This window comes from Sus scrofa, chromosome 6 (assembly GCF_054392235.1).
Source record: "Sus scrofa isolate SSC_HxYL_T2T_F1_AM1 chromosome 6, Sscrofa_HxYL_maternal_Yorkshire_Landrace_v2.0, whole genome shotgun sequence".
Classification (NCBI taxonomy): Eukaryota; Metazoa; Chordata; class Mammalia; order Artiodactyla; family Suidae; genus Sus; species Sus scrofa.
The window spans coordinates 89,067,537-89,174,880 of NC_139388.1; the positions used below are offsets into that span (position 1 = coordinate 89,067,537).

At 45.6% G+C, this 107,344-nt stretch overlaps 1 protein-coding gene and 1 long non-coding RNA gene across 3 annotated transcripts; one reads left to right on the top strand and one right to left on the bottom strand.

Moving 5' to 3' along the window:
- Nucleotides 1–7,970: 7,970 nt before the first annotated feature.
- On the bottom strand, nt 7,971–83,677 carry WASF2 (WASP family member 2). Of its 2 annotated transcripts, none has more exon segments than NM_001258444.1 (9): nt 7,971–11,701; nt 12,985–13,499; nt 15,259–15,414; nt 17,506–17,636; nt 18,655–18,772; nt 21,179–21,332; nt 21,856–21,990; nt 31,138–31,310; nt 83,494–83,677. In NM_001258444.1, coding segments are annotated over 8 exon segments (1,497 nt in total). In that variant the 5' UTR covers nt 31,268–31,310; nt 83,494–83,677; the 3' UTR covers nt 7,971–11,543.
- Nucleotides 83,678–84,124: 447 nt separating this feature from the next.
- Nucleotides 84,125–94,049, top strand: LOC102165025 (uncharacterized). The gene is made up of 2 exons (XR_298616.4): nt 84,125–84,212; nt 92,451–94,049. It is a non-coding gene; the product is annotated as an uncharacterized LOC102165025 (long non-coding RNA).
- The last annotated feature ends 13,295 nt before the right edge of the window (nt 94,050–107,344 follow it).

Consider the following 107,344-nt stretch of genomic DNA (forward strand, 5'->3'; position numbering starts at 1 on the left):
CAGCCATAGCAACACTGGATCCAAGCCGCATCTGCGACCTATGCCACAGCTTGCAGCAATGCTGGTTCCTTAACCCACTGAGTGGGGTGAGGGATTGGACCTGTATCCTCATTGACACCATGCTGGGTTCTTCACCTGCTGAGCCCCAGTGGGAACTCCAGGCACAGGTTTTATCTTCTCCACTTTACAGATGAGGAAGAGGCCAAAGGAGGTTCAGTGTCCAGCTCAAGGTCATATAGCTAGGAAATGGTAGAGCCAGGATTCAAACCGGGAACCTCTGTTTCCAGAACCAATACACTGTTTACTGGCCAATGGCCACTCATCTCCTTCCTTCCTAAGCCTTGGCATTAGGACATTCTAGACCCTTATTTATGTTGGGGTTAATTCTCAGAGCCAGCAGCCACATCTTGGGAGGTGGTTGGATGGGGTCTGCTTATTCATGAGCTGGAAGAGCTTTTTTCCTTTTTCTTTCTTTCTTTCTTTTTTTTTTTTTTTTGTCTCTTCTTTGGTCTTTTCAGGGCCGCACCTGCAGCATACGGAGGTTCCCAGGCTAGGGGCCCAATTGGAGCTGCAGCTGCCGGCCTACACCACAGCCACAGCAACGCCAGATCCAAGCTGCATCTGCAGCTCACGGCAATACCAGATCCTTAACCTATTGAGCGAGGCCAGAAATCGAACCCACAACCACATGGTTCCTAGTCAGATTGGTTTCCACTGCACCACGACGGGAACTCCTGGAAGAGCTTTTTTTCTACCCAAAGGTGAGTAATGGTAAGTATGCGTCTGTGCCTTTGTGTGCATTTGAGAAGGTAAGCGTGCAGGACTTTGAATTTGGGGATATATACACCCAGAAAGTATGTGTTCACCAGGCAAGGGCAGGAGCGGATTTGGGGTGTGGCTAGAAAGGAAGCTTTGACTATTCAAGCCCCCCATCTTCCCAGGTGGGCAAAGCCTGGAGGTAGGGCCCTCAGGGCACCTCCATTGTGCAGATAGGGAGACTGAGGCCCAGAGAACAGCCATTTTCTCCAAGTCACACAGCTATGCCAGACTAGGATTCAGGTCTTTCTCCATTTCCCTGGTCAGAGATCTTTTTTTTTTTCTTTCTTTCCTTTTTTTGGGGGGCGGGGTGTCCCCCGGAGCCATATGAGTTCCTGGTTCAGGGATCAGATCCAAGCCACAATTGTGACTTATGGCATAGCTGCGGCAACACCGGATCCTTAACCCACTGCACCAGGCTGGGGATCAAACCTGTGTCCCAGCACTCCCATGACGCTGCCGATCCCATTGCACCACAGCGGGAGCTCCACGGCAGAGACCTTTTGCCTGGTGTTCAAGACTCCTCCCCACCAAGGGGAGTGGTCATGCCAACAAGGGCTGGGGCAGAGACGGTGTGGGCAGGCCTGGGCTGAGCTACACACAGTTCCAATGCAGGCACAAAGTTGGGAGCCCCTTCCCCCATGTCGGGTCGAGCCTTATCTTCTCTCCCTACCTTCCGAGAAGGTCCCTGGGAAAAGACCCCCCCCACTCAGCCAGCACCTCCCTCATAGCAGACATTCCACATACCATTACCATGGCCCCCTGGGTGGGATCATTGCTCTCCCCATTTTACAGAAGGGAAAGTTGAAGCTCTGGGAATAATAGACATTCGCTGCTGTCCTGGTGGACCGCTTAAATTCTACCCAGGGGGAGACAGTAATAGAGAGAGAAGTTAAAACAAGGTTATGTCAGCGAGTGAGAAGTCCTCAGACAAATCGAGAGGTGGCATGCGGAGGGCGTGTGATCTTTAAATGAGCCCAAAAAGGCCTTACTGCAGGTGACATTTGATTTGCCTCAGGCCACAAGTAAGGAGTTGAGCTGAGATTTGAACCCAGGTTCATCTGACTGTTTCTTTCCTGGGTGAGGAATGGGGTTCAGGAGCAGCTCAGAAACAGCAAACAAGGGCGCCAGGCAAGCAGCCCTGCCCCTGGAGGCGGGCAGAATTTAGGGGTCTCTAGGCTACCCCTAGACCTTTGAGAGGGGCAGTGTAATGTCCTTGCTGCCTCTGCCACCCTCCCAGGGGACCCTGGCCCAGGTCGAAGGAGAGGGGCCGGGGGTCTCTCCCAGCCTGGTGGCCTTGGCCCTTTGCTTCTCTGTCCTAGCTCCTGGGTCCCAGGTCCAGCAGGGCCTAACGCTTGCCAGCCTCGTGTCTGCGAGGGCCTGTGAGGTCTCTCATGCTGCAGGTCCTCCTCCTCTGTCTGTGTGACTGTGGTTGTGGGGCTCTGAGGCATTTCTGGGAGCCTGCCTCTCTGGTCTCTGCCTTGGATCCTGGGCCCCCTCCCCCGAGAATATCTGAATCTGCCCGGGTTTGAGCCTGTGCTCGTGGTGGGGCTGGCTGGCTTCTCCCTCCTCCTGGGATTCTGCAGATGGAGCTCAAGTTCTCCCTGCACCCCCGCCCCGTATTTCCTCCAGGAAGTCTCCACGGCTAAGCCCTCCTGTGGCTGTGAAATGTGCTTTGTACAACATACCTTGCTACTGCTCCTTAGTAAATATTTAGAGAGACGTCTTGCCTTCCTCATCAGAATGGGGGTCCCTGAAGGCTGCGTCCCTCCTTGGGCTGAGAGAAGGGACACGTCCGCTCCCTCAAGCAGAAACCTTCTATGTCTCATTCAGCCTCAGACTCATCTGGTGCTCAGCCTGGGGCTGCTCAGAACCACATGCCTGTGTGCACACGTGCGTGCGTGCATGTGTGCGTGTGTCTGTGTGTGTTTGGAGGGTGGGGAGCCAAGCTTTCCAGCCTTTCTGCCTTTGCCAGTTGTCCAACCCCACGCCTGACCCCACCCAGTTACAGAGGCCCGGGAGGGTGAGCTGGGCAGTGGGGGCTCCATGACTTGGGGGAGCCAAGGGCTGGGGCCAGAGCCCTGCCTTTCTGCTGGGGTTGGCCTTGGAGTGGGGGTGGGGCCCATTGCTCGTCCCCTTAGTTCCAGGTCCTCTGTGGGGGAGGGGGCCAGCCCCCGCCTGGGCCATGACCGCCTCTCCTTGCAATAAGTGAGGAGACAGCAGCTATTAATATAAGATGAGTTCACGGGCTCACAGCTTCTGCAGGCTGGAAAACAGGCTCCCGGGGCCGGGGGCTGCGGCAAGTCTCGTCTGTCAGATTCTCTCCTGGAGCCTGGAGCCTGCCAGCCCCCCATCCCCCAGCTCCCTACATGCTGAGACCTGTGTGCATAAGCAGGTGCACACAGGCACCCATGTGAGGGTTCAGAGAACACACACACAGGCACACACATCCAGACGTGCATGTATATCTGGGTGTATCTGCACTTCGGTCCACCTGTGCACAGCTCCCTATCATAGCACAGGTACGTAGACCAACTTCACATGCAAAGCTTTGCATGCAGAAGCACGCACTTAAATGTATGCACATGCCCTTGCACACACATTTATACACACAGACACACATTTACCCTTGTATATACATGTGTGCACGTAGGTCCAGACATGCATGCGTACCCAGATGCATCTGCACACCACTGCACACCCACATATATACAGACACAAAACTGCACATGTGCATACAGAGAGGGTCCGCTGTCATTTGCATACAGGACCACATTCGAGGACTTGAGTGCAGGTACATGTCCTTCTGCACACAATGTACACACACACACAATGTACACAGGCTCCTCACTGTCAGTGCTCAGCAATCATGAATTCACAGGCAGACCCTTGGTTTCTAGCACCATCCGGCTGGCTCAGCCTCCCCTCCCCCAGCCTCGTGACAGGCAGCTCATGCTCCTGCCAGTCCCAATGCCTGCCTTTGGCTTCCCGCCCCCCGGGGGGTCCCCAGATCCCTGATTAACCCCCTCGCTAATTGGCCACCAGCCCCTTGACTTTGCTGCAGGCCTTCTCAGGAGCTGGGAGCGAGAGGCTGCAAATTGGCCAAGCAGGATGGGTCTGGGGAATAGTGTGAGAGGCGGGGTGGGGGTGCTGTGAGCTCAGTGCCTGGCTAGATCCAGGCAGGGCACCCCCTATACCAGGGCTGGGGGGACACTGGCATCGTATTCTCCTGGGAGGGGACTCCCAAGATTCATGTGCATCCAGTCACCTAAGCCTTCCCCACACACACTTCAACACACACTTACCAGTCATGTGTGTGGGTGGACATGCTCCACCCCACTTCCTCACACAAATGGATGTGAACATTTGCACATACCCAAGGATACTCGTGAACAAACCCGGTACGCATACAAGCAAAATCTTACATGTCCATAAATTCACCTGCCAGATATGCAGAGACGATTTACATAGGCACGTCCAAGCACACTTCACCTAAACACACAAATGCAACGGCCACATGTACACAAGCTTGCAAGCGCATAATTTACATGTCACACATGTCTACGAACGTACACCTAAGTGTACCTGTAGGGTATGCAAGAACAGTGTCCAAACACGCGTGCACACCCCTCATGTGTATGTGCCTACCCTGATGAACTAGCAAGTGGGCACTGAAGAGGGAGAAGGCCCAGAGCCAGCCACTGGCTTTGTAGGGGCATAGGGAGCTGGAGGTTCCCGCAGCCTACAGGTGGGGGTGGCACGCAGTGGAACTCACCCAGGTTCCAGGTTGCTTTTGCCCAGCCTCTATGCTAATGCCTTAGTCTGGGACCTCCCCTCGGTTCTCCTTCTGGGCTCCCAGACAGAAGGACAGAGGTTCTGGCTTTCGCTTCTGTAGTTCCAATCTCCTTAGTTTTGGGCCCGAGCCCACGGGGTGTTCTACTTTCTTATGGGCAGCTCGGGGCCCTGGAAAGATGTTTCTATTTCCATGCCTGCAGCCAACTAGCTGTGTGACCTTGGGAAAATTACTGCGCCTCTCTGTGCTTCTGTTTCTTCAACTATAAAATAGGAATAAAAAGCTTTGTGTGGGTAATCCTTGCAGGACTGGCTTAAGGAGTCCACTGGGTCACGTTTATGAATGTGCTTTACTCAAGCACAGTGAGACATCAGAGGGGAGGGGCAGCATCCATCATCCTGGCCAACCCCTTCTTGAACAGGGGAGGAAGCTGAGGCCTAGAGACGGAGCTGCAAGGTCAAAGCTCCAAGACCTGACCTCTGACTTCTCAGCCGGGAAATCTGCTCCTCTTTGTTTTTTTAGCCATGCCTGCAACACGCGGAAATCCCACCAGAGAAGTCCTGATCTACTCCTCTTTAAATATGTATGCAGAGTGTGAGCAGGTGTGTGTACAGCTTCTGAGGCAAGGGTGGGTGGCTGCTGGCTGTGGCGGGAGGGTGTCTATGCAGACTCCTGCCACCATGGCACTGACAATTCTACCATGACGAGAGTCTTTTGGGTGTAAAAGGCTTATTTTTTTGTCCTCTAGCTTCAGACTCCCCCACTAGTCACCCTCAACTCCTGGAGCTGAGGCAGGTTGTTGGTCTTGGGGAGCACCTGAAACTGCTCCTAGCCTCATGATCTAGGAGGAAACTAGTGGACAACCACCCCGGAGCAGAAGAGGAAATGGTGCCAGGTTGCCCTGGCCACCAGGCGGCCAGGAGGGGGCAGCGAGGAACTGGCAGAGACAGCACAAAGGGAGGGGTGGCTCCTGAGGACTTTGTGAGGTTGGCTTGCGTTTACATGTTCCTATAACTGTGTGCTGATCTGTGCCCTTGCTTCCACAAAGACATGGCTCTGTATGCACGTGTCCCTGGGCCTGGGTTCTCAAATGTGCCTACTCACGTGTGCAGGTGTCTCCATGTCAGTGTGCAGAAACGTGTGTACCTGAACAGGTGTGTGTGCACGTACTGAGGGTGTGTCTGTCAGAAGCCCCAGCCCATTTTGTTTCAGGACACTGAGGGGACAGGGTACTTCTAATTCTAAAGGTCTAGGATAGCTGGGCCCTCAGTCCAGATCAGATTTTTTAAAGCAAGAGCAAAAATAACCATCATCTATAAATCTGGGCACCAGGGGTCAGGTAGACCAAAACACAAGAGCTTTAGCACACCGCCTATGACATCCAAGGCCGTGATCCTAGATGGAGAGAGATTCTGAAAGCTGTTTAAGTTGCGTAGCAGAGCACCCACGAGCGACCTGTGGCTCTGCTCCTGGCCGGCTATGTGATTTTAGGCAACTCACTTCACCTCTCTGAGTCTGTTTTTCTCATGTGTAAATGGGAGACCCTTGGCACATAAGGTTGAAATAAAGCGCATGCAGTCTTGGGCAAGCACTCAGTAAATGCTCATGCTTCTCTGGATTAGTCCAAAGAACTGAAGCTCTTGGAGTTCCCGTCGTGGCGCAGTGGTTAACGAATCTGACTAGGAACCATGCGGTTGCGGGTTCGATCCCTGGCCTTGCTCAGTGGGTTAAGGATCCGGCGTTGCTGTGAGCTGTGGTATAGGTCGCAGACGTGGCTCGGATCCCACGTTGCTGTGGCTGTGGTGTAGGCCAGCGGCTGTAGCTCCGATTAGACCCCTAACCTGGGAACATCCATATGCTGCGGGAGCGGCCCTAGAAAAGACGGAAAGACCAGAAAAAAAAAAAAAAAAAAAAAGAGCTGAAGATCTTACGCAGAGGAGCAGGAAATGTAAGCTCAGGCCTTCTGCTTCCCAGAGCCACATTCCTTCCAATTCCCCAGCAAGGGCGGCTCCCGACACCACCATTTTGTCTTCTCCCAGGGAGGGTGTCTGGCTGCCTGTCAGTCATCGGCCTCGGGAAGCCAAGTGCTGACTAAACACGGGCCTGAGCAGGAGGGTGGAGCGAGGGGCTCCGCAGGGGTGAGCCGGCTCCCGCCCCCCCCCCACACACCCCCGCACCCCCACCTCCAGCGATGAGCTCAGAGTGGCTGGCGCAGCAGTTGCTGACAATTCAAAACTTCTGCCCCCTCTCCAGGGATGCCAGTGGGTGACTGAACAGCAGGCGTGACCAGCCAAGTCACCAACCCTGCTCCCACCCTTCTCCCGGGCCACCCGACTGCGTCTGCTGGGCCCGGAACTGGGTGTCTGCTCATAAATTACCCCCAGGGACAGTTACCCGCAGCAGCTGTGCTCGGAACAACCGTTGCTTCCTGGGTAGGTCATTTTTTTGGGTCAGAATATAAACCCAGCCCCCTTGCTTGGGAGGCAGGAGAGGGGGCGTGCAGCAGCCTGAACCTTTTATCGGATTCCATTGTAAATCGTTCTATTTAAGGTAAGTTGCTTGGGTCTGAGAAGCAGACAAGATGCCGGCCAGATGTTGGGAAGCAGCATCAGCATTCAGCCTGTGCTCCTCTCCTGCCTGGTGCAGGGAGCTGCCAGCAGCTTGTCTCCCCCAACCCTGGCACACCCCACGGGGCCAGCTGAGAAGGGCCTCTAGGTCCCCCAGCTGGGTCTCCTCCTAAACCCAAATGGTTTCTGGCCTTCATCCCCCACCTCCCACACAGCGCACGGTCCAGACCCTCCAGGCCCACCCACACTGACCTACCTCCCTCTGAAGCTCTGGCCACCACCTGTGGATGTTGCCCCCTTGGAATGCCTGCTTCACACACACACACACACACACACACACACACACACACACACATAGAGGTGGCTGATTGGCTACCCAGACTTTATCAAATTATTTTAAATGCTGGCATTTATGTATTCACATGTATACATAAAGCAATTACATGGAATATTCTGGTCACTGGGGTGCTAACATAGCACACACATGAGCCCTGGCAGGGACTTAAATGAGACCAGGCTTGGAGGCACAGAGCTTTGGAAAATTGGACATCCTTCTAAGGACCTGAGAGGAGTAGGGTGAGGAGGAAAGGTCTCTTTTGCGGCGGCGGCGGCGGCGGCGGCGGCAGGGGGGGGGGGGGGGGGAAGAGGTGTTAACCCCACTGCTCAGATCTCCACTTGAAGCTCCTTTCCCATCTTCCGGGCAAGGGGACCCACTGTCAGACTGTATCCCCACACATCCAGACACGTGCCCAGCCCTGAAAATCTTGATGTCGCAAACACACCCAAGAATCCACTGGACCAGATCCTTATAAATATATTTATATCAGAGAAAACAAGGCACTTTGGGAACATTACGGCTTACTTCCCTACACATACATCATTCTAGACAGAAAGTAAAAATTGGTTAATTTCTCAAGTGAGTTAACTGAGTAAAGTTAATACAATAACAAAATTGTTCCCTAGCCCTTCCTGAAGCACAGGATGAGGCACATCTCTGAGCCTACCCCCTCCCCGTGGCTGCTCCTTTGGAATGTACTCATCTCACAGCCACGGCAGAGCCACAGGTCACTTTTGACACTGCTGGTCCCAGGTCAGCTGGACCCCAAGTTGGTTGGACCTCAAAGCCTGATGTCCTCAGGAAGCCTGACAGCTCTCCGAGCAGAAGCCCCTGGCCTTGGGGCACTGCCCCCCCCTCCCTAGGCCTAAGGTCAGGTGAGGGGGGTGCAGCGGGAGGCAGGCTGAGAGCAGAGCTGGGACACGGTGGGAATGCTTAAGCAGGGTCACCAAAGCCACAGAGACCTCAATCTGTTCGAGCTGGCGCTGCAGAGCCGGAGGATCGGCGCCACGGGAAGAGATTTCACATTAGCCCTGACAACACCGCCATAGCTCTGCGGTGACATTGGCCAGGGTCGTTTCTGAGGACGCTTGAGCTTCTGTTGAAGGCGAGCTGGAGCCTGGGCCAGCTGCTCTGAGCCTCCAAGGGATGGCTGCGCCTACCCCCTCCCCGTGGCTGCTCCTTTGGAATGTACTCGTCTCACAGCCACGGCAGAGCCACAGGTCACTTTTGACACTGCTGACTGGAAGCTGGGCCCCTGGGCCACAGGAATGGGGCAGGTCCCCTGGGCTGGGCAGACCAGGGAAGGGGGGGGTGGCTCCTTGGCTTCAGCCCTTGGAGTCCTCAGGGGCCACTGCTCCATACTCTTACCAGCCTTAGCCCAGTTTAGAGAATCACTAAACTTCGCATTCTACAATTACAGGATTCCAAAGACACACAATTACCTGCACAGGGTCCTTTATCATCTTAAAGGGCTCTAGGTTTAAAGAAGCTTTTTTTTTTTTTTTTTTTTTTTCTTGGTGCACATATGCATAAGTAGCGCCCAGAGGGCCTCTCGGCTGACTGGGTCCCCAGCCCCCCGAGCTGAGGAGGCTTCGCAAGGCCGGCTGCTACAAAGCACCGAGCTTGGCTGCATAGATTTTAATGAGAGCGTCAGGCAGAGCTGTGCTGTTGCTCTCCGGGACTTGCAGATCATTACCAAACCAGCTGTAGGATGAGAACACAGCACATCGAAACCCTAGGAGGTCACTGAGCTAATGATCTAATCCTACCTTCCGCAGGCAGTGCCCCCCCTCCCCCTCCTGCCCCCAGCCCTTTCCATGGCGGGCTCTGTCCATTCCAGAAGCCAGGCCAACACCGCCCCCTTCAAGGTCAGAGCAGAATGATAGTGAGTGGCGCTGGCTCCCCCTTTTCCGGAAAGGAGGGGGATGGGATAATTTAGTCAAAGCCATTAGGCCCAAACCCTGGCCTGGCCTGGCCAGGCCCCAGGGCTCCTATTTAGGAGAACCACTGCCCTCTGCCTGCGCTTCAGCCACTGCTGGGCTGCAGCCGGGGGCACCTTCAACAGCCATTTTAGAGCTCTAAAGAAAGCACCCTCGGCTTCCAGGGCGCAGGGCGGGAAGCAAGGTGGGAGCGCACACAGCCTGGTACGCTCAGCAGCTCAGCACGGGAGCCTGGGGCCAGAGACACCTGATCTGGGGAGAAGAAGGAGGGCACACTCCGGAGCAGCCCCTGCAGGAGAGCGTGCTGGCCTCGAAAGGCTCAGTCCCCACGCCCCAAGTTCAAGGAGGGCAAGCAGAGGGGGAGCATTCAGCCAGGGCATGGCGGCAGTGCCCGTGATTACACGCTCTCCTCAAGCCGGAGGGGTTTATGAGGGCTTTGGCAATTACTATAACCATTTGCTGTGCTGGGTAGAGACAGATCCTGTTTCTCTTTGTTTCAGGGCTCTGAAAGCCAGCAAAGCCAGTTTCAGCACAACAGGCTACACAATAGTTAGGGCAGAAGAGAAGAAACCTCACTGTTGGCCAAAGCTGACCAGTTTTTTTCTGAATAATAGCACCTGTGTATTAGCTCTGAGAAAAGGGGGGAGCGAGGGAGGGAACATCACTGTATGCAGTGAGAAGGGAGCTGAAGACAAGACCCAGAGTCCTTCTGCCTTTAGCTTGCCCCTCGGCTGCCAGGCCCCCCAGGCAGCTACCTGCGGCGGCTGCCAGCCTGAGGGACTGAAGTTTCTACAGCTGGCAGAATCAATGCCTAAACTGGGGAAATAAAAGGGGGAGGAGCTGCAGGGGAATTGAAAGCAGCACCTGTCCTGCTGCCTAGCCCCTTCCTTCTCTCACTACCTCTGGTTCCCCCAAAAAGGCAGCTCTCCAGGCCAGGTGCTTGGCTGGTGATAGGAAAGGGAGAGCAAAGAATTACAAGAGGCTACAAGGCTCTAAGCAGCACTGAGAGGCCTGGCACGGGCCCTGAGCCCTTCTACTGGGCCTCTGCTATGGTGAGGTCCACAGTAGTACAGCGCCAATGCTGCTCTGCCAGGGCTCCAGCAGGTGCCCTCTATTTGGTCCCAGAAAGCACAAGTGACTTGAAACCAGGAACTCTGGGCTCTAGCTCTGATACTATCCAACTGTGCGACCTTGAGCAAGTCACGTCCCATCTCTAGGCTTTAGCATCGTTAAGAAGGCAGGACCCAAGGAGTTCCACCGTTCTTCTAGTCCTGCAGTTCCAGGTCTCTAGAAGCTTGGCTCCTGACAGCCAGCGAACGCCCAGATCCCTGTGTGTCAGGGCTAGTTTGGTCACGAGTGTTAGAGGTTAGAACAGGGCTATGGTGCTTGAAGGCACCTAGTGGTGAGGGAGGGGCATTTAAGGGACACAAGGATATCACATTCAGGAGAGGAAGCCTGGGCCGGAGGCAACCTCCCCTGTCTTAAGAAAGGCATCATTTCTAAGCAGAGGGGGGTGAGATGTTTAGGGGCTTGATGGCTCCAGGATTAAAGGCTACCCAGACATAAAGATGGCCTAACAAAAAGTCACCCCACCCTGCTAATAAGAGCGGAAAGGTGAGGCACTGGGGAGTGCGGCCTGCTCTGCCCCCTTAGTGCAAGAGAAAGGGGCCAGCTGTGGCCACGCAGGCTTTAGGATCAGAAGATGGCTGGCATTATTCCACGTGGCTGAGGGCAAGGATTCTGGAAGAAGACCACAGAAAATGGCTCCTAGGGGAAGGCACCAACTTCGGTTTATACCCAATCAAAGGGACCTGCTTTGGGGTTTTTCCTTCTCCTCAGTAAGTAACAAGCACTGGAAGGGAGGAGGGAACATCTCCTAGGCTACTGACTCTCAGGAGCCCCATGGGGAGACGGGAAATACATGGTGATTTGGAGAAGTGCTTGGATATATCTTTGGTTGCTTCAGGGAAGGCTTTGGCCCCTTGAAATTCTTTTTTTCCTCCCTTTTCTCCCTTTGGGACTGCTGGGGTAGGCATCAAGGAAGGCAGGTAGGAAGGAAAGAAAAAGGAGGCGGGCAGCAGGCAGAAGAGTTAATCCGACCATTCATCCTCATCAAACTCAGAGGAGTCGTCTTCTGAGTCGCTGTACTCCACGGCAATGCGACGCGACAAGATGGTGGCCACATCGTTGCCCACGACATCCCGCTTCTCTTGTTCCCGCTGCTCCTCAACCCTGCGCAGCTGAAAGCCTGGTGGGAGAGAGAAGGGTTAAGGAGCTGAGTCAGTCTTAGAATCCATCCAGGATGGAGGAACAGGGCGTGGACCTGGTGGTGGTGGGGAGCGGAAAGGACAAAGAGAAAGAAGGATCCTCTGGGACAGCAGGACAAGAGCTGTTACGAAACTGTGGCTCCAGTGGCACAGGTGCACCTGAAGGGAATCCTGCCATTCTTCCCGGTATCCACGCTGAGGCTGGGAGGATGGTACTCCTCATGAGGCTCCGAGCGGGAGTGGCCACCGCACCCCACGTGTGGGCACACAGTCTGGCCAATTCATTGATTTTCACGGAGCTCAGCTGCCCTCCGTTTTCTCTTCTAGATAACCCTTCAACTCCCTGAGGATCCAACAGAAGAAACCCTTTGGGGCCAGAACTAGCCTCTGACAGAAGGAGAATAAACGCTCTACGATGGTGAGATGAGGTTGAGATGGTGAGAAGGGGAGGAAGGTAGGATGAGAGGAAGGCGAGGGATGGGATACCAGGGAAGAAGGAACAGGGTTGGAAGAGGGGAGAGCAGGGAGGAAGAATATGAAAGGCAAAAAAGGAGAGGACAGGAAGTGTCTGAGTTCGGCTGAGGAACTAGCTTCTAGGACAGTGATTTTTGTTTTTCTCTGGGACACAAAGTGGACGAAAACACACGCAAAGCATAAGCTTCCAAGGAATTCAAAGATTTCAGGATCCCCAGGATCCTTTACTTATTTGGCCCTGCCCACGACATGCAGAAATTCCTGGCCGAGGAGTCAAACCCAGGCCACAGCAGTGACCCCAGCCACAGCAGTGATAACACCGGACCCCCAACCTGCTAGGGGCCACCAGGCAACTCCAAAAATCCTTTACTTTAAGCCAAGGTAGAAAGAAATATAAACCTTGTATTTGTAGAATGAAGCCTTTCTTCAGGCAGATTCGAGGTCCAAGTTCCCAATGCGTCCCCACCCAACAAAAGCTATTCCCTTGGGAGTTCCTGCTGTGATGCAGTGGGTTAAGGATCCTGCATTGTCTCTGTGGCAGTGTGGGTTTGATCCCTGGCCTGGTGCAGTGGGTTAAGGCTCTGGTGGTGTCCCAGCTGTGGCAGAGGTCATAGCTGCAGCTCAGGTTTGATCCCGGGAATTTCCATACGCCATGGGTATGGCCAAAAAAGAAAAGGAAAAATGCTATTCCCTTGGAAGGGCACAGAACCCCTTGCCCACCCTCCAATTCGTCATCCCAGCTGCAGAAAGACAAGGTTCCATGATCCTGGCTCCACCACTAGGATTTTACCTTGACGGATGGCTGAAAGCAAGTCGCTGCGGGCATCGCTCACAGGAGGCAAGGAGGACTTGGGCTTGGTGGTATCAGAAAGTGGCGGAGGTGCGGCAGGCTGGCCATCTGTACCACTGAAAGGGGGAGGAGGGGGCCCCGGGGGAGGGGGAGGAGGGGGAGGGGGAGGCGCTCCTCCTGCTGGCTGGGACAAGGGAGGTGGTGGCAGAGTTGAGTAGTCAGCTGCCGGAGGTGGGGGAGGAGGTGGAGGGGCAGCAAAATCGGGGTGAGGTGGGAAAGATGGGGGTGAAGGTGGTGGTGGGGTCCCTGAAGACCCAAATCCTCCAGGTGGTGGTGGGGGTGGAGTGCTCATCATCGGAGGTGGAGGCGGAGGGGCAGGTGGTGGAGCAAAGCCGGGTTTGGGGCCTGGCGGAGAGCCCAGAGGAGGAGCTGGTGGTGGATGGCTTGGGCTGACCACACTGGATCTTTTGGGTCCAGCCAGGCCAGACCCTCTTTGGTTACTGTCTGCTGGGTAGCTAGAAGGACAAAGAAAAAAGACCCACCATCACTCTCAGGATGCAAACATCCACCTCTAGCCAGGCTTATCCATAAGCCTAGGTTCATTTTGGTTGATGTCATTTCATTTTGGCTCCAACAGAAAGAAAATCCTGGGAATGGTGAGAACAGACTAACAATGAAATGATCAGCCTTGTAAGATAATGAGCTTCCCATCAGCAGAGGAGTAAAACAAATTGAGAAAAACTACCTAAAAGAAGTGGACTTAGGATTCCTCCAACGGGTAAGGGCTGGCCAAGATCATCTCTCAGGTCCCCCTCAAACCTTTCAGCTCTCCGAGGGAAGGCACCCTCTTGAACCCCCCTCTAAAAGGAAGGGTCAGTTCAATCCTGGAACCGGGATCAAGAAGGCATGCAAGAACGAACTGGAATAAAAATTCAACCACCACCACCCACCAGGCTCTGTTCCACAGGCTATTAACATGCACCAGATCTTGTGAGGGCAGGAAATCCAAGCCAAGCTGACCAGACCTGAGCAGGGTACAGATTTAGGTGAATGCACCTTCAGTGCGCATGTGGAAAAACTTGAGAGAAAACGAGGGCCCGAGGGTCAGCGGAGACGGGAAATGAACGTGCCGCCAGACCTGACCCAGGTTGAAAGAGGATTAAGGTGCAGACTCCTGGGTTAGACTGTGGCTGCATGGTTTCAGGCCATGTGTGGGCTGAAGGGCTCCTTTTTTCCAGCTTTGTATCTGCCCTGCACTAATAGCTACTCCTTAGAAAAGCATCCATCTTGGAATTTTCCACAGACCTTCGAGCTTTAGCTGCTGAATCCAACAGGGCAACCAGCAAGAAGTGATTGGGGAGGCAGAAGGAGATTTGGGATTAGTGGTTTCAAGAGCCAAGAATGGGGCGGGGGGTGACAACACTGCTTTAGGGCTCCATCTGAGGGAACTTCAAAATATTCAATCTCTGATTAAACCCTGTCCAAGGAGAAAAGCATACCTTACAAAGCTCTCATGTGTCAGGCATCAGGATGAACAGTGATTATGAGGAAACACAGAAATCTGAACACTCCTCAGATTCCTTCCCTTTTCAGCCACTACCTGCTCACTCTTCCTCTATTCACCTCTGCCAGGGACACTGACATATATCAAAATGGTCAGATTCTAAGTTTCATCTCCTTTCCTTTGACATTCTTTCTGGAGATTCTATCCAACAGTGAAATGAACTAGAGGCAAGAGGAAAAAAAGGTGACTATCCGCTAGGTTCCTAGACAACTGGGCAAGGTGTCTGTTCCATAGCATATGCCCCCTTTCTTCCCTGTTTAATATTATGTGGACAGCAACAGAGGAGACCACTTTATTTCATGCCGAGTCAATGCTAAGTTAAAAAACAAGAGTTAAGTTGGTGACTTCTTTCTGTTCAGGAATACCTAGTAGTTAAGATCAAAGATTCTGGAGTTAGACTGACCTGTTTTCTAATCATGACTGCCTCTTACCAGCTGTGTGATCTCAGGTAAGTTCACTGACCTCTCTGTGCTTCACTCTTCACTCATCTGTAAAATGGGTACTTACCTCAAGAGGATTCTTGTGAAGATTAAGTAACATACACAGTGTTTGGCATAATGCCTGGTACCTCACAAACACTTAATAAATATTAATTATTTCTACTATCTAGACAGACTGGCCTGAAGTCATTCTGGCCTGGATTTAGAATTCTTCCTTTGTTCGTTGGTATTTAACCACCCAGAGTAGATGGAAGAGGTACCACCATTTACCTGAATTCTGCTGGTGGGGGAGGCAAGCTGTCCTCAGAGAAGGAAGGAGAAGGTGGAGAAGTAGAGTCTGACTGTGGTGGTGGTGGGTAGCTGCTTGCATCCACATTCTCAACAGAGCCAACGCTGCCGTTCTGATACACCAAGGTGGGTGGATACCTGACAAGGAACACAATGCCAGAACTGTCATTTAAAGTCTGAGTGGTACTCTTGTTTTCTTAAAAGACCCCACAAGAATGCATGTGATATACAAGCTATTAGGGAGAAATAAAATTAGTATATTTCCCATAGAGTTTCCGTTGCACTGACTATTTTAGGCCTAAATATTCTATTACTAAATATCTCCCAGATATTTCTGCTGGATTGTCTGTGGAAATGGGACTCAACTCAGATTATCAAAACCATGCTGTTCCTTTCCCAGTGTTGGCCTTGTCAAACAGCAGTTCCTTTAAATTCACTTCCAAATGTTAGGGGAAGCCCAGAACCCAAATCCCAGTTTGTCTTGTGGCAAAGGGCAAAGCCAAGTCCCAAGGCTACTGAGCTGCAAACACATGACTGGCACACAGACTGGTTTTGAGGTCGGCAAGCCTCTGGAGTGCTCAAAGGCCAAGAGGGCATCTGATTGCAAAGCCAAGCTGAGGACAAATACAAGTTGTCATGTGGTAGTCAGATGTGGTCTCTGCTAGGTCTCTCATTTAACAAAATGAGCTGTGGATTAAAGTGGGGTGCTAGGGCTTGCCTCATGAAAACCTGTCCCCCAGAGCACTGGGCCTTGGGTAAATCTGCGCTGAGTGAACAGCAACAAACTTCCAAACAAGCACGAATACACCAAGAAGCAGCTAGCACCTCCTGCTTCTTCCCACCATTGTTGGGTTCTACGGAACTTATCTAAAGCAGATCACAGGGAGAACAGATTTGGAGGGAGCTAACAGAATCGAATGATGCTCTGATGTGGAAAATCCCCAAGGACTTGGCACATCTCTTTATAGGTTCACCAACAAGGATGTCCATGTGGACCAGCTGTGCAGCCTGCCCAAACCTCTTGGACAACAGTAAAATGGGAGGCAAAGTGTTCATTTTCACCACTCCAATTACACAGAGACAGACAGACAGACAGACAAGTTTGCTCGGCATCCTGGACATGCACGCTTCTGGCCTTAGAGAACCTTCTTATGACAAGGGCCTGTCTGAACAGGATGGGGCCACAGAACAAAATGGCCCCTTTTTATTGGGAGGTGAAGCTAATGGAGGTACCCTCGGGGCTGATCCCCCTGTAGAAAGAAAGGTTCACTTTTCCTCTCACCATCTTCATCACTCTTTAAAACAAATCTCTTAATCCAGGAAGAACAAGTGTCAGAAGTGTCAAGATTTCTGAAAGTCAAGATTTTCATGGTAGAGTTATTCCTAAAAGCAAGGACAACTCCACTCTTTCCTTTTATCGTCCCTAGACACCCGGCATGGGCTGGCATGGTTCTCTGACAGCCAGGATGCAAGGTATTTAGGGGAAAAACCAGCGCGACATTCATGCCAAGCAGTCGTGGTGACTTGGCTTTGAATGTCACACAGGTCAGACACCAGGATAAGAATCAAACCAAGCTTTCAAACCATTTTTTTTTTTTTTTCCTTTTAAACCTCTAGTGTGATTTGGAATTGGGAAACGGGGTCAGACTGACATCTACTATTTCTCCACAGAGATATACAGCCTCAATGCTAGCCGTGCGACTGTTCCCACACTGCCTCTGAGGTCGGCTTCAGCCCCTTGGCCAGCCTCTCTCCCAAGACTGACAAAGGCTGACTGAGAAGTGGCTTTGGCGATGTGCACAAATTCTCTGCCTGGCCCTCCCCACACCAGTGAAATGCCCAGCTCTTAGCCATGACCTTCAAATCAACACTCTGGAGGCAAAGGCCTTCCAAGACCACTTTTCTTCCCTTTCTAGTCTTTCCTTTGAGGCCCTCAGACATAGCCATGTCTGGAAGAGCAAGGGCACTAAAAGCCATGGGCATTCTTTTTCCAGGCCATTCTGGTCATCTCATTTAAACTGCTTGAGTCTCTTGATTTTTTTTTTTTAGCAAATTTTAATCACCAGACAGAGGCACTTTAAAGTAGCTGATTAACAGTGGTATTGATTTAAGCCACAGAGCCAGACTTAAGGGTGTATGAAAGGTGTCACACATAAGCTGTCAGACGGCTGCCCTCGGGTACCCAGCCCCTTCCAAGAATGCTACCAAGAGAACAAAAGCATCACCTACCCAGACGGCCCCAGCTTTTCTTTGGATTCCACAAATTCTTGACCCATCTTCATTTTCTCCCACTCTTCCTTACGTGTCTTGATTTTACGTGGGTTTACATTCCCTCGATTTGGATTATCTTTCTTTTCTTTCTATAATGAAAAGAAACAGAAAAGCCTTAATAAAACACTTCCCAAAGTTATTCAGTAAAATTCCATCACTTTCACGGATATACACCCATGCATATGCTGTCTATGCCTAGAGAGCATACGGTAACTACAGAATTCATAGAACTGCTGGGTTTAGAGTGACCTAGAGGTCATCTAATCCAAACCACCTCCTGGGATCAAACACAGTTCCTCAATCCCACACTCAAACATTTCTAGCAATGAAACCCCATTACCTCTTTGGGTAACTCATTCATGGTTTTGAGCAGCTCTAATTGTTAGGAAGTTAGTAAACTGTTATTTGCTATGCCACAAAGGTCAGTCAAGAGAGAAGAGAAATAATGACGGCGACAGATATCTGGGACAGATATAAGGAAATAGTTAAAAACAAACCAAAACAAGCAAAGAAGAATTCTTCAGCCTGTGCAGCTGCACTAGCCCCTGGCACTCTCTTGGGCCTCCTGGCAGCCACACTAATGGGATTGTGAGGTTGTACCTGGTAGGTCATATGCTTACACACATCACTGGGAGTCTGGGGGGAGCATCTACCAGTGTAGGCCTAGGCCCCCACCTCTGCCCCGCCCAACCAGTAGTCAAGGTGTTAAACCGCTCCTGTTACAAATCAAACACTGTAGAGCCTTGTGCTGATCTGAGAAACGAGCTGCAAAACTGGCGGGGAAGGGACTAGCCTAGTTTGAGTGTCCAGCAGAGTCAGGTGCAAATTGCAAGAGAAATAAATGGTGAATAGAAAAGTCAATTTCTAAAACTCAGCCTGAATATACTCGCCTGTTAATAGCGCTGAGGGGAACAAACACATTTTTGGTGTGATTTATACTTTCATCTTGGTTGTGCTTGGAGTGGACACATTTTTTTAAGAGTCTCACCTGGCATCCAAGCAACCAGCCACTCGGAATGATCACTTCACATAAGACTGGCTTCCTTTTTATCCCCCCTCCACAATCGTGCCTACTGATGTGTAGAACAGAGGCCCCCTTCCCCTCACCCTGTGCTTTCTCTTCTCTTTCATGATATCCTTGGTGTCCTGCAGCATCTTCTCCTTCCAAAGATCAAAGAAGTACGAAGGGTCTGTGTAGAATTTGAGTGCCTCTTTCCCATCGTCCCTGGGATAGAAATGAAGACAAGTAGCTGTCAGTAGACAAGACGAGCTCCCAACCAAATCAAATATTCCAAGCACCTACCAGTTAGCAAGGTTTTTTCGGGGGGGGAGGGGTGAGGGGGGGCTTTTTAGGGCTGCACCCGAGGCATATGGAGGTTCCCAGGCTAGGAGTCAAACTGAAGCTGCAGCTGCCGGCCTACGCCACAGCCACAGCAACACCAGATCCAAGCCATCTCTGCGACCTACAGCACAGCTCACAGCAACTCCAGATCCTTAACCCACTGAGTGAGGCTGGGGATCAAACCTGTGTCCTCATGGATACTCGTCAGGTTCTTTACTGCTGAACCACAGTGGAAACTCCCGGTTAGCAGTTTTTACACTGAGGACTCAGGAAGTTGTTCAAATCAACTGCATATTTCTTCTCCCATGCCAGCATTCCAGTGCCCCTGAATGGCATGGCACCTCTTTACTTATCTGGTTTTTTAAGAACTTTAGCCTTACTTTCAATTCCTGGTAGAGGAATTTGCATGGTCAGGGCAAGAATGGGCTAAAGCAGCAGGGATCCTGATTATTTCTAATGATCTCCATGGCCACAGACCTCTCCCTGAGGACATTTTGATCCCTTAGCACATCAGACGGGATTTCTGCCACTGGTTCCCCTCCTCCCATTAACTGCCCAGAACTCTCTAGGAAGCATTAGTGGTTCCCACCCACCCAAACCCGTGCACGCATGTGCAAGTTCACATGTGTACATAATGTGTGTATATACACATATGAATGTGCATATCTGTGCAGCTGCTATTCTTCTACAAATACTGGTAACCAAAGCACTCCACCTACTTGCTCCCTTCCAGAATAGCTCAGCATTCACCCCTACCTCCACCCCAACCACCAGGGGGCCCCAGTGAGAAAAGATGGCCAGCTGTTTTATGACCCTAAGATTTAATTACCACCTCTTAGTGGCTGTGACAGAAGCACAGAGTGAGCTACTGAGTGTCACTATAAGGGCTGTCTGCCAGACTCAATGACCCCTCAATGACTCCGCACTTTGGGATGGCTAGGTCTCTCTCACTTTCCAGAGAACATGTGCTTGGGGTGGACATTTATTTTAACACTACCCTGAACTAAAAAGAATTGTAAAGGTCATTCTTCCCTGACCTCCAATCCTATCACAACACTCAGAAAACATTTCCTAACCAAGCACTAGCGACTTTTATATTACCTCTTGTTTGGAGTTGGCCACACCACTCCTCATGTCTGTTAGGGCAAATCAAGGAAATTAAGAGGAGGATGCTAATAAGGAAAATACCTGAAATTAACTGAAAATAAACTTGTCTTATCACCCTCCCTTCAATACTGTCAGGTGTATAGTCCCTTCCTGTCCTCCAACCCCTCTGCCCTGATCTAACCAGAGCAAACGATGGAGGCTACAGAGTCAAATCCCTGCCCTGCTATGTCAGCTGCCCCTTCGAGAGCCAAGGGGCAAACATAATTTCACACGGCAACAATCTTATAGGAGAGATGCCATGTACTTTTTCTGTATCTGTGTGAGAAGCAACCATGCTCCTATGCCCGATCTCTGGATCAGGCAGGTGTCCTTGAATTTCACACACACACACACACACACGTTCTACTCTGCAGTACACCCGTGTCTTACAGAAGACATCTGCCTCCAGCTATCTGTAATTACTTTTACCTGTTCCAAAGATATTTATGGATGTGAGCAAGATAAATATTCGCTTTCTGCCCCTGCGTGGTGGTTTTTCGCAGGATGATAACACGACCAGACCACAGAGGGGAGGGGCAGCGAGCTGTCTATAAGGCTACCCTTTTCAAGTCCAGCCACAGCACTGTAGGTCTTTTCTGAGGGGAATGTTGAAAGGATGTTCAAAACAAAGTGAGCGACACTCATTTGGAAGAATGCCAATTACTCCTTAAGCTCTGGAAGGACCCTCAGGGCCCAGAGCAGCCAGTCCACAAGGCTGGCCCCACTAACACGCCCAAACATCTGGTAATCTAGTGGTTTCAGAGTAAGTGGGAGCCCTGCTAGAATGTTGCCCCTGGGATGAATGCTATAGGACTGCCTTGTAACAAAGTCCTTTTGGTTCTATAATAACTAAATTCCTTGGATGGAATCCAAGACGGACCAGGCTTATACCAAATTAAACTCTGCAGCATGCGATGCTATAACAAACTTTCAATATATATTATATTTGCTATGAATTTCAGAAACCAAACAATAACAATAACTGTTTATATGGTAAATTTCAGCTTCTGCCGCCTCAAGCAACTCTGGGGTAGGTAGTAAGCTTTTCGATACAACAATCTGCTGGAAACAACATCTTTGAATAAAAAGACAAGCTAGTGTTGTTAACCACAGTCCGAAAAAAGGAGGAGCTCGCCAGGTTACCTGTAAGGGGTAAGATTGTTGAGAGGTGGAGGAGTATCACAGGTGTTGTATGTTTCCAAGACAGGTATGGGGAGAGAATTTCTGTCAAAAAGCTTCTGGTCCTGAACAGTAGAGCTTCGGAAGGCCTTTCGGGTGTTGATTCCTTGTAGTGACACTGAAAGAAGATGGGAGGCATTAGAAAATGGACGACAGGCTATTTGAGCAAACACTGAGTCACACCAGGCAGAGAGGCCTCAGCTGCTGCATTTCTTGGCTGCGGCTGTCTGCAGCCTGGTTTTTTTTCCCCTCTTCTGGGGAAGCCCCACAAGGCTGTCGGCAGCCCAGCCATTTCACGACTGAACAAAATGAGGCAACACAAAGGTTTACTATGTGGCCAGCTCTAGCAGACCTCTCCTTAGGAGGAATGAATCTTCCAAGTACTTTTATGGTAGCAAAATACGACGGGGGGGAAGGGGAATCTGAGACAGAGGGAATTGGGGGAATGGGAGAAAGGGAGTGTGTGGAGGTATGGTAGAGACACAAAGGTTTCTTTACACCACCTAGGCTTGTATCTTTTCAAAGAAGAACTCCATAGGTTTCTATGATTTCTCCCCTCACTTTTTTATAAATCAGGGGGAAAAAAAAATCGTAAGCAACTGCTCAGCAGAGCCTGCAAATGCTGAGCTCAGCTTCCTTACCTTCTTCTTCCTTGGGATCCAGCTGAGTGACTTTAACTTGTAGGCGGTCGACCCTCTCAGCAAGGGAGCTTACCCGAGAGGCAAAAGTATTTGCCTGAGTAAAGAGCTCTCCAAAAATGTCCTCGGCATATTTACCTGAGAGAGCAAAGAAACCAAGTCACTGGTGCATAAAAGTGACATAAATGGTCAGAAAAACTGGTTACTGAAGAATGTACTCCCCACCTCCCAAACACCATCCCCCACTCCCCTAAGATGGTTCAGGCTACATGCAGAGCTTGCCCTTGGAGACAGAAACATACCCTCCAGAGCCTGGGCAGTTTGCATGTGTTCTATAGCTAATAGAGTCTTCCTGGCAAACTCTGGCTGTTACAAAACTCAAGGCAGGCGGAATAAAATCAAAAGTTTAAAACAAAAAAACTAATCCTAGAAGCGTGGATAGTACACCTACACATTTGCCTATAGCCTTAGCCCTTTGCTGCTCTGTAAAAGCACCTTGTAAAAATGGTTCTGGAAAACAGATTGGGAGTTAAAAGGACCTTCTAGATGTTCACAATTAACATGAAAAATAAGAAATTACATCCTCAAGGGAGCCCCAAAAGTATGCTGAACAACCATGATGAGATACTGTATTTTGGGGAGGTCTTTAACTTAGTAACAACTCATAATAGAGACGTATAATTTCTTCTCAGGGGTTAAAAGGTTATTTCATGTTTTTATAACCTGTAACTTTGAAAGTCTTTGCTTTAGGTTATAATCCTTCAAATCTACATCTCAGGGAACAAGTGGAAAGCTGAAACATTCAAGCTCTCCCTGAAAAACAACATACCAGTGGTCTCTTTCCACAATGTCTTGTTTTTTTGAAAAAGAAAAGAGTTCTGTACTTTCAACCCTGGAATGCAAGGAGAATCTGCAGCCAAAGAAACATAACAGCAATCTGACACTACCTCCATATTGTCATTCCAAGCCACAGAGCACATTCTTGCTAGGAATGAGAAGTGGTGCATACGAATAAATACACCATCTGAGTATCTTACTTGCAAGGTGAACGCAGGCATATGTGACTATGTCCAACCAAAAGATCATTTCTCTGACAACTATTCAAAGGAGGCTTTGATTTTTCAGCTTCAAAACTACATTTATGCTTAGTCTACACTTGAAAGGAAAAAAATTAGTCCAAAAGGCCAAAACTGCATTTTCTGGGTGAACTGTAGCTCACTTACCTTTCTAGTGTAACCTAGAGAGGAAGGATAAGACAATCAACAGCATATTTTGAATTGCTAGTAAACTTAATCAATAAGAAGTTTCTAATCAAAGAAGCAAGTCTTTGCATACCGAATGGTTTTGTGATCTCAGCAACCACGGGAAGCTCAACCCAAAGGACTCAAATTGGCTAACAGGCTGCATTTCTTTTCTTTTCTTATTCAGCCGCACCCATGGCATATGGAAGTTCTTGGGCCAGGGATCAAATCTGAGCTGGAGATGTGACCTATACCACAGCTGCAGCAACGCCAGATTCTTAACCCACTGCACCGGGCCAGGGATCAAACCAGCGCCTCCACAGAGACAACCTGAATCATTAACCCGCTGCACTACAGCGGGAACTCCCATGAGCTGCATTTCTACTCTGCAGGTTGAGGATGATATGCCTAAGTTCCTATAAAAATCATACTGTATTGATTCACAGATATAGAGAACAAACTAGGGGTTACCGGCAGGGAGAGAGAATGGGGAAGGGGCAGGATGAGGCAGGGGGGAGGGAATTAAGAGGTACCAACTACTATGTATAAAATAAATAAGTGGAGTTCCTTTGTGGCACAGTAGGGTAAGGATCTGGCATTGTCACTGCAGCGACTTGGCATTGTAAGGGTTCGATCCCTGGCCCAGGAACTTCCACATGCCCTGGGCACAGCCAAAAAATAATAAAATAAAAATAAATAAGCTACAAGGATATGTAGTACAGTACAGGGAATATAGCCAATATTTTATAATAATAACTATAAATGGACTATAACCTTTAAAAACTGTGAACCATTACGTCGTACACCTGACACTTATATAATATTATAAATCAACTATACCTCAATAAACAAAAAGCAAAAAACATACTGTATCATGCTTGCCTAGGTAATGAAAAATTGTGATTGGAAGACTGTAGCAGAGAAGCACACAACATTAAGTGTGGAAAATAAACCAGGCTCAAAAATATCTGTTAATCATTCAGCTGTTCTAGAGGAAAAGAAAACCCAAAATCAGCTTACTTTAGGTCACTGAGAGTATCCAGGACCTAAAGTTCCTCAGTGAAGGGAGCAGTGATGGTGGGAGTAGAGCTCAGTGTGGCAGAGTGGTTTTCAGGATAAAGTCAAAGAACCCCATCATATAAAAATGGTACACTGCAGTTCCCGTTGTGGCTCAGCAGTAACAAACCTGAGTAGAATCCATGAGGACACAGGTTCAATCCCTGGCCCCGCTCTGGGTTAAGCATCCGGTGTTGCCAAGAGCTGTGGTGTAGGTCGCAGACATGGCTTGGATCTGGCGTTGCTGTGGCTGTGGCGTAGACTGGCAGCTGCAGCTCCGATTAGATCCCTAGCCTGGGAACTTCCATATGTTGTAGGTGTGGCCCTAAAAAGCCAAAAAAGAAAAAGAAGTAACACTGAGAACACTATTTGGAGAGGGAGTGAGGTGGTGTGAGGGCTTCCCCACTGTCACATCATGTCAGGCCCTGGGCTTACTTAGAACTACAAGATGATAACATGGAAGAAGCAGTAGACTTCAAATCAGAAAGTCTGGATTTAAGTCTCAATTCTTTTATTTATACCTGTGTACTCTTCAGCAAGTCAAACGCTCTCAAGCCTCAATTTCCTCATCTGTAAAATGGAGACAACTACATCTATTTCACCAACCACATCAGATAGATGACTTTTTTTTCCTTTTTAGGGTTGTACCCAAGGCATGTCGAAGTTCCCAGGCTAGGGGTCGAATTGGAGCTACAGATGCTGACCTACGCCACAGTCACACCAATGGCGGGATCTGAGCCGCATCTGCGAAAGGGAATTCCCTCAGATGACTTTTAAGGGTATGAATATCCTGGAGTTCCCTAAGTGGCTCAGCAGTTAACGAACAGCACTAGGATCCATGAGGATGCAGGTTCGATCCCTGGCCTTGCTCAGTGGGTTAAGGATCCGGCATTGCTGTGGCTATGGCGTAGGCTGGTGGCCATAGCTCCAATTCAGCCCCTAGCCTGGGAACCTCTATATGCCATGGGTGCGGCCCTAAAATAGCAAAAAAAAAAAAAAAGAGAGAGAGAGTATGAATATCCTAAGTTTTATGTTTAGAGGTAACAAAACATAATTCCATTCAGTAATGTGATAGCCCTGTTCTTCAAGTACTAAAAATTACTCTAACTTCTGAAAGCACAGGTGTAATACTTACATAGGAGAAAACCAAAGTGCCTTGTTCAGAGTTAAACTGCACTCATTTAGAGTACCAAGAGTGATCCACTATCACAATAGGACATTCATAATTCTACTCTACCCATTTTGCAAATGATGCCAGAGAAAACTTTTGTTTTCTTAGAAGTAGAATTTTTTTCAAATGAAGTCTTATGTGGAAATGGAACAAGTAAAAGTGATTTTCTTTTTCTTTTTTTTTTTTTGCGGCGCCTATGGCATGTGGAAGTTCCCAGGCCAGGGACTGAACCTGAGCCACAGCAGTGACCAGAACTGCAGCAGTGACAACACCAGATCCTTAACCTGCTGCACTACTAGGGAACTCCTGTGGCCGATTTTTAAAAATATGAAGCTTCATCTCACTGTTGGGCATATATCCGGACAAAACTTTCCTTGAAAAAGACACATGCATGCACGTGTTCTTTGCAGCACTATTCACCATGGCCAAGACATGGAAACAACCCAAATGTCCATCAACAGATGATTGGATTAGGAAGATGTGGTATATATACACAATGAAATACTACTACTCAGTCATATAAAAGAACAAAATAATGCCATTTGCAGGAACATGGATGGAACGAGAGGCTCTCATAGTGAGTGAAGTCAGAAAGAGAAAGACAAATACCACATAACATCACTTATATCTGGAATCTAATATACGGCACAAATGAACCTTTCCACAGAAAAGATAATCGTGGGCTTGGAAAATAGACTTGCGGTTGCCAAGGGGGAAGGGGAGGGAGTGGGATGGATGGGGTGCTTGGGGTTAACAGATGCAGACTATTGCCTTTGGAATGGATTAGCAATGAGATCCTGCTGTGTAGCACTGGGAACTATGTCTGGTCACTTGTAATAGAACATGATAATGTGAGAAAAAAGAATATATACATGTATGTGTAATTGGGTCAGCATGCTGTTACGTGAAAAATTGACAGAACACTGTAAACCAGGTATAATGGAAAGAATAAAAATCATTACTTAAAAGAAAAAAAAAAAGAAGAAGAAAAAAAAATGAAGCTTCTCTTGTTTGAGTCTGAGTGGGAGTCTTGGTGCCCCTCAATGGCATGGCCCCAATGCACTCAGTTAGAAAATCCAGTATCATACCATATCTTCTTAATGACCTAAGAGTGGAGGTTCCATTCTCCTAGGAGGTCAGGACACTGCTTCAGAAGTGCTGGCTGGGAGTTCCTGTTGTGGCTCAGTAGAAATGAATCCCACTAGGAACCACGAGGTTTCGGGTTTGATCCCTGGCCTTGCTTGGTTGGTTAAGAATCTGGCGTTGCCGTAAGCTATGGTGTAGGTTGCAGACGTGGCTCAGATCCCGAGTTGCTGTGGCTCTGGCGTAGGCCAGCAGCTACAGCTTCGATTAGACCCCTGGCCTGGGAACCTCCATATGCTGCAGGAGCGGCCCTAGAAAAAGGCAAAAAGACAAAAAAAAAAAAGAGAGAGAAAAAAGAAAAGAAGTGCTGGCTGGCTGGCTGTGCCCATATTTCCTAAGACATGGCAATCTAATATGTGAAATGCCAATCTCACTACACTGAGGGAAAATAAGAATTCTGGATATGCTACCAGGGAGCAATCCATGGCTGTGGAATTTTTAGTTTTGTGCTTTATCCATTCCATAATCAGACTTTCCCTTCTAGACCAGCACTTCCGGCTACAGTACAATACATGAAGCCAAGGTCATGAGCTTGAAGCACATATAAGTCTATTTCTGCACGCCTCTCTGCTAGATGAAATCCTAGTCATCGTTCAAGGCTCAGTTCAAATGTGACCTCGTCTATGAAGCTTTCCTTGACCTCCTCTATTCCTCCTGTGCTCCCACGCCCCATAAGAAGTATTCCTTCCTTCCCCGTATCCTCGGTGCACCTACAGCATGGAAGGGTGGAGAGAGTACACGCATGAATCATTTATGGACCTTCTACTAGTGGCTCGTACTATACAAGACAGACACTAGGGTTCAAGGATAAATAACACATGACTTCTGCCTTCGAAGAACTTTTAATTTAGCATAGGAGTACAGATTATTTTCAATATAATGTAGTAGGTAATAATACAGGCATATAATTGGAGCTCAGAGGGGTACTTATCCCAACATGGAGGAGATCCCTGAACTGGGCATTGAAGATCAGCTACAAGGATGCTAAGGGCTCTCCGGACAGTAGGAACAAGAACGGCACTGCATGGAAGAGAATCTGGTCTGTCTCAGAAGCTATGAATAGCTGGTTATTCATTTTTTCTTCCTTCTTTTCTCCTATCTTTTTTGCCTTTTTCATTTTAAAAGAATCTTTTAAAAAGGCTGTAAAATGGAAGGGGATGGATTGCAGAAAATGAGGCTGAAAAGAAAGGCAGGTGTTAATGTCTTGAACACCAGGTCAAGGAACTTACATAAAGCCACAGTGAGGAAGAGGGGAGATAAATATACAGTTAACATTCATACTCTTACTTTATTGTTTTTTTGGTCTTTTTGCCATTTCTTGGGCCACACCCACGGCATATGGAGGTTCTCAGGCTAGGGATTGAATCAGAGCAGCAGCCACTGGCCTATACCACAGCCACAGCAAGGCCGGATCCGAGCCATGTCTGCAACCTACACCACAGCTCACGGCAATGCTGGATCCTTAACCCACTGAGCGAGGCCAGGGATCGAACCCGCAACCTCATGGTTCCTAGTCAGATTAGTTAACCACTGTGCCATGACGGGAACTCCCATACTCTTATTTTAAAAACACTTTTAAAATTGCAAAATTAACACAGAATTAACTTTTTTCTTTAGAATTAACTTCAAAAAATTCAAATAATTCAGAATTATAAAAGTAAAAAGTGTAAGTTACCATTGTGGTTATGAACCCAACTAGTATCCATGAGGATGTGGGTTTGATTCCCGGCCACGCTCAAGTGGGTTAAGGATCTAGCACTGCTGCAAGCTTTGGTGTAGGCCGCAGATGCAGCTCGGATCTGGTGTTCCTGTGGCTGTGGTGCAGGCTGGCAGCTGTAGCTCTGATTCAACCCCTAGCCTGGGAACTTTCATATGCTGCAGGTGTGGCCCTAAAAAGCAATAAATAAATAAATAAATAAATAAATAAATAAATTCTTTATATAAATAAATAAATAAAAGTAAAAAGTTTAGATTTTAGTTTGGGCAGACCACTCTGGCAAGAGTAAAGGTTTAGGACTTATAAAATTTTACATGAATTTTAGGTTTATAGATTTAAGGGAGTTGATCAGAGAAAGGGAGGCCAGAGGGAGGCTAGGACAATAGTTCAGGTGAGAGTTAAAGATGGTCTAAACGAGGGTAGTGCTGGCAGAGACAGAGAGACAGGAGAGAGTTTAGAAATTCTTAGAAGTCTGACTTGGCCTCTTACTGGCTGTCGCAGGCAAATTACTTAACTGTTCTGAGTCTTTGTTTCTGAAAAATGGGAATGCCAGCACTTAACCTCACAGGATTATTAAGAAGAGTAAACCTGGCACAAAGTAGGCAATCAACAAATGTGAGTTTCCTTCTCATCCTCTACCCATTTTCCCCTTAAGAATTATTTATTTCTGGAGTTCCCGTCGTGGCGCAGTGGTTAACGAATCCGACTAGAAACCATTAGGTTGCGGGTTCGATCCCTGCCCTTGCTCAGTGGGTTAACGATCCGGCGTTGCCGTGCGCTGTGGTGTAGGTTGCAGACGCGGCTCGGATCCTGCGTTGCTGTGCCTCTGGCGTAGGCCGGTGGCTACAGCTCCGATTCAACCCCTAGCCTGGGAACCTCCATATGCCACAGGAGCAGCCCAAGAAATAGCAAAAAGACAAAAAAAAAGACAAAAAAAAAAAAAAAGAATTATTTATTTCTTTCCCCTCTGTTAGGTTATGAGTTCCTGGAAGGCAGAGGCCATTTCTTACCATTGCTGTATCCTCTCAGCATCTGGCACATAAAATACGTTCAATACATGTTTATTGCATGAATATAGGGTCAGCTAGCTCTGTAGCATGAGGAAATCTTGTTTCCAAAGGCACAAGCCAACCCTCACCTCAGATCAGCTTCCCTTTTTTCTTTTTTGTCTTTTTGCCTTTTCTAGGGCCGCTCCCACGGCATATGGAGGTTCCCAGGTGAGGGGTCCAATCGGAGCTGTAGCCACCGGCCTACACCACAGCAACGCAGGATCCAAGCCACATCTGCGACCTATACCACAGCTCACGGCAACGCCGGATCGTTAAATCCACTGAGCAAGGCCAAGGATCGAACCCGCAACCTCATGGTTCCTAATGGGATTCCTTAACCACTGAGCCATGACGGGAACTCCCAGATCAGCTTCCTTAAGATAGGAGTGGTATGATGACAAGCGGGAGAGTTAGCAGCAGCATCCATCAACACTACCCTGGAAAAACACCTGAGAGAGAGCATAACTCCTGCTGAGTGAGAATAAGAAGCATCATTAGCTAGATGTCCTTTGTCCTATAGAGAAGGAACTAGTGTGTGACTGACTTCTACCCATTTGGCCTTCTCAGGGTGACAGAAGCAGAAATGATGCTTTTAAGAAGCAGTGAAGCTCTCTTCAGCCTTCATGTGCTTCCTTGTCAGCCGTACTGCTGCTGCACTGCTGTCAATGTTCCTTTGTGTAAGACAGACACTGGCAGGGTTTCATTTCTTTTGTGACACCCCATCCAGGTTTCCCTAAGCCCTGGATCAACTCAGATGGCCTCTGAGCTAGGGATGGCTTAGGAATCTCAGACCCCATACATCATTTGGTCACAGAGCTCTGTCTCCTCAGGCCCCTATTATAAAGGCAGGGCCTATTACGATCTGGGGGGATGTAGGCTTTCTTGATATTCCACTGCTTTCACCAAGGGCAGTGATGCGATAGGAGGGGTGAGTGTCTGAAATAATTCACACCAAGATGCTTTTGCTAAGGAAGATCACTAAAATGGCATTTTGATGGAGGTTCTTATGGGAGCTAGAATGGCACTAGACAAATGCGGAGCCTATCCAAGCATCTGCCCTTCCCATACCTTGGCTCCAAGCAAACAAAGTCAGCTTAATTCAAAATGAAATCCAAACCCATGCAAGTACCCCACCCAAGGCAGTCTCATCCGTTCCTGCCAATTAAAAAAAAAAAAAAAAATTACAGTTGAGCTAGCTTTCCGTCAGCTCCAAACAGACTGAGTTAACCCCCATCTTCCTCCTAGAGAAGAATGGCTCCAGCTACAATTTGTGTCACCATGTTCACACAGCTTGCAAAACTCCCAATACCCCAGAGACTACAGAAGTAATTTGTACCCTGAACTTGGACCTGGGGGCTTGCAGCACAATTAAATGTGTACCAGGGTAGACAAGTCAGCCAGAATCTTTCTGAGTGCATGTTTGCTTTACTCCTCTTTGGGAAAAAAAAAAGGGTGGGGGACCTGCTGGGTAGCTAAGACTACTGGCACATTTGAGGCTTCAACAAAGTCAGGCTACATCGAACAGCTCGTGCAATTACAGGCACATTCCCTAACCTAAGATACTGCTCTGTGAACCTCCCACTTTACACACACAGAATTCTGCTCTGTCATTCCATCTGCAGTTGCTGCTGCAGCCCTTCCTGCCACCCTTCCCACAGATTTCTTTTGAAGCAGGTGGAGGGGGAAGGGGAGGGAACGTAGAGGGTGGTGGTAGATGAAGAAAGGGTTTGAGGGGAAGAATCTGTACCAAAAAGAAGCCTCTCTTTGGGGAGGGGGTGGGGGGATAAATTTTCGCATTACCTAGGGAAGGCAGATGGGGGAGAAATAGGAACATGGGAGGAGAAGGAAACTAAATAAAGAACACCAACGACCCCTGAGGGCAAAGCACAGGCTCTCTGCGGCACTCACTCAGGCTGCCCAGCTGTCGGATGACATTTGCCAGGGTGATGTTGGTCATGCATTCCAGCTCGCTTCTAACGCTAGGCAACGTCTGACGGCACAGGTGCCTTGGCTCGATGTTCCTCGTTACTAACGGCATGGTGGACCTGCTTCAGGCAATGTTCTGAATGATGAAAAACAACCTAAAAAAGAAATAACAGGAAAGTATTACTCAACCACAAATTCCAGGCACACTAGGGCTGCGTGAGTCTTTTTTTTTTTTTTTTTCTTTTTTCTCTTGTCTTGCTCTGATCTAAACAGCTTAAAAAAAAAAAAAAAAACTCTCAATCTTTTTTTCTTTTTTAAGCCCTCCCCACTCCTCACCCCGCCCCCCCCTTTTAAGGTTTGCTATTAGAAAGGCCTGCTGGATAAGTTTAGAAATTCTGAGCTGGTGACTTCTGGTTGAGGGTACCTAGGCAGCACAAAAACTAAAAACCGTAAAATAACAACTATGCTCCAACCAACAAGAGTCTCCAGAAGCAAGGATGCATGGTCAGAAAACAGCCCATTCAGCAGGTTCTGGATGGTATAGGTTCTATCCTTCTCTTGGGGGTATCTGTAACCAGGACAGATCAGAGTCCAGATGATCAAATATTAAGAATCAAAAAAGAGCTTCTGACATCTGATTATCTCCACAATGAAATTAAGCTGCCAATAGTGATTCCATGATCTACATTAGGACACAACCTCTCCAGTTCTTCCCTGATGGAGGACTGTTAATGTACAACTAAGTACTGCCAGGAGCTATTAACACTACTCGAGTTTAGTCTATAAATTGACAGACTGAAAGAATATCAAGGAAAATTCTACAAGTTCAATATATTAAACATGACGCCAAGCAAACTGCGCTGTGAGATTGCCTAGTCCTTTCTCTTTTACCCACAGCTCCCTTTCTCTCTCCTATCCGGTTCAACACACCTGGACTAAAGGCTCTTGAGACAGCAGGAAGTGTCTGGAGCAGATCCGGAAACCTTCCAGTTACTGTTTCTTATCCTGTCGGCTGAGCCCCTTTCCCTAGGAAATCCCCCAGCACTTTAGGTTCACGCTGAGCTATTGTTTTAGAGTTAGATTACCGAGTTCCTAGTTTTACAAGGATAGGAGGAGGTTTTTTATCCAACAAAATGGATACAACTGCAGCCAAGGCACACTGGGCTGAAACTGTTTTTCCATCTTGTGAAAGTAAAGAAATCTAAAACAGCCTAATGGTTTTCATGCTAGGGAAAATGGCAAATTAAATGAAAAGGTAAAGCATAAAGGTAACATAAGGTAACACAGCCAAGTCCCCCAAGACTGCAAACTCTTGAAATCGAAACAGAATAAAACAAATCAAAACAGAGGTTTACTTACATCAAATCTTAAAACACCAGCTCATCACCAAAAAAGCTGATTGTGAAAACAAAATGCTTAAACCAAGCTAAACCTCATAGATCTTAAAAGTGAACCAACATATTGTCTGACCGAAAGGGAGAAGAAAAAAGCTCTTCAGACTCAAAGAGGGAGTAGAACCCTTAGGAACAGACTGCTCCTTGTTATGGACATTCTGATCTGCTAAGAGTAAAAATAAAACAGGAAGCCAGCAGCTTGGGGAACAAGATTTCCTGTCACCAAGAGCAACAGCCCAAGAACCAAGAGAATCAGCTGTTTGCTCATAACTTTGAACCTCCCTTTAATAGTCACTGTGTGGCAGCTGCGCCTATCTTTGGGTGCAGAGGTGTTTCCTGAATATTTGTCTACTGTCTAAGGAAATAATTTTCATTCCGTTCCTCTGCTAAGTTCCCCTTTGACTCAATGGGTTTTCTAATCCAAACTCTGGACTTTCCCTTCCAGTCTAACTCTTCTTCTCTTTTACATAATGTAAAAGGTACTGGGTACTAAGATGCAAGCTTTAGTTAACCCATGCTGAAAAAGAGAGCTTAGAACAGAAAAGAAGGAAAGGGGTTACAAATCAAAGACTCTCACAGGGCTCTGTCCCTCTGGATGCCCTTAGATTTCAAACTTTCAAGCTTTCTGGAAGAACCAGAAATTCAGGGGTGTAGCCAGAGATAACTGAAAAATTGGTTCCCTCCATTAACGATCTTTTCAGAACTTGTTCTCAGAGGAGCTAAAGGAGCCAGCTCCCACTGAAATTCTGTGTCAAACGTGGCTACTGACAGGGCATTCCAGACATTCTCTTTGGATACCTAATGGAAACTGGATTCCAGATGGCTAGGTAAATGTCAGGCTGGGGGCGGACCTCAGGAAGCCACTTTAACGCTTTAGCATTTATGCCTTCCCAAGTACCTCGGGTAAGCAGACACAAATGGAGTCAACCCTGTGTCATCTGGGGAATGTTAACCTGGAAGGGAGTTCTCAACAGCAAGATAGCTACAAAGAGCCAGCTCCCATAACCAGCCAGAGTACTCAAGAAATTACAATGTCAATATCCATCAAGACAAAACAATTAGAAAAGTGAATCTCTTAAAAAAAAAAAAAAAAAAAAGTCAATCTGTTTCAGAGCCACCAAAGACAAGAGTCCCTATTATATGGAAATATCTGCATCACTGCTCATTTTTCTTCTGGATAATCAAGGTTAGTTGTATTCTGCCAGAGAAATATGGAATTGTGCATGATATGAATCACAATACTAACTTGACCAAGAAAAAAATCCTACATTCCAGTGAAGATAAACTTACAAATGGGCAAAGTCTTCCAAGGCTACTGACTCAACTCAGGTTCAAGTTGTAGAGTTGAGACATACTTGAATTAGTGCCCTAACTCTTGATGCTTTAGTAGCTGTGTGATCTTAGACAATTTTCCTGGAGACATTAAATAATATAACGCATATAAAATGTCCACTACAGAGCTAAGAAAAAAAGGTAGTTAATTTGTAGTTCCACAGACCTTAGGCAAATGTTGTAAAATCAACTTTATTCATTGATAAATATCTTAAAACATTTTAAACCATGGACATATTATGTAATAGAATGCAATATTCACATAAGTTTAAAGATGAGGAGTTCCCACTGTGGCACAACGTGATCAGGAGCATCTCTTTAGCACCAGAACGCAGGTTCAATCCCTGGCCCAGCACAGTGGGGTAAAGGATCTGGCATCGCCTCAGCTATGGTATAAGTCGCAACTGTGGCTCAGATCTGATCCTGATGGGGGGGGGGGGGGGGGCGGACTCCATATGCCATGGGGCAGCCAAAAAAGAAAAGAAAAAAAAAAAAAGATGAAACGCTAGACTTCAACGAAATTTGTGGGTTTTTTCCCCTGGAGGCTGCTCCCAGTTATGCTTCTGGACCCCTTGAAGAATATACATTCTCCCTCTCTTCCTCTCTTTTATTATATTATTATTATTATTATTATATATTTTTTGTCTTTTTAGGGCCACACCTGCGGCATATGGAAGTTCCCAGGCTAGGGGTCCAATCAGAGCTGTAGCTGCAGGCCTACGACACAGCCACAGCAATACCAGATCTGAGCCACATCTGCAACCTACACACAGCTCAAGGCAATACCAGATCCTTAACCCACTGAGCAAGGCCAGGGATCAAACCTGTGTCCTCAGGGATGCTAGTCAGATACGTTTCCTCTGAACCACGATGGGAACTCCTCCTCTCTTTTATACTGAGTTCCTCATCTGAACCACAGAACAAAGAAAATGATTAGAGTGACTATTTTCTCAATTCTCCTCAAGAGTATACATAACAAGCACCATTCCAGATGTACTGGAGAAAAGTTAATATGTTACATACAATGGACGCCTAACGGCATTAGGGTTTAATTCTCTCATGGAAATCCAGTTGAGAAAAGTTCCTCTTCATCAGTTGTCATTGAGTAGAAAATCTGTGGAGCACTGAGTGTTGAGGAACCACTGAATTAAGGAAATGACATGGTCAAATCTACATTTTAGACAAATCATTCTAACAGAATTAGAGAAGTTTTACTTAGGCAGGAGAAGTGTGGAGGTAAGAAGACCAGTTGGAAAACTCTTCCCAGGCCAAGAAGGAGATGATAGAAATGGAGGCCCACCAGAGCCAGCAAATATGAACTGAGAAACCAGACAGGTTGCAGGGGTGGGTTCAACCCTTTAACCCTATCCTCAGTTCTCTCTTGATAGTTCTGTACAGTTATACTCACAAAGTAATAAAATGTATGTTTCTTTACTACAAGTATTATGAAAAGAGCACAGCAGAAAATAATACAATGCTGTTAATCAACTATATTTGAATTTAAAAAACAAAAGCAAAAAATAAACAAAGCAATATGAAAAGAGCTAAACGCTAGTTCTAATAATGAAGAGCAAGTAAAGAAAACCGAGAAAGCAGTTGTTCTTAGCAGGAAAAAAAAAGTTCTGGGATACATGAAAGTGGAATGCCCTGTCTTTATAGAATCAATAAAGCTCATGATTCAGTTATACTTTACTTTGATTAGAGAAATTACATGATATAGCGATATCTGCTAATTTGGGGCCCTGAGAAGGTCTTACCTTGGGGGATGTTACACAGGAGAGGAATTAAATTAAAACCACTGAGATGACAAAAATTACAGGTAAGGAGACTTTGATAAAGTCAGTTCCTTTTCATTAGCGCTGTCCTATATGAGAGTAGTTTCTCTTCAGAGGTTAGGAGTTCCCTAGTACCATCTTCTGGATGACCAGCTATGAGAAGAGATTCCTAGCCTATAAGATGTTGAGAGGTCACAATGGATGACTTCTACAACACTTTCTAAATCATAATGATTTAAATCTCACTCTGGGCTTCAGTTTCCTCATGTGCAAAATAAAGGAACTAAACTAGATGATCTTTAAGTAAGGTTCTAAAATTCCTGGATTTGCTTCTACCTAAGTTGCCATAACCTCCTCACTTGGCCAACAGCCACTTGTATTCTGAACACAAGGCCAGATACACGTCTAGAGCCGGTAGAGAGGGGATGGATCATGGCCATAAATCAAACCTTGCTCCAAATCGAGATTCATCTAGTTACCAAGACCGGCAGGATCCAGAATGGTAAAAGGGACATTCCAGACAGAGCCCTTTGCACTCTGGGGCCTCCCAAAGCAATCTGGGAGTTGGCTACCCAAAGAAATCCAAAGGCAAGACTGGCTTTGGACCAGCTCCAGATATCCAGCCAGACTCAGCAGCAACCTCCATCTTTACCCCTGGATACTTTCAGCCTAAGGGACTTGAGAATGAATCCGAGAATAAATAAAAGATTTCAGGCATCCCTTCCTAGTCATGGCCTGGAAGTATACTGACCAGTCTAGACCGCCAGTAGCAAGATGGGATTCATGCTTTGAACTGGAAACAGGATAAGGTGTTCTTTGAGGTCCCTTCAAACAGTTAAGATTCTACAAATCTGTATATCTGAAGTTACCATGGAATATTTATATATCACACTTGGTCAGTGTAAAGCCAAAAGGAGACTTCTTCATGTAGCCTACACTCTGAACTCAACTCTGTTCCAAACAGCCTGCAGCAGGAGTGAGGTGAGGTGAGATGTAGGGGTTGGGAGGGTGGAAGAAGGTGATAAAGGAAGGCTGCATGTGAGAGAGCAGATGCACTCATCTGTACACTACCCTCTGAATTCCTGTTATTTCCAGGACAGAAGGCAGATGACTGCTCATTCTGGCAGTGGTATTCATTACTAGCTGTTTATTATAAACAAATAAACAAACTTTCATTAAGAGCCAAGGTCACTGATAACACCTGCAGATTTCTACGGTCACATCCAAAAGCAAGTATATCTGAGCTACAGCAATAACCATAACAACAGAAATGCTTCTCAAGGCAGTTCCTCTTTGAAACATACCCCCAAAACGCTGATCAGCAGTAGCAGGGGATGAGAACATGTGGGGATAGTGTGTGTGTGTGTGGCAATTAGGACTTCTGCTTTCACTTCAGCATTTCCCAGTTGTACAATATATAAGAGGAGCTCTGCTCTTATCAAGAGAGAAATCTATGTTAAAGAGTATGCATTCCATAGGGGTTCAAAAATCTCAAATGCAAAGTCAAATAATTATTTGACTTCAAAACAACAGACAACACAATCTAAGTGTCTATTAAAGGGTTTAAAGAGTATGAATTTACTGCTACCTATAGCAGTCCTCACTATCATGCAACAATCACAAGGAGGAATGCCTCATTATAGACCTAAGCACCCACCCACTTCCTACTGAAATATAGGGAAGGGCTGAACCTACAACTATAACCAGACTCCTTCCAGACACAAGAAATTAGTGACAAATCAGTTTAGGTCACTAGAGTAATGTCCAAGAGAGCTAGCAAGACAAATGGAACTCCTAGGGTGGACAGAGAAAAGTATCTGGCTGGGAGAACCAAGAAAAAAAAAAAGCTTACTTGTGACCTAAAACCAGGGGAAATTTCCAGTTTCATAAAGGAACGACACCAGCTATGGACCTACATTCAATAAATGTAAAGGTCCTTCTTGTCCTAATTCGGTTTTGGGAAAGTAGCCCAGAGAAAGAGGACTTCTAAACTATAGTGTCTTACTCCCTGAACACACTGTACATCTATCAAGGACTACTCACATCCGGTAATTTCCTAACTTTCCATTATCTTTTGGGGGCAATACCACCTTTTGTTCTTACTTTTATTACTCTTCAGGCTCTTCACAGCTCTTCTCCTAAAGCTAAAACTGGGGGATAACTTTTACCTTCAAAACTGGTTTCTTCTATTATCAACCATTCCATAGAAAATTGCCTTTAATTTTTTTTTTTTTTTTTTTGCTTTTTAGGGCCACATCCACTGAGAGAGGCCAGGGATCGAACCAGCAACCTCATGGTTGCTAGTCAGATTCGTTTCCGCTGTACCACGACGGGAACGCCCCAAAATTGCCTTTTAAATGGCCAAAATTAAGCTCACTTTTTTTTTAGTAGGATCCATCTGGTTATCCAAAAGAAAATACACTTAACCTGTGAGTCAGAAACCTGGATTCTAGTTCTTAACCTAATGATAACTAGCATTTGAGAAAAAACTTTCCTTTTTTTATATGATTTTTATTTTTTTCATTATAGTTGATTTACAGTGTTCTGTCAATTTCTACTGTACAGCAAAGTGGCCCAGTCATATATATATATATATATATATATATATATATATATTCTTTTTCTCACATTATCCTCCATCATGTTCCATCACAAGTGACTAGATAATAGTTCCCTGTGCTAAATAGCAGAATCACATTCCTTATCCATTCCAAATGCAACAGTTTTGCATTAACCCCAAACTCCCAGTCTATCCCACTCCCTCCCCTTCCCCCTTGGCAACCACAAGTCTGTTCTCTAAGTCCATGAGTTTCTTTTCTGTGGAAACTCATCTTTCTAGTTCAGCTTTGAGGTGACTTAAAAAAAAAAAAATGCTTGAGAGATGCTAGGAAACTAAGATTTTGTTTGCAAAGTATTCTGAGCTCAACAACAAAGGATTTATTCATGCAAAATATTTCCTGTGTCTTCCATCTTTGCCTAAGTTCCTTGGTATGTATCCACTTAAATTATAATGTTATCACTGATGACTTTCAGTCACAGACATATTTTACTTTCCCAATCTAATGCCAATTTCTAGCAATACCTACTTTATCAAAGTGGAATGGTTTGAAACACTCCAAACTGGAGCTCTCGTTGCTGCTCAGAGGTTAAGAACTCGACATAGTGTCTGTGAGGATGAGGGCTAGATCCCTGGCCTCACTCAGTGAGTTACGAATCCATCATTGTCTCAAGCTCCAGTGTAGGTCACAGATGCGGCCCAGATCCACTCTTGCCATGGCTGTGCTAGGCCTCAGCTGCAGCTCTGATTTGGCCCCTAGCCTGGGAACTTCCATATGCCACAGGTGTGGCTGTAAAAAAAAAGAAAAAAGAATGAAATACTACAAACTATCAATCTGAAAGGCTTTTTTTTTTAAGAGCCGCATGTGCATAAGATATGGAAGCAACAGCCAAGATATGGAAGCAATTCAACTGCTCTTCAACAGATGAATGGATAAAGATGTGGTATGATCACGCACACGTACACACACACACACACACACACACACACACACTGGACTACTACTCAGCCGTAAAATAAAACAATGAAATCTTGCCATCTGCAACAACATGGATGGATCTAGAGGGTATTATGTTCAGCGCAATAAGTCAGACAGAGAGACAAATACTACATGATTTCACTTATTGTGGAATCTAAAAAACAAATGAACAAACATAACTAACAAAATTATGGATACAGAAAACAAATAGGTGGTGGCAAGAGAGGAAAGGGAAAGAAATGGGTGAAGATTAAGAGGTACCAACTTTGGAGTTCCTGTCATGGCTCAATGGTAACAAACCTGACTAGGATCTATGACGATGTGGGTTTGATCCCTGGCCTCAATCAGTGGGTTATGAATCCAGCATTGCTATGAGCTGTGGTGCAGGTCACAGATCCAGCTTGGATTTGGCGTTGCTGTGGCTGTAGTGAAGGCTGGCGGCTGCAGCTCCTTTTCAACCCCTGGTCTGAGAACTTCTATATTCCTCAAGTGTGGCCCTAAAAAGCAACAAAGAAAAGAAAAGAATCCAACTGCGGCAGGTTGCTGCTGAGGCACAGATTTGATCCTCAGCCCAGAGCAGTGAGTTATAGGATCTGAAATTGCTGCAGCTATGGTGCAGATTGCAACTGTGGCTTGGATTCAGTCCCTGCCCTGGGAACTTCCATTTGCCATGGGTACAGCCATTATAAAAAAAAGAGGTACCAACTTCCAGTCAGGGGGTTCTCATCAAACACAAAGATTTTTTTCTATTTCTTTAATTTTATATTTATATGAAATGATGGATGTCAAATCATTATGCTGGGGAGTTCCCACTGTGGCTCAGTGGTAACGAACTCAACTAGTATCCATGAGGATGCACGTTCAATACTTGGCTCTGCTCAGTGCGTTAAGGATCTGCCATTGCCACAAGCTGTGGTATCGGTTGCAGATGCAGCTTGGATCTGGTGTTGCTATAGCTGTGGTGCAGGCAGGCAGCTGTAGCTCTTACTCGACCCCTAGCCTGGAAACTTCCACATGCCAAGGGTACAGCCCTAAAAGACACACAGACACAAAAAAATTATGCTGCATACCTTAAATGTATACAGTGATACACGTCAACTATATTTCAATAAAACTGGAAAAGGAAGTTCCCATTGTGGCTCAGCAGCATCCAACCCAACTAGTATCCATGAGGACGCAGGTTCTATCCCTGGCCTCGCTCAGTGGATTAAGGATCTGGGTTGCTGTGAATCATGGTGTAGGTTGCAGATGCGGCTCAGATCTGGCATTGCTGTGGCTGTGGTATAGGCTGGCAGTTGCAGCTGTGACTGGACCCCTAGGCTGGAAACTTCCATATGCCCGAGAATGTGGCCCTAAAAAGAGCACCCTCCCAAAAAGGCTAACTTTTACTAATTAGATAAATATAAATTATCAATGATTTTACTGAGAAGTGAAGAAATCTTATTCCTAACATTTGTGGGTACTTACTACCAGATTCCTTTCAGCTATAGTCATCGACTAAGCGTTAAATTTACATAGGAGTTTAACATGAAAATCACCTTTAACAAAGCAAAAATATTAAACCTCAACCAATCACAACATTATTAGAAATGTGTCAATAACTCACATAAGCCCTAATAACACATTCTTTAAGAGCTTCCTTTATTTATAGCCAATGATAGAAGTGTAATCTCTGGTTGGTCAAGGCCAAAAATCTGAGATAAGAGGACAGAACGCACAAAATGTATTCCTCTCCAAGTACCTGGGCTTGAGTAGCTGGGAAGCCAAACCTGGGTGTGTGCTACCATACGGGAACCCACAGTGGTATTTATGGAAAAGTGTCTAATCCCAGTTTTCTACCTTACCCTGGGATGGAGAAAATGGAGCTAGGCTGGTACTTTTCTTTCCTGGTTCTTGCAAGCAGCAGTGACTAGGTTAAGCTCCCTACGGACAAGGCACTGGAGCACCCACTGGTGGATTAGATACAGAAGAAAGTCTGAAAACGAGGAAGGAAGGACATGTTCAAGGCTGAATCATACATCAGGCACCGAGTAAGCCTCATTTCATCCTGTTGGCTCTCTAACCATGCATTTTTATCTTATGATGCTTCTCTTCATATTTCAAGCTTCCTTCTGCAATAGCTACTCCCTCTCTGGGGTGGGAAGGCCAAAAAAGAAACCAGTTTTACACAAATGAGAAAAGTCAGAGAAAAAAAGGTTACAGAGGAACAAAACAAAAAAGGAAATTCAGCAAAATGTTTTGCTGACAGCTAAGGGCAATACACAAACACACTGTGTGGTCATGGAGCAGACAGGAGCAGTAGTCCTGGATGTGACTGTTAATAAGCTAGCTTAACTGAGGAGAGAGATGTAGCAATCACAACTACTTCTGAACACCAGGGACTGGAATTATGGAGCAAACCGCCATGAAATTCCATATCAACTATTCTATTCTGCCAGCTATAATAAGAATTTATTCCTGAAAAAGTGTCATACCCTCATCTGTCACTAACGGCCAAGCCACCAGCAACTAAGAGCAGCAAAGGGTAGCAGTACATCTACTTCCTCTCACAAGGTCTACTCACCATTCAAACGATGGGATTTATAAGGAAAAGTCCTTGAACAGAGGGAAAAGAAGTGCCCATTTCTTTTCTTTCTACCCTCAGTTTACTAGGCAGTTAGCAGAGCCCTCAAAACCTAATGAGCAGTGGCAGAGAACAGCTAGAGCATGGATATTAAGAGACAGAGGTGTGGATTTCAACCCACTACTGACAAATTTCAGCTTTAAGACCTTGGCAAGCAGTCAATCTCTCAGTCTGCTTCCTAATCTACTGTTAAAATTAGTATAATGAATCTTAGTTTGTAAAGTTGTTTTGAAGAAAAATGAAATAACGCATGTATAAAATGCTTAACATAGTTACCTGGCACAGAATAATTACAACAGTAGTAGTGACGGCAGTAGTGGTGGTGGTACTAGTACTAGTACCACCACCACTACTACTACTACTAGTAGTAGCAGCAGCAGTGAAAGAAGTACTAATTCTACATCTATCTAGCACTTAATATGCAGTTCTCTTAACCATTAAACAACACTACTAATAAGCTTCAGGTTGTATTAGTGGCTACCTACTAATTACAGCACCCTTAAAAATCAATGAATATTTATCAAGTAGACACTAGAAGACAAAGAGAAATATTAAATCCCTCCTTTGACTCCAAGAGCTTATAATTTAATTGAGGGGATAGATAAAATGCAGTTAAGTAACAATATAGCAAACAAACAGAAGTTCAGTTTTCAAACAAATGATGTAGTCACTGATGACAACAGAATGGTTGAAAATATCACTTTTTTTTTTTTGTCTTTCCTAGGGCCGTATCCTTGGCGTATGGAGGTTACCAGGCTAGGGGTCTAATCGGAGCTATAGCCGCTGGCCTACGCCACAGCCACAGCAACGCGGGATCCGAGCCATGTCTTCGACCTACACCACATCTCTTGGCAACACCAGATCCTTAACCCACTGAGCAAGGCCAGGGATTGAACCCGCAACCTCATGGTTCCTAGTCGGATTCATTAACCACCGAGCCATGACGGGAACTCCGAAAATATCACTTTGAACTGAAGAAACTGAAAAGACTTCCTGGAATAAAGATGTGAATTGGGCAGGATCTGGATATAAAGAAGAGGAAGTTTTTCATGTAGGGGTAATCAAAGCAAAAGTCTTGAATTCTACTACTAAGAATTTACGGAAAAATCACAATTCTATTCGGCTGTTATGGTATTTCATCAAATCTAAGATGCACCGTGATTCAAGAGATGTTAAAATGTGGGGAAATGTACGTCTCAGAATCAATAAAATTTTTTTTCTATAATGTGAGAGGGTGAACAAGATGATCTTTAAAAGTTCTGCCCATTACTAAAATGATGAATCTGTAACTCAGACTTAGAATATTCAAGTTTTACCAAATCATCAACACCATGGGAAGAACAAAAATAATAAAAAGTAAGAGACACTGGAACCACATTCATTACTTGCAAGGCTAAACTGTTTACTTCCTAACTAGGATGTTCTAATATCCTTGTCTGGTGATTCCTTTATCTCTGTCATTTCTGAATGTTTCTACCAACTAATTTTTCTCCTAAGTATGGGCTACTTTTTCCTGCCAAGTCTGGTAACTTTTTTAATACTTTTTTTTTTCTTTTTATGGCTGCACTTGCGGCATATGGAAGTTCCCAGGCTAGGGGTCAAATCAGAGCTGCAGGTGCCAGCCTACACCACAATCATGGCAACACAAGATCCAAGCAGCAGCTGCAACCTACACCCCAGCTTGTAGCAAAGCCAGATCCTTAATCCACTGAGCAGGGCCAAGGATCGAATCCACATCCTTATGGATACTATGTCGGGTTCTTAACCCACTGAGCCCAACATGAACTCCTGGTAACTTTTGCTTGGATGTTGGACATTGTGATTTTACAACACTGAGTATCAACACTGCTGTCTTGGTTTCAAGAGTGTTGGGCTTCGTTCTGGTAGGCAGTTATTTTTGGTTCAGTTTGGTATGTCTGAGGCTTGTGTTTAAGCTTTGTTAGGGTGGGTCTTGAGTAGTCTTTACTCTAGGGGTATATTAGCCCTAATACAAAGACAAGGCCCTTCTGTGATCTCTACTGGATGTTCTCTACTGGACCTCTGCTGGAGACTGAGCAACATGAGCTAGACTACTCTGGCTGGTACCAACTCAAACACCTCCCTGCACTGGGAACAAGTTAGCTCATCACTTCCTGGTCAATCTTTCCCCAGCCTCCTGCAGTTTGGTGTCAGGTGTGTGTGTGATCAGCCAAGCCTCAAGGGGACCCTGAGGAGATTCTAGAACAGTTTTTCTGCATAGCCCCTTCTTTTCCAGAACCTCACACCACAGCCTCCAGTTGCCTCAACCTCCCTTAAACTACAATTTCTGTCTCTTCTGTTCAGTAAGACTAATGTGTTCTGCTTGGGATCCCCCCTTGCTCCATGGTTAGCATATACATCTAGACAGAAAGTCAGGGTAATCACAGGGCTCACCCCCTTTATTTCTCCTTCTCCAGCAATCAAAGCCACAAGCTCCCTGTTTAAGTCAGTACTGATCTTCACTCTAGTTCTGCAAGGTCCCCAATCATAAAGAGAATTATTCTTAAAGTCATATTAATTTCAATTTATCTATATACAATCAGCATATGCCATGGAGTATTTTTTTTTTTTTTTTTTTGGTCTTTTTGCTATTTCTTGGGCCGCTCCCGCGGTATATGGAGGTTCCCAGGCTAGGAGTCTAATCGGAGCTGTAGTCACCGGCCTACGCCAGAGCCATAGCAACGCGGGATCTGAGCCGTGTCTGCAACCTACACCACAGCTCACGGCAACACCGGATCGTTAACCCACTGAGCAAGGGCAGGGACCAAACCCGCAACCTCATGGTTCCTAGTCGGATTCGTTAACCACTGCGCCACAACGGGAACTCCATGGAGTATTTCTAAAAGGAATAAATACATAGGATACCATCATCATAACCCATAACATATCTGATAACATATTTAATTTTTTGAACAACCATAATTAAGAATGACAGAAAAGTTTTCTTTTTTAAAGTTAATACTCTTAGATGCTTCCCACATTCAAAAATCAATAACAGCTTGGAGAACTCAGAGGCCTGTTCGGTCAAGAAATTCAAGAGTTCCCTGGTGGCTCAGTGGGTTAAGTATCCAGTATTATCACTGCTATAGCACAGGTGTGATCCTTGATCCCGGAACTCTCATGTGCTGAGAGCCAAAAGAGAGAGAGAGAGAAAGAGACTCAAGGATTCCCTGAGTCTACTGAGCCAATAGTTATGACTTTGGGCTGGTTAATCTCTCTAAGCCTCATCTGTAAAATGGGGGAAATAAAACCTACTTCATAGGATGGTTCTAAGGATAAAATGTGATAGCCTTCTCGAGGGGTATCTAGGACCTACTAGATACCTAATAACTGAGAGTTCTCATTATTGCTGATTCAAAGAAATGCTGAGTTTGTTTGGACTCACCTCCTAGTGGTAATAAAATACTTTAAGAAGAACAGGTCACATTAAATAACATTGAGTATTACACAAAGGGCTCTCCTAATTGGTTCTCTTTTCTTTGGTCTCAGTAGAAACCAAGAGGTTGATGGGCCTCTTAACTTCTGAAACAGACTCTCTGAGAGTGTGAAGACAAGTGCAGAGAAAGAAATGGATGGCCTCTACTTACATTATACCAAGTCTAAGGATTAAGACAAAGGGTATCAGTCTTCCAAATCATGGTCAAGAGTCAATTCAATATTTTCACTTTATGTACTTTGAAAGCAAAAGGGTCTCAAAGGCACTATTATCTGGATTGTGGCATTTCTTTAAAAAAAAAAAAAAAAAGAGAGAGAGAAAAAAATCCTTTCATCTTAAAGGCCGAAGGCAAATGTCACCAATTCTAAGAAGCCTTCCTTGACTCTTCTAGCCTGAAGTCACTTCTACCCCTCCAAAAGTGCCAAAGAAATATGCTAAACCTTATATGGCACTCACTACATCCTATATTGTAGCACAGATTTTTGGGAGTGTACAACTCTTTGAACACGGAACAGAAAAACAAAATATCAGAGTTCCCGTTGTGGCTCAGTGGTTAACAAATCTGACTAGAAACCATAAGGTTGCGGGTTTGATCCCTGGGCTCGCTCAGTGGGTTAAGGATCTGGTGTTGTCTTGAGCTGTGGTGTAGGTCGCAGATGCGGTTCAGATCCTGCATTGCTGTGGCTCTGGCACAGGCCGGTGGCTACAGCTCTGATTACGAAAAAAAAAAGAAAAGCAAAATATCTTTAAACTGAACAGAAGCAGTAGTAACAATAGTAGCTATCTGGAACCAAGAGTGGGATTCTTTTTTTTTTGCTGTTATTCTTTTTAGGGCTGCACCCACGGCATATGGAGGTTCCCAGGATAGGGGTCAAATGGGAGCTGTAGCCACTGGTCTATACCACAGCCACAGCAACACCAGATCTGAGCTGCATCTGCGACCTATACCACAGCCCAAAGCAACACCAATCACTGAGCAAGGCCAGGGATCAAACCTCCATCCTCATGGATACTAGTCAGGTTCATTTCTGCTGAGCCACAATGGGAACTTCAAGAGTGGGATTCTTAAAATTTCTTTGTATCCTGTAGTGTCTGCCCGATAAATATCTGTTGAATACCTAAAATGTGTCGGGTATTCATTCACATTTTCTCGAATATCTCTAATCTTCAAAACACTTCTGAAAGGTAAGTGGTAGCATTCTAATTTTACAGATGAAAAAACCAAAAAACTAAGAGCAGTTCTGCAACTTTATCAGAGTCACACAGTCAGCTTTTAAACCCAGGTCCATCTGTGTCCATGACACCATAATGACCCCTCAAAAAACACTCAAATCAAGGAGTTAGACAAATATGCCCTTATTTCTCATTTTTATACACAAATGCCACCAAACCCTAGGCTAGTTCCTTCCTCCTCGAAAAAAAAGTACATGCTAACATAGGAAAGCCTTCCTGGAGCTCTCTTGTGGGTACAGGGTAAGGATCCAGTGTTGCTGCAGCGGCTTGGGTTGCTGCTGTGGTACAGAGTCAATCCCTGGCCTGGGAACTTTTATATACTGTGGTAGAGGCCAAAAAAAGAAAGAAAGAGAGAGAGAGAGAGAGGAAGGAAGGAAGGAAGGAAGGAAGGAAAAAGAAAGTCTTCCTGACATATTTACCCTAGAAGTGAAAAGGTGTTCATGGGAACATACTGCTTTCTCCCTTTCTACACCCAGTTTTAGCCAGCTGCTCAGGGGCTTCACATCTTTCACTTTAAACAACACAAACACTGGCTCATTTAAAGTGCCAACCTCAGATAACATGTTCAGATGCTATTACTTTTCAAACAAACTCATGTTTTCAAACAGCTAGGCATCTGGGGTTCCATCACTTCTGACAGGTTACTTTTATCTACAGGGTCCCTGAAAATCATTTTAAGTTTCATTTTCTGTGCACTGTTCAGCTCATCAAATCTTATCATCAGGGAATACCCCACCCCAACAAAGTGCCTAATTTTTCATCTTCTTTTACAACGAACCAAAACATGTTTCAATGGGTAATTCTTAAACTGTATACAGTCGTCCTCCTCAGTGGATGCTTGAAAGTACTAAACCCTATACATATGATATTTTTTTTTCTTTCCTTGTTGAGAACTTTCACCTTTTCACTTAAAGGAGGCACTTTACAGCCTCTCTTTGGCATATCTGAATTGCCAGTATTACTACTCCTGTGCCTTGGGACCATTACTAGGGTTATAAGGACTGCTTGAACCCTAGCACTGTGACAACTCGATAACTGATCTGATAACAGAGACAGATGCTAGGTGACCAATGTGCAGGCAGCACAAACAGCATGGATATGGTGAACAAAGCGATGATTCATGTCTGGGGCAAGACAGAATGGGGCAGTGTGAGATGTCATTATACTACCAGAATGGCGCAAAATTTAGAATGTATGAATTGTTTATTTCTGGAATTTTCCATTTAATAATTTTGGACTGCTGCTGACTGAGGGTAAATGAAACCGCAGAAAGTGAAACTGCGGATAAGGGACAATGGCTACATGTATATTTTAAAATAATATTCTTCTGACCCCTTTTCTAAAAAGCACAGTTGTTTTTCCTTTTTAGCCCAAGTAAAGATAATTATATCAGAAGTCAGTTTTCCTCCATCTCCTTCTGCATAAGGGGAATACTGAAAAGATAAGTCTTTTTAAATTATTAAATGTAAATAGCTCATTAAATATAATCCAATTACTTTAATTGTAAAAAGGAAGTAATTACAATATGTACATGTATTCCTGCCTGGTAGATTTAATATCTTAAATTAATCTTTTCAGCATTAACATTTTAAATTAACCTTTGACATTAGAAAACTTCAAGAAACTGATGTCTATTTTAAATACATACACATATGTACATATGTGTGTGTAAAAAGCTGTACTTGGTGGAATTTTTTTTTTTTTTGGTTTTTAGGGCTGCACCCAAGGCGTACCAAAATTCCCAGGCTAGGGACTGAATCAGAGCTACAGCTGCCGGCCACAGCCACATGGGATCTGAGCCATGTCTGTGACCTACACCACAGCTCATGGCAACGCTGGCTCCTTTAACCCACTGAGCGGGGCCAGGGATCAAACCTGTGACCTCATGGATACTAGTTAGGTTCATTTCTGCTGAGCCACAACAGGAACTGTGATCTTTGTTGTGATTTTACCCACAGACAATTTTAGTGGGAACAGGCCCATTCCCACAGACAGGGTAATTAAATTACACCTGCCTTAACTGTACTGCTATTTCTTGTCAGCCATAAATCATGTTAAAGGGTCTGTTTTAAATTCTAATGCCTTCACAGGACAAAAAGCCAAAAGATGAATTCTGTGGCATTCTAATAGGCACAAAAACTTTACTTAGAAAGCCAATTCCAAGTAAAAACTTCTTAGGAGCAGGTTTCTGGTATATAGTAGCCTAAACTTTCCACTACCTAATATCTATTGTGTTACTGTAAATTATATGTTCCTGAGACCACCTCCCAGCCTTCTTCTTGCTCTCTGGTCTAGGCCCTCAAGTTTGCTCTTAAGTAGCCATCCGGTTCTTTGATTTTTACTCCTTCTTGGCGACCAAGAGTAAGTAAATTGCACAGCTAACTCTCTATGAACTGCTTTGAAAATGGGCTCTGACATGGTCTATGCACTGAAGAACTTCTACTAAAACAGAGGGAAGGAGGGAGCTCCTCACTGTGGCTCAACAGAAACAAACCCGTCTAGTATCCATGAGGATACAGGTTTGATCCCTGGCCCTGCTCAGTGGGTTAAGGATCCAGCATTGCAGTGAGCTGTGGTGTAGGTTGAAGCCAAGGCTCTGATCTGGTATTGCTGTGGCTGTGGCATAGGCTGGCAGCTGCAGCTCCAATTTGACCCCTAGCCTGGGAACATCCATATGCTGAACATGAGGCCCTAAAACAAAACAAAACAAAAAATCGGAGGGAAGGAGTTCCCTTGGGACACAGTGGGTTAAAGGGCCCAGCACTGTCACTGCAGTGGCCGGAGTCCCTGCTGTGGCATGGGTTCAACCCCTGGCTGGCTGGGGAACTTCTTTATGTCACAGGCACAGCCAACGCCCCCACCCCACCCCCCGCCAAAACAGAGGGAAAAGGTTTACACAGATGAGGAAAAAAGACAGCGCTTTGTTTTCCTACTTCCTACCAAAATCCTTCACTAAGTATTAAGATCTGAATATATATTTAGAAAAAAATTAAAATTTTATTTAGATTAACACAGAACTTTTCCCAAACTTTAGAAATGGCAGGGGCTGTATGATTACATTTTTGTACCGGTAACAACTGGGGCCATGTTTGTTCAGCACTTTCCCTCCAAAGTAGAAAAGTTCTATTTAAAGTAAAAAGAAGCATCCTGTGTTTTCAGCAACTCTCAAGGATTTTACTGAAATAGATTTTTCTGTTCAGACCCCTGTATTAATAAGCCAAAGGTACAGCTCTGCCTCAATGATATGACTTTTCAAAAATTAATGAAATGGATAGGCCTGACCATGACTAACTCCTTTGGCCATTTGGACTGTAGCCATGGTGGAGCCGTTCCTAACTACATAAGGCTGGTTTCTGTTGTCATCCAAGCTAACTACGGAAGGCTATTTTATGGTCCAAAAAGATAGTGACATGGGTCACTGTGGGTCTCCTCATTCCAAACACTGTAATGAATTCTGAACAGCTACGAAAGGTTAGCAAAAGGAATGTAGCCCGGTATCTGATGATGATCACAGTCCTCCAGAAGGACAGTGCCATTAAATGACAACAAGAAGTAATTTCACAGGTAAAAGGTATACTAGCAGCTAAAACTAAGCCCCTTTCAAGATTTAAATGATTCAAGTCTCATCTTGATAATACTGGTATTTTGTACAAAATATATCTTATTAGGCCAGGCCTTCAAAGTTAAAAAGGTGTTTTAAATGCCTGCTGACCTAAAATTGCCATGCTCCATGCTTTAAAGGGATTGATTTTCTGGAAAAGGACAATAAGATGCCAAATTCTGTTCAATGGAGATCAGAATACTATTTGGTGAACCTATTCTGCACCTGTGGAAGCAGAAGAATAAGACTGGCTCACACACTCACACCCCAGAGGGAGGATGGTATTTATGTGGGCTCTCCCTGTGACCTCTTTGGCAGCGAATATAAGAAAGTCCTTTTTTGAGGCTAAGGGGCGGGTCCAGGACTTTCAACTACCCATTCAAGCAGGGTTACGATTCCCCTCCTCCATAATTAAGTTCCCTTTCCCACTCTCCATGCATGCATGAATTGCACTGACATTGACATGGGGGCCTGACATTAGTCTTTGAAGGTCATTTAAATCCCCCTCCTTCCAAACTTCCTTAAAAGCAATGCATCATCCTCTCCACAATGCCTGAGTGTAGGGGTTTTTTTTTTGTTGTTTTGTCTTTTTGTTTTTGGCCACGCCTGCAGCATGTGGAAGTTCCTATGTCAGGGATGGAACCTGTGCACAGGAGCAATCCAAACCACTGAAGTGACACTGGACCTTAACTGACCATGCCACAAGGGAATTCCCTGAGTGTGGGTTTGCCTAGATGGTACTCATAGCAGAGTCACCTAAAGCATTAATGGAAAGAGGGCTCCAAATTCAGGTATCATGAAAAGAAGAATCAAAGAAATAATAAAACACTGGCTAAAACTCAGTTGTGTATAAGACACAACAGTAAAAGAAACACTAAACATTTAACAACAGGTGAATGAAAATACTTCTATTGATAATGATTTTATTTTATTTTATTTTATTTTTTATTTGTTGTTGTTTTGGCCGCTCTGTGGCATATGGAGTTCCCCAGGCCAGGGATTAGATCTGAGCCACCATTTCAACCTATGCTGCAGCCATGGCTACTCGAGATCCTTAACCCACTGTGCTGGGCTGGAGATCGAACCTGTGTCCCAGTGCTGTAGAGACACTGGCCATCCCCACGTGCCACAGTGGGAACTCCAGATAATCCTTTTTACTTAGGAAAGCAGAAAGGGTCATTCACAATATGGTCCCTTTATAGGGCTCTTGTCTCATCTCCTGTCACAGCTTCACACACACACACCCTTCCCTGAAGTGTCTTAGACCTTCTCATGGCTCCCTATCATATCGCATTCTCTCTTGCCTCCAATACTTTTGCTCAAGTCTACAACCTCCAACCTCTAGGGTCTTCCAAAACTGAGCTCAAGTGAAACATTGCTTGACGCACGTTGCCTCAAAGGAGCTTGGTGACCCTCCCCACCACACACACTCTTTAAACTTCCACAACACCCTGTGCATGCCTACCACATCACACTGCCTTAAAATCACTGACTTTTTACCTGCTCTCCCACTAGACTGTGAATTCTTTGAGGCTGGTGATCACTCATCACTAATCCTAGTGTCTACCACCACGCTAGGCACAGAGAGAAAGCCCAATAAATATTTATGAAATGAATGAGACTACAGTTAGTGGCTCTTGTGCTTTGGTCCCCTCATGAAGGTGAGGATGGGAAGTGTGTCTGGACCTCCAGTCTAACAGTACTGCTTCCTGAGGAAAGAGAAACAATCTAAACAAAGTTCAAAATCTGTTTTAGAATTAAGATTCCTAGGAGCTCACCAGATCGCAAAACAGGATCTACCTAAGCTCTCCAAGCCCTAGAAATATCAGGCTCTAAAATGGTACAGAGTGAGACATTAAAAATTAAAAACTAAAGCAATAAACAAAAATAAACTAAAAACCAAGGCCACCCTGACCAACATGAGCAATCTGCCACTTCCTAATGTAAAGACAGATAAATCATAGAGTTATCAGTCAAAGAAAATAAATTTCCAAAAACTGGGGAAGGTCAGAATAGGGTAAGTCATGAAAATCAGCATATGTCCACAGCTTGAAAGAAATCCAGGCTGTTATTAAAATCTCTAGGCACTTGGCCTAAAACATTAATAAGCCTCTGAACCTTTCCTTTCCATCCCAAATCAGCCTCTTGCTTCCCTCCCCTCAATACTTCTTCCCCACCCACCTACTCAACAGCTGCCTTTCTTTCTCTTTCTTTCTTTCCCTTCTTTCCTTTCTTCTTCCCTGCCTTTATATTTACAGATAGAGTTGGTGAGAATCTGGCAAACGAATAAGAACCTCAAGCTAAATGTGGGATTTGTATAAAGTGATATCTTTTTTTTTTTTTTTTTTTGGTCTTTTTGTATTTTTAGGGCCGCACCTGAGGGATATAGAGGTTCCCAGGCTAGGGGTCCAATAGGAGCTGTAGCTGCTGGCCTACACCACAGCCACGCCAGATCTGAGCTGCACCACAGCTCATGGCAATGCCAGATCCTTAACCCACTGTGCAAGGTCAGGGACTGAACCCACATCCTCATGGATGCTAGTCGAGTTCGCTAACCACTGAGCCATGAAGGGAACTCCGCTATGCAATTATGTGTTCGTTCATTCATTCATTCATTCCCTTATTCAATCATTTGTGAAACTCACATACCAGGCACTGTGCCACACACTGGGGATATAATTCAGCACTGCCCTCCCTTAAAAAGCTCAAAAACTACTAAGGAGACAAATTAAAAGGGGGGAAAGAGAGTTCCTGTTGTGGCTCAGTGGTAACAAACCCAATTAGTATCCATGAGAATGTGGGTTCCATCCCTGGCCCTGCTCAGTGGGTTAAAAATCCCGTGCTGCCCTAAGCTGTGGTGTAGGTCTCAGACACGGCTGGGATCTGGCATTGCTGTGGCTGTGGCGCAGGCCAGCAGCTACAGCTCTGATTTGACCCATATGCTGCAGGTGTGGCCCTAAAAAGACAAGAAAAAAAAAAAAAAAGGGAGAGAGAGAGAGGAACCATGACACTCAGAAATATGACTACAAATATTAAGTTCAAATATTAAATATTAAAGTCAAGTTCAAGGTGTTGTGGAGGCATCCAGCTCAGACGGGGTGGAAAGGGGTCATTAAGAGTATCTTGAAGGAGTTCCCGTTGTGGCTCAGCAGTAACGAAGCTGACTGGTATCCATAAGGACGCAGGTTCAATCCCTTGCCTCTCTCAGTGGGTTAAGGATCTGGCGTGAGCTATGACGTAGCTCATAGACACAGCTTGGATCCTGGGTGGCTGTGGCTGTGGCGTAGGCTGGCGGCTACAGCTGCAATTTGACCCCTAGCCTGGGAACTTCTATATGTGATGGGTGCAGCCCTAAAAAAAAAAAAAAAAAAAAAAAAAAAAAGGAGTCTTAAAAGGCAAAAAGGGCTATTACTTAAGAGAAGTTTCAGGTGGAGGGAGCAATGTGTGACGAGGGAGTGTTCCAGAAACAACAAATTGCATGGTGTGGCTGAAGGGCAGGAAGTTACAAGTGATGAGGTTAATAAGGCAGACAGAAGCCCAGGCACAGAGAGCCCAGCATAATGTACTATAGTGCTTGGAGTGTGCTGAAGGCTATTGGGAACTATTTAAGATCGAGGCCAGAGAGGGACGTGATCGGATTTGCATTTAGAAAGTTCTCTATGGTAGCAGTGTGGAGAAGAAATTACATGAAGGGGAGAAAGACTGAGGCAGTAGCCAAGTGGAAGCACTTCTAATTGATAGAATCTACATAACGGGGAAGTTGAAACATAAGATGACAGAAATCGCTCTATGCTGAGTCTGAGACCAGGTTGGCATTGATAAGCTTTCTCCTTTGAACAATTAAATTACTTAATCTCTTTGGGCCTCAGTTTTTACATTCTGAAAAATGTGTTTATGTGTGAAAGCAAAACTAGAGGGAACACTAGATCATTAGGTTCACCAACCTTTTCTTATGCTTTAAAATTTATACATAGGGAGTTCCCGTTGTGGCTCAGTGGTTAACGAACCCAACTAGCATCCATGAGGACGCAGGTTCAATCCCTGGCCTTACTCGGTGGGTTAAGGAGCCGGTGTTGTCATGAGCTGTGGTGTAGGTTGCAGATGTGGCTCGGATCTCGAGTTGCTGTGGCTCTGGCATAAGCCTTCGACTATAGCTCTGATTTGACCCTAGCCTGGGAACCTCCAGATGCTGTGGGTACAGCCCTAAAAAGACAAAAAAAAAAAACCCCAATAAATAAATAAATAAAAATTTATAGATATAAAAAAAATTTAAATATGTGTTACGGTATAAAGAAGAATGATGTAGAAAATATCAGCATATCTACCATCTAGTTTAAGAGGAATACTACTAGTAGCTTAAAGTCAACTGCATGTCTCTCCCCAAACCCATCTTTTCACCATGAGATCACACTATATCCCAAAATCTGTTCACCATTCCCTTGTTTTTCTTTATAACTTTATCACATCTGTATCTCTAAACATATTTTCAGTGTCTGAACTTTATATAAATCTAAACATGATGTATATTCTTCTGCTACTTTTCAATCTACAATTTGTTGAGATTCACTCATGTTGCTATAGTTGCAATTTAATTATTTCCAGTGTCCTACTATATGGCCATACTGTGATTTTTTATCCGATCTAAAGTAGATGGACTGGAATTTTTTTCCCAGTTTGGATTTTTTGTTCGTTTTTCCTAATGCCAACAGTATGACTATGGACATTTCTGTACACGTCTCCTACTGCATATGTGTAAGGGTTCTTTAGGGTAGGTACCTAGAAGTGGAATTGCTGGGTCACAGGGGATGTACATCTTCAATCATGAGATAATACCAAATTGTTTTGCAAAATAGTTGTACCCATTTACATTACTGTTTGCTAGGTTCTGGTTGCGTCATATCCTTGCTGACATTTTTGGTCAGACTTTAATTCTTGCCAGTCTGACAGACATAAAACAGTACATCACTGTAGTTTTAATGTGCATTTCCCTAACTGCTCATGAGGCCGAGCATCCCCAACTCTTTTTGTAGAAAGGAGCTACTTTTTATTTTTCAAAAACACTGAGATCAAATCTCTTCTCCGAAAGCCTAGCATGGCTGAAGGTCCTTCAGAATGCTGCCTCCCAACAAAACTGAAGACCCGCCTCTCAGTACCGAGGTAAAATGTATGACCAAATCTCAGCCATGTTGACATCTGACACATAGGCAAAGCTAAAATGTTTTCGCTTGAGAAGTGAAGGTGAGTTAGAGATTTTAGAAGGACAAGACTGAAACAAAAATCAGAGAAGGGCAGATGTTGTGGTATATAGGGTTTCTGACTATCTGACAACAACATAATTCTTTAGCCTCCTTTCTGTCACCTTTCCAACGCTCTATACTTCAGCCACTGTTGTACTCTCACGCCTGTGATTTCATTCAGGATACTTCCTGCTTCCTGAAGTACCTACCTTTTTTCAGTTATTTCCCCTGCTTCTTGAAATTTATTAATCCTTCTCTGCCTAGTTCAAATATAATTGCTTCCATGAAGCCATGCTGACCCTGTTCCCCAGAAAGAACTCATCAAGCTCTCCACTGTCTCAACAGCATTCTATTACTCCTCTATTCTAGTATCCATCCCATATAGTTGTAACAGGGATAGAATGCAAGCTGTTTGAGGGAAAGTACTACCTGTTAAATCCTGAAGTGCTGAACAGCACTCTGTCACCCATCAATTCTTCATAAAATACTGGTGGATAGAAAGATGAACAGAATCTGCTAAGTTGAAAATCTCTAAACAATGAAAAAGTCCTTTCTAACTCTTGGTGACTATGAAGGAAAAATCAGAGGAGTTCCTGCTGTGGTACAGTGGGTTAAGAATCCAACTGCAGTGGCTCGGGTGGCTGTGGAGGTGCAGGTTGGATCCCCTGCCCAGTACAGCGTAGGTTAAGGATCCGGCATTGCTACAGCTGTGGTGTAGGTTGTAGCTGCAGCTCAGATTCCATCCCCAACCTGGGAACTTCCATATGCCATAAGTATGGCTGTAAAAAAAAAAAAAAAGGAAAGGAGCTCCTGTTGTAGTTCAGTGGGTTACAAACTCAACTAGTATCCACAAGGATGCAAGACTGATCCTTGGCCTTGCTCAATGGGGTAAGGAACCAGCATTGCTATGAGCTCAGATCTGGTGCATTACCGTGGCTGTGGTGTAGGCCAGCAGCTACAGCTCCGATTTGACCCCTAGCCTGGGAATCCATATGCAGTACATGTGGCCCTAAAAAAAAAAAAACTCAAAAAATGGACTTTTTAATCAAATTAAAATTGGCTTCAGAGGCTACTCATTAATTAGTTAAAAAAAATTATTTAAATATAGAAATTCACTGAATTTAAAGAAAAACACATCAGCAGGTATAAGAAATTTAGCAGCTTTGAACTATAAAATACACATTACTTTTAAAAACAAAAATGTAATTAAGACTATTGTTACTATAAAAGCCCATTTCATAATTTAAGATTAAAAAGTCATTTTAGTGGTTTAAAAAAAACTATGGTAGTCTTTCCTCAAACACAGCAGTTGGGAGTACCCTTTATGGCTCAGTGGTTACAGAACCCGAACAGGATCCATGAGAATGTGGATTCGATCCCCGGCCTCGCTCAGTGGGTTAAGGATCCAGCATTGCCCATTGCTATGAGCTGTGGTGTGGGTCGTGGACGCAGCTGGGATCCCACATTGCTGTGGCTATGGCTCCAATTCCACCCCGTAGTCTGGGAACCTCCGTATGCCACAGGTGCGGCCATAAAAAGCAAAAAAAAAAATAAAAATAAAAATAAAAAACCAATAGTTAACTGGAAGGAAAACTATCCGATTTAAATTGAAATTTAAATTTCAGAGTCCCTGCCCTGTCCCACCTTCTCCTGCCCTAGTGGATGTGCATTTGGTTAAATACATTCTGTACAAAAAAGGAGAAACAAATAGTTTGAGCTTTAAAAATCCAGAGTCTATTGTCTTAGAATAATTTTTGAAAGCTTGTTTATTTAGAGATTGACCAGAAAATACTAGTCCTCTATTAATGAAGGTCAACATCTTTAATTGGACACAGTCCAGAAGAGTGTTGTGCAAGTAAGTACATTTATTTTATTTTTTTTTTTATTTTTTTTTGTCTTTTTGCCATTTCTTGGGCCGCTCCCATGGCGTATGGAGATTCCCAGGCTAGGGGTCTAATCGGGGCTTTAGCCCACTGGCCTATGCCAGAGCCACAGCAACGCCGGGATCCAAGCCGAGTCTACAACCTACACCACAGCTCACGGCAATGCCGGATCGTTAAATCCACTGAGCAAGGCCAGGGATCGAACCCACAACCTCTTGGCTCCTAGTCGGATTCGTTAACTGCTGAGCCACGACGGGAACTCCAAATAAGTACATTTAGAAGAATGGCAGTGGACACTACCTGGGCCACAGATCAGTGAGACAGCACATATGCCTTTGATTCTAGACTAGCATAATCCTTTCTAAAATAAGCATTATCACAGCCTCCAGTGCCATACAATAAGGACTTCCCAAATATCCATGGGAAGTTGACAACAGAAATACTCCTCTACCAATCTCATAATACCAATGCATTTATTATCTCTTCTCCTTATAGAAATCATGTTAATAAAGATGTTTGGGGACTTATGGTTTGAAATGCTAGTTTTAAAAAGTGGACAAGAGGAGTTCCCGTCGTGGCGCAGTGGTTAACGAATCCAACTAGGAACCATGAGGTTGCGGGTTCGATCCCTGCTCCTTGCTCAGTGGGTTAACGATCCGGCATTGCCGTGAGCTGTGGTGTAGGTTGCAGACACGGCTCGGATCCCACGTTGCTGTGGCTCTGGCGTAGGCCGGTGGCTACAGCTCCGATTTGACCCCTAGCCTGGGAACCTCCATATGCCGCGGGAGCGGCCCAAGAAATAGCAACAACAACAACAACAAAAGACAAAAGACAAAAAAAAAAAAAAAAAAAAAAAAATTTAAAAGTGGACAAGTATTACAGAAATTCTTGCTGGTATTTTTCAGACTTGGAAGAAATGTAGTTTGACAAAAAGTACTTCCCAAGTGGTCTGGAAGAAGCAAAAGAATTAGCAAAATTGAGAGGAAAAAATATGAAAATGCATGATGTGAAGGCCTGAGGTTTGTTGGCAGGAAAAAAAAAAAAAGGTATTGGTATTGTGTAAACAAGAATCCATGGTAAACAAAATTCAGTTATAATGAAGTAATTATCACATCTCTTCACATTTGTTAAAACGAAACTCTGCCAACAGGTATAATTTTAGGGTGTCCATCATCTTGATTTCCATCAATTGTCCTAGAGTAATTACTAACAGTGTCTCCTCTCACTCTTAAAAGTGAAGTGGTTTAGGAGTTCCCTGGTGGTTCAGCAGATTTTTTCACTGCTGTGGCTTGGGTTCAATCCCTAACCCAGGAATGCATGCTGTGGGCATGGCCAAAAGAAAACAACTGGTTTTTAAAAAACAGCAAATCGGAGTTCCCGTCGTGGTGCAGTGGTTAACGAATCCGACTAGGAACCATGAGGTTGCGGGTTCGGTCCCTGCCCTTGCTCAGTGGGTTAACGATCCGGCGTTGCCATGAGCTGTGGTGTAGGTTGCAGACGTGGCTCTGATCCCAAGTTGCTGTGGCTCTGGCGTAGGCCGGTGGCTACAGCTCCGATTCAACCCCTAGCCTGGGAACCTCCATATGCCGCAGGAGCGGCCCAAGAAATAGCAACAACAATAACAACAACAACAAAAGACAAAAAAAAAAAAAAAATTAAAAAACAGCAAATCACTATGCTGTACACCTGAAACTAATATAAAGTTGTAAATCAACTATACTTCACTTAAAATTTTTTCGTTTTTGTTTTTGGCTGCACCCATAACATACGAAGGTTCCTGGGCCAGAGATCAAATGTGAGCCACTGCAGAGACAACACTGGATCCTTAACCTGCTGCGCCACAGTGAGAACCCCAAAAAATTTATTTTTATTTTTATTTTTTTAATTTTAGGGCCACACCAGCAGCATATAGAAGTTCCCAGGCTAGGGGTTAAATTGTAGCTTCAGCTGCCAGCCTATGCCACAGCCACAGCCAACTAGGTAGCTGAGCCTTGCCTGTGACCTACACCACAGCTCATGGCAACTCCAGATCCTTAACCCACTGAGTGAGGCTAAGGATAGAACCTGCGTCCTCATGGATACTAATTGGGTTCATTACCCCTGAGCCACAACGGGAATGTCCCCCACCCCGAACTGGTTTACACAATAAATTATATGATCACCCTATCCTTGAAGAACCAGGAAGCAGAGCTGCTAAAATAGCTAAATGTTCAGGAGCCAATCATAATCTCAATTATTTAAAAATGTCAGTAGATTTACCTCATTTACCTAGTACCATTAATATAATAGCATACATAACAGGAATATAATGGTGTAATGGTGTCATTAAGAATATGGATTCTTTTTTTTTTTGTCTTTTGTCCTTTTTAGGGCCGAACCCACGGCACATGGAGGGTTCCAGGCTAGGGGTCCAACCAGATCTGTAGCCACCGGCCTACACCACAGCCACAGCCACACCAGATCCAAGCCGTATCTGCAACCTACACCACAGCTCACGGCAATGCCAGATCCTTAACCCACTGAGCTAGGCCAGGGAATGAACCCGAAACCTCATGGTTCCTAGTCAGATTCGTCTCCGCTGCGCCACAAGAACTCTAAGAATATCAATTCTGACAGCTCCTTTGTGGTGTAGCAGGTGAAGAATCTAGCATTGTCACTGTTATGGCTTGGGTGGCTGCTGTGGCAGCGGTTCAGTCCCTGGCCTGAGAACTTCCACATGCTGCATGTATAGCCCCCCAAAAAAAAAGAACAAAAAACAAACAAACCCACCCCCCCACGGATTCTAGAACCAATTGGCTAGAGTTCAAATCTCAACTCTGTTATGTAAACTCTCGATGTGTGATCTCAGGAAATGTTTTTATTGTTTTACTTTTTATTTTGAAATAATTTCAAACTTGGAAAAAGTTTTAAGAATAGTATAAAGGACACCTCTATGCCTTTTATCTAGGTTTAGCAATTATGAACATTTTGCCATATTTACTTTTATTCCCCCACACACAAAATTTTATTACTCATTTTTTAACCATTTAATAATAATTTGCAGATATGGTGGCCCTATGACTAAATACTTCAGAGTCAACCCCTTAGAACAAACTACAGTCCAATTATCACATTAGGAAATTTAACAATGATATAATATTGTTATCTAATATAAAGTCCATATCTAAATTCTACCATTTGTGCCAATAATGCTCTTTATAGGAATTTCTTTCCTCAACCTAGGATCCTCACCCAGAACCGCTGGCAGGTCTCTTAATCTCTTTCCCTCATGAGGTTATTGAGAGAAATAAAGGAGTAAATGTAAATGAAGAATTTAGAACAGTTGTTGGCATTTAGCGCAGGTGTTAGCTGTTTTTAGGGAATGGTAGACTGCACATAAGGTAGAACTGTCAAATAATGAAAATAACTCTTTAGGCACTATACTTCTTGATGTCATTTTTATGAACATCTCTGTAAAATATATTGTGCGTATCCATTATTTCTTAAACAGAATATACCAAATATAATTTAACTTTTTCTTAGTTAACTCAGGTTCTTCACATCAGCAGTGATACCATGCTATAAAACCCTGATGCTGTCAGGCTCCTGAGGTGTTGAGTGCTATATGCCTCTTAGTAAAATGACTATAAAGTTCTGGGGAGGAATCCTGAATCTCCTCCTTCCACTGTTGTACTTTTTGATCATTAGTATGTATTAGTGCATCTAATCTATATTATTCTACTAATACTTACGGTCATACAAGGCTTCTAGTTAAAAAAGCACTTTCATATCATCTCTCATTAATTCAACAAATATCTACCATATCATTTGATTAATTAGCTGATTTGAATTTCACTCAAAATCTATGAGGTAAAAAGAACATGGATTACTACTCCCAACTGTGATTACCTCATTATGGATGAATAAATTAAGGCTCAGAGAGGTCAAGTGACTTACTCTGGACCTCAGAGCCAACAGGCAACACTGTCAGCCCTCACACACCTGGATCTTCTGACTCTCAATATACACAATTACCTCCGAGTGAGGCCCTAGGACGATACTACTTTTCGGTAGGTGAATGAGCTTTCTGAAAGCTTCTGACTTCCACAAGTACCCTTACTTTTAAATTTTTTACTTTTTTTTTGGCCGCACCCATGGCATGTAGAAGTTCCTAAGCCAGGGATCAAATAAGTGCTGCAGGAGTTCCCATTGTGGCTCAGGGGTAACGAACCCAACTAGTATCTATGAGGGTGCAGGTTTGATCCCTGGCCTTGCTCAGTGGGTTAAGGATCTGGTGTTGCTGTGGCTGTGGTGTAGGCCGGCAGCCGCAGCTCAGATTTGACCCCAAGCCTGGGAACTTCTATATGCCACACCTGTAGCCCTAAAAAGCAAAAAAACAAAAGCACTCATGCTGCAGTTGTGGCCAGAGCCTCAGCTGCAGCAATAACAGATCCTTAACCTGCTGTGCAACAAAGGAACTTCTTCAAAAGTACATTTAAATGCAAGGCGTTGCATTCTGGTTGGCTGAAAATGCCAGATGTCCAACTTTCAGATGCTCTTCCTCTGCAATTCCTCAAATATTCTTTGTAATTCCCTGAACTTTACGGCAAAACTTTATTAATACAGACTCCACATTTGAAACTCGAGAGAAATTCAGACATGAGCTAAAGTTTACCTCTGCATTCTAACAAAGAAAAGTCTGGCTTAGAAAATAGTGTAAATAAGATTGCAGGGAGAAATGTTTAATGAGCTGTTTTTAAGCATTTTAGGAGTCTAATTTACATATAATTAAAGTTAAATTGCACATCCTTCTCAGCTATTCATTAAACCAGGTACAGGGACCTCTACCCAACAAAATAACCTGGTAACACTATTAGCCTAGTTTCAGTTATGACTCAAAATAACAGCTGCACGTAAAGAAAAACAACACACAACACTCTCCCTAGGATTTTACCCCAATTAGCCCAAATTAATGAGGTTTGATTGTACCTCCAATGATGACCCACAAAACCTATCTTCCCCTGATAGCCTAGAGTAGAGGCTCAAATGCAGTTAAAACACCTGTCATAGAAACTAGGTAGAGGAAACAAGACAAAATGGCAATGGCATAGAGCTAAGAGCCAGAAGCTTAGGGTTCTAGGTCAGAGCATGCTGCTAAATCTGTGTGACCTTGGTTAAATCACTCTAGCCCTCAGTTTCCTAGGCAATAAATGTGGTCTTCAAATACCATATCTCACTGAAAGCATCCAGAGCTCTTTGACTAAAGGGCAGGAATGTACATGGCGAGTCTGGAACATCTTATCCTAGAAAGAAAGGAACACTGTCAACGACTACTGCAGTTATGTCAAAAGGAATTGGGAGTCAGCTTGAAGAGGCTGGAACAAACTGAACATCAATACGAATCACTACAACAGATTAAAACATATCAAATACGTTAAAACCCCTAAATTCATAATGATGCTTTTTAAAAAAAAAAAAACCTAAACTCACTGATCCTCTTTGGAGTACATCAGAGCACCAACTCATCATTTTGAAAACTTCCAAATAGAAATAAAGGCAGGAGTTCCCTTCGAGGCTCAGCTGTTAACCAATCTAACTAGGAACCATGAGCTTGCGGGTTCGATCCCTGGCCTTGCTCAGTGGGTTAAGGATCCGGTGTTGCCGTGAGCTGTGGTGTAGGCTTGCTAGTGTAGCTCTGATTTAACCCCTAGCCTGGGAACCTCCACATGCTGTAGGTGGTGCCCTAAAAAGAAAGAAAGAAAGAGATAAAGGCAAAGAGTCAAGTGTTAGGGGTTCCCTTATGGTGCAGTGATTCATGTTGTCACTATAGCAGCTTGGGTTGCAGCTGTGGCACAGGTTCGATCCCTGGCCCAGGAATTTCTACATGCTGCAGACATGGCATCTCCCGCCCCCATAAAAGAATCAACTGTTTATCCTGCTTTTCCCATACAAGTTCAAAACCTCAGAGTAACCAAGAGTTGGTTAGGGAAAGTTCTGCTTTTTGAAGTATTCCAGCCCATAAACAAAGACAGAATGATAGAACTAGAATATCATCATTTTGCAAAAATCTAATGAAATAAAGGATCTAGGTAATCATTATCCATGACCACTTACAACACAAAAACAGACATCTGGATATTACAGGCCCCCTGACAGAAGAATACAACACTTATGAAGCATTATATTGCCAAAGCAAAAACCTAATTTAAGTCAGGGCTCTAGAGTTGTGCTGTCCAATAGGTAGCCACTACACACATGGGGCTATTAAGCACTGGAAATGTGGCTGACTCGTATGAATTGATATGTCTGTAAGTGTAAACACACCAAACCACAACAATATAGTATGTAAATATCTCAATTTTTATATACATTACATGGTAAAATGATAATAACTTGCAACTATCAGGTTAATTAAAATAATACTGGGGCAGAGTGAAAAAAATTATTAAAACAAATTTCACCTGTTTCTTCTTTTTTTGCTTTGTAGGGCTGCACCCCCAGGATATGGAGGTTCCCAGGCTAGGGGTCTAATCAGAGCTGTAGCCGTCGGCCTACACCACGGCCACAGCAATCCAGATCTGAGCTGCATCTGCACCCTACGCCACAGCTCATGGCAACACCAGATCCTTAACTCACTGAGCCAGGCCAGGGATAGAACCCATGTCCTCATGGATGCTGGTCAGATGTTAACTGCTGAGCCACAACAGGAACTCCACTCCTGTTTTGTTTTGTTTTTTAAAAAGAACATTTTCCTTTTAAAGCTACATAACGAAATTATTTACAATTTAAACGATAGGCTGCTTGAGATTTCTTTCAAAAGAATCTTGTGAGGATGAGAGAAGGTGGTAGTACAAATGAAACAAGAATGACCATGAGTTGATAATTCCTGAGGCTGAGTAACAGACATATAGAGGATCATTATACCATTCTACATCTGTATATGTTTGAAATTTTCTATACATACTTTTTTTTTTTTTTTTTTTTGCTATTTCTTTGGGCCGCTTCTGCAGCATATGGAGGTTCCCAGGCTAGGGGTCGAATCAGAGCTGTAGCCGCCGGCCTACACCAGAGCCACAGCAACGCACGATCCGAGCCGCGTCTGCAACCTACACCACAGCTCACGGCAACACCAGATCATTAACCCACTGAGCAAGGGCAGGGACCGAACCCGCAACCTCATGGTTCCTAGTCGGATTCGTTAACCACTGCGCCACGACGGGAACTCCATACTTTTTTTTTAATGAGAGAAAAATTTATCTATAAGAACAATTCTTGAGTTCCTGTCATGGCTCAGTGGAAACAAACCACTATGCGGACACAGGTTTAATCCCCGGCCTCACTCAGTGGGTTAAGAATCTGATATTGCTGTGAGCTGTGGTGTAGGTCACAGACATGGCTTGGATCCTGCATTGCTGTGGCTGTGGTGTAGGCCAGCAGCTACAGCTCTGATTGTACCCCTAGCCTGGGAACCTCCATATGCCACAGGTGCGGCCCTAAAAAGACAAAAAAAAAAAAGACACTTCTAGCCCTTGAATCTACAAAAAGCTATGAAAATAAATGATGGGGTGGCAAGCACCTCAAGAGGTCACTCAGTCTAGGTTTCTGCCTCCAAGGAACATGCAATATTATCTCACTCAACAAATATTTATCGATTAACTACTAAATGCAAAGGTCTTAGCACTGTGGAAGATGTACAGAGATACAAGAAATAGTTTCTATTTAAAGAGTTTTGTCATATAGGAGTGATGAGAAAAGTACCTAAATATAAAACAAAATAAAATGATGAAGTTGTGATTTACTTTTGGTTAAGAAAAATTCCATCATAGAGGAGAGTCATACAACTGAAAGTTAAAAATAGGCAGGATTTTTTTTTGGCCATGCCCAAATCATGTGGAAGTTCCAGGGCCAGGGACTGAAACTGCACCACATCAGCAACCCAAGCCTCTGCAGTAACAATGCCAGATCCTCAACCCACTGCACCACAAGGGAACTCCAAAAATAGGCAGGATTTTGACATGTAAAGACAAGGAGTATTATATCTGAGGTGGACAGTGTGAACAGAGGTACACAGGCATAAAACAATGAGACATTTCTGGGGAATGAAGATGAGTACATTATTGCAAAAGTGGAAGCAAGCAAGGCTGGAAAGACAGGTAGGTCTAGATCGCAGAATCTGAAACTTCACTATAGAGTTTGTACTTTAGTTGCTAAGTGATAGGAGTCACACAAATGGAGTTACAGATTCCAAAATATTTAGGGAGATGCTATGGATCTCACTTAATCAGAGAAGAATAGCATGGAGATGAGGGGAGAGAACGGAAGTAGAAGCAACAGTCAAAGCAAAAGGTAACAAGAGACCTGAACTGGAATAGTGGGAAAAAAGATAGGGAGGGACCTGAGACTGTCCTGGCATGAAAAGAGATCAGGAGTTAAGGGAAGCCAATAGTAACTAAGACCTCACATCTGAGTGAACTGGGAAAACAATGAAGCCAATGTTTGGTAGGCTGGCAGATCTATACCAGTCCTGAAATGTGTTGAATAAATGACAATGAAAAAACAGAAATATGTGAATCACGATAAAAGGTAGCAAGTCAGGGGATTTGGGGGAGTGGAATGGGCAGAAGAAAAGCTTAGCCTTCCAGTTTCAACTTATGAGGAAGTGAAGGTGCTGAAGGAAAATGCTGCCCAGGTGTGCTAAGCGTCTTTCTCAGAAAAGCAAAGGTTCCATCATAAAACCCCAAATAAACGTATAGAATCCGTCCTCGAAAACCTGTAAACACTTCTCTCAAGCAAGAAGGAAACGAGCTGTACCAATCTGACCACTGGTTCCCAAAAGCAACAGTCTATGAAAAGTGGAAGGTGCAGAATGGATTTCCAAGTGAAGGGATTCAATAGGAATTTTGGGGCTGGGGTTCAGAAGTAAAAATAGAGATTTGGGGGTTACTATATGGAGGCTATAGTTAAAGCCATGAGAGAGGAGATGACCTCCTAACATAAAAGCATAAATTGAGAGGCAAGGAGAGAGGACAATGTGGAGACTAACAAGAAGAAAGCATTAAGGAAGGCAGAAAGAGAACAGAAAAATGCCTCATCATAAAAGTTAAGAGTTTCCAGAAAGAAGGCATGCTCAATCCTTGCTCTCTTCCTTGACCCACATATCTAATTCATCAAGTCCTATCAGCTCTACCTCCAAAATATATACTGAATACATCTACTTCACTTCTTTTTCCACCAACCTAGCTGAAGTATCCATCATTATGTGAACTTCTACAATAGCACTCTGCTACTGACCTCAATCAATTCCTGCCCCCAAACAATCCTTTTTTTTTTTTTTTTTTTGGCTTTTTAGGGCCGCACTTGCAGCCTATGGAGGTTCCCAAGCTAGGGGTCGAATCAGAGCTACAGCTACAAGCCCACACCACAGCCACAGCAACACAGGATCCAAGCCATGTCTGTGACCTACACCACAGCTCACCGCCATGCCGGATCCTTAACCCCCTGAGGAGGGCCAGGGATTAAACCCGAACTCTCATGGATCCTAGTCAGGTGCATTAACCGCTGAGCCACGAAAGGAACTCCGATTTTTTTTTTTTTTTGTAGCAACTGGATTAAGCTTTTAAAAATGGAAATCATGGAGTTCCTGCTGTGGTGAAACAGGACTGGCGGTGCATTTACCTATGGATATTTAATGATACTGGGGTGTGACAATGCTAATATAACCATGTTCCAACAGGGGAAATACTTGTATTTTAGAGATATATGCTGAAATATTTATAGTTGAAATGAAGTCTGGGATCTGTTTCAAAAATAACACTAACAGGAGTTCCCTGATGGTCTAGTGGTTAAGGATCCAGTGTTGTCACTGCTGTGGTGAGGGTTACAGCTGTGGTGAGGGTTCAATCCCTGGCCCGGAAACATCCTCGTGCCAAGGGCACAGCCAGAAATTTAAAAATTAAAGAATAAAAAATAAAAAGCTCCAAGGGAAGAGTTCCCGTCATGGCTCAGCAGAAACAAATCTGACTAGTATCCATGAGGATGCAGGTTTGATCCCTGTCCTGAGTGGGTTAAGGATCCAGCATTGCCTTGAGCTGTGATGTAGGTTGCAGATGCAGCTCATACCTGGCGTTGCTGTGGCTATGGTGTAGGCCGGCAGCAACAGATCCGATTAGACCCTTAGCCTGGGAACTCCGTATGCCATGGATGTGGCCCTAAAATGAAAAAATAAAAAAAATAAATGAAATAAAGATTAAAAAGCTCTGCAGGGATGAAACATCAAAAAAAATTCAATGGAAAACAAATTATCTTTCCAACAAATGGTCCTGGAACAACTGGATACTCACATGCAAAAGAATAAAGTTGAACCCCGACCTAATACCACACCAAAAATTAATTCAAAACGGATTGAAGGGGAGTTCCCGTTGTGGCGTGGTGGTTAACGTATCTGACTAGGAACCATAAGGTTGCGGGTTCAATTCCTGGCCTCACTCAGTGGGTTAAGGATCCAGCGTTGCTGTGAGCTGTGGTGTAGGCTGCAGACACGGCTTGGATCCCGAGTTGCTGTGGCTCTGGCGTAGGTCAGTGGCTGCGGCTCCGATTCAACCCCTAGCCTGGGAACCTCCATATGCCATGAGAGCGGCCCAAGAAATAGCAAAAAGACAAAAAAAAAAAAAAAAAAAAAAAAAAAAAGATCGAAGGCTTAAATACAAGATCCAAAAGTATAAAACTCTTAGAAGAAAACATGGGGATAAATCTTTGCAATACTGGATTAGGCAACAGTTTCTTAGATATGACACCTAAATGTACAAACCACCAAAGATAAGGTAGATAAATTGTCCTTCATCAAAATTAAGACCTTTAGCACTTTGGAGTTCCTGTTGTGGTGCAGTGGAAACAAATCTGACTAGGAACCATGGGGTTGCAGTTCAATCCCTGGCCTCGCTCAGTGGGTTAAGGATCCAGCATTGCTGTGGGCTGTGGTGTAGGTTGCAGATGCAGCTCGGATCCTGAGTTGCCGTGGCTCTGGTGTAGGCTGGCGGCTATAGCTCCGATTCAACCCCTAGCCTGGGAATCTCCACATGCCGCGGGAGCAGCCCTAGAAATGGCAAAAAAGACAAAAAAAAATAAAAGAAATATAATACTTGCTTATCATATCTGACAAGAGACTTGTATCCAGAATATATTTAAAAACAAAACAAAACAAAACAATTACAACCCAAAAATAAAAGGATGAATGACTCAATTTAACAATGGGTAAAACTCAATAGCAAAAAAACCAACAACCAGGTAGTTCCTGTTGTGGTGCAGCAGAAATGAATCTGGCTAGGAACCAGGAGGTTGCAGGTTCAATCCCTGGTCTTGCTTAGTGGGTTAAGGATCTGGCGTTGCCGTGAGCTATGGTGTAGGTCGAAGCCAGTTCAGATCCTGCGTTGCTGTGGCTGTGGTGTAGGCCGGCAGCTGTAGCTCCAATTCGACCCTTAGCCCAGGAACCTCCATATGCTGCAGGTGCGGCCCCAAAAAGCAAAAAAAAAAAAAAAAAAAAAAGCCAACAACCCAATAGAAAAATAGTCAAAAGACCTTAATAGACATTTTTCCAAAGAAGATATACAGATAGCCAACAGGCACATGAAAAAATGCTCAACATCCCTAATTATTAGAGAAATGCAAATCAAAACTACTATGAGGTAGTCATATCAGTCAGAATGGCCATCATTAATAAGTCCATAAATTAACAAATGCTGGAGGGAGTGTAGAGAAAAGGGAAGCCTCCTGCACTGTTGGTGGGAATGTAAGCTGATACAACCACTATGGAAAACAGTATGGAGGTATCTCAGAAAACTAAATATAGAACTACCATATGACGCAGCAATCCCACTCTTGGGCTTACATCCAGACAAAACTTTCCTTTAAAAAGATACACGCACCTATATGTTCACTGCAGCACGTTTCACAATAGCCAAGACATGGAAACAACCTAAAATGCCCATTGACAGATGAATGGATTCAGAAGATGTGGTATATATACACAATGGAATACTACTCAGCTATTAAAAAGAACAAAATAATGCCATTTGCAGCAACATGGATGGAACTAGAGACTCTTGTACTAAGTCAGTCAAATACCACAAGAGATCATTTATATCTGGAATCTAATATATGGCACAAATCAACTTTTCCACAGAAAAGAAAATCATGGACATGGAGAATAGACTTGTGGTTGCCAAGGGGTAGGAAGAGGGAGTGGGATGAACTGGGAATTTGGGGTTAATAGATGCAAACTATTGCCTTTGGAGTGGATAAGCAACGAGATCCTACCGTATAGCACTGGGAACTATATCTAGTCACTTTTGATGGAGTATGATAATGTGAGAAAAAGGAATGTATATATGTATGTGTGACTGGGTCACCTTGCTGTACAGTAGAAAGTTGACACTGTAAACCAGCTATAAAGGAAAAAAATAAAAATCATTAAATTAAAAAAAAAATGGGTAAAACAGGGAGTTCCCGTCGTGGTGCAACAGAAACGAATCCAACTAGGCACTATGAGGTTACAGGGTCAATCCCTGGCCTTGCTCAGTGGGTTGAGGATCAGGCATTGCCGTGAGCTGTGGTATAGGTCACAGAAATGGCTCAGATCCTGCGTTGCTGTGGCTGTGGTATAGGCTGGGAGCTGTAGCTCAGATTAGACCCCTAGCCTGGGAACTTCCATATGTGGTGGGTATGGACCTAAAAATAGCCAAAAAAAAAAAAAAAAAAGAATGGGTAAAACAGGGAAACAGGGAGTTCTCTTGTTTATCTGTTTTGCTTTGTTTTCTGTTTTTTAGGGCTGCACCCACGGCACATGGAAGTTCCCTGCCTAGGGGTCAAATTGGAGCTATAGCCGCCAGCCTATGCCACAGCAGCACTGGATCTGAGCCATGTCTGTGACCTACACCACAGCTCAGGGCAACGCCGTATCCTTAACCTGATGAGTGAGGCCAGGGATTGAACCTGGGTCTTCATGGATACTAGTCAGATTTGTTTCCACTGAGCCACAATGGGAACTTCCCAGAGTTCTCTTGTGGTGCAGCAGGTTAAGGATCTGACCCTGTTACTGCAGCGGCTTGGGTCGCTGCTGTGGCATGGGTTCAATCCCTGGCCCAGGAACTTCCACATGCTTCATGTATGGCCAAAAAAAATAAAAAGAATGGGTAGAACATTTAAATACTGACGTTCTCCAAAGAAGATATAGCCAACAAACACATGAAACTGTGCTCAACATAATTAGTCATAAGGGAAGTGTAAATCAAAACAGGAGATGGAGGGGATAAATTGGGAGTTTGTAATCAGCAGATACAAACTACTGTATGTAAAAGATAAACAATGAGGTCCTACTGTATAGCACAGGGAACTATATTCAATATCATGTAATAAACTATTAAGGAAAAGAATCTGAAAAAGAATACATATATATCACTGCTGCACACCAAACACTAACAACATTGTAAATCGACAATACTTTGAAAAAAAAAAAAAAAAAACCCACAAGGTATCATTTCACACCCACTAGGATGGCTATAATCAAAAAAACAGATAAGAAATATTGGTGAGGGTATGGAAAAACTGGAGCCATTCCACTGCTGTGGAAAGGTAAAATGTACATCCACTCTGGCAGTCTGGCTGTTCCTCAAACATTGTTATCATATGACCCTGCAAATCCACTCATAGTTATATACACAGAAGAAACGAGAACATCTGTCCACATTAAAAAATCTGTACATGGGAGTTCCCGTTTTGGTGCAGTCATTAATGAATCCGACTAGGAACCATGAGGTTGCTGGTTCGATCCCTGGCCTTGCTCAGTGGGTTAAGGATCCAGCGTTGCCGTGAGCTGTGGTGTAGGTCAAAGACGCAGCTTGGATCCCACATTGCTGTGGCTGTGGCACAGGCCAGCAGCTGCAGCTCTGATTTGACCCCTAGCCTGGGAACTTCCATATGCTGTAGGTTTGGCCCTAGAAAAGCAAAAAAAAAAAAAAAAAAAGGGTTTTAGGAGCTCCCTGGTGGCTCAGTGGGTTAAGGTTAAGGATCAGGTGTTGTCACTGCTGTGGCTCCGGTCACTGCTGCGGCATGGGTTTGACCCCTGGCCTGAGAACTTCCCCTGGTCCACAGCCAAAACAAAATAAAACAAAAAACAAAATGAACCTCCTTATCAATCATACATAACTTTGAAACACCTTTGTCCTTATAGTTCTCTCTACCTTGGAAATAAATCTCTTTCTTCATCTCTTCATTTGGCTTGTTTATCTTCATTCTTCAGTTTATTATCTTCTCAGAAAAGCCTCTCATGACCAGCTCTAAGTTCCTTCATCATCTCTACTACAGCACCCTATTTTATTCTCTTCCTAATATATCGTAATCTTTCAATATTTCATTTGTTTGATTCTTATCTGTCCAAGCCTCCTTAAACCACATGAAAATGGGGGCCTTGCTTCTCATAGTCACTGAGTTGTATTCTTTGTACTTGGCACATAATAGGTACTCAAAAATTATGTGTTGAGGGAGTTCCTGTCGTGGCTCAGTGGTTAACGAATTCGACTAGGAACCATGAGGTTGTGGGTTCGATCCCTGGCCTTGCTCAGTGAGTTGAGGATCCAGCATTGCTGTGAGCTGTGGTGTAGGTCACAGACGTGGCTCGGATCCCGCATTGCTGTGGCTCTGATGTAGGCCAGTGGCTACAGCTCCGATTCAACCCCTAGCCTGGGAACCTCCATATGAGGGTGCGGCCTCAGAAAAAGCAAAAAGACCAAAAAAAAAAAAAAAAAATATGTGTTGAATGTTAAACTAGTAACTCAATACCGGGCATTATCTTATTGTTGAACATTTAATATACTAAAGCCTTACAGAGAACCTACCGCTTCCAAGGCTTCAGGTAACACACATGCATATCTGAAGTGAGAGGATACACAATATAATGTAAATTAAATAGAATTAAAATTAAAAAAAATTCTTCTAAAGGCTACTGAAAATAGCAAATACATACGAATGAAGAAGACTAATTTTTTCCCCCAGAGAATTCATTTAGAAACAGAAGTTAGAGTGTTCTGATATAGTACCTTCTCTAGATAAAGATATATAAACAAAGGGGTCCCCCAGGGAAACCTATAACAAGTAACATTTTTAGAAATTATATAGAAAAAACTATCTAGTGAAATCTTAGTTTGCAGACGACTCTAAAGTAGTAGCCAGAAGTATGACAGTAGAAAGTTGTGTGTTGAGAAATGCAGAAAATAGCTTCCATGTAGACAAAAATAAGGTAATTTAGTAATGGAAAAATAGTCCAAACTATAATTATGAGATGAGCTCTAAAGCTACCTTTACAATACACAAAAAGGGGGGGGGGGTCTCAGAGTCCCTGAACTCATTCTGAATACAGCTACAAAAAGGCAACAAAATGCTGCCTGTTATTACCAAAGCTTTGGAAATGCAGAACACATTATCCTGCCCTTGTACAAACCAAAGTGTATCTGTACCTAGAATAGAATGTGCAGTTGTGGTTATCCTAGCACAAAAAAAGTAAAATAGATAGAGAAGGCCTAGAAAGCTATCCCCAAAGACCAAAGGATAGAGAAGCTTATATATGCATACAGATTTGTTTTAAATATAGCTATAGATACATGAAGGACACATTAGTATGAAACAAAGAGGGTGTGAAATGGTAGCTACTGAATCAAATCTTAGAAGGTATAAAGCAGTTAGAAGTCTAAGGAAACAAAGTATATTTTTAAAAATTTAGCAGTTTCAGAATCAGAAAGACAAGTTTTAAGTCAAAAAAGAGAGGAAGGGAAGGGCAAGGCAAGGCAAGGCAAGGCAAGGAAGTGAAGGAATTGAATTCTTGTCCCAGCAGGCTTAGCTGTGTGACAGTGGGCATGTTACTAAATTTCTTCAAGCCTCACTTTTCTCACCTGTAAATAACTAATTTGAAGGATTGCTGTGAAATGGAGATATGCACACTGCCTAGCACATGGTGTATACTTACTATCCAGCAGCTATTGCTTTTATTAGGACTAATAAAAAGTAATAGTTTACTACTCAATACAGTAATATAAAGTAATAAAACTCATTACTCAGATGGGAAGTACAGAATGTAAGGAAAAATAATTCAAAGATAGTCTAAATAAACTCATAGGCAACATTTCTATAAGAACCACCTTCCGAAAAAAAATTATAAATTTTGGACACTATAGCCCTAATTTTTTTTTTTTTTTAGAGCCACACTTGCAGCATATGGAGATTCCCAGGCTAGGGGTCGAATCGGAGCTACAGCTGCTGGCCTACATACTCCACAGCCACAGCAATTCAGGATCCCAGTCACATCTGTGATCTATACCACAGCTCACAGCAACACCGGATCCTTAACCCACTGAATGAGGCCAGGGATTGAACCTGCGTCTTCGTGAATGCTAGTCAGATTGATTTCCGCTAAGCCAGGACAGGAACTCCAACACAGCCGTAAATTTTGAAGGTGACATTTTCATCCCTTTCCCACAAGCAGAAGAATTCTGGGCTAGAGAGGTGATGTATCCAACCAAACATGCCATTCATTGTCTTAATTTACAACAACAATAGTTAACATTATTTGAGCAATAGTCTAAGTAATGATGTCATTTAATCCTTCCAAAATCCTTTGAGATATGCTCCTTATTTTACAGTGACATTAGACAGGTCCTCATCTTTACAGATGAGAAAACTGAAGCTAAGAGAGTCATTGCCCAAGGCTACATACAGAGCTAGTAAGTGGAGGAGCCTACATTTGAAATCAGATGGACTCACCCCAAAATCTATACCCATAATCACAGAACTATACCGCCTCTTACTCCGTAAGAAATGTTGGGTGTTGGGTATGTAAGAATGACATGAGTGATGAAGCAGTGTACAGTAAGTATTCAAAAGGTTGCTTGATGAGTTCAGCCCAGTCAAGATCATTGCCAGCTGGATACTTAGATTTAGGGTGGTCACAAGCATCAACAGTGAATTAACAGGAACTGATTAATGAGGATGTGACAAACCTAATACAAGGAGGGAAGCCTAAAAATCCCTAAACTGTGGTCTCAGCTATGGTAAACAAAGTGCAGAGGAAGAGGAAAATATATGAAAATGCTAACTAGTATGGAACACCTGCTGTGGCTCAGTGGGTTAAGAACCCTAGCAGTATCCATGAAAATGCAGGTTTGATCCCTGGCCTCAATTAGTGGGTTAAGGATCTGGTGTTGCTGTGGCTATGGTGTAGGCCAGCAGCTATTTCAACCCCTAGCCTGGGAACTTCCATATATGGCCATAAAAAAAAAAATTATTAAAATAAAAAAATAAATTTAAAAAAATGCTAACGAGTGGGATTATGGGTGGTTCTTATTTTCTGCTTCATATCTTTTGAATTTGGCTTTTTTTTTTTCTTTAAACAAAGAGCACTCATTACTTTCATAATTGGAAAAAGGTAGAAATAAAACAAATCTGAGTAAACTTTTTTTTTTTTAATCTTTTTAGGGCAGCACCCACAGCATATGCAGGTTCCCAGGCTAGAGGTCGAATCAGAGTTGTAGCCGCTAGCCTACATCACAGCCACAGCAACTCGGGATCCGAGCTACATCTGTGACCTACACCACAGCTCACGGCAATGCTGGATCCTTAACCTACTGAAAGAGGCCAGGGATTGAACCTGCATCCTCATGGTGGCTATTCAGATTCGCTTCCACTGAGCCATGACTAGAACTCCGAAAACTCTCATTCTTTATTCACTTCTGATGTGTAATTTGTTGCAATGAACATGTATTACTTTTGCAATTTCAAAAAGATTTTAAAAACAAATAGTCTAGTATATTAGAAAAAGGGACATGTAAGTAACAAGGCAGGTGGGAAAGGATGTGATGTTAGAATAAAGAAATCAGGAACTGCAGTTTGTTGGAAAGAGCTCTAAATATGCCCCAAAGGACTTGGGTTTATACTGATATACACATCAATGTAGATAAATCTCAAAAACTTTATGTTGAACAGAAGAATTCACACACAAGAGTGCATACTGTAAGAGTCAAGAACAGAAGGAAAATTAATATATGAGGATAGAAATCACAATAGTGGTTGCCTATAAGATAGTAGGGACTGACCGGAAGGGAGGAGGAGGAAACTTGGGAGGGTTATGGAAATGTTCTCTCTCTTGATTGGGGGTATTGGTCACACAAATGTTTACACTTGACAAAACTCATCTAATTATATATTTGCATTTCTATGCATTTCACTGTATGTAAATTTTACCCTTAAAAAAATCTCATAAAAAAAAGACAGGGTTCAATCTCAAATCTGTTATTAGTTGAGTAACGAGAACTCCCACTGTGGCAAAACGAGATCAGGAGCATTTGGGGAACGCTGGGACAGGGGTTCCGATCCCCGGCTCGGCACAGTGGGTTAAGGATCTGGCATTGCTGCAGCTGCAGCTCCGATCTGATCCCTGGCCTGGAAGCTCCATGTGCCATGGAGCAGCAAAAAAAAGGAAAAAGGGGATAAAGTTGGCCTTATTCTTCTCATGATTCCACAGATGGCTTTGTTACCAGGGACACTAATCTTCAGAGACTATCAGTATTCTACAAAGGGAAATTTACTTATAGTCCTCAATTGTGAATGGAAGGGAACATCAGCGGCATGACCTAAGACCTTCTCCTACACAGTTGAAAACAATTTCTCAGTATATGATTTGAGAAAAGCTTTCTAGACTGAGTACTTGCTAGAACAATAGCATAATCAGGGGAGAAAAAGGTCTCAATTCTAAATACGTGACAGTAAAAGAACTGCTCATTACTTCACTATGTCAATTACAAAGTTTAGATGTCCCTGTAAGCTATGTCACAAATATGTGTGTATGTATGAATGTGTTCATACGTACACACATATTCACTCAAATTGGAACTGAGTTGAACCACTGCTTCTTCCCAAAAGGGCCTCTATAGTCTAAAAATAAGAAACAATTGTGTTCAACTGGAATTAATCTTACAACTAAGAGAGTATGTCTCAGACGTTTTTGTATTTTACCTGAAAAGAAAAACAGCCTGAAAAGTAATATCACAGGCAAAGTTCAATAGTCTCTCCCATCAATCTCAACCTGTTTTTATTAGTATATAGAAATCATGATGAAGACCAAGTTTTTCTGACATACTTCTATATCTGAACATTATTTCCTCTGCAAGCATTCAACAATCCTTGTTTCTATTCTTCTCTTTTCTAATTCAATTCTGTTTGGTTTCTAAGTTAAGAAGTGTGCTTCATTTGCATAAATGGTAACTATTCTGAGATACCATTCATAACTATACATTTGAATTCTCTAGAGTACTATTCATAACTTCAAATGGAACAGGAAAAAAAGCACTCATTCAACTTCACTTTAATGGTGACTAAGACATGAATGATTATATTGCAGCAGGTTGGCCAAAGGAGTGAAATTCCCCAGTGTTACTACTAACTTGTCACTATTTTATGAATGCCCAAAGGACAACTGCCTTGACCAATCTTCCTCTCAGGAAAAATACTGACCTTAGAAAAACATGCCCATTAGATAAGCATGTTTTTTAGAGTTATAAAGTATCTAAGGATATTAACAGATACAATATATCTTAGCTATGAAGCCCAAAATTTAGCAAAGAATCCTAACAAGTCCTGGCAAATTCTCTATAAAACCAATGCTGGTTATTCTTTGGATGTTAAACTTTTCAGTTATTAGCTTTTCTGAGAAACAGTCTTTTATTTAAGGTAGTAATATTCTAATAGTTCTTTACTCCATCTAATCAGTGGCAGAAACAATTTACATAAATCTACATAAATAATTTAGCTGTCTGTACTGCTCTAATACAGTTAAACCAAATAAAATTTGAACAGAATAGTATACATGTAGGTGTAACTTGGTCCCCATGTTGTACAGCAGGAAAAAAAAAATTAAAATAAATTTGAACAGAATAAAAATAATGGGGCTATTTTAAGGCTGTCATCTCCTGATTTCTCTCATTTTTCTTTCTTATCTAAAAGTCAGAAACAAGATCCTATATAACCAGACAGAAGCCATGAAAGGATAGCACACACTGAGGACATCTATACTCACTTCCATGACCCCACTATCCCTACTCTTGACATCGTTTTCAACAGGGGGCAATTTTGCTCCCTAAGGGACATCTGACAATATCTGGATACTTTTTTTTTTTCTTTTTAGGGCCACACCGACAGCATATGGAAGTTTCCAGGCTAGGGGTTGAATCAGAGCTACAGCTACAGGCATACAACAGCCACACCAACACCAGATCCAAGCTGTATCTGCGACCTACACTGCAGCTCACAGCAACGCCGGATCCTTAACCCACTGAGCAAGGCCAAGGATGGAACTCTCATCCTCATGGATACTACTCAACTTCTTAACCTGCTGAGCCACAACAGGAACTCCTTTGGAGACATTTCTGGTTGTCACAAAACGGGGGGGGGGGGGGGTGCAGATTTACAAGGCAGTGGGTAAAGACTAGGGATGCTGCTAAATATCCTTCAATGCACAGTACAGACTATCACAATACAGGGTTTTATCTGGCTCAAAATGTCAACAGTACCAAGGATGAGAAACCCCTCCACAGGGACCAAGAAAGCCCTACCTCTCAATAAATGTTTGCTGATCAGAACAGAAAAGGAAAGACCATGAATTGGAAGAAAGAAAAGCCTACAAGAATGAAAGACAGAGATCTGACTTAAACATTGCTAAAATCTATTAAGCCTTTATTGTATGTTGCACACCAGACATACAAAAATGAACAGTACATGAGTTCTTTGTGTGTGGCATAGCGGATTAAGAATCTGGCATTGTCATGCTGTTGTACGGGTTCAATCCCCAGCCCAGGAACTTCCACATGCCACACACATGGAAGGAAGGAAGGGAAAAGAATAATACAATCCAGCCCTTATAGAGCTCATCATCAGGTAGGAGAAAGCTTTATTTAGCATTTGTCTGATATCTGACAAATGCTTTAATGAAGGAGAAAGCATAAAAAGGAGTCACTCGACTTTTCCTAGGAATGATTCACAAATTAGATGGCATCTTAGCTCAGTTCTGAAGGATGAGTAAAAAGTACCTTATTTTACAGCTTATATGCCTCTTTCCAAAGAGCTATCTCATATCTTAAGTCAACAGAAACTATGGAACACCAATTATGTTCCATACATTGTGTTACGTGTTGAAGACACAGTCAAATTACAACTTTCCACTTCTTCCCTTGGCATCATTGGTGTCCACCAGCCTACCTCCCTGTCACAAATCCCCAACAATTCTTTCATTTAGCAATTCTCTTAGTTGTCAGTAAGGCTTAAACAAGACTTTCAGTTGCCTGTTGACAAGACTGTATCTAATCTTTCCTAGATCACAAAATCAGGGTGATGATGCTGGCAGAGTAACTAGCAATGAATTGACTATGGGTCCAGATCTGCCTTTTGTTGGATGTGTTTTGGTATCTTGGAAAGTTACTTTACGAAAAAATTTGGGTTCTCTTCCACACTACCCAATTCACTCCAGGACCAATAGCAAATTAATCAACATTTACTGAACACCTACACTGTGCTCACATCAATGGTTCTCAACCCTGGTTGTTTACGGACATCAGAGCTCCCAAGTATAATTTATTTTTTAATGGTAAATTCTGATTTAAGACAAGTTTGCTGCCCTGGCCTTTAGGCTTTACAGAATACAAAGAAGCATAAGACAAGTTTCTGGTTAGAAAAGCTTATCCACAGTCACAAAGAGTAACTTGTAACAGAATGTTTGTTCACTAATTTGTAATCCTTCTGCAATATTATCAGTGTTTATGAAATAGGAGAAACTGAGGTAACCTGGATAACAACTGTTCTTATTCCCTAGTCCAATCAAACACCAACTGCACCTGTAACTCCTGATACACTGTTCCACAGCCCTTCTATCTCCCAGTGAAAGTACCATTCTCAGGAACTATGGCGACACCCCATGTAGGAGGATGAATTGAGACCCTCAAACCAGGTGGCTGTCCTAACGGCCAGAATCTCTCAAATTCAAACTGTCATGGGCCTTCTTTTAAAGAGAAGAAATAATTATTTAACCTCCAACAATACCAGTCCACCTCAGTCTACAGTTGAAGTGTCCAAGAAAAGTAAAGAGTAGACTGAATGTTTATAAATTTGCTTCTAGAGGTCCTTGGCCATTTAAAGAAATCAAATTCATAAGGCTGGTAAAATCTAGTTTTTCATACGGCATACACTTGAAATAAAAAATACCTTAAATTAAATACTCTATATGTATGTATGTATCTTACCAAAAGGCATAATAAATTAAAAATGTTTTAATTTTGGAGTTCCCATTGTAGCTCAGCAAGTTAAGAACCCAACCCTCTATGAGGACTTGGATTTGATCCCTGGACTCACTCAGTGGTTTAAGGATCCAGTGTTGCCGCAAGCAGCATAGGACACAGATGCAGCTAAGATCTGGTGTGGCTGTGGCTGTGGCTGTGGCATGAGTCTCAGCTGCAGCTCCGATACAACCCCTAGCCCAGGAACTTCCATATGCCACAGGTGCAGCCGTAAAGAAAAAAAATCTGACATAAATCCCATCCACAGCAATGACCTCATACCAAAGAGCAACTTAAAGAAACATCAGCTTTAAATTCTGCAAACATGAAGAGCCTCACCTGATTAGTCGTTCTCTGAATTATATGGAAAAAGGAACAATTCTCTTAATTGCTATACAAAAACTGCTGAGCAAAAGACCACATAAGGAGTTCCTGTCGTGGTACAGCGGAAATGAATCCGACTGGGAACCATGAGGTTGAGGGTTCAATCCCTGGCTTCACTCAGTGGGTTGAGGATCCAGCGTTGCTGTGAGCTATGGTGTAGGTCACAGACGAGGCTTGGATCTGGCATGGCTGTGGAATAGGCCATTGGCTACAGCTCTGATTCAACCCCTAGCCTGGGAACCTTCATGTGCTGCAGGTGCGGCCCTGAAAGACAAAAAGACCAATAAATAAATAAATAAATAATTTTTTTTTTTTTAAAGAGAGCAAGGTGTCATTCAAACATCTAAAATAGGGACCAATGATGGTATTAAAAGGTAAAATTAGGTACTTACGGAAAAATGCATATTGGCATAATCAGAATAAGGCTGTCACATGAGTAGTTCTCTTGTGTGACAGTGGGTTAAGGATCCAGCATTTTCAATGCAGGGGCTTGGATCGCTGCTGTGGCGTGGGTTTGATCCCTGGCCAGGGAACTTACACCTGTCTCAGGTGCAGCCAAAATACAACAAGACTGTCACATGAAACAAAAGAAGAAAAGTGTCTTCTGATACTATTTTTAGGACTGATGACTCAAATAGAGCTTGGTTTACAAAATCTGTCCTTGTTCTTGTCATTGTATGTTTCACCCATAAAAGTCCGGAATCCCTTAATTTCAATTCCAAAATCCAAAGGGCTATAAAAAAGTTTCTCATTATTTATTTGGTGACAAATCCTGATGTGAAATGACATGAGGCTATTTATGGTTTTTACTGCAGTTCCTGTGAACAGTCTGACATTTTACTGCAGAAATAATAATGCAGCTGCTGCCCTACACCTCTCTGGGATATTAGATGACATATAGAACATGCACCATACTCCTTTTCTAAAATCCAAAAAATTCTCAATTCAGAAGCACATTTGGCCTCAAGAACTTTTTTATTTTGATCCCAAGGTACTGTAGGCTGGTACAGTAATTAAGATTAAATCTTATACAGAAAATATAACTAATACAGAGACTGAATGGGTAGATTTTCACAAGCAATAAATTCAATGTCTTAACTATTAACACAGACAATCCCATAAAAATAAAGCATTATAAAGACTTCTAACAAATGTCAAAAACCGAACACACCATTACATGTTTTTCAAGTGATGGTGATATCTGCATCATCCAATACCTAGATCAATTCCTCTTAGGTTGAAATCCACTCATTTTGTTGTTGTTGCCTTTTTATGGCCTCACCCAAGGCATATGGAAGTTCAGGCTAGGGGTTGAATTGGAGCTGTAGCTGCTGACCCACACCACAGCCACAGCAACATGGGATCCGAGTCGCGTCTGCAACCTACACCACAGCTCACGGCAACATCGGATCCTTAACCCACTGAGAGAGGCCAGGGATTGAACCTGCGTCCTCGTGGATACTAGTCAGGTTCATTACAGCTGAGCCACAGGGGAACTCCTGCAATTCACTAATTTAAATCAGTTTTTTAAAAAAAGAAACCCAAAGACCACAACTGGTAATTATGTTGAGAAAAAGAATCATCTACTGATAAGTAACGTATTCACTAAGGTGTTCTGATTTTTTTTCATTAAATCAGACGGTTTAAGATTTAAAATTCTTTCATTCTAGAATACAACTTCTGAACATTGAACAAATTACAATTGACTTTTTCCATGAAAGCAGAGCCTCAGACGGGACAGTAACAGGGACAGTCTAAAGGTATTTCAACGGGAAGAGGAGTTTCAGAGTTCTTTCCTTCCTTCCTCCTTCAGTTGCTGCTTTTCTGGTTTTAGAATTTCAAACAAAGAAATACATATTGGCTCCACTGCTAAGAAACGCCCTCTTTCTCAGCAACTTCCTCTTCCAATTTTCTTCCCTACCACTGACATATGAGTACAATACACACTGCCGTCCTACCATTTTGATTAACCAAAAGCTCTGAGGCTTGGAAAAATTTCGGGCTGCAATTTATAGTACCCACTCTAGGTCCACAATTTTCATCATCTAGAAGTCAAATAACAGGAAGCACAAATAAAGGAGCATTTCACTTAATCAAGAGTCCGGCTACTGAAACTTTCACCCTGGCAATCAAAAGAAATTTGCACTAACAAATACGGAATTTCATCCATCCCAGGAAAACTTGGCCTTTTTGGGGAAAAGAAAAAGTTACTAGCCTGGCATCAACTCTGAATTGAGAATCAAGTCTATGCACCAATAGTTGGTGAACTTTCTTGTACAGGCCACACAGCAAGGATTCAAACTGAGTTTGCTGAGGTTCTGACACACTTCAATGTGACTTTTACAATTTAGAAATGGTCCTTTTCAACTCACAGGCTGAACAAAGGGTTACAATTTACTGTCTAGAGATCAAGACCCAGCCTGTCCCCATGCCAGAATTCAAGTAACTCAACTATACTTCAGTAAAATGAATTTTTTTTTCAAAAGTCAGTTCAAGTGTCTAGGACCCGACCTCTCCCCCAATGTGTGACAAAGCAAACTTCCTTTAAGTGGACAGTGAATTCTCCCTGGCTCAATGATTCTCAAAGGAAACACCTTCGTGTTGGTAAGCATTGCACTTTACTGTGTGACCTTGGGCAAGTTACTTAACTCCTCTGAAATTTAAGTTTCCTTATGTGCAAATTCTCAAGGGTAGCTGTAAAAATTAAATAAGAACATATGCCTAAACCAGGTATGACACATAGTAGGAGCACCATAAATGTTCCCCTTCCTCCTCCTAGTCCACCTGAACTCTTTTGGGCCTAAATTTCAATCAAAACCCCAAGAGGCTCCAAGGATTCCTTCCTCTTCTGTCTCTATGGAGACCTATATAAAACTTCCCCATCTCAAAGGCTCTAGGATCCTGGAGGACCAAGACAAGCACACTCCACCCCACTATAATCTGGGTTTACCCAGACCCTTCCTGGATGGGCCCCCGGAGCCAACTCTTCTCCTTACTCTGCAGACCATCCTGTAGACAGACAGACAGACAGACACACACACACACACACACACACCTCCCTGCCACTCTGCAACTTAGGCCTAAAATCTCAAAAAGCACCTCAGTGCCTTCAGGGCCCTGAGATGGAAACTGAGGCTCCACCTGGGGAAGAACTTGCCCAATATCTCGGACAATGTCTGGGATCCAACTCTTGCACATCTGCCTGCAAAGGCTTCGCTTTACAAATGGGGGAAATGAGGCCCAGAGAGGGAAGTGACTTGCCCAAGGTCATACAACGAGTTGGTGGCAGAGCCAAGTCAGCTTGGGGCACTTCTCAGCTTCACAGGCCCCTCCAAGCCCACGAGGGGATCTCCGGGACACCTCCTCCTGGGGGAGGGAGGAGTGTACGGCAAGACACTACCCCGCGTTGCCGCTCCCCCGGCCTCTGCCGGTCCGCGACAGGAGGCGCGGCACCCACTCCCCCGAGACACAGAGCGGCTTGGGAGGGGCGGCCAGGTCGGCCCGGCGCCTCTGGGCCGGGCCCGCCCGCAGGGACTTGTTGCTCACCTTGTATCGTGCGGTCGCCCTCAGAGACGGAGGGGCTGGCCGGCCGCCTTTCTCTGCACGGGGTCTGCTCTCGCAGGCCGCCCCGCCGGCTGCCACACAGCCAGACCCCCCCCCTCAGCGCGCTACGCCCCCAGCCGCGATCACCCGGCACGCGTCCGCCATTACGCGATTCCCCGCCCTGGGATGCGGCCACACCCCGCCAACCGCCCTGATTGGTTCTCTGCCCCACCCGCCGGGGGCTTCCGGGTATTCCATTGGCCCGAGTGGAATGTCAGTTAAATAGCTACGCAAACGACGTACTCAATAGTACAGTCCCGGGAGCTCCACCCGAGCTACTTCCGCAATCGGAGTAAACAGCAAGGGGCAAACCAAATGAAGTGGGGGTGGATTTTAAACTTAAAAAAATTCCTAAATTCGAAGTAGGAGAGTCCCACCTAAGAAAATGTAAAACCTTGTAAAAGTGTATCAAATGGCTAATCCTCTTTGTTAGAGTTCAAAGAGCCAGAATCTCTGGTGGAAGGAAGGGGCCAGGCCCATGAACTTTCTGTAGCCACCCCTCAAGTTGCAGATATTTTTGACACTTTCCTCCGGGTCTCCCGCGGGGCAGAAAAAAGGGTGGGGAGAGTGAGTCATAGACTCCAGCCCGCTGCTAAGGGATTCATCCGGGGCGAGGCCCGGGGTCCTGTGACTGGGAGCTGGTTCTGAAAGGCCAGGGTCAGGTGAGTTGGACCCTGGTTCAGCCGCCACCTCACTCTGTTACCTCAGACAACTCTGAACTTATCTGGGTCTCAGTTTGTCCTTCCGCAAAATAGGAGTAGTCATGTCTGCCTCGTGTTCTAGAGTGCTTGTTAAGGATTCATGCATGAATGGGAATATGTGTGTCTTATCGATTATAAAAGGTTGCTGGCTGGATATCGAGATGACAAATTAACAGGTTAGCAAAGGAACCTCATTTAGGTATTCTGGAGCAACTGTGTAAGGCAGATACTGTCCTCGGTTTGCAGAAGTGAAAACGGAAAACTCCATGACTTACCCTGAGTCACCCAGAGGATATGAAACGACCTTGGGACTCAAACCTGTATCTTTTGGCTTCCATTCATGTATTTCTCCCTTCTGGGACTGGTGTCTCCTGAAAAAGACTTCCCTCCCCAACATCGTAGCATTCCAGGGAGGGTCTTGAAGATGCCTGGCCAGTCTCCCATCTCTCTGGCTACCATAGACTTAGGCACAGTCCACCCCCCAGCTATTGTTAATCACCAAGGTTCCTGGGAAAAGTGATCCTAGGGGTGCACATGAGCTGTTTCTGGGGTCCTCAGAAGCAGGAAGTGAGCCAGGGATGAAAGAGATGACAGATGGGTCAGCTAAGGCAGAATCCCAAACAAAGGGAGTTCCCTTTGTGGCTTAGTGATTAACGAACCTGACTAGGATCCATGAGGATGAAGGTTCAATCCTTAGCTTCACTTAGTGGGTTAAGGATCCGGTGTTGTCATGAGCTGTGGTGTAGGCCGCAGATGCAGCTTGGATCCCGTGTTGCTGTGGCTATGGCTGTGGCAGTGGCTGCAGCTCGGATTTGACCCATAGCCTGGGAACTTCCATATGCCACGGGTGCGGCCCTAAAAAGAAAAAAAAAGAAAAAAAAAAAAAAATCCCGAACAAGGACACAGAGCGCCAAGATGGGCATCTCCATGCCAGGACTTAAGTCCAGGTCTCTGCTCTCAGAACAGGGCTCTTTTCACTGTAAGATTGTTTTTCTCAGAAGGGCTGTGCTGCCTTGGCTATAATTCCTAGTCTTTCCCTCTCTAGAAAGGAAGGAAGCCAAAAAAGGAGTGGGAAGGGAAGTAGTCTAAGACTTTAGAAGGGCAAAAACCACCAAGTGGGTGGTGCCGACAAAGCCCCAGTGCCCGCTGAGTCAGTGACCTCCAGGCTCAAATTGGGACATGTGGTCTGACAACCAGTGACTATTTTATTTTGGCCACACCCATGGCATGTAGAAGTTCCTTGGCCAAGGGATTGAACCCACGCCACAGCAGCAACCCAAGCTGCTGCAATGACAATGCTGGGTCCCTAACCCAATGCGCCACAAGAGAACTCCCAACCAATGGCTATTTAAATCCTTACACTGGCCATCGGGTGTAGGAGACAGCAGGTGCTGTGCAGAGGTCAAAATCCGGGCAGACTGACCTAAGATTGAATCCATGCTCCACCACTTTCTCGCTTTAGGCCTCATCCGCCTTTTCTCTAAAGCAGGGATAACAAGAAGTTTGCTTGTGGTGCAGCAGGTTAAGAACCCGGTGTTGTCACTGCAGTGGCTTAGGTTGCTTCTGTGGTGCAGGTTCAGTCCCTGACCCGAGAACTGCCACGTGCCATGGAAGCAGCCAAAAAAAAATTAAAATAAAAAAATAAAATGGGGACAACAGAGCAGTTGTGAGGATTCAGTGAGTTAGTTGTGGAATTAATGAGTCATGTGTGTAAAGTGCTGATAGCTATTTATTCATTCATGGATTTATCCATTCAATAAAAAATTATTACACATCGACCATGGGTAAGGCAACCTGCCAGGGCTGCAGCTACGTTGGTGAGCAAACCAGACTCAGAGACCCTCATGGAGCTTACAGTTTGGTTGAGGAAGCAAGTTGTTAAATGATCAGACAAATGAAAATATAGTTAGAAACTGTAGGAATTCCTGTCGTGGCGCAGTGGAAACAAATCCGACTAGGAACCATGAGGTTGCAGGTTCGATCCTGGCCTCGCTCAGTGGGTTAAAGGTCCAGCATTGCCGTGAGCTGTGGTGTAGGTCGCAGACACAGCTCGGATCTGGCGTTGCTGTGGCTCTGGCATAGGCCGGTGGCTACAGCTCCTATTAGACCTAGCGTGGGAACCTCCATATGCCGCGGGTGCGGCCCTAACAGGACAAAAAGACAAAAAAAGAAAAGAAAAGGAAAAACTGTGATAAGGAACCAGAAGGCAAAGTACAATGTGTATATGAAAGTGAATGTCAGGGAGTGGGGCGAGGTCAGTGAAGGCTTCCTGGTGGTGGTAGGAGAAGCGTGGCAGGCCAAGAGAAAGAGTGTGGAAGGCATCTAGGCCAACAGGGATAGTGGCATTGGGGAAGGAGGGTGGAGCTCAGGCCCAGGGTCCAAACAAATAAGGTGTTGCAGGGGCGGGAACCTGGCTTTGAAAGTGGGGCTGTTCTCCAAGGGTCTCTGTTTTTTTCTGACAGTCCCTGAAAGAACACAAGCTTTGAGGCCAACCTCCCTGGCTTTGAACCTTGGTTCTAGGATCTGGCCTTGAATTGTGTGACCTTGAGCAGTCACAAACCTCTCTGTGCCTCAGCTACTCTTCTGAGAAATGGGGATGGGGTAGAAGGGCACAAGGTGAGGCGAGGGGTGAGAATTCAATGTGGAAATGTATATAAAACATTCTGGCACACAGAAGTCATTCCTTCAATGATGCTTGATCTCCACAGCATGGAAGGAGGTGAGCCTGAGGAACAGATCAAGCAGATGCATTTGGGAAAGAGCTGATGCAAGTGTCTGTACACTGGGCAAGTTGTCCTCTGACTGTAATTGTCATAGAAGACTTTGGAGGAGTTCCCTTGTGGTGCAGTGGGTTAAGGATTTGGTATAGTCACTGCAATGGCTCAGATCACTGCTGTGGTGTGGGTTCGATCCCTGGGCCAGGAACTTCCACATGCTGAGGGTTCATGGCCAAAAAAAAAAAAAGACTTTGGAGCCAGGCAGGCCCAGGTTCATATCACAGCTATCCCCCTTCTTAGCATATGACCTTGGGCAGGTGACTTCACCTCTGAGCTTCAGTTTCCCTATATGTAAACTGGGGATCACAATTGCTTCTATTTCCCAGAGCCATGCAAATTAAATGAGATAATAAATGTGAAGCAGTTAGCACGGTGATTGGCACATGGTGGCAGTTGTTGAATGTTAACTTTAACAATTATTATTTTTATTGATATCGGCAGTTACTACCTGTACCAGAGAAGATTCTGGGGTTTTGCTTGAAGGTTGTCTGGCAACAGAAGCCTTCGTTTCTCCTTCTAGGCAATGGAGATAGAGGAGTTGCTTCAGAGGGGGTGATGCTGTGCATCTTAATAGTAATTAATAAGCACTAACACTGAGCATTTATTATGTGCCAGCCATGTGCTAAGTGCTTTATATGCACTAGCTCATAAATCCTCATAGCAGTCCTAGAAATTAGGTCCTGCTATTATCATCATGTTACAAATGAGATAAGGGAAGCACAGAGAGGTTAAGTGACTTGCCAAAGGCCAGCCAGTTAGGAAGCAGCATAGCTGGAATTTAAGCCCAACCTTGGAGCTTGAGAGGGCTTGCTGCTCTTGAGGGGCAAGCCCTCCCCCTGCTACCCTAAGAGCTATCACCTGGAACAAAGAAATAATTCACTGCCTGCAAATTCCAGGTTCTGAAGGCCAAGCCCCATTCTTCTCCCTCCAGTTCTAAAAAATAACCCCTGCCTGTTCCCTGTCCCCTGGGGCTGATAAGATCAGGGAAGGGGACTTCTCCCTCTGCAAGGGGAAGCAAAAAGGCATTTAGAGTCACCAGAACTGGGTTTGAGTCCCAACTTTGCCACTTAATGGTTCTGTCTTAGCCAAGTCACACCTTCTCTCTGAGCCTCAGTTTCCTTATCCATAAAATATGGATGCTAATAGCCCTGCCTACAGGGCTGTTGTGAGGAGCAGAAAAAACAAGTCCTGCGTAAACTATAAAGTGCCATCAGCGCAAGGCTTCCTCTCCTTGTTGCTATGGGGATGGCAAGCACTCCAGGAAAGCAGCTGACGCCAGTATAGCATATAGCAGGCAAATTGCTATCTCTGAAAACAGTCCTGGATTCGAGTCCCCTATCTGCCTTTTGTGTCTGTGTGATCTTGAGTAAATCTGAGCCTCAGTTTTCTCATCTATGAAATGGAGTGAATCATACTGATCTTGTAGGGCTGGAGAAAAAACACAATGAAAGAATGTATAAAAAGCGGTGAGCCAATGCCTGGTACAGAGCTGGCAGAGCACAGGCAGCTGAGGGATTCGAAGCAGAGGGACCAAGGAGAATTCCCCCCACTCCCCCCCTTCCCTGCCCCCCCACCCCATCCCTCCGCACCACCGAGATCTGAGGACAGGAGGGTGGAGGGCACTGTGCTCGGAGCCAGAATGGTCTCCAGCCACTGCCCTGCCTCTGGCATCCTTGCTGTGTCCACTGCATCTCTCTCTCTCCCTCTCTCCTTCTCGTCAAACAAGTTCTTCTCCACTGAGCAGTCCCAGGGGGCCCCCAAACCTCGGTTCCAGCCAAGCTTGCAGGCTTTCCCCGCCTCCACATCCTGAATCCACAGCCTTTGCATTTGCCATTCCTTCCACCTGGAATGCTCTCTCCTCCCGGAGCGACTTTGATGGGGAAGAGGGGGGTGCTGGAGGGGAAGGATCTGGAATGATGCTCCCCCACCTCCTCATTCCCCTTTCCTGCATCCCCCACACTGTAAGCCTGACCTCCCCCTCCCAGCGTGGGGGATGAGGCAGCGCTGGGAGGGGGAGGAGAAGGGGGAGGACTCAGTGAAGGGCCCTCTGTGGGGTTTTTCACCTGCTCAGAAGAGGCAGACGGAAATGAAAGCTCTAGAAAAAAAAAAAAAAAAAAAAAAAAAGCATGCCGCTCTGCTCCCAAGGCCCCAGCTCGATGAAGCCTCCCTGCCTTCCCACTGTGCCATCTTCTCTCCCTCCCCCTCCTCCTGCAGGCAGGTGCCACACAGTCAAGGAACATGGGTGGGCGGCAGGCCAGAAAGACTTGAGTTCAAATCCCATTCCTGCCACTTACCCAGTGAGTGGCCTTAGCAAGCTGTTTGGCCTGCTTACACCTCATTTCTTTGTAAAAGGACATAGCCATCCCTGCTTCTCAGGCTGCTGTGAGGACTAGGTGAGATCCCGGATGAAAGTGCCCGGCACAGCCAAAGCACTTAGCAATGGAGATCACAACGAGAGCAAAACATTCAGGGCCCACGCGTGCCTGGCACGGCTCTCAGCACCTTGCATATTAAATTGACTCTTTAATTCCTAGTGAAATCGATACCACTGCTACCCCCATTTTGCAGACGAGGACACTGAGGCACAGATTTTCTAACTTGCCCAAGGCCACACAGCCAGGGAGAGGCAGGGCTTATCTCTGTTCTTACTCACCGTACTATGGTACTGCCAATGATAGCTGTCATGGCTATTTGCTTTTATCCGGACTGACTCCATGCCCTCAGTAAATACATGTTATTCTCTTTTCTCCCACCTTCAAAACCCTGCCTGAATTTTCCCTCCTTTGGGACATTTCCCAGTCTATTCATTTAACAAGTGTCTATTGCCGATGACACTGGCCAGGCCTATGGAGGGCACTGGGGACCCCGGATCAATCCACCCACTTTATGCCCTCAAATGGCCCCCAGTCTGGTGAAGGAGAAGACACACACGTTAAAAATTACAGTAAAGGAATTCCCGTGGTGGCTCAGCAGTAACAAACCGGACTCGCATCCATGAGGATGCAGGTTCAATCCCTGGCCTCGATCAGTGGGTTAAGGAGCCGGTGTTGCTGTGAGTTGTGGTGAAGATCACAGATGCGGCTCAGATCTGGTGTTGCTGTGGCTGTGGCGTAGGCCTGCGGCTACAGCTCCAATTAGACCCCTAGCCTGGGAACCTCCGTATGCCGCGGGTGCAGTTCTAAAAAGACAAAAAAATATATATATATATATATATACATACACATATAATAAAAGGAGACACCAATTACAGCAGGAGCTGTGAGCGCTCAGAAGCGTAGAACTTAACTGGAGGATTGGGGCAAGCTCACAGAAGAGGGACATTTGAGTTGGGTCTTGAAGGGTGAGTAGGAGTTCCTCAGACAGACTTATGAAGTGGAGACATAGAATATGATGTATAGAGCAGAGCCAACAAAGGAGACTGAATAAATACAGGCTAGAGAGTAACATGCTGGGATCAGTTCTGTGCCAGGTCTTTTACTGGGCACTACAGATATGGAGGTGGAAAAATGTAAACTTGGCCCTCAGGGAGCTTACAGACTTAGTGTCAGGGGATAGAAAGCAGCAAGTAAAGCAAAAATAGCAATGTTAAAGAGCAATTCAGAGGGGCTTTGGGATGACCGAAAAAGAGACCTAATCTTGTCGGGGGGGTCAGTGAAGGCTTTCTGGAGGTGTAGTTGTCATGGAGGAGTAGTTGTCATGGAGGAGTAATTGTGATGTCTAGGTTGAGGTTTAAAGATTGGAGCCAGATTATGTCACCTACCACTCCCCCGCCCATATGTAAATTCAACATAAAAACAAAACTAACTGTAAGAGAAGGGCAAGGGACTCCAGTAGACTTCTGATTTTCCCCACAAACACTATTTAAAAATTTCTTTGTCTCATATATATATATATATATATATATATATATATATTTTTTTTTTTTTTTTTTTTTTTTTTTTTTTTTTTGCTTTTTAAGGCTGCATCTACAGCACATGGAAGTTCCCAGGCTAGGAGTCTAATCAGAGCTGCAACTGCCAGCCTACACCACAGCCGTAGCAACACGGGACCATTAACCCAATGGGCAAGGCCAGGGATCGAACCTACATCCTCATGGAGACTAATCGGGTTCATAACCCACTGAGTCGCAACGGGAACGCCCCAAAATATTTCTTAGAAGTCATGTTTGGGTGTTCCCGTCATGGCTCAGCGGTAATGAACCCAACAAGTATCTACGAGGTTTCAGGTTCGATCCCTGGCCTCACTCCCTGCGTTAAGGATCTGGTGTGGCTGTGAGCTGTGGGGTAGGTCGAAGGCGCAGCTCAGATCTGGCATTACTCCCATTCGACCCCTAGCCTGGGAACTTCCATGTTCCATGGGGGTGGCCCTAAAAAGCAATAAATAAATAAATAAATAAATAAAAGTCATGTTTGCGTGCCTGCACTTTGCTGGTGTCCTAAATACATGTTTGCTCTGCTCATGGGGTAATCTGACAGGGTGACAGGCCAGAGGGTGAGAGTTGCTGAAGAAGGGTGTTGCAGGCAGGGGGAGGGGGGGTTCACAGGAGTACAAAGGCCCAGAGGCAAGAGAAAAGATGACATGTTGGGGGAAATGGGAAATCCTTTGCTGAGAGCATGCAAATGGGAAAAGGTAGAGACGGAGGATTGGACTGGATTCCCGAGGGTGCTGGGGAGGCCCGTAAGATCACTGTGAATAGACCTTTTTAGGGTTCGAATTCATTCAAGACACACCACAGTCATACCAGCTATGTTCCAGCACTGACCCAGGTGCCAGGGCCGCCAGGGATAATTAAGGGTTCTGCAGACAGAGCAAGACACTGCGGGGACCTTGAGTGCCACCCCCTCGGAGGGGTCTGAGTGGATAGAGGCCTGGAGCATGAGCGTGTATGGCTTTCACAAAAAAGAAAGCCAAGCCCTGGGCTGGACAGTGAAGCAGGGAGCTGGGAGAGGGCGCTCATGGAATTTGCAGGGTCCTTGCCGGGGAGATACTGGTAATTCCTAAGACAGAAGCATGAAGGAATGAAAGCGGGAGTAGAGGCAGCGGGTTAGGGGTGAAAACTCCTGATCCTATAACCTCCCTAGAAGGTGGCCAAGTGGGCAGAGGGGCAGAGGCCCGGCCAACCTCTTCAGCCACAGCCCCCCCCATGCTGTCTGAGCCCTGCTGAGCCCTGCAGCTTGTCTCCTCCTGGCTCCAGAAGTCAGACCAAACCCTGAAGGAGAACAGAGGCGGGTGAGGAGGGGGCGGGCGGGAAGCAAGCCCAGGCCTCTCACCCCAGCAGGGCCTTGCTTCCCAGCGGCTGGAGCCAACCCCGCTGAGGAGCCAGAGGTTACAGGGAAGGATTAAGGAGCTGGTTGCTTTTTTACCCAAACTGTGGCTGCATTTCTCTCTCTTTCTCTCTCTCTCTCTTTTTTTTTTTTTAAAGAAAAATGTTCCTGTACACGCACCCGGAGGCTTTTGCAGGAGGCGGCTGTTGGAGAACCGGGAAAACAAGCCAAGAAACAAGAGAGAGGAAAAAGACCACGCCTCGCTTGGCAGATTCCTAATGGCCCAGGAGACCTGAGGCTTTACAGTGGGAGGCCGGTGGGGGCTGGCTTGGGTGGGAGGGAAGGGCAGGCCGAAGGACAGCCACTTGCTGGCCAGTGACCTTGGGTGGGATGCTGCCTGCTTCCCTCTGATGAGAATGGGGAGACGGGGCGGGGGGGGGGGGGTGCAGGGCTGGCCTTCTGAGGTCACAGGAAGGCCCCTTCCAGCCTGAAACGCGATCTCGGGATGTGGGGCCTGCCAACCTGCAGCGACCCTGGGCCAGCAGAGATGAAAGGCTGCCTGTCCCCAGCTTCCGGACCCCCGAGGCCCCTGTGCCTCCGACTTGAAGGGCAGCAAAGCTGCTGCAGCTGGCTGAAGCCAGTGGCTGGGTGCCCCTCCCCCCCTTCCCTGAACCTGATGTCATCCAACCCTCCCTTCCCTGTTTTTCGGAGGACGCTCCAGCCCAGAGAGGTCTGGTGACCTGCCCGAGGTCACACAGCAAGTTGGAGGCTGAGCCAGGACTCACCACAAAGTCTTTGGACTCTAAATCCAGACCTCATTCCCTTTCCCAGAAACTTGGCTGCCTGGGGGCTTACCCTGGGGAGTTGGAGAGACCCAGGGTTAAGGAGGACAGTTGGGAGCTGTGTCTGTTTGAAGTCACGACTTAATGTTGATTAAAGTGCTTTTTTTTTTTTTTTTTTTTTTGCTTTTTTAAAAAAAAAAACAAAAAGAACGTTCCCAGCCCCTGCCATGAGCCTGGACTTGCTCTGCTGGCAGGGGAAGGAATGCAGCTCTGGCCGCCACAGCTGCTGGTGGCCAGCTGCGGCCTCAGCTCCTGCTGCTCCCACCCCAGCAGGCAAGGGGACAAAGGCCTCCTCTCAGCCTGTCCCCTCCAGCCCCCTGGATCAGTGGGGGCAGAGCAACAACCACGAGGCTCTGTCACTGACCAGCTAAGTCACTGTTTCTCTCTGGGCCTTAGCGCCCTTTCAGGAAAATGGGGGCAGAGTATCTGCCTGATCTCTTTTTCAGCACTGTTTGGAGGTTCCAAAGAGGTAAAATTACAGAAATACAGGAGTTCCCCTTGCGGCTCAGCGGTAACAAACCATGAGGAGGCAGGTTCAATCCCTGGCCCTGCTCAGTGGGTTAAGGATCTGGTGTTGCTGTGGCCGTGGTGTAGGCCAGAAGTTGTAGCTCTGATTTGAGCCCTAGCCTGGGAACTTCCATATGCCTTGGGTGCAGCCCTAAAAAAACAAAAAAATTACAGAAATACAAACCTTTCAGCACCTCCTTCTGCCTGAGGGTCGACCTACTCAGAGACCCCTCCACCTTAAATGGCCCTCTCCCCCCTCCTGCTTCACCTGGCCAGCCTCAGCTCACTCAGCTCAGCTCAGCAGGACCATCCCTTGCTCTGGGGAGCCCCCCCTCACTTTCAACTTCCAGACTGTGCTGCTCCTTCAAAGTGTTTATCACTGTTGTAATTAAATAATTAATTGTGTAATTGGTTCTGTCTCCCCACTAGAATGTGAACTCTGCAATAATAATAGCTGACCTAAAATGCTTACCCAGTGCCAGAGACTTTCCATAGATAAACTCGTTGAATCTCTGTGGCAGGTACTGTTCATTTTCCCATTTTACAGATGAGGAAACTGAGACAGCGAGAGATTCGGTAACTCACCTGAAGTCAAGCCAAGTTGGAGGCTGAGCCAGGACTCAGCATAAAGAAGTCGCTGAACCAGGATTCAGATCCAGACCCCAAGCTGGAATCATTACCTCACTGATAAGACAGGTTCTGCTTGTTCCTTGTCCATCCCAGCTTCCAGAACATCTGGCCTATAATAAGTGCTCGTAAATATTGGGTGAATGAGGGCACAAACAGGTGATGGATACACTGAGTATCTGCAGAAGACCAAAGCACCATCCCGGAGTGCGTTTCGCAGGTGCCATGTGTGGAGCTGAGCCATGGTGAGGGGAGGGGGAGCGCAATACAGTGTTAAAGATGGATTCTTGGGCTTCTTTCTGGAACATACAAGCCAAAGCCTGGGACATCATCTTTGATTCCTCCCTCCACTTCATCTGCCAGAGCCATTCAGTCCCCAGGCTCTGCTTCACGTCTCCCAGCGCTCCCTCCTTTCTCCATCCTTCAACCCCCATCTTTTTCTTGGATTTTCGTGCAGGTTTCTCTGTCTCTAATTTCTCCTCCTTTAAAGTGAGCCTCTAAAAACAGAAAGCTAATTGTGGGTGCCATCCCTCTTTACCCCTTCCCTCACTAATGAACCTTCCATGGCTCCCCATTGCTCTTTGGATAAAGCCCAAACTCTTCACCAAGTTTTCTACTACTGGACCCCTGCCTCCACCCCTCCAATCTCACCTCCTACTTCTCTCTTCCACATGTCCTTTGCCTAAGCCACTCCATGAGTAGATGTTAAGATCATGCAAGCAGACAGTCCCGGGTTCAAGTCTGAATTTTGCCACTTACCAGATGTGGAAGTTTGTAGATAAATCAATTTCCTTCTCTAAGCCTCAGTTACCACATCTGGGAAAATGGGCATCATTGTCATACTTCTTCTTAGAATCATTGTAGGGATTAAATGAATCCATACGGTGCTGAGCACAGCACCTGACGCTCCCAAGTTCCTGTAATTCTTATACTGTCCTTTGCTACAAAGAGCATTTCTTACTGTCAGTCTTACTACTCCTTATGACCCAGCTCATATGTCACCTCTTGGAGGAAATTTTTCTTGATGTTCACACTCTGTTCCCCAAGTGAAATCAGTCTCACTTTCCAGACTCACTTGCACTTTGCACCTCTATACAGCACTTGTAATGGTGTCCTTGCGCTCTTTCCCCCATTACCCCGAGAATTCCCAGGGAGAGCCGGAACAATACCTTCTTAACTGTAACCCAGTGCCTGGCATGCAGCAGGTGCTCAAAAATGTTGGTAGAAGTGGGAGTTCCTGTTGTGGCTCAGTGGTAACAAACCCGACTAGTATCCATGAGGGTTTGGGTTCAAACCTTGTCCTCGTGCAGTGGGTTAAGGATCCAGCATTGCCCTGAGCTGTGGTGTGGGTCACAGATGCATCTTGGATCCTGCGTTGCTGTGGCTGTGGTATAGGCTTGCAGCTACAGCCCCGATTCGACCCCTAGCCTGGGAGCCTCCATATGCCATGTATGCCATGAGTTAGGCCCTTAAAAAAAAAAAAAAAAAAAAAAGTTGGTAGAAGTGAATAGAGGCGCCACTTTCAGTGCCTTTCTTGAGCCCCTTGCAGGAAGGAGGCCTGAGTGATGCTGGGACCTAGTTGCCCCAGTCCCATTCCAGCTCTGGCGCAGGGTATGTTGGTACGTGTGTGTTGGGAGGGGCAGTGGGTGGAAGAAACTCCTGACTTCTGGGCTCTTTCTTCCCAGCTGGGACTCATCCTGGAGGGAGAGAGAAGGTGAGAGGAGGTCCAGGTGCTGAGCAGGGGTGAGGTGGGGCTGTAACAGCAGCTGGGGCGTGGGTGGGTAGGAGCTGGCAGACTCCAGCTCCTCCAAGACCAGGGCTGAGGCTGGCAGGACAGGACCTCACAGCCCAAGTCCCCGCCTGCCATGCCCCACCTCATCCTGGCACCTGGATTAAGTGACTTTTCAGGTTATAAAACTACATCTTGATTTGCAAGGAAGCAGAATCCAAGCCTGGCCTTGTCTGGTTGCTGAACAGGGAGAAAGGGGAGTGTTTCCTTCTCTTCTCCTTTCTGCGTAGGCAACCCCTTGCAATCCTGGGCACATCCAAGAAGGTAATACTCTTTGCAAACCCAGGCTAAGGTCACATTATCCCCGATTGTTGCTTCAATTGCTGCTCCTGCCACTCCCCTTATGTGACACCCTTTGCTCCCTGCCTAGTGCCCTCAGGATAAAGTCCCAACTCCTAACCCAACCCTTAAAGCCCTGGGCCATCTGGCCCCTGCCTCCTCTTGGACTTTCACTTCCCTCTCTCACTGCTTCCTCAACTTCTGGCCTTTTCTCGGCTCTTCCAGAACAAGACTGTCTCTTCCTCCCTCTGGGCCTTCACACATACTGTTTGCTCTGTCTTGAATGCTTTTTTCTCATCCCCTGATAATTTTGTTTTATGTAGAGTGCTTTTGATGCCCAAGAATTTTTCACCTATCCCAAGATCATGAACATAATCCCATATGTTTTCTTCTAGAAGTTTATAGTGTTAGCTTTCACAGTTTAGGTCCATGATTCATCTTGGATTAATTTTTGTGCATTGTCAGGGAGGGGTTGAGACTCATTCTCTCTCAAATTCCTACCTATTCTTGACAGTTCAGCTTATCCCTCACCTCCTTGGAGAAGCCCTCCTTGATTGTTCCCAGACTGGATCAGTTCTTCCCACCCCACAGCCCATAGCACCCTCTACTTTATTGTAGAACTTGTCACAATTGTCATTAAACAATGATTTGTAGGAGTTCCTGTCGTGGCTCAGTGGTTAACAAGTGCGACTAGGAACCATGAGATTGCGGGTTCAATCCCTGGCCTCAATCAGTGGGTTAAGGATCTGGCATTGCCATGAGTTGTAGTGTAGATCGCAGACGTGGGTCAGATCCCACGTTGCCGTGGCTGTGGTGTAGGCTGGCATCTGTAGCTCCGATTAGACCCCTAGCCTGGAAACCTCCACATGCCTCGGGTGCGGCCCTAGAAAAGACAAAAAGACAAAAAAAAACCACAATGATTTGTGTAATTTGTTGTTTAACACCTCATCTTGTACATTGCAGCTCTCTAAGCTCAAAGCTTGTGACCGTCTCTTAAGAAACTTTGTACTAAGATATACATTAAAGGGGTTCCATTGTGGCTCAATGTAATCTTCCTAAGGATGTGTTTTCAATCTCTGGCCTGGTTCCACTGGTCAAGGATCCACTGTTGCTGCATCCTGTGGTGTAGATCACAGATGTGGCTCAGATCCAGTGTTGCTATGACTGTGGTGTAGGCCTGCAGCTACAGCTCAGATTTAACTCCTAGCTTGGGAACTTCCATATGCTGAAGGTGCTGCCATAAAAAGAAAAAAAAAGTATATATATATATATATATATATATATATATATATATTCAATATGCTGTGGGTGCAGCCATTAAAAATTAAAAAAATAAAATATACATTCAGAAAACTGAACATATCAAAATATACAACTTGTGGGAGTTCCCTTGTGGCACAGCAGGTTAAGGGTTCAGTGTTGTCAATGCAATGGCTCAGGTCACTGCTATGGTGGGGATTTGATCCCTGGCCCAGGAATTTCCATGTGCCACGGGCATGGCCAAAAAAAAAAAAAAAAAAAAAATTCAGGAGTTCCCACTGTGGTGCAGTGGGTTAAGAATTCAACCTTGGCAGCTTGGGTTGCTGTGGAGGCACAGGTTTAATCCACAGCCCAGTGCAATAGGTTAAAGAATCTGGCATTGCCACAGTTGCAGTGTAGGTCACAGCTGTAGCTCAGATTCAGGCTCTGGCCCAGGAACTTCCATATGCTGCAAGGTGAGGCCATTAAGATAGATAGATAGATAAATAGATAGATAGATAGATAGATAGACAGACAGACAGACACACACACACACACATATACACAACTTGATGAATTTTCCCAAACTGAACACTCCTGTAACTGGTACCCAGATCAAGATGTAGACCATTATAGGAGTTCCTGCTGTGGTGCAATGGACTGGTGGTGTCTCTGGAGCGATGGAACGCAGGTTTGATCCCTGGCCTGGCACAGTGGATTAAGGCTCTGGCGTTGCTGCAACTGTGGCTCAGATATGATCTCTGGCCTAGAAACTCCACGTATTGTGGGACAGCCGGAAAAAAAAAAAATGGAGTTTCTGTTGTGGCGCAGCAGAATCGAATCCGACTGGTGTCCATGAGGATGTGGGTTTGACCCCTGGCTTAGCTCAGTGGGTCTGGGATCCAGAATTGCCATGACCTGTGGTATAGGTCACAGATGCGACCTCCATCCTGAGTTGCTGTGGCTGTGGCATAGGCCAGCGGCTGCAGCTCTGATTTGACCCCTAGCCGGGGAATTCCCCCATGGGTGCAGCCCTAAAAAACAAAAACAAAACAAAACAGAAAAGATGCAGGCCATTATGATCCTGAACATTTTCTGTACCCAGGAGCCCCCTCATGTCCCTTCCAACAATGGCTGTCTTTTTTTACCCTTATAGTCTCAGCACCCAGCACAGAGCTTGGCATTTTTTTTCCTTTTTAGGGCTGCACCTTCGACATATGGAAGTTCCCAGGCTAGGATGCCACTGCAGGCCTACACCACAGCCATAGCAACACCAGATCTGAGCCACATCTGTGCCCCACACCACAGCTTGAAGCAATGCTGAATCCTTAACCTACTGAGCGAGGCCGGGGATCGAACCCATATCCTCATGGATACTGGTCAGTTCTTAACCTGATAAGCCACAACGAGAACTCCAAGCTTAGCATTCTTAAATGCTAAAAACAAACAAACAAACAAAAACGCAAACTTTGTTCAATGAATGAATCTCAGCTCTCACTCCAGCTCAGTGTGTCCTTGAAGAGGTCCCTCTGCTTTCTGGGTCTCAGTTTGCTTGTTTATAACACGGGGAGGGGTAGGATGGAGGGAGGTTGGAGAATCACTTTAGGGCTTTTCCAGATATGGCATCTGGACAGAATTAAACCCCCAGGTTCCGGCAATACATTGTCAGATGGAATTCCCTGGTCTCAGTGGGTTAAGAATCCAGTGTTGTCTCTGCTGTGGCCTGGGTCATTGCAGTGGCATGGGTTTAATCCCTGGCCTGGGAACTTCCACATGCCATGGGTGAAACAAAACAAAACAAAACAAAACAAAACAAAAATATATATATATATATATATATATATATATATATTGTCAGGAATTATTTTGGTTTCCTGCTTAAAAATATGGACCTGGGGGATTAGAAATTTGATCCGCGTAGGGCATCAAGAGCCTGGTCAGAAGACCTGGGTTTGAGTCCTGGCCTGGACTCTGGGTGACCCTGGGCAAGTCCCTTTCCTCCCGGGCCTTCTGGGTTTCTTCACTTAAAATGAGGTTGGCTTCAAAAGCCAGTGATGCTGGCTCCAGGCCTCTGAGCACCAAGTTTCATTTCCTGGAGCACCGGCAGCTCTGGCTCTGGCCTCCTCCCTGCCAGGCACTGTGGGGGGAGAGGAAAGCACAGGATGTGAGAACCGCTCTAGCAAAGGGAACTCACAGTCTGGCCAGGGGGACCCAATGTTCAGCCAGGAACCAAATGGAAAATGGCCTGATGGTCCAAGTGATTCTCTACGTGTGGGGCTGAAGGGAGAGCTAGAATGTTCCAAGTAGGGGCAGGAGACCTGGAGGTGGGGGTGGGGGGAAGACAGAGATGGCTTCCTGGGGAGAAGCCTCTGGAAATTGGCAGGGCAGCCCAGGGGCGCTTCCCAGAGATGGGCGGAGGCAGGAAGGAGGAAATTGGGTCCAGGTGACCACAGAGCAGCAACTTGGCCAGGGAGTAGGAAAGGCGGGAGCTTGGGCAGCCGCCCCACAGCTGAGCCTTGAGGAGGAAGGGGGGCTGCTGCTGCTTCGGCCTTGGCCCCAGGAAAGCGCCACCTTCTCAGGCCACAGGCCAGGAAGGAGGATGTTGTTGTGAGCTCAGGCTAGAAGGGGCCTCTCTCTGAGCAGCTCCCCGGGGCCCTACCCAGCTATCCTGGGGCTGCAGGACAGAGGGTAAGAGGCAGAGTCAAGCTCCAGTCCCCCAGTTCCTTCCAGAGGGCCCTCCCTTCAGCTTGGATCACATTTCTGCCTCTTCCTGGCTTTACAAGCAGGGGGCACTCAGAGCATCTTGATCAAATCCCATTCCTCAGATGGATGACTGAGGCAGAGGGCTTGGTAGCCAAGTGATGGAACCGAGTTATAATTATACTAGTGGTAAAAGACAGCAGAACGTAGAGTTAAGAGCTTAACTCCCTTGGAGTTCCCGTCTTGGCACAGTGGAAACGAATCCAAGACTAGGAACCATGAGGTTCCGGGCTCGATCCCTGGCCTCACTCAGTGGGTTAAGGATCCGGTGTTGCTGTGCGCTGTGGTGTAGGTTGCAGACGTGGCTCGGCTGTGGCTGTGGTGTAGGCTGGTGGCTACAGCTCAGATTAGACCCCTAGCCTGGGAACCTCCATATGCTGCAGGGGCGGCCCTAAAAAGACGAAAGACAAAAAAAAAAAAAAAAAAAAAAAAAAAAGAGCTTAACTCCCAAGGTTCGACGCCCACCCATGTCATTTCTAAGCTTAGGCAAATTTCTTAACCCTCCCATGCCTCAGTTTCCTCATCTGTAAAGTGGGATGATGAAATACTACTTATGCAGTTGTTGTGAGGATTAAATGTGGCAATAGATATAAAAGCAATTAGATATAAAGTACTGCCACCACACAGGCAGGAAAATAAACAGGCTTTGGAGTCATTCCTCTACCCTGAGCTTTAGTTTCCTTATCTCCATTTTTTTTTTCTTTTTTTAGGGCCACATCCGAGGCATATGGAGGTTCCCAGCCTAGGAGGTTGAATCAGAGCTGCAGCTGCCGGCCTACATCACAGCTCATGGCAATGTCAGATCCTTAACCCACTGAGCAAGGCCAGGGATCACACCCCAGTCTCCATTGATACTACTCTGGTTTGTTACTGCTGAGCAACAAATGCAACGCCTCTTTTTTTTTTTGTCTTTTCTAGGGCCGAACTTGCGGCATATGGAGGTTCCCAGGCTAGGGGTCTAATTGGACCTGTAGCCACCGGCCTACAGCACAGCCACAGCAATGCCAGACCCGAGCTGCGTCTGTAACCTACACCACAGCTCACGGCAACACCAGATCCTTAACCCACTGAACAAGGCTAGGGATCGAACCCTCAACCTTATGATTCCTAGTCAGATTCGTTAACCACTGAGCCAGGACAGGAACTCCCGGGAACTCCTCTTTATCTCTAAGATGATGCTAATAATTCCTGCCTTTCAGGACATTTGTGAAGATTTGTAAGGACAAGCTGGCTCCTGATACAAGTACACCAGAGACTTTCTCTCCCATCTCCTCCCTGACTCACCATCGGCATGTTCAAATCTATTCACATGGTCCCAGCAAACAGCTGCCCCTTGGCCACCTCCCAGGCTTAAGAATCTACCCTGGCAGTGGCGCTTGGACTCAGCCAGGGCTATTCAGGCTCTGGGAGCTAGCTCAAGGGATTCTAGGATCTGAGTACCCAGAGCTGGTCTAGAGGGTCAGAGGTGGGCTCCAGATGGGCATGGCCTCTTGGCCTCTCTGACTGCTCATTCCACGGGGAAGAGCCCAGTAGAGAAGGCCTAGAGTGGGCCCTGTGAAATGGGGGCGAGTGGTTCCTAACTCCCTGGTTGCCTGGACCTAAGGTCCAAACTAATTAAGAATAAATGATGAAGTTCCTGCCATGGCACAATGGGATCAGTGGCATCTTGGGAGCGCTGGGATGCGGGTTCGATCCCTGGCCCAGCGCAGTGGGTTAAGGATCCAGTGTTGCTGCAGCTGTGGCATAGGTCGAAACAGCTGCTCGGATCTGATCCCTGGTCCAGGAATTCCATGTGCCTCGGGGCAGTCAAAAAAAAAAAAAAAAGGAAAAGGAAGAAAAAGAATAAATGACAAAGCCTGCAGCAGATACTCAGGAAGTGGTAAGAATGGCTGCCATCCGCTATCTTCACGACAACATGAAAAGCAGACATTATGGAGCCCATTCGAAGATGAAGAAATTGAGGCTCAGAGAGGTAGTCACCTGCTTGGGGGTCACACAGCTATATCGAAAGGCACAGCTGGGATTCAAAGCTGGATCTGTCTGACTTCGAAGGAGCCGCTAGCCAAAGGATAGGAAATCAAAGTCACCAGCAGACTCTTATTGGTGCTGGACCAGGAGCCCAATGCTGGGCTGGGCACGGTGTGGTCCCAGGACGATGCCAGATCCATTCAGGATGAAGGGGTTTCATTTATCCTCAGAAACCTGCCTGTGAGACCAGCTCACAACTTCTAGTAGCTTTCTTGCTTAAGTAATTTATTCACTCTACACACATTTGCACACCCATATGTGGAGCCATATGCTGGGCCCTAGGGACCCTGGGCGAATCAGACTGGGATATTGCCCTCTAAGTGCTGCTAGTCTGATAGGGGAGGTAGGTACACAGCTAGAAAACAGTATTTTTAAAAATTTTTTATTTTTTTGCCTTTTAGGGCTGCTCCAGCGGCACATGGAGGTTCCCAGACTAGGGGTCCAATTGGAGCTATAGCTGCCAGCCTACGCCACAGCCACAGCAATGCCAGATCCAAGCCACATATGCCAACTACACCACAGGTTACGGCAATGCCAGATCCTTAACCCACTGAGCAAGGCCAGGGATTGAACCTGTAACCTCATGGTTCCTAGCTGGATTCGTTTCTGCTGCGCCATGACAGGAACTCCCTAGAAAACCTTATAGGATGAAGTGAACTAGGGATTAAGCATATGGGCTGAGGCAACCAATTCTCTGAGTTTGAGCCCCAGCTCTGTCACTTATTACCTTTAGAAACTGGGAGTCCCCGTCGTGGCTCAGTGGTTAACGAATCTGACTAGGAACCATGAGGTTGCGGGTTCAATCCCTGGCCTCACTCAGTGGGTTAAGGATCCGGCGTTGTCCTGAGCTGTGGTGTAGGTCGCAGACTCAGCTCAGATCTAGCATTGCTATGGCTGTGGTGTAGGCCCAGCGGCTACAGCTCCTATTAGACCCCTAGCCTGGGAACCTCCATATGCCGCAAGAAGCGGCCCTAGAAAAGACAAGAAAAAAAAAAGAAAGAAACTGGGCTAGGCACCTAATTTTTCAAAGCCTCAGTTTCAGGTGTGGAAAATGGGAATGATGATAAGATATTTTAAGATTGCCACAAGGGACTTCCTGCTGTGGTACAGCAGGTTAAGGATCCAGTGTTACATCTGTGGCACCATGGGTTCCATCCCCAACCTGGCACAGTGGGTTAAAGGATCCAGTCTTGCCACAGCTGTGGCATAGGTCACAGTTGTGGCTTGGATTCATTCACGGGCCTGGGAACTTCCATATGCCACTGGTGTGACCAAAAAGAAAAAAACAAGATAGCCATGAGAATTAAGTAATATCATAAACATGAAATGCTTATATAAAGTCTAGCACATGGGAGTTCCCATGTGGCTCAGCAGGTTAAGGATCCAGCGTTGTCACTGCTGTGGCATGGGTTTGATCCCTGGCCTGGGAAATTCCATATGCTGTGGATGAAGAAAGAAAGAAGGAAGGAAAGAAAGAGGAAGTTGGGAGGGAGAGGGGCCTGTCTATGCATATTAGCTCTCTGTAATTGAGTGTAGTGGGGGCATAGAGGAGAAACCTATTTTTGTTGGGTTCAGGATAGGCTTTTTTTTTTTTTTTTTTTTTTTTGTCTTTCTAGGGCCACACCTGCAGCATATGGAGGTTTCCAGGCTAAGGGTCGAATCGGAGCTACAGCTGCCGGCCTACGCCACAGCCACAGCAACATGGGATCCGAGCCACATCTGTGGCCTACACCACAGCTTACAGCAACGCTAGATCCTTAGCCCACTGATGGAGGCCAGGGATTGAACTCTCAGCCTCCTGGTTCCTAGTCGGATTCGTTTCTGCTGTGCTACCACGGGAACTCCCAGGATAGGCGTCTTGAAGGGGACATCTGTGTTGGGCCCTGAAGGATGAAGACTCCACCTGGAGAAGTGGGGGAGGGTGTTCCAGGAGGATATACCACAGGGACAAAGGCCCAGAGATGGAGGATGTGACCTGTTCGGGTGTGGCTGAGTGGAGTCAGCTGGGGGAGTGATAGGAAACGAGGCTGGAAAGGCTGGTTCAGGGGCCTCAAGGGCCTCCCTGCTGATTTTGGACTTTAAAGGGCTGGGGACAGAGCAGGACTTTAAGAGTTGGGAAGGGACATGATTGTGCCTATTTTAGGAAAATGATTCTAACTATAGTGTGGAGAGTGGACCGGAAGAGGAGAGACTGGATGTCGGGGAGTGGATCTGAGCTTGTGCCCCGTGGGTTAAAGTCTCCAGGGGCTCCCCAGCAGCCGGCAGATCAGGCTCTGACCTCTTCCTTCCCGCCTGCCCCCGTGCTCTGTCCTCTGCGTGGGACATCTTCCCGCTCCCTTTGCCTACATCCTTGTCCTCCCTCAAGGCTTGGTTTATTCACACATTTCCCTGGAAGCTCTTCTAGGCACCCCTGGTGTGGCTCAAGTCCTCTTCCTCCTCTTCCTCGGTACTTGTCCTGACTGGACTCTGGCCGAGGGCAGGGACGGTGTAGTCCTGCTCGGGGTGACGTGCACAAGGCCCGGCACATAGGGGGCGCTCAACCCATGATCAGAGGAATGCTCGAACCAGCTAGCGAAGGGACAAGCCTGTTAGGGGGTAGGTGTGGCGGGTGGAGTGAAAATGAGGGGTCTGCAGGGCAATGAGGAGAGAGAAGCTGGTGAAAGAATTGACAGGATACACGACTGATGAGACGTGAGCACAGGCAGAAAAAGAAAGAGCGGCCATAACCTAGAGGTTTCTCCCTAGCGTACACCTGATGGCTTTTTTTTTCCTTTTCTTTTCTTTGTTTGCTTTTTAGGGCCACACCCATGGCACATGGACGTTCCCAGGCTAGGGGTCAAATTGAAGCTATAGCTGCCGGCCTACGCCATAGCCACGGCAACGTGGGATCTGAGCCACATCTGTGACCTACACCACAGCTCACGGCAACGCCGGATCCTTAACCCACTGGTTGAGGAATTGAACACCACGGATACTTAGTTGGGTTTGTTTCTGCTGAGCCACATCGGGAACTCCCCTGATGCCTTTAACCAAGGCAGGAGACATGGGTGGGGGGCAGAAATGATGGGGAGGAGGAACAGGCCTGGGTGGCGGGAGATGGGGCTCTGGGGCAGGTTGTTCCCTGAAATGCCCTTCCCCCACCCTCCCACCCCCGTCTCCCCACTAGTGGGTCCCCATTAATGTCCATGACTTGTCAAAATGTTGCCTCCCCAGAGAGGCCACTCTGGCCACCCTAGGTAGGCTGGCCCCCTACAGATTATTCTCTGCCAATACACCCTCTCCATCTCCTTCCCAGCTCTCCTCATGATTATCATCGTGTATCTATTGATTTGTATATTGTTGGGTTTTTTTGCTTTTTTTTTTCTTGGGGCTGCACCCACGGCATATGGAGGTTCCCAGGCTAAGAGTTGAATCGGAGCCACAGCTGTCGGCCTACGCCACAGCCACAGAAACACCAAATCCGAGCTGCATCTGTGACCTACACCTCTACCAGAGCTCACTGCAAAGCCAGATCCTTAACCTGCTGAGCAAGGCCAGGGATCGAACCCACAACCTCATGGTTCCTAGTCAGATTTATTTCCACTGCGCCACAACGGGAATCCCTGTATGTTGCTTATAATGTGTCTTTCTCAATAGATGGGAAGTTCCACGAAGGCAGATCTTGCTTGCTTTATCGACCGCACACACCTGGCAGGCTCTCTGAAATGCAGTAGGTGCTCAAAACAAGATTTTCTGGTATGAATGAGGGAAGGAAGGAAGGCCTTGAATGCCATGATAAGGAATTTGACTCTTAGCCTCAAAGGCCTGGGGAGCCATGGGAAATTCTGAAAGGAGGCAGTGTCGGGATTCAGCTTGTGTTTTAGAAAGCTCACCCTGGGGGCTGTGCGGAAGATGGATTGGGGAGGGAGGCAGGGGGAATTGAGGCGACAGTAGGGGAGACAAAGACAGTACCTGGGGCCAGGCTTGGAAGCCCCCTGCCTGTGGGGGCCCAGAGCCCCCTCCCTGTCCTTCCCACCCTCAGCCGGGCCTGTTGTCTCAGAGCCCAGAGGCGGGCGGTGGGAAGAGCAGGGCTGGCAAAGCTGACACTCACTAATCACGGCCCTCACCCCGAGCCGAGCCGCACTGACTGTCTGGTCTCCATGGAGACACGGCAACCTCCGGCCACTTGTTAATGGCAGCTCAACAAGGCTGCAGCAACGGGGATGGGGGACAGGGATGGGCCTGACCAGCATGCCCCAGCCCCACACCACCTGTCCCAGCCCGGGCCTCTGCAGCAAACCCCAGGGGCACCTAAGGTGGGAGACGGAACTGGAGGTCTGGTGGCTGGGAGGCTCCCCCCACCCCACCCCTCAGCAGCCCCACCTCCCTTGGCACTGCCAAGCAGTGAGAGGGCAGAGGCAGCCTGTGCCCTGGCTGACTCCTCCGCAGGGCTGCTGGGAAGCTGAGCTCATGCAGGTCACCCAGGCAGGGCCAAAGGGCTGGAGGGGGATGGTGAGGAGAGTGTGTTGGGGGGAACCTGCCTGCATCCCACACACGAGAGGAATGGAGGGGAGGGCGCTCTGCCTGCCCTGACAAACCTCTGCTCTGCTAGCCCGAGGCAGGGACCTGATTGGGAACCATCTGTCCAGAACCTCTTCCCTAGTTTGCTGTCACTACATCTGAAATCTGAAATGCCACCATTAGCAATTCTCTCCTTTGGGAGGCAGCGTGGCCTGTGGCCTAGCACAAAAAACACTGGCTTTGCAGTCAGACAGCCCTGGATATAAGGCCTGATTCTGTCTCGCCACGTCTGAGCATCGATCTCCCTATCTGTAAAATGGGATAGTAACTGCACCCATATAGGCACACATTTGAACATGCCCACTTCTCCCGGCTTACTCTGATCTATCCTAGGAGCCTGAGCTCAATATTGTGACTCTGGGCCTCTGGGAGTAGAGGTCTTTCTTCACTCTCACAGCTGAGCTGGGTGTCTCCTCCATAG

What these genes read in the sequence shown, in the direction of transcription:
- WASF2 (XM_021093312.2), bottom strand. Translation starts at nt 31,267, where the DNA reads ATGCCGTTAGTAACGAGGAACATCGAGCCAAGGCACCTGTGCCGTCAG. An exon ending in GAAAAGCTGGGGCCGTCTGG is followed by an intron (nt 15,415 to 17,505) that starts GTAGGTGATGCT and finishes GTTCCTTGTCAG; the next exon opens with GTATCCACCCACCTTGGTGT. An exon ending in GCTTTCAGCCATCCGTCAAG is followed by an intron (nt 11,702 to 12,984) that starts GTAAAATCCTAG and finishes CTCTCCCACCAG; the next exon opens with GCTTTCAGCTGCGCAGGGTT.